This window comes from Schistocerca serialis, chromosome 1 (assembly GCF_023864345.2).
Source record: "Schistocerca serialis cubense isolate TAMUIC-IGC-003099 chromosome 1, iqSchSeri2.2, whole genome shotgun sequence".
NCBI lineage: Eukaryota > Metazoa > Arthropoda > Insecta > Orthoptera > Acrididae > Schistocerca > Schistocerca serialis.
The window spans coordinates 711,342,818-711,486,996 of NC_064638.1; the positions used below are offsets into that span (position 1 = coordinate 711,342,818).

The window sequence follows — 144,179 nt, forward strand, 5'->3', positions numbered from 1 at the left end:
GTTTCAGCTAGTAATAGCGAATACTCTGTTCAAGAAACACAAGAGGAGGAGATATACTTGGAAAATGCCGGGTGATATGGGAATATTTCAATTAGATTACATCATGGTCAGACAGAGATTCCGAAATTAGATACTAGATTGTAAGGCGTACCCAGGAGCAGATAAAGACTCAGATCACAATATAATGGTAATGAAGAGTAGGCTGAATTTTAAGACATTAGTCAGGAAGAATAAATACGCAAAGTAGTGGGATACAGAAGTAGTAAGGAATGACGGGATACGCTTAAAGTTCTCTAAAGCTATAGATACAGCAATAAGGAATAGCGGAGTACAGTTGAAGAGGAATGGACATCTCTAAAAAGGGCCGTCACAGAAATCGGAAAGGAAAACATAGGTACAAAGAAGGTAACTGCGAAGAAACCATGAGTAACAGAAGAAATACTTCAATTGATCGACGAAAGGAGGAAGTACAAAAATGTTCCTGGAAACTCAGGAATATAGAAATACAGGTCGCTGAGGAATGAAATAAATAGTAAGTGCAGGGAAGCTAAGACGAAACGGATGCATGGAAAATGTGAAGAAATCAGAAAAGAAATGATTGTCGAAAGGACGGACTCACCATACAGGAAAGTCAAAACAACCTTTGGTGACATTAAAAGCAAGGGTGGTAACATTAAGAGTGCAACGGGAATTCCACTGCTAAATGCAGAGGAGAGGGCTGATAGATGGAAAGAATACATTGAAAGCTTCTATGAGGGGGAAGATTTATATGATGTGATAGAAGAGGAAACAGGTGTCGATTTAGAAGAGATAGGGGATCCGGTTTTAGAATCAGAATTTAAAAGAACTTTGGAGCACTTAAGATCAAATAAGGCAGAAGGAATAGATAACATTCTCTCAGAATTTCTAAAATCATTGGGGGGAAGTGGCAACAAAAAAACTATTCACGTTGTTGTGTAGAATGTCAATCAGGTGACATATCATCTGACTTTCGGAAAGATATCATTTACACAACTCCGAAGACCGCAAGAGCTGACAAGTGCGAGAATTATCGCATCATCAGATTAACAGCTAGTGCATCCAAGTTAATGACAAGAATAATATACACAACAATGGAAAATAATCTTGAGAATGTGCTAGATGAAGATTAGTTTGGCCTTAGAAAAGGCAAAGTCACAAGAGAGGGAATTCTGAAGTTGCGTTTGATAATGAGAGCAAGACTAAAGAAAAATCAATACATGTTCATAGGATTTGTTGACCTGGAAACAGCCTTCGACAGTGTAATATGGTGCAAGATGATCGAAATTCTGAGAAAAATAGGGGTAACTATAGAGAGAGACGGCTAATATTCACTGTGTACAAGAGCCAAGAGGGAATCATAGGTGTGGATGACCAAGAACGAAGTGATCGGATTAAAAAGGGTGTAAGACAGGGATGCAGTCTTTCTCCACTAGTATTCAATCTGTACATCGAAGAAACAATGATGGAAATAAAAGAAAGGTTCAGGAGTGGAATTAAAATTCAAGGTGAAAGGATATCAGTGATACGATTTGCTGATGACATTGCTATCCTGAGTGAAAGCCAAGAAGAATTATATGATATGCTGAACGAAATGAACAATCTATTGAGTATAGAATATGGACTGAGACGGATACAAGACTGAAGAAAAACAAAGACACACTCACAGCATTTTTCGGCCAGAAGAAAGCGTTTTATAGTGAAAAATGGCGTTAGATGCTTGAAATTATAAGAAAAAGAGGGTACGCTGTAGGGAAGGACGGGTAGTATACAATATGTACAGAACCATTAAGGCACAATAAGAATGGACCACCAAGAACGAAGTGCTTGGATTAAAAAGAGTATAGGACAGGGATGCAATCTTTCGTCCAATGACGCAAATAAAAGAAAGTTTTAAGAATGAGATTAAAATTCAGGGTGAAAGTTTATCGATGATAAGTTTCCCTGATGACATTGGTATCCTGACTGAAAGTAAAGAACAACTACATGATCTGCTGAATGGAATGAACAGTCTAATGAGAACAGGAAAAGGATTGAGAGTAAATCGTAGAAAGACGAAAGTAATGAGAAGTAGCAGAAATGAGAGCAGAGAGAAACTTAACATCAGAATTAGTGATCACGAAGTATATGAAATTAAAGAATTCTTTCCTAGGCAGTAAAATAACCAATGACGGACAGAGCAAGGTGGACATCAAAGGCAGACTAGCAAGGTGAAAAAGGGGGTTCCTGGCCAACAGAAGTCCACTAGTATCAAACATAGGCCTTAATTTGAGGAAGAAATTTCTGAGGACGTGAGAACGTACGTCTGGACTACAGCATTGTATGGTAGTGAAACGTGAACTGTGTGAAAACCGGAATGGAAGAGAATCGAAGCATTTGAAATGTGGTGCTACAGACGAATATTGAAAATCAGGTTGGCTAATAAGGTAAGGAATGAGGAAGTTCTGCGCAGAATCGGAGAGGAAAGGAATATGTGGAAAACACTGATAAGGAGAAGGGACAGGATGATAGGACATCTGTTAAGACACGAGGGAATGACTTCCATGGTACTGGAGGGAAGTGTAGAGGGCAAAAACTGTAGATCAAGGCAGACATTGGAATACAGCCAGCAAATAATTGAGGACGTAGGTTGCAAGTGCTACTCTGAGATGAAGAAGTTTTCGCAAGAGAAGAATTCGTGACGGGTCGCTTCAAATCTGTCGGAAGACCACCCCCACCCCCCACCCCCCACACCCCAAAAAAAAGAAAAGAGAAGTGTCAACATTCGAGACATCCATTGCTTTTTCTCTTTCTGGTAGACGATTAAACAGAGTGGATACTATGCAAAAAGTAATGTAAATATCTACTCTGTTTGGCGAACAAGTCAGAAACAATATTGGCTGCATTGTTTAATATGTGAGAGAATAGGAGTTAGTGCAGGGACGAGACAGAGCTCGAATATAGCAAATGATTGTGCTGCGGCACAGAGTTCTGTAACAGTTGTAAGTTTTTCATATATTTTCTGCCATTTTAAATAATTCACATTTACTGTGTGGGGACAAAGTGAATGAGCACAGGTAGTGAATAAGATCCTTGAGTCTGTGTTCCAGTTTATCTATGGTTCTAATGCTCACCTGTCAGTTATGCAGCGCTGGGGCATTCTTATTTGAGGCATACTGGCGAGCAGTTGAGGTTTTAGAGAAAGGGATTTTATATTTGTGAATCTGAGAAAAACTGTCTGGAATACTTTATTATGGAGATGAAAACTTGATTGTATACACATGTTATTGATTCTATTCATGGAGGAGGTTTTTTGGAGAAATTTTCCTAGGTAACCAAAGCAAGCGCAAGAAAGAAATGTTTGTTTGTCAGAACGATTACTTGAATGACATCTTTGTCCCTCAGATGACCAACAACATTCATGATTAGTGTTCATTTGAGCCTTTTCTTTTCACTATGTCACAAAATACGCAATTGGTTGTAATGTCTGTAATTCTTCTGCTGGCAGAACTTCGTAGTTGTTAGTGTTTTCTTACGTTGTACAGAGATTTTTGGCAATAATCAGAGTTTAATTTTTCAAGAAGGCTTTTGTTTAAAGCAAAACCTCCTTCCAACATTCTTAGTCAAGTTTTGAATATTTTATCGTGTGTGCATTGCACCTTACGCCAGACAAAGCCTCATACCGTTTCTGACAGGCACAAAGTAAATTTAATAGTGAATAGTTTATTTTTTCTTTAGCAGCTGAAACTGTTGATTTCTATTTCCTCTCAAGAAATAGATCGCAGAATGACAGTGCGATGAAACTCTTTTTAATAATACATATTCGTTTACATGTGTTTCATCTGTTTTTTCTCTTTACTGAGTTTGATGCGTTGAAGGACGAGGTCAACGCACTGATAAACCAATCCAATGATAATGTCCACGGCGTCACTGACAAATTGATCTCTTTCTGCGTACGGATAGGGTTCCTTCGTGATCGGGGACTGATGACCTTCGCTGTTTAGTCCCCCTTAAACATCCCAACAACCACCACCACCTTCGTGATCTTTTTTCTCTGTACAATTTATTACAGTTCTCTGCAGTTCTTCGTGTTTTAATTGAGTCACAAAATTTCTTATTTGGCAGCTTTTCAACTTACTCACAGATCGGCTTACTGCATTACCAATTCCCATGGTGACAGATGTAGGTGAAGTTTGAAGAGTTCTCTTTGTTGAATCATTTTCCTAAGGAGAGTCAAGCTACCTCTTCCAATGAAGCGGATGGAGGATGGAGATCTGATGTGATGAACGACCTTCGCTAAAGATAATGTTGTATAGTTGTCTCGGCATTTCAGTGGGAAGTCAATGGTGGTCATAAGGCGCTCTTTCTTGTTTTTCTAAGCATATCTAGCTTATTCACTTTGCTACAAATCTTCTCCACTGTGTAAATGCTCGATGTGCGTGGGTTACAATCGTTTGGTCTTTGTAAATGACACGCTGTATACGCACTAAAGCAGGAACTATTTCGGGTTTCGCCACTCACCGTTTCCCATGTCCCATTAGCCCTGACGTGACAGTGATGTTAGACGCTACCCATCTTACTCTCAGACACAGAGTAAAATGTCAAGGTCACCTTCCTTTCGAAACGCTGAGGCAGAAGAAAGAGATCAACCGATGGGCGGTGTGTGTGTGTGAGGTCGCGAGGCGTGGCAGATGCGGCGAACCAGATCCCTCTGGGCGAGTGTTGCGTCACCACCGGCTAGTCTGCCACTCAGCCATATCCAGCGGGGTGAGGTGGGGGCTCTGCCCTGCTCTGTCACTATAAAGAGGCTTCCAGCCGGTGCTGGAGCCAGTCGTCCACCAGTCGTCTCCACAAGCCGACATGGCTCTTCAGGTGAGGCAGCAGCGAGATGCGAAGGACATAACAGTAGGCAGATACAGCAGTCTGTTGACCAAAAGATGGTATCTGAGAGCTATAGGAAAGGGTTGCGAATGAAACTCACAACGGCTTTTCACCCCAAGTGATTTAACGAAATCGCAGGAAGCATAAGTCTGGATGGTCAGATGGGGATTTGACCAAGTCCAGTTCTCACCACTGCATAAGTTCTGCAGCACTGCAATGTAAGAAACTGTGGCTGTATATGGAAATGAAACTGCCACCAGATAGGAAAAGTGTAAAACGTTTTCAGATAGTAAATAAATATTAGTAACGTTACGCATGATTTCTCTCAAAAGGAAACTCACTTGAAAACGTGAAATATACGTTGACATATGAATGAATTAATAGTAAGCTGCATGTTATGCTGGCTCGATTGTTTCAATATATTATCTATTCGTAGGTTTGGGATTAGATCTCGATAGGTCTTACCATGCTTATGTCACTTATCACTTCTCTTAGCTCTGCCAATAGCTTGATAACGAGAACATCCCAAGCGGCACCATAGTTTGTAGCTGACGTTAAACTTAGAGCTGGCAGGGTTTTTCCTTTTTGCAGCTTTTACCTTTCAACGTCATCTTTTGTTTGAAATACCCCGGAACGAGTTCAGCTGGCTTGTGTAACAATGAGTGTAGCCGGGAGACGGAGAGAAAGACAAGCTAAGGTGATCCTAAAGAACGGACAGATGACCTCTCGAAGGGTATTGCTTTCGGAAGAAACATCTGACTTCAAATCCAAATTTATAGTTTCACTTATCTTGAATGTCTAACAAAGTGTGTTATTGTTCTCATTTTTAGTTAACCCTGTTTGAAATTTGGAAAATCAGCTGCATAAATAAGAGAACAATTGAACAATTTAGAATATATCGAAATCAAACTTGAGGCATTGCATCGATGATACCATATGCCGAGAAATGCAGTCATCTTTAAGCAAAATCTAAAACTGTTAACTTCTTTTTTACATTTTTAGTCATGCGGAAGGATGAATCTGATTTGCTATGACTCAGTTAAACGTGAAATAGTATCGTTGTCCTCTTAGCTGTGAGTAGACGTATGTTGTCGTGACGGGCCAGATGCAACAGAACACTTTGCAAGAATCTTCTGTTTTCTTTCTTACATTGAATGCTACCATCATAGTCCTTCATTAATGTGAACTGAAAGCTGTATTGTAAAAACATGAAAAGCAGTATAGCATACTAGGCTTCGTCATCGACATACCGATGAAAAGTGTTGAATATTATGGTAAACACAGATTTTTTTTCTTTCTATCATCTCGTTTCATGGCTGTGGATGGAAGGCGTCAACTCTTTCTTTTCTTTTTTTTTAATTCATCAGTTTTTGGTCTGGTTAGAACCGATTAGCCGTCTCTTCCTTTCTTCAGCAATTTTTCTGGTTTGGCATATGAAGTACATTCCTCAGTAAATATTTTTACATATTCGGAGTCATCTTCGACAGGTTGCTCAGGTATTGCAGTTTCAGGTCAGAAATTATACATTATTGTGTTTTTTCACTTAATTTTTAACCTCCTTTTAGCGCCAAACTTTAATTCATAACAAAATATTCAAGAATGGTGTTCACTGTGTTACAACACTGTGATCCTCTAGTTCTCTAGTTTATCATATTTCCTTCTCAATTATAAATCCTCGCTAATTATCTCCAGTAATGATTCATTTAATGTTTTATCTGCCAATTTTTGCCATCTTTGTGTACCACCACATCTTATAAAGTTCGTTTCTCCTCATCCTGTTTTCGTAGCTACCTTCCTTCTCGACAAGACAATTAAAAGTTTCAGACTTCCGCCTTACTAGATTATACGAATGTGATGACTCCCCACAGCACAAGAACATATATTTACTATCACAGATCTGGGCACATGAAAACTTGCTGCAGACTCTCTGTTTCAATTTCTCCCTTGTTATGTCTATCCCTCTGTTCCTCTCTGTCTGTCTGTCTGTCTCTCTCTCTCTCTCTCTCTCTCTCTCTTGTCTCTCAATTTCCCCCCCCCCCTCCCCCTGAGTCCCTGATAGAGCTTCAGTTCAAAGGCAATAGTCCATTCCCTTAACAGACACGTGAAACAAATTATAAATCTGCAGAACGAATGCAACCCTACCTAACTACCTACATGTTGTACCCTGATAACTTGTTCTCAGTACAGTACTGGCGTTCAAGGAAATTAAAATCATCTTCTTCGACCACTGAACGGTTTTTGGTGATGTGAATGTGAAATTCTGATGCCTTATTGCACTAGATTTTACTCCTTTTATAACTCTAGAACAGGATTTCTGCATTCAGAGTTACGATAAAGTATATTGATGAAATGTATACCATGAGATCTTACTGAGACAAACCGATAAAAGATTCAACACTTGTGATGATATCCTCCGTTGTCTGAATCAGAAAAGGGATTGGCAGTTGGCACTGGGAAGCTATAAATATAAAAATTCTTGTATTGCTTCTTCACATTGGTGTTAACCACAATATGCCATCTGCATCGCCATTTTCCCCAGTTATTTTGCTTAAAGTACTTCAGGTAATGTCCAGAAGATCCCTTCGTCAACGCTGGAGCCGACACCTATATAATTTTTGAATATAAAAAGCTCTTGCCCTTCCCATTTCAATTAACGTCAGGGAAATTTCCTGAATTTCAAGCTCTAGTGACGTTTTCCTATCAACCTCATTAGCAGGAAGTTTGTCCAAACAGCAAGCGCCATTAACTGTATTTCCAATCTGTACAACATTAGTTTTCTGGAGTAAAAGTTGAATATCAAAAGTCTGGAAACATAATGAAGGAGATTTACCAGTGTGTCATCATATATATGTGAAAAGGTGTGCAAGTGATTATACGTACATTTCAGTCAAATCATGTTAAAGGTGTTGTAAATAATGTCTAGAAGTAGATTATTCTGTTTGTACTCATAATTATGTTCACTTCATAATTTTCTGGTCAAGTCAGCCGTAGCAGTCACAAACTACTTTTAACAGTGTTGCTTCTAACAACGTGCTGTCTGTAGAAACAAACTTCAGCAGTGATAATGGGGACTTTTGAGGCATAAATCCTGGGAAATGGAGGTCGTTGTTCACTTAAATGAGTACCAAAGTCACCATAAATGTCTACATGTTAATACTGCCGTTTTCACACTAAGAATAAGAGATATGTTCTTTTATCCCGAAGAAAGAACATGTACGTCGAAAACATGTCGTGCAGCTCGTTGATAACACGTACTGTACAATTCGGCATAGTGGCATTTGTGTTTACAGACGGTACACGGTGCCCTGTCTGTGGTGTTGCAGGTACTGCTGTGCGCATGCGCGCTGCTGGGGGCGGCCAGTGCGGGCTACCTGGGCTCTCCCGCCGTCTCCTACTCGGCGGCTCCCGCCCTGCGAGGCGGCCTTCCTTACAACGCCGGACTCGGACTCACAGGTAGTTTGTACAGCAGTCTCCCAAAGGAGGGACGACGTCTGATTTACATGCCGGAATGGCTAAGATGTCTTTGTTCTTGGCGTCCTTCTACACGCAAAAGACTTCGCTTTTCCTTTAAGATTCCATATCTTTAGTGCTACACAGCAGTCTCCCAAAGGAGGGACGACGTCTGATTTACGTGCCGGAATGGCTAAGATGTCTTTGATCTTGGCGTACTTCTACACGCAAAAGACTTCGCTTTTCCTTTAAGATTCCATACCTTTAGTGCTACACAGCAGTCTCCCAAAGGAGGGACGACGTCTGATTTACATGCCGGAATGGCTAAGATGTCTTTGATCTTGGGGTACTTCTACACGCAAAAGACTTCGCTTTTCCTTTAAGATTCCATACCTTTAGTGCTACACAGAAATTCTTGGAAGTTCACTACAATATTTTATAATTAGTTATCGTCATAGTTCTCTTTCCAAATTACTTGAGCGGATTTACCCATAATAAGTAGTAATTGTTTTATTTAAAATTATCACTGTATTACATTAACACAAGCACACTTTATCCGCTGTTGCAGATATTTTTCTATAATGTTGTTTAAAGTTTCTAACCCAGAGTACAAATTTTTCTGCCTTCAGTTTGTAGCAATTCTTGTAAAAGTGTTCCACTAACTAGTCCTCGCCAGTGACAAGAGGTTTCGAAACATGGTTTTCCTTTTCATAATTCTTTTCTTTCCTCTTATTCTAATTATTCTTCTGGTGACAACACAAAATAAGGAAGAAGATTACGAAATACTTCTCCAAAGTGTAGTAAACATAATGAACAATTACTTTTCAGTTAACTTTTAATGTATGGCAACTTACAATTGTTCATTAAAAGAAATTAGAGTATTGCATCTGTTAGACTATTATCTGTGCTCTGTAGAGCATCGTTATTGCCAATTCTGGTAACTTGAACAATGCCATAAAAATTGCTACACCCGAAGATGATGCGCTACAGACGCGAAATTTAACTGACAGGAAGAAGATGCTGTGATATACAAATGATAAGCTTTTCACAACATTCACACACGATTGGCGCCCGTGGCGACACCTACAACGTGCTGACATGAGGAAAGTTTCCAACCGATTTCTCATGCACAAACAGCAGTCGACCGGCGTTGACTGGTGTAACGTTGTTGTCATGCAACGTGTAAGGAGGAGAAATGCGTACTATCAAATTTCTGACTTTGATAAAGGTCGGATTGTAGCCTATCGCGATGGCGGTTTATCGTATAGCGACAATGCTGCTCGCGTTGGTCGAGATCCAATGACTGTTAGAAGAATATGGAATCGGTGGGTTCAGGAGGGTAATACGGAACGCCGTGCTAGATCCCAACGGCCTCGTATCACTAGCAGTCGAGATGACAGGCATCTTATCTGCATGGCTGTAACGAATCATGCTGCCACGTCTCGATCCCTGAGTCAACAGATGGGGACGTTTGCAAGACAACAACTACCTGCACGAACAGTTCGACGACGTTTGCAGCAGCATGGACTATCAGCTCGGAGACCATGGCTGCGGTTACCCTTGATGCCGCGTCACGGACAGGAGCGCTTGCGATGGTGTACTCAACGACGAACCAGGGTAAACGAATGGCAAAACGTCATTTTTTCGGATGAATCCAGGTTCTGTTTACAGCATCATGATGGTCGCATCTGTCTTTGGCGACATCGCGGTGAACGCACATTGGAATCGTGTATTCGTCATCGCTATACTGGCGTATCACCCAGCGTGATGGTATGGGGTGACACTGGTTACACGTCTCGGTCACCTCTTGTTCGTATTGACGGCACATTGAAAAGTGGACGTTTGATTTCAGATGTGTTACGATCTGTGGTGTTACCCTTCATTCGATCCCTGTGATCCCTACATTTCAGCAGGATAATGCACGACCGCATGTTGCAGGTCCTGTACGGGCCTTTATGGATACAGAAAATGTTCGACTGCTGCCCTGGCCAGCACACTCTCCAGATCACTCACCAACTGAGAACGTGTGGTCAATGATGGCCGAGCAACTGGCTCGTCACAATACGCCAGTCACCACTCTTGATGGACTGTGGTATCACGTTGAAGCTGCATGGACAGCTGTAACTGTACACGCCATCCAAGCTCTGTTTGACTCAATGCCCAGGCGTATCAAGGCCGTTTTACAGCCAGAGGTGGTTGTTCTGGGTACTGATTTCTCAGGATCTATGCATGGAAATTCAATCACATGTCGGTTCTAGTATTATATATTTGTCCAATGAATACCCGTTTTTCATCTGCAGTTCTTCTTGGTGTAGCAATTTTAATAGCCAGTAGTGTATATAAACCATAGTGCAAGCAACTATTTGCTAGCACCTTCAATAGGAACTGTGTGTGTGTGAATACATAAGACGCCCCTATGAATCCATTCCTTTCCTAGGAGGCCTGGCCGGAGGTGCCACTGCTTCCGCTGCCGCCGCCGCCGCCGCTGCTGCAGCAGCTAGGGCCAGACTGTCTGGTGCTGGCATCAGTGGCTATGCTCCTGGCTACACTGGCGCACTAGGAGGTGCCTATGCTGGCGTTGGTGGTGCCTACTCTCGCCTCGCCACTGGCTACTCTGGTGTCGCACCTGGCTACACTGGCGCTCTAGGAGGTGCCTACCCTGGTGTTGGTATTGGTGGTGCCTACTCTCGTCTCGCCCCTGGCTACTCTGGTCTCGCCCCTGGCTACGCTGGTCTCGGCGCTGCACGTTACGCTGGTGGTCTGGGCCGCCTCGCTGGTGGGCTGCCCGCCGAGCTGGCTGACCCGTACTACGACCCCAACCCGCAGTACAGCTTCAGCTACAGCGTCAGCGACGCCCTGACCGGCGACGCCAAGCAGCAGCAGGAGAGCCGCAGCGGCGACGTGGTGGAGGGCAGCTACAGCCTGGTCGAGCCCGATGGCAGTGTGCGCACTGTCCAGTACACGGCCGCCCCTGGTGCAGGTTTTAATGCTGTCGTCTCCAAGGATGGTGCCCCAACTGGGCCTGCCCCTCTGGGAGCTGCTGTCTCTCCTGCCACTGTTGGTGCCCGAAACATCCTCCCAGGTTTGAAACAGTATTTGACCCATTAGTGATTACAAATCCATTTTTTTCTGTAACATTTCAGATACTAGGCTCTGGTTTATGTTTCCACCTGTTATTTGTGTACTAAGGACGCAGAAGTCTAAAAAAGGCTTTGTCTCAATTTATTGAACCATTTGAAAGTAACTATAACACAGCCATAGATAGCAGAAGGCTATATATGCACTTACAATCAAAGGAGTTAAGTATATGATGTCAGTAATTACTAATCTGATGTTGGACCTCTTCTCCTTTGAATTAAGAACACCTCCAATGCATTTCGTGGATGGAAGGCGACTGAAAATAGATGAGTTCTCAAACTGGAAGCCTATTTTCACTCATAAATTACGGGGACCTGACAAACTAAATTCAAGCTTAATGTGCCATTTGCTATGTTTTCCTTCCCCAGCTGCTGGCCTGATTCTGTGGGTGACTCTACCTCCTGGCAACAATTAAGTATGTGTAGCTTGAGTAATACTACTTCCGTACAGTTTAAAGGGGTCAGTAATAGAAGTTGGATACAAACTGACTGCTCTTAAAACTATGTAGAACGATTACATACAATAGGCAGCCGCAGCAATTACTGTAAAGTTAATCACAATGATGGAATTATAGCATTTAAAACTCTTAGCAGTTTCTAATTTATTTGGAAATATTCAAACGTTTGATCTCCATTAACAGTTTTTGATGCTCGATGGATGAGGTCAAATAAAATTAATCCAGAACTTAAGTATACTTCTAATAGCATTTTAACGGTGCTGTGGTTTTCTCCAATGTGGACAGACGTCAAAAATTGTTTATTGGATATCTCCCTCAGTGCCTGCTACAACTGTTTCAGGAGGCATACTTCCTGGAGCTGCACGCTCTCTGCTATCTCCAGCTGCCGCTGCTGGAGTCTACGGAGCACCTCTGAAGACGGCGCATGCCTCCCTCGCCACGCCACACGCAAAGGTACACTACTAGTGCCCTCGCAAGCTGATACCTTCTAAATGTGACCACCGAATGTATTGTGAAAATGGTTCTCATGTAGCAATAAGATGTACATATTTACGAATTGCTCTGTTAATTTATCACTGCAATTTGTATAAAAATAAAATTATCTGTCTTTATTTAAATGTTGTACCTATTCAATTTGGGCTTCTTCCCTAATATTATGTACAAAAATTCCTGTGTGTCACAAGTTACTTTAAGCTACGGGAATTTCTATACAATACCATTTGTTCTGTGTCTGAAAAGAAAAACAGATATCTAAATACCGAAAACAAAGGATAAGATCTGATAATCAATCGGTGCTTGTATTTTTAGAAGATTTAGTTTTCAACTGCAATCAACAACACACAGTAGGCTCCTGTTCCACCTAGCTTGGTTTTGTTTGATAGTAGTTAGCCCACTGGACCTGCAATCGAAAGGACGACTTTTCAAACCTGTATCCAACAAGTCTGGTTTACGTTTTTTTGTGATTCACGGAAAACACTTAAGGCATGAGCGGCGATAGTACCTTTGAAAGAGCACGGCTGATTTCTTACCCAGCTTTCCTTTATCTGTGAATGTATCGTATCTCTAATGACTTCGTTGTCAACAGTATTTAACACTATCTTCCTTCCCTTTTTGATTCTGTTTCAGGAACAGATGTTACCCCAATAATCTTGAAGGATCGTACGAAAGTATTTTCATTACAGTACCACCCAACCTGTAATATAGCATTATCTTCTTGCCTCTGAGTTTCATAATGTAATGATCTTGCTGGTAGGGGACAAAATGTTTTCACTGTAGCAGACCGTGAGAAGCACGAGTGCAAATCTGGAAGAAATATAGATTGAAGAACTACTTTATCATTCATGGCCCGGTAGTCGACCCCGGTGCCCACGCTGTTCTAGACGCTTCAGTCCGGAACCGCGTGACCGCTACGGTCGCAGGTTCGAATCCTGCCTCGGGCATGGATGTGTGTGATGTCCTTAGGTTATTTAGGTTTAAGTAGTTCTAAGTTCTAGGGGATTGATGACCTCAGATGTTAAGTCCCATAGTGCTCAGAGCCATTTGAACCATTTTGAATCACCTCGCCCTGTGGCTTAGGCAGCACATATACAGGAGAGGAGGACGGGGACTTAGATGGCCTAATAACTCCATCACATAACTTCTTTCACCTATAGTCACTCTTAACTCCACCATCCTATGCGGTGAAAATCTATATGGAAGAGGCCTTACGGGAATATTGCCCTTTAATTCAGTATTCTCCTAATCTGTCATTAAGCACATCCCTAAATTAGTCACCTAAATTGACAAACAGTTTCCTTTGTTCATCTGGTAAATTCCAATGCCATAAATCGGAGAATCAGAATCGACTGAACTGGTAACTGGTTTTGACACTCTGTTATTACATTCACCACACGCTTAAAAAACTCGGAGTTTTTCTGAGGTGCAAACTCAAAATGAAACGTTCTTTGGCTTGATTGAGGAGCTAATACAACGTTATGGATGAAGTCAGAACCTGTAATGGCTTTACAAATTATGTGCTACCTTAACTGGGAATTTTCACTTAAAATTGACAATTCGGATATTAACTTCAATAGTTCCTCAAATCCGCACCGCTGCTTCATCCTTCTGAATCTGCTTCCAGTGTTCATATATTGGTCTCCCTCTATGATTTTTATCCCCCACGCTTCCCCCCAGTAGTAAATTGGTGATCCCTTGATCCCTCAGAATGTCTCCTATTAATCGATCCCTTCTTCTAGTTAGGATGTACCATAAATTTCTCTTCAGTTTTATTCAATACCTCCTCATTAGTTACGTGATCTTCCCATCTAATCTTCAGCATTCTTCTGTAGACATACATTTCAAAATCGTCAATTGTCTTCTTGTCTAAACTGTTTATCGTCCGTATTTCACTTCCATTCACGGCTAGAGTCCATAACTCGATACTCGATGTTAACGCGTTTCTCTTCTTCAGAAATGCTTTTCTTCCCATTGCCAGTGTACATTTTATATCATCCCTACTTCGACCATCATCAGTAATTTTGCTTCGCAAATAACAAAACTCATTTACTAATTTCAGTGTCTCATTTCCTAATCTAATTCCTTCAGTATCACCTGATATAATGCGGCTACATTCCGTTATCCCCGTTTTGCTTTTGTTGAAGTTCGTTTTATATCCTCCGTTCAAGATACTGTCATTCCGTTCAGCTGCTCTTCCGAGTCCTTTGCCGTCTCTGACAGAATTAAAATGTCACCGGCAAACCTCATAGTTTTTATTTCTTATCCCTGGACTTTAAATCCTACTCCAAACTTTTCTTTTGCTGCCTTTACTGCTTGTTCAACATACAGATTGAATAATGCTGGTGATAGGCTACAAACCTGTTTCACTTTCTTCTCAACCACAGCTTCCCTTTCATGACCTTCGACTCTTATAACTGCCACCTGGTTTCTGTGCGAATTGTAAATAGGCTTTCGCTCCCTGTATCTTATTCCTGCCACCTTTAAAATTTGAAAGAGAGTACTCCAGTCAACATTGTTAAAAGCTTTCTCTAAGTTTACAACTGCTATAAACGTAGATTTGTCTTTTATTGACCTGTCTCGTATGAGAAGTCTTACGGCCAGTATTGCCTCACGTGTTCCAACATTTCTACGGAATCCAAACAGCTCCATTGATCCTGAGTTAGAGGCTCGGTCCGGCACATGGTTTTAATCTGCTAGGAAGTTTCAGGAAACTCGTTTGTTTGGCGCATATTCAGAGACAGAATGCGCGTCCATACAGTCAATGAATTGGCAGTTAGCTGGCGTCCAAAGAGAAGTAGACAGTGAGGAAGAGGGGGAACATTTAGAATACGTCGAACCTCTTGTACACATTATAAATATGCCTCAGCAACAGGCACAGAATTTTGTGGGGTTGCGAGCGCCGCGAAAGGGCCCTGTACCTGTAAACACAAGACATACACAACAGAGAGGGCAATGGGTGGAGTTGTTTGCGCCATGTAATGGATCAATGACATATGCAACTAGTCCTCAACACAAAGGACAACGCAGGGGGAAGGGTGGACAGCCGGATTGTTACAGTTATCAAACTTAGAAACGCCACAGCATAGCCCAGTACACGACGTAACTGACCGAGTATAAAACAATAAAACGAGAACACACAGTTCAGCAGAAGGCAGTGTTACAGAGGACACGATCATGGAGATGTTACAAAAAATGAACGATAGTATAACGATACAGAATACACAGATGACGGAACAGCATCAGCAATTGCAACAGGATAATGAGAACTTGAGACGAGAGATAAAGACACAGATTTAACAGGTTAAAACCCATATGGAAGAAGGGATCGCTAGAATTGATAGTCAGATCACACAGATAAAGTAAGACGCGAAAGATTCTAGAGAAAGAATTTAGGTACTAACGCAAAGTCAGCAGCAATTACGCACTGACGTGGACAAGGTCCAATTGGACATCGTAAACGTTGACAAAAAGGTGTAACGTTTTACGAAAAAAGCCATTCGAACAGCAATACAAATTTCGGAAGAACAAGCAATTCCTAGCAAGATCGCAAAAGTTGCACTAAAAAAATATTATCAGCGGATCAAAAAGATAGAACTTAAAAACAATGATCAGTTTGAAAAGCTTGGAACAGAGTTGATATAAACTATCGAAGAAAAGATGGAGACCGATTACACCTGTAGCGAAACAACTGATACGTCAAGCATTAATTCAGTACACGAACACGCGCCGTCTAAGAAAGTTCAAGTAGAACAAAGGCCAGACGTAACACTCGCGCAGAAATCGAAGCAGAAAACCCCGATTAAAGTAATACATGACACATCACAGAACCAGGCACAGTATCTAGAAAAACAGGACACATACAGTCAGCCGATACCAATAGAAAGACAGCCGACTTAACCAGTAAATCCAGTGACACAATATAGCAGTAGCACAGCCATAGTTCCCCCGAATGACGAGAGTAGAGACAAACGAACAACACTTTTTTTCACCAATGTTACAATATCATGCAATTATCGGGCAGGAAACTGAGCATATGCAGACAGGCAGTAGTTTACCAGAGAATAGGCAAGATGACACAAGCAGTGGCAGATTATTTGAGTCCATTAATCAGCCACAAACCGGATTTATGTGTAGATATGATACAGACCACTTCCTTACAGATAGAAAATTTCAACATTTTGAGGAAGAAGGCGGTAGCTTGCATGCACGCACATTCATCGATCAGTTCCAAGTAGGCTTGCCAAATCATTGGAGTGTGGCTCACAAACTTGACTTCATTTGTGCACACATGTAAGGAACAGTAGCGGCGGTGATGCAAAAGATCGCTGGTACCTGTACGTCTTACCTACAGTTCAGAACAGCATTTCTCGGAAGATATTGGTCCTTGGAGGCGCAAAACAAAATAAAATACGAGTTACTTCAGATGACACCATAAGAAAACTCAGGGGAGAAAAGCGTGGTAAAATTCTTTGTCACAACGGACAAAAAGAATCAATGCCTAGACAAACCATACAGTAACGGAGAGCTGATACATCTATGTTGAATGAAGTTACCGATAAAATATCAACAGGCGACAGTAGGAAAAAATGAAAATATCGAAGAATTCAAAGATGTCTGAAGGGAACTTGAATTCATGTTTAAAGAAGACGAAGTGAAAGAAAAAAGAAAGGAGAGGGAACAACAAAAGGAAAGGACTAGGAACGAATATTCCAATAATAATAATCATAATCCTAATACCAATAATTTCAGGCAATTTAACATACCAGGAGAGTGGCATAATGAAGGTAATTGGCATAGAAACGAGAACCAGAAAAATTGGTACCGAAATAGAAACGGTAATGGACACTCATACACTGGTGGATATGGGCTTAGGAATCAAAATGCCAGCGGTCAAGGGTACTTGGAAAGAGATCACGATGTCAGAAACAGACTGGCGATACCAGGGCGCGAATAACTACAGACGAAATTATGGTCCACAGACACAAGAACAACACAGAAAAGAGAAACCAGAAGTAGAAGCTAGGCCACCGAATACTGCAAAACGTAAAGATTGACGTGCAAAATGCGGAAGAGGTCAGGCAAACTAACGTCCACCCTATCTTATACTAACCACTAAATAAAAGTTAAGTTAGCAGATCAACATAACAACATAATTAAAAGAAAAAAGGGGGCACAAAACAGACTAACAATTTCTTGTAGTATTGAGTATCCTGCAACATGCACACAAACAAGAAATGACACACAACCCATAAAAGGATGAAAAAGTGGAAGGATATCATTAGAATAAAGAAAAGGAATCATATCAATCTAACAATTTTTGCCACTATCAGAAAAATTTTTCATTATATAAAATCAGAGTTTTTTTGTAAATAACAATAACAAATATATGTAAAACAAAAATTGTAAATATTTCTACGTGTCAGCGGGACATCGCCACCAACATCAATCGCCAGCTCCCTCAACACCACATGCTTCGAGATAGCGACGGAGAGGGTACAGACATATTGAGAAAGCACTTAGGGCAACGACAACAACATGAAGACCAATGCCACACTGGAAATGCAGGTTACAACCAGGTTGGACTTCAAAAGAACAACGTGCAGCATGGACATGTCATATGCCACGATACTGCTACTTCATGGACAAGTGTGGGGAGAATCATGATACAACGAGACTACAAAGAAGGTACCTGGAACAAACTCATCAACTTATATTTGGAAAGGCAGTCAGATCCTACAAATCCTATATCTCTCCTACATTAAAATTCACGTATTCCTAGCCCAAGAAGAACAGAAGAATGCAAGAAAGAAGAGAAGAACAGAAGATGCAAGACGAAGAAGGGCAGAAGACAACAAAATACCTTTCTCTCCTATCCTAAAAAGAAAATTTGAGGCACGGTAACTACTACAACCACCTCATCAAAAATAAACCTTGAATAGTCAAACAAACACAAACGAATGGCAAACAGAATATTAAGCGGTACCAACAAACATTATCCAGAAATAGATTCAGCAAAATGAACATCATTCTCCCTACCACATCACCAAATTGCCATACCGAACCAGGTGTGGTGTACCAAGACGTCATGGCACATATATTGGGTGACGATCGTCGGTAATCACCAACTTACTACAATCATCGAACTGCAATACTGCCCCTGGTGTGACAGCGAAGGAATACCAAGACGTCACCATATACTCAATAAACCTCAGTCATCATCATCGGTTAAAAATACTACTTCATGATGACAACATCAACAACTAAGACCCGGCATCGCATGCTAGAGTGCTTCTCACATGATTTGTGAGACCCATAAAATGAGTCGACACCTTCCAGCACTTCCATGGGGATCGTCGAACAAAGAAATGGAGAGAGTAAAAACAACCAGCGTAGATTATAAAAATTAGATATATGTGAATAATAATTACCTTCTTGCCATTTGTAAAAATAATTTTTTTATTAAATATCGAAAGTCCCTAATTTATAAATGACTCAAAATTTTTGAGAAAGAAACTGAATTAGAATAGTGATACAATCTCTTATTTCCTTTACATGAGGAATTAGAAAAAGAATTATGTAAGATTTCCTTCTGTAAAGAATGTTCATAACACTAGTACTGAGGATAGAATTAAGAGAAAAGCTTCTTCATTCTTGAAGAAGGAAAACAGTGATACATAAAATAAATAAATTAATGAAACAAAGTGACGCAACAGAGCTTTTGCGAACATTCACGCAATGCTTAACTAAAGAAAAGAAATAACCACACTAAGACATGATACACTATACACTAACGAGTTTAGAAAAATTAATATTGTAAAAGCAACTTTTGGAAATGGAAAAGAAAAACAGAGACAAGTAATGGCAATAACAAAGAAAATCAACCGTTGTAAAGCCTGTGCTTGCCTAACAACAAAACACAAATTGTGTAGTTAAAAACTAGAAACAATAGCTATAAAGAAATAATTATAAAATTGTTAAGAACGGCTGAGAAAGTTTATTTAAAAGAACAATTTTTGACTGAATTTGTCAATGTTTTCCTTGGCATTGACAGTCTCCAGACAAAAAATTTTGTCGCAAGGGAGGGGGGGGGGGGGGTGTATATAAGGTTGTGTGGTCTCCTGACCTTCATAGTCTGCACATCAAGACACTTCATTCGAACCCAAACTAGATAAGGTAGAGTCAATTTTGTATGAATTCATGTAAGCGATGTGCAAATCTAATAAGTAAATTGCAAGGGCTCACTGAGGTTGAAAAAGTCGAGGCTGGCATACACAGCATGACGGCCACAAGAATATTTGTTCTAGAGAGGCGGCTGGCCCGCTGGGAGGCCTGTCCCTTCAGAGGGGTGGGTCGGTGCACACCTACTTTGGCTGGAACGACCGCCCAGAGAGGACAGTTTTTGCTAGAGCGAAAGGATAACAACCCCCGTGTTTGACTTAAAAAAAAGTTCCGCTACATTGTGTAGGAGGGCCTGAAGATGCATTTTTTGAGAGAGCGATTGCGTAGTTATGGAGTTTGCACAGGAGGACAGTATACGCGTAACGGAGATGCTACATCTTCCGCATTGGTCGACTTAAACGAAACGTCACTCTCCCATTTAAAAGAGCAACGCTGATTGGCGGAATATTTCTGACGCAACGAGCCAGAGGAGTGAGGGAAGACAGCAAATGATATACCCTTGCAACTTTTCCAGAAAAAGGGGCCATTCCCTTGTCGCTCTTGGAGTGGGAACACGTTATGAGAGCGAGTGCGCTCGTATGTGTACGCAAAGAGCAAGGAACAAAGTCTCTCCGCAGTACTTCACTGGGAGAGCACCTCTGTCGTTAGCGAATCGGAGTGATACGCTATATTGAGTCGCTTGTGATTAAGCGTTGTTCACTGTGTTGCCCGCCACACTTATTGTGTGTTGTGGACATGGACAGAGTTAAACGCCTGTGAGCAAGTATGGAGTGGCATCACGGTGGACTGTTTATCTGACTGGTGTACCACGCTAGTAGTTAGACTTGTCTTCATCAAGGCATAGCGAGAGTTTGAATGGCGAAGGCCAATTCAGATAGAAAGAGATAGTTGTGTTATTTGTCAGGAGCGAGCTACGCAGGCAGCAGTCATTGCAGCTCACGGTATTGTGCGCTACAGTGTATGCGAGCCCCATCTGTCCTCCATGACAGTACACTCCATTACCGTTCTCATGCAACATCCTCGACCGTACCTAGAAAAGTTATTCAAGTTGTATAGGTGTGGCTCTCAGCCATTCTGCCAACTAAATAAAATTCTTAAAGAAAAGGGAGAAGAGAACTTTTCCATACTTTGTAAAATAATACACTCCTGGAAATGGAAAAAAGAACACATTGACACCGGTGTGTCACCCCACCATACTTGCTCCGGACACTGCGAGAGGGCTGTACAAGCAATGATCACACGCACGGCACAGCGGACACACCAGGAACCGCTGTGTTGGCCGTCGAATGGCGCTAGCTGCGCAGCATTTGTGCACCGCCGCCGTCAGTGTCAGCCAGTTTGCAGTGGCATACGGAGCTCCATCGCAGTCTTTAACACTGGTAGCATGCCGCGATAGCGTGGACGTGAACCGTATGTGCAGTTGACGGACTTTGAGCGCGGGCGTATAGTGGGCATGCGGCAGGTCGGGTGGACGTACCGCCGAATTGCTCAACACGTGGGGCGTGAGGTCTCCACAGTACATCGATATTGTCGCCAGTGGTCGGCGGAAGGTGCACGTGCCCGTCGACCTGGGACCGGACCGCAGCGACGCACAGATGCACGCCAAGACCATAGGATCCTACGCAGTGCCGTAGGGGACCGCACCGCCACTTCCCAGCAAATTAGGGACACTGTTGCTCCTGGGATATCGGCGAGGACCATTCGCTACCGTCTCCATGAAGCTGGGCTACGGTCCCGCACACCGTTAGGCCGTCTTCCGCTCACGCCCCAACATCGTGCAGCCCGCCTCCAGTGATGTCGCGACAGGCGTGAATGGAGGGACGAATGGAGACGTGTCGTCTTCAGCGATGAGAGTCGCTTCTGCCTTGGTGCCAATGATGGTCGTATGCGTGTTTGGCGCCGTGCAGGTGAGCGCCACAATCAGGACTGCATACGACCGAGGCACACAGGGCCAACACCCGGCATCATGGTGTGGGGAGCGATCTCCTACACTGGCCGTACACCACTGGTGATCGTCGAGGGGACACTGAATAGTGCACGGTACATCCAAACCGTCATCGAACCCATCGTTCTACCATTCCTAGACCGGCAAGGGAACTTGCTGTTCCAACAGGACAATGCACGTCCGCATGTATCCCGTGCCACCAAACGTGCTCTAGAAGGTGTAAGTCAACTACCCTGGCCAGCAAGATCTCCGGATCTGTCCCCCATTGAGCATGTTTGGGACTGGATGAAGTGTCGTCTCACGCGGTCTGCACGTCCAGCACGAACGCTGGTCCAACTGAGGCGCCAGGTGGAAATGGCATGGCAAGCCGTTCCACAGGACTACATCCAGCATCTCTACGATCGTCTCCATGGGAGAATAGCAGCCTGCATTGCTGCGAAAGGTGGATATACACTGTACTAGTGCCGACATTGTGCATGCTCTGTTGCCTGTGTCTATGTGCCTGTGGTTCTGTCAGTGTGATCATGTGATGTATCTGACCCCAGGAATGTGTCAATAAAGTTTCCCCTTCCTGGGACAATGAATTCATGGTGTTCTTATTTCAATTTCCAGGAGTGTAGAATTCCTACCCATAAGAGGCAATCTAATGTTCCGAAAAGAACCAGGAAACTTGTTAATTTATAAAAAAAAGTTTCACCTGATTTCTCAGAATTTTTTGCAATAAATAATATTTTTCGTCTGTTAAAAGTTTTTCTTACTCTAATGAGCAATACTCCAGTACCCAAGTATTCCACTAGTTATGTAAGAATATTTTTGTGTCTTTTCCTTACAGTGGTCAACTCCAGAAGATATTTGTTGCTGAATGTTTTTCAAGCAGTTCTTGTTGATATATTAGGAGCGTCTGTCTGACTTCTGTAGTAGTGTGAGGTGGAAATTATTTCTTGCAGGAGCCAAATGGTACTTGTTGAATCAATCCATTGAGCAACACAGTGTTTACATTCATCTTTTATAAACGATTTAATGAACATATACATTTCCATTTGCAATTTTTCATGCGAATTTAGTATGATTGATTGAGGTGTACTGATGAAGTAAGATATTACAAGATTAATCTTTCATTATGATTCGAAGAGTACAGGCTATTTGTAATCATTTATTAATGCTCACAATGGTTTAACATAATACAGTATGGAGAAGCGGTAAGATATGGTTACATTGGGCTATAACTGAAAATCTAGATGAGGAACGTTATCTTTGGTTTTTAAAACACAAGAAAATATAATGTTTAATGAATAGAAGATTCCTGATTCATAACTGCAGACTGAGATATTTTTCTGGTTGAATTTCTATGTACTGATGTCATTTGATTTTGTAGTGTGTGGAAACACAAATTTTTGTACTTTTAAGGTAATATTTCTGTCTGATGTATTAACGTTATTTTTCTTTCATATATTTAGTAGTCTGGGATATTTGTTTTCACACCTGGACGCTGGTGCATTTTTCAGGCTTTGTATTGAATATATTACTGAAATGACTGAACAAGTACTACTAAAACTTAAAACCAATTTTCTGTGCGTGCATGTGCGCGCGTGTGTGTGTGTGTGTGTGTGTGTGTGTGTGTGTGTGTGTGTGCGTGATTTACGAAATTCACTGATAAAATTTCTCTGCAACGTGAAGGAAATTTGTGTTATTTACAGTTTAAGAGTTCAGCATGTGTAGGTTTTGGACATACTAAAAGAATATTTTTGAGGTTGTTCAATATAAAGTACTGATGGCTGTTAAGTTTACATAAATTTATAGGTGCACTTTAGACTGAGAAATCACTATCAACATGTAACAGATATTTTCTTCATCGAGGTGAGGAAGATTTTTGCAACGATTCAGAATGCGGCATTCGAACTGTAAGAAACAGAGTCAGAGGGATTTCTGGCATCATTAAAATAATGAAACTTGTGACCTCTTGCCAGCTGTGCAAAGTGCGAGCTTGAGAATAAAATGTAGAATCCGATAAGCAAGACGAGACAATTTCGTTGGTGCTTTTACTTTACCTCTAGTACAGTAGAAGGAGGTGTTCTAATAACCGAACACGAAACGCAATCTATTCTAAAGTTAAAGACAAGCAAACTGTGTGCAATGACTTGTGTGTAGATGTTCTGAGTTCAGCGGTAAAGCACTGGATACTGACTGCTGGAGTGATACTATTGACGGCGATCCATTAGTGGGATGGGACATAAGGTTCGCCGCTCGTTCTAGTGTTGTTTAGGAAGAATTGATTATGTAGAGGTACGTGGGCTCATAAGAATTATTCTGTCCTAAGATACATTTTTAAAATGAAAGGAAACAATGAGACAAAATTTTTGAATAATGCAGTTACTGCTGTCTTATTCATCTATCGTACAAACTGATTTTTTTTTTTTTTTTTTAGATACTCTGGGAGAGTACCTCTTGTTGTGGTGTTCGGGAAAAATAGCATGTAAACTAAACATACATAGAAGGACTGAGTCGGTCTTTAAGATGTTCTTGGATCGCTTAATTACGGTTACTTCCCATGATAAGCGGGAGTTTCGTATCATCGGTAGCACAAATTATAAGTGTCACAACAGATGCAAACGCAGTTTACATCCTTTGCTGAGCATGGACGAGAGAATCTAAAACGCTGTTTAGGCATCCACTCCAAAAATTTGTGATAAATATGTTGGTATGTACCTTCGTGACCTACATCGATGTGAGCGAAAATAATAAGAAAAAATATAATACATACAATTGCATGCTGTAGCGCTGAAATGTAAAAACGCATGAGGGATACCCATATGGTAACGACAATTATCAGAGATGGATGCAAATGATAATTCGTGTTCAAATACAATGACATATAAAAATCATAAATGTTGAAGTTAAAATAAAATTGGAGCATTAAGTGCTAGCGGTCTAAAATGGAAGCTATTAAAAGTCAGGTGTAAAACAGATACATAACTAATCATATTACATTTGCAAATGAATTACCCAGACTTTTTAATACGATTAGTTTCATATCCCTTTTACAAACGTCTTGAAATAACTCTCACTTTTGCTATTTAACCTTGTCTATAACTGGCGGTGAAATACTACTCCGCAACTCACAGCTCACTAACGCCATTTGCGGTATGCTTCGGTCACTTGGCGCACGCTCAGTGTGTTGCTGTGCTAAACTATGTGCACATCCCAGATATAAACAGCTGTACCTCCGATATGTCAGCATGGCGACAGATCTATCTAGGTATGACTTTCTTTTACATTCATTGATGTATGTTGCATTCCTGAACAAGGTAATCTGTTTTCTTTTTTTCCCTCTTTTTATTCCTTGATTTTTCGTGGTGTGCAGTATACATTTTTATGACACAGCTGGCCACGAGGTGTGACTATTTTATATTCCGTTCTGCCGGGTTTTATAGCTAAAACTTTCCCTATTTACCACGTTATAACACTGAAACCAATTACCATACGAGTACCAAACTTGGCAGCATTAATGTCAAGGACATGGGGAAGAGAAATAATGGAGAATCAATTTAATTGAAACACTTTTAAGGTGCTGCTACGGTAATCATACAATTACTTAGCAGAAACGCCCGTCGGTGTCCAGAAGAGTTTGAAAGCGCAGGATTGCATTCTGCACAGCAGAAAGAAGAAAGTCCGTGGTTATGCTGGCTACCTCTCTTGATATGCCGCGCTTCAGATGAGCACATGTTCCTTTCGTAAGCCCTGTGCTTCAGGTAGCCCCACAACCGGAAAGTACAAGGAGTGAGATTGTTCCGGCCAAGCATTTGGAAACGTTCGGCTGATAATTCGATCGTTTCCAAATGTATGTCGGAGAAGCAGGTGATCACGAGGGGTGGGCGGTGGGGCCTCATCTTGCATGAAAACCGTTGAGTTCAATGCGTCTGTCTCCTGTAGGGCGGGTATGACGCTGGCGATGCATATCGCAGTAACGCTGGCCAGTGACACTGCACGTCTTTGGTCCTTGAGCGCCAACCTGTTCAAAAAAGACAAGGCCAATGATGAACGTAGCCGTGAAGCCACACCATATGGTGGCACTTTCGACATACGGAGGAAGTTCATGCGCAGTGGAGATCCCCACACTCGGCAATTGTGTGTGTTTACCTCACACGTCAGAGAAACATGAGTTTCGTCTACCCATAGGATGGTTCAGGGCCAGCCCCCATCAACCTCAGTCCTTGGGAGAAAGTGGAGGGCGAAAGTCAACACGCCGTTGTGCGTCCTGTGGTACAAGCTGCTGTACGATATGGATCTTGTACGGATACCATTTTATAATGGTTCGAAGTACCATCCGTACAGTGGACCACGAGATGTTCAATTGTCGTGAGATACCACACGCACTGTACACGATCGCGAATTCCGAACAGCGTTGTTTGTCATAGCAACCATTTCATCAACCACGTGTAATGCAAGCGGTCGTCGCCTTATTCTGGGAGAGATTCCCGGTTCTCAAGTTGATTCGAACTTCTTCATCATGCCCCGCACAACAGGCAGGGAAAGAGAACCCTTCTGTAATCTTTTCAGCCAGCCGGTGATATTCTCGAAGCGCAGCCGCATCATTATTATTGTTTTGATGATAGAGTTTCACCAATAATGCCCTGCTCCTTTTTTCCCGGGTTCGATTCCCGGCGGGGTCAGAGATTTTCTCTGCCTCGTGATGGCTGGGTGTTGTGTGCTGTCCTTAGGTTAGTCAGGTTTAAGTAGTTCTAAGTTCTAGGGGACTTATGACCACAGCAGTTGAGTCCCATAGTGCTCAGAGCCATTTGAACCAACCTGCTCCTTTTGGCCAAGCTCATGTTGGCTTGTCAACAAGTGCACTGGGACTGGTCGGGTTTGTGACACTATGAATCACGATGACTCATCACGGCACCTGGTGGGCGTAGTTGGAACTGGACGGTGGCGCTGTGACGTACGGAAATCATGCACTCCGTACTCAGGACATTAATGATACCAAGTAGGGTACACGTACAGTATTTAATTTCCATGTTATAACGTGTTAAATAGGGAAAGTTTAATTATAACCCTGAATATTTGACGAGGGAAATTATTTGCTCGGACATTCTGTATGCTTGTATCTCATGTGCTCAGCACCATTTAATATCAGTAAGTCTTAGTAAAATTCCTTGCTAGTAACTCAAAATTTACAAAATGGCGCCATGCCACTCCACGCGAAATGTAGTGTTTTTTGTGTAGGCCAGTCTGAAGACACCCGAATCAGGCGAAATGCTTAATTAGTAAATAAACAACAGTTGCAACCCTGCAGCGAAGACTGTTTGTGCCTCCATCGTATGTTACTGGTTGCTGTTCCATCCCTACCACAGACTGGTGAAAGTTCCGGAGGAAATCTCCGCTCGACTGATTCCAGCAGATCCCGCCTACTGTATTTGTAACATATGGAAGCCCCTACCCCAGCTCAGCACGGCGGTCGGCCTGAGGGCATTTCTCACAGACAGATGAGCAGCAGTTGCGCCACTAGCTGGGGGGGGGGGGGGGGGGAATCTGGATCGCCACGTTCGCCACGCCCCCCGACTCCCTCGCGGCCTCGCCGACTGACCCCGAGATCTGCTCTGCCGCAGTCCGCGAGCGGGATGGAGCTGCTCAACCAGTTCACTACGCAGACGTCACTGACTGAGCACACACCGCGAAAGTCAGTAGGTTTTCCCACATATTCGACGGTGGAGGGAAGGGTTCCAGTAAATGTACCGACGTCGCATCCAGAGTCTTCACCAGTTTTACAACCACACCTTATAAACAAAAAACACGTTCAAAAAACCCATTTATAACACCAATGGACGTTGAGAATACAGCAGGGTTCTTCGATCTCTAGTAATTATGTCTGATGAGCGAATAATTGTGTCTGATGAGAGAGTGTATTATTTCTAATGGTCCAGTTGTACGTGTCTCTTCTATTCCTCCTCAAAGTATTAATTTCCAATGTAAACGGGAAATGTCCGTTGTCTATTTTGAGAGTGATGGAAGGAGAGCTGAAACAGGGACAAATCCATTTATTAAGCCAGGGCTGAGCGGGATAGCCACGCGGTCTTAAGCGACTTGTCAAGGCTCGCGCGGCTGCCCCTGTCGGAGGTTCGAGTCCTCCATCGGGAATGAGCGTGTGTGTCGTCATTAGCGTAAATTATTTTAAGTTACATTAAGTAGTGTGTAAGTTTAGGGACCGATGACCTCAGCAGTTTGGCCCCATAAGACCTTACCACAAATTTCCAAAATTAAGCCAGGTGATAATCTGTGGCATATCTATAGCAAAAAACGTCCAAGCTACCACGCAGCGTCGCATACCGCGCAGTGGAATGTGCAGGAAATGCGGATGTGATGGAAGCGTGGAAGGATCATCCTCGAACAGGACACACTGCATACTCCACCAACAGTTGTGTTTAGCCGAGCGGTCTAAGGCGCTGCAGTCATGGACTGAGCGGCTGGTCCCGGCGGAGGTTCCAGTCCTCCCTCGGGCATGGTTGTGTGTGTTTGTCCTTAGGATAATTTAGGTTAAGTAGTGTGTAAGCTTAGGGACTGATGATCTTAGCAGTTAAGACCCATAAGATTTCACACACATTTGAACATTTCAACAGTTGTGTTTGAAGGAGGAACGATTAAGATTTTGTATTTATCTTAGACAGAAGCGTTGGAAATTTTCTCCTTGGTAGAGTTCTTGCAGTTATTACTGACTCAGTCTATTAAAAAGATTAGTTCTACGAGAAGCAATACCTTTATATGAGTGGAAGAATGTTTTGTGTTCATAATTCAGTGGTCAAGGTTCATTTTAGAAAGTGAAGTGATTTAAAAGTATGCTAATTTTATTGATAGTCAATCTATTGTATGCAGTTTTTAACACGTTGTCTGAAGCTACGGCTATCATTTACTTCTTATACTCACGCACTTTCTACAGTTGTTTAGTTAATGGCGCAGTAGTAGTGGAACAGTTTTACTGCTGCTCTAGGACCCACAGTTTATGAATTTCATGCTGTTAACATAATTTTCCCAGGGAATTTTTATATGGCCCCCTTAATGCAATGGTTCAGCCGAGCCAAAATATAAGACAACGGTATATTTTTGCTGAACTGTAATGCTCGTGACTGGAAGCTATCAAATAACTTTAAATAATACCCTCTTTCTTTTTTGAAAGTGAAACAACATATGTTGACATTAAAATTCGTTGTACTTTTTGAAAGACTTAATACCCCTTCAACAAAGCCCTCTAACTCTAAAACAACAAGCAGGCGTAAATTGATATTCCCCTAAGATTCTCTTGCCTTTTGCAACATAATGGCAATTGCTTTCAGTCTTTAAGAAAATTATTTTATTTCACTCGAAACCCTAAGACGCCCTAGGAATCTTCTCTGCACTTCTTCAGACACATTATCACTAGACGTAAATACAGTATGTTGATCTACATCTATACTCCGCAGGCCGCATCGTGTACCACTGTCACATCCCACTTTTCCGTTCCATTTCTTAGGAAGAACAATAACTGCTGGCAAGCCTGCACTTGCGATCGAATCTCTCTAATTTTATCTTTGTGGTCCTTCCGTGAGATATAGGTAGAAGGAAGCAATATAATGGTTGACTCTTACAGGACAATACGCTCTCGGAAGTGTTGCAGAACGCCTCTCTTGCAGGGCCTGCAACTGGAATTGGATGAGCATCTCTGTAATGCCTTCGCGCTTCTTAATGGGACCTGTAACGAAACACGGTGCTCTTATTTGGCTCTTCTTCTGTCAGTTCAAATGGTTCAAATGGCTCTGAGTACTATGGGACTTAACATCTGAGGTCATCAGTCCCCTAGAACTTAGAACAACTTAAACCTAACTAATCTAAGGACATCACACACATCCATACCCGAGGCAGTATTCGAACCTGCGACAGTAGCGGTCGCGCGGTTCCAGGCTGTAGCGCCTAGAACCGCTCGGCCACCTCGGCCGTCTCTCTAAGCTCAATAGTGCTGGATCTCTCAAGGCATCAGTGTCATCTGCAACAGCGACATCGTGAAGTTCGTGTGTTGTTGATAGTGGAACTTCTCTGTGGACGTAAGAAGCCACTAGTTTTATGCTGGTTTTGTTGTTCTCAATTTCTTCAGTTATTTTCGTCTACTGAAACCGGAAAAAGAGCACAGCTCATTCTGTTTACAGAAAGTATATGGTAGGATTACAAGCAAATATTACAAAAGTCCGTCTCCTGCAAGATCCTAGAGCGTATCTTAAACTATAATGACATTCCTGCAAGAAAGGAATCTTCTCTCAAAAAATTAACTCTTTAGAAAATAAAAGGAAAAAAAAAGAAAAGAAAAGAAAAACTATTTCTGTGAAGTAAACCTCACTTTATTCACACAAGGTATCTTCCTACTAAATCCATCCCTACCTAAATTTATGACAGGCTTTGGACACTGACAATCATTGTTAACTATACCGTAGTTGGACCACAAATGTTCTCTTTACAGAAAAATGATTTATGGGATTGTTCACTGACGATAGTGTGGGAAAAGAGGCAGTGAGACATTCAGGAAGTATTTGGACAGAGGTTCCGTGCGGTGGGTAAACTGACAGAATCCAATAGGAGCAGAGTAGAAGATTAGTGGTAAATTTCTCGAGAAATCACATCGCTCAAAAATTCGTAGCTAATACTGAGAAGCGATTTGAAATGAGACGAACGCGTTAAATCAGTATTAGGGAAGGGAGTTGGAAGACAGGGAATGGTTTGGAATTCTATGAATTTGCCGCGCATCAGTAAAGAAAGTCGCACACAAGAAACTAATGCGAGAAGTTCTATCCTCCAGCGATTAAAATTCTCATACCGTAGCCATGAGAGCAGACATCGAACGTATATCAGAGAAGCGTAATTGCAAAGGGTCGGTATAGCTCATACGAAAGAGGGACAGATATGCTGGGGAAACTTAAACGAGACTCGTTGGCAGAAAGGCGACTTAGTTCTCGTGAAATGTGCTGTTGGGTAAATTTACAGAACAGGGATCGGAGGAAGACTCTGGTGCCCCCAAAGTATACCTTGCATAGGAATCACAAGAATAAGAGAGATTAGACACATAGATACGTATATACAATGGAAATAGGTAGCTTATTTTTCTTCGTTTTGCCTGTCGTGACTTTTTTTACAGCGTGTTCCATTTTATATTCTAACTGATAGAGAGGAGATAAAATATTGAAATTCCGTACAATGTAGAGTGTAAAGTGATATTTGAGTGCACAATTAGCCCCGAAAGTTTCTGCCTCGAAAAGAGTTATTTAACGGTAATTTGCATGTTTTCAGACATTAAGGAGTTATGGAATCCAAACTCAGATCTTGTCATGGATCAAGGTTTCACACCCTGAAACTCTTAAAAATGTTCGTTACCCAGGACTTGAGGTAGGTACTTATGAACTTGTGGTGTCACCGCCAGACACCACACTTGCTAGGTGGTAGCCTTTAAATCGTCCGCGGTCCGTTAGTATACGTCGGACCCGCGTGTCGCCACTGTCAGTGATTGCAGACCGAGCGCCGCCACACGGCAGGTCTAGAGAGACCTCCTAGCACTCGCCCCAGTTGTACAGCCGACTTTGCTAGCGATGGTTCACTGACAAATTACGCTCTCATTTGCCGAGACGATAGTTAGCATAGCCTTCAGCTACGTCATTTGCTAGCAAGGCGCCATTATCATTTGCTATTTATCTTGTGATGCATGTACCGTCAGACCGATGTTCACCAATTATGGATTAAAGTTACGTATTCCAGAAGCTACGTACCTTTTTTGCTAGTCTCTATTCCTTTAACTGTTCCAGACCTCACGCCAGCCTGCGTGATCTTAAACGCGTGCCTTCGGCTTCCTCTCATAGTGGCTTGGCTGTCTTGCCAAGTCACAACAGAACTTATGAGGTAGGTACTTATGAAGCATCTGCAATAATCTTTGTAGTAAAAGCTAATGTTTACCAACAATTAAGAAATCACAATTCGGGAGGAATCCGAACACATGGGTGTCTGAGAGCTAGGCAACCCACACTGCATGGAGTGTATCTGCAGTTCTCTCGGCTTTCAGACCAGCGGTAAAGATTAAATGCCACAAGTGACAACAATGGCATAGCAACAACTTCCCCAAAGCAACACATTTTTCGCTGCAGAGTGAAGTTGTGCTCTGAACATTTATATAAAAAGAACGCAACTTCTTACTGTGTTATCTAATTGACAGAAAACTGGAGACATTATTGAAGCGTTAAAGCTTTTTACAGTATCGGGCGATATGAGCACACTATACATATTCTATTCTTTCATCTCAAAACGTTGTCGGTCTCGGGTTCGAATCCCACCACTGCTTAAATTTTGATAAATAATCAGCATAGGCGGCGGAAGACATCCGGCATAAGAAGTCACCCGCGTCCTGCCAACGGCGTTGTCAAAGAGGGCGGAGGAGAGGGCAAATGTTCGGGACACTCTCTTGTCCTAGGAGTGGGAAATTTCCCCTAAAGGCGGAAGAATCAGCAGTGATCAACGGCATGAGGATGTAGAAGGCAATGGAAACTACTGCATTAAAGACACGTAACGTGTATCCACAAAGCATGTTGCCTGTAATTGAAAAGTGTCATGATGATCTCCCCATTGGTAAAAGATTCTGGAATAGTAACCCATTCGGATCTCCGGGAGGGGACTGCCAACGGGGAGGTGACTATGACAAATAGACTGAATAATCAACTAGAGGATAACGTTCTACGAATCGGGGCGTGGAATGTCAGAAGCTTGAACGTGGTAGGAAAACTAGTGAATCTGAAAAGGGAAATGCAGAGACTCACTCTAGATATAGTAGGGATCAGTGAAGTGAAATGGAAGGAAGAGAATGATTTCTGGTCAGATGAGTATAGGGCTATATCAACAGCAGCAGAAAGTGGTATAGTGGGAGTAGGATTCGTTATGCATAGGAGGGTAAGGCAGGGAGTGTGATACTGTTATCAGTTCAGTGATAAGGTTGTCATGAGAATCGATAGCAAACTAACGACAACGGTAGCTTAGGTACATATGCCGACGTCGTAAGATGAAGATGAAGAGATAAAGAAAGTATGTGAAGATATTGAAAGGGTAGTACAGCACGTAAAGGGGGACGAAAATCTAATAGTCATGGGAGACTGGAATGCAGTAGTAGGGGAAGGAGTAGAAGAAAAGGTTACAGGAGAATATGGGCTTGGGACAAGGAATGAGAGAGGAGAAAGACTAATTGAGTTCTCTAACAAGTTTCAGCTAGTAATAGCGAATACTACGTTCAAGTATCACAAGAGGAGGAGATATACTTGGAAAAGGTCGGGTGATACGGGAATATTTCAATTAGATTACATCATGGTCAGACAGAGATTCTGCAATCAGATACTGGATGATAAGGCGTACCCAGGAACAGATATAGAATCAGATCACAATATAATAGCGATGAAGAGTAGGCTGAATTTTAAGACATTAGTCAGGAAGAATCAATACGCAGAGAAGTGGGATACAGAAGTACTAAGGAATGACGACATACTGTAAGTAGGCTGTTTATGTTTTCTTATTGGCAACGTTACGTAGCAGTCCGTGGGTACTTTGCATTGTTGTAATACTCGCCATTGTAGTGTTCTATTCTTTTGTAAAGCCTGTTTTACTACAAATGTTATCTGTATTGTTATGTTCTTTAATGATGTATTCTGTACTTTTGTTATTGTATTCTTATGTTATAAAATTGTAGTGGACACCAGTTCATCAAATTAAGTAACTTGTAAGTTACATTTCACTGCACACATTTCTGTTGGTCATAGTATATGGACAATATGTGAGAAGTAGGGACTGATAGTGTTTGCACGTGTGTTAACGATTCGGCAAGGGACTGGATAACAGCATTGCTGGTTCTAAGGACAATTCCAAAAACTTTGTGAGTGCACAAGTGGTGGTTTATGGACTTGCTATATTCTCCGCAAGACTCTTCGATGGTGATTGTGCACCTGCACAGTCGCAACAGATGGCTGCTGGCCGTCTCTACAAGGACTACAGTAGGTCTGCATCTTTGATGGCCCACCAATACCATTATTTCTACAAGGACTGCAGTGGGTCTGCACCTCTGGTGGCCCACCAATACCACAATCTCTACCAGGACTCCAGTCGGTCTGCTCTGTGATGACCTACCTACCAATATTCTTCAAAACTTCGAATGACTCTGCTGTGGGTTTGCTCCATTGTGGCCCATTACCTGTCAGCATGTCAAGAGTCAGCACTGTCTTTCCGTTGGAAGGACAACACTACTTCTTCAAGACTGCATGGAAATCCACTACTTCTGTGTGCAATTTCTTTTACTAATGAGACTTTGTGAAAAAAAACTGTAATTACTATTATGATGAATGATCAGGACTATCTTTATGGACTGTGAGAAAATTTTAGCTTTTGACCAACATTGTATTAATAAGTGTGTGCATTTGATTTCTTTCTTACTGTAACTGTGAAAAATTTTTTCAAATCTGTATTGGCCAGTGCCCAAAACAATTTGTAAAATTTTTTGTGGGGAGCATGGGGGCTATGTAAGTAGGCTGTTTATGTTTTCTTATTGGCAACGTTACGTAGCAGTCTGTGGCTGCTTTGCATTGTTGTAATACTCGCCATTGTAGTGTTAGGCAGCTGGATGTGAACAGCGCGTAGCGTTGCGCAGTTGGAGGTGAGCCGCCAGCAGCGGTGGATGTGGGGAGAGAGATGGCGGAGTTTTGTAATTTGTCATGAACTGCTATATATATTATGACTATCAAGGTAAATACATTGTTTGTTCTCTATTAATATCTTTCATTTGCTAACTATCCCTATCAGTAGTTAGTGCCTTCCGTAGTTTGAATCTTTTGTTTAGCTGGCAGTAGTGGCGCTCGCTGTACTGCAGTAGTTCGAGTAATGAAGATTTTTGTGAGGTAAGTGATTTGTGAAAGGTATAGTTTACTGTTAGTCAGGGCCCATTCTTTCGTAGGGATTTTTTGAAAGTCAGATTGCGTTGCGCTAAAAATATTGTGTGTTAGGTTAAGCACAGTCATTTGTAATTGTTCAAAAAGGGGAAGTTTCAATACACTTGAAGTTTTCTAAAGCTATAGATACAGCGATAAGGAATATCTCAGTAGGCAGTACAGTTGAAGAGGAATGTACATTGGACATCTCTAAAAAGGGCCATCATAGAAGTCGGAAAGGCAGCGGATAGGAGAGGCTTGTGGTCAGCACACCGATCGTCCGGTCGTTACGATGGTTTTCGTTGACCAGAGACGCTACTATTCGGTCGAGTAGCTCCTCAATTGGCATCACGAGGCTGAGCGCACCCTTAAAAATGGCAACAGCGCATGGCGGCCCGGATGGTCACCCATCCAAGTGGTGGCCACGCCCGACAGCGCTAAACTTCGGTGATCTGACGGGAACCGGTGCAACCACTGCGGCACAGCCGTTGCCCATCGTGAAACATGGACTGTGAGAAAACCGGAACGGAAGAGAATCGAGGCATTTGAGGTGTAGTGCTACAGACGAACATCGGAAATTAGGTGGACCGATAAAGTAAGGAATGAGGAGGTTCTGCGCAGATTCGGAGAGGAAAGGAGTATGTAGGAGATAAGGAGAAGGGACAGGATGGTAGGACATTGTTAAGACATGAGGGAATGACTTCTATGGTACTAGACGGAAGTGCAGAGGGCAAAAACTGTAGAGGAAGACAGAGACTGGAATACATCCATCAAATAATTGAGGACATAGGTTGCAAGTGAGATGAAGAGGTTGTCGCAGAAGAGGAATTCGTGGCGGGCCGCATCAAACCAGTCAGAAGACTGATGGCCAAAAAAAAAAAAAAAAAAGTTTCAACTTTCGACGCATCCATCGCTTTTTCTCTTTCTGGTAGACGATTAAACAGAGTGGATACTATGAATTTACATACAAGCAACGTCAGAATGTTCCCCTGCTGTAACATAGGTCTCATGCGATAAATTTTATGCTCACGGGTAAACATTTTTGTTCGTTTTTCATCTTTATTCCAACAACATTTCCAGAGCAACGGTCCTTAATACGACGTGCCAGTACCATATGGATATGCTTTCGTTCTTGGTTCACTTTTCAGCTTCAGGAGTATGTCAGCTCCGCGATTGTGTAATGAGGTTTATTTGATACTAAAACTCAGGGTGGTCGAAGATATTAAATCCTTTCGCGATAGAAATTAAACAGTTTATTTCATTTCGTAAAATGTTTTGTATGGAATGTTGTCGTTTATGGTGCCAGAACAAGGACATGGCGGCGGTGAGAGAAGAAATGCTTACATGCTTTTGAGATGTGAATCTGAAAAAGAGTGGAAGGTGTTAAATAGACATCTAAAATGAGGAATGAGGTTGTGTTTCACAGGGTGAATGAGAATATACAAATACTGGAAACAAGAGGAGGAGAGGTAATTGACTAGGGCGCTGGATAACAAGAAACTGTATAACAAACGATGCGTTGGAAGGTATGATGACCGGGAAGAGCATCAGAAGAAGAAGAAGATACCCACCAGTTAACGAAATAAGGACAACTTCATCACTCGCACTTGCAGTGAAGGACCTGTCTAATGCGCAGAACACATCATCATTTGATTTACTGCAAGGTGGAGGTTTAGCGTTTCTTAAAAAAAAGAAAAATCTATGAAAATGACAGACGGACTAAACCGTTTATCTGGGGAGATCTTGAGTACGTATGATGCCTTTCGCAGGTGGCGCTCTTACAAGCTAATTCTCACAGGATGGCTCAGTTAATAAGTTCTTCTCATATGCCTACGGCGACAGCTGTTACATATACCTTCAGTCGCTGATCTCTTACCAAATATGTCACACGTCCAGTTTTTCCTTTTCTTTTGGGACGAGATACTGCCTATGGGACGAACTGAACACACAAGTCTATTCTAATCTTTGTAATTACCATTTATGATTTCTTATATACCACAGAAAACTTCAGAACAGATTTCCTCGTCTCAATCCAGACATAAAACTAATGTCCCACGACTTCTGTTTTATTGGGGAGTCACGTCCTGATTCAATTATACCAATATTGTATTGTATATTTCCCCGGAAGTTTAAAATTTAACGCCCTGTCGCTATCAGGGTCTCTAGAGGCGCCGAACTGCATCGGATCAGCAGGGATAACACAGGAAATTGTTTGAGGCCTTATTGAAAAGTCCATCTACAGTTTTCCTAAAGTGATTTAGAAAAACCGAAGAAAACATAGTACACTATGGCTGAACTTCTTAGTATTAGTAAACATGTTTCGGGGATTAGTACATCATTAGCTATGCATAATTATTTTTAAATCTTAATTATACTATTCTGTAAACAGTAATGTAAGTATTTACTCAGTTTGGTGAACAAGTCATAAACAACATTGGCTGCATTGTTTAATATGTGAGAGAATAGGAGTTAGTGCAGGGACGAGACAGAGCTCGAATATAGCAAATGATTGGGCTGCGGCACAGAGTTTTGTAACAGTTGTAAGTTTTTCACATGTTTTCTGGCATTGTAAGTAATTCACATTTACTATGTCGGGACAAAGTTGAATGAGCACAGGTAGTCAATAAGATCCTTGACCATGTGTTTAAGTTTACCTATTGTTCTCATGCTCACCTGTCAGTTATGCAGCGCTGGGGCATTCTTATTTGAGGCATACTGGCGAGCAGTTGAGGTTTTAGAGAAGGAGATTTGATATTTGTGAATCTGAGAGAAATTGTCTGGAATACTTTATTATGGAGATTAAAACTTGTTTGTATACGTATGTTATTGATTCTATTCATGGAGGAGGTTTTCGGGAGAAATTTTCCTAGGTAACGAAAGAAAGCGCAAGAACGAAATATTTGTTAGTCAGAACGATTAATTGAATGACATCTTTGTCTCTCAGATGACCAACAACATTCATGATTAGTGTTCATTTGAGCCTTTTCTTTTCATTATGTCACAAATAACGCGATTGGTTGGAATTCTGTAATTTTTCTCCTGACAGAACTTGTACTTGTTAGTGTTTTCTTACGTTGTACAGAGATTTTTGACAATAATCAGAGTTTAATTTTTCAAGAAGGCTTTTCTTTAAAGCAAAACCTTCCTCCAGCACTCTTAGTCAAGTTTTGAATATTTTATGGTGCGTGAGTTGCACCTTACGCCAGACAAGGCCTCATATCGTTTCTGGCAAGCACAAAGTAAATTTAATAGTGAGTAGTTTATTTTTTCTTTAGCCGCTGAAACTGTTGATTTCTGTTTCTTCTCACGAAATAAATCCCAGAATGACAGTGCGATGAAACTATTTTTAGTAATATATATGCGTTTATATGTGTTTCATCTGTTTTTTCTCTTTACTGAATTTGATCCGTAGAAGGACAAGGTCAACGCACTGATAAAATAATGCAATGATATATCCTCGGCGTCACTGACAAACTGATCTGTTTCTGCGTACGGATAGGGTTCCTTCGTGAGCTGTTTTCTCTGTACGATTTATTTCAGTTCTCTGCAGTTCTTCGTGTTCTAATTGAGCCGCAAAATTTTCTTTTTTGCAGCTTTTCAACTTATTGACAGATCAATGTAACGTCCACGTGATAAATGTTTGGCTACAGTGCGACGAGAGGAAATTATGCCTCTAACAGTTATAAACATTATGTATTCGACGTATGAAAAAACAGTGAAAACTTATAAATATTAATTATTTATATAATATTCTATGATGTAATTAGACATATCGATGTGTATCATACAAAGACAATGATAATTGTAAATTCATTTTATGATCTGCGTTTGTCTTCCTTTGTTTTTACCTTTTGTTGGATGGCTTTTGTACGTTCCGGACGCATATCGAACTGAGGTCTGTTAAGAAATTGTAATTATTTGTTAATTATTACTTGAAAATAGAGTTCATTATTATTATAAACAGGAGTGAATAATTATTTGTAACTTTAATTCCTCTCTCAGTAAGCATTATCTGTGTTAATTATTTCTTTCCGCTGCAAGAAGCGCAGCCATTGATGGTAGCGATTTGTATCGCGTTTTTGTCTGTGTTTTCCTTAGAAACAAATCAAATGTTTGCTTGATGAGGTCTAAATAGAGCACAATATGAAAGTATAGTTTATAGAATTTAATAATCATTTCAAATACTTACTTATTTGGTCTAACAATAGAAAGCCTCTATCAATTGTCTGCCGCCATCTTAACAATTATCTCAGCGGCAAATTCAAATTACGCAACTCTGCAGACATAAATGCCGAACGTAATACAAATGTGTAAAAATAAATGTGCACTGGTGGTCCCGAACTCATTTTAATGAAAATGATTCGAATCAGATTGGTTCTTTAAAAATAGTGCTCATAGCACGATCGTTATAACAAACTTTTCTAGTTGATGTATGGGGCTGAAATTAATTACGCACGAGTTGCGAAGAATATTGTTTCAGGTAACATACGTCAGTGTTGTGCGCGGCTGATATTCGGTGGTTTTAATGATCATTTTGCTGAAGATAACTGTTTCCATCATAATCCATAGTTGTATAGAATCCGTTGTATGAACTGTGATTTAGTGACACTTACACAACTTATAGACAACACTTTAACACGATGTTAACTTGGAGTTCTTTAGCAACTTGATCAAATCTTTAGCCGGGAGAAAAATTCATTAGTAATTACTCATTGTAATAAAACAAAATTATTACAGATGTTCATGTTCTAGTAATTAAATAGTAGCACACTAACAACATTTGCTGCGTGTGCAATATCAAATTAAAATCAGTACTTGCAGCCATAAGTAGTAATAATTGAATATTCTGGCTGCAAGAATAATATTTTTGAGTGTTATTTGTGTATATGTGTTAGTTATAAGATCATTTTGTGTCAACTGGTGCTTGTTAGTGATTTATATATTTGTTGTACTATATTGGTGATAGAATGGTTAAACAATAGAAAAATAAACTGAATGAGCATACTGATGCAGAGATGATATCAGAGTCTGAGGTAGAACAATCTACCCATATTTCTGTCGAATTATTAGAAAATTTAATTATGAATGATAATTTAGAAACTGATGTCCCAAGTGATAGTAAAACTGAGGAGTTGCCAAATCAAACTAACGCTCCTGCATTCAACCAGTTAGGAATTAATGACAATATTTCTTCTGGGCAAGGGGCAGAAGTTAGCAATGCTCAAGCTATGTCCATACAGGATATGCTAACAGCATTATTTGAAAAGTTTACTATTAAAGAGCAGGAGCGTGAAAAACAACGCGAGCTTAAAGAGCAGGAGCGTGAAAGACAATGTCAGCAGGAAAAGAAAAAACGTAGACAGGAAAAGCTTATAGAAAAACAGCAACAGGAGCTCAGGAACCAAGAAAAGGAAAAGAAATTTATGGAAAATATAAACAATATTTTTCTGGAAAGAGATAAAGAAATTGTCCGTAGGATAAATCAAGTGTTGGTCGATCGTGATAATGCTATTACTACCCATTTTAAGCAGGAGACTGATGCAGTAAAAACCACTATTGAACCGTTAACAAACATTACAGTTCAGGTCAATAGTCTTCAGACTGAAGTAGATAGACTAGAGAACCAATTCAAAGCCTTGGCTACCGCTGAGGAAACAATGCAGGAGGACATTCCCTCGGAAATCCGAAAGCAAGTCCGAACAGAAGTAGCCAGGGTGCTGAGCTCTGATAATCAAAACTTTGAAAATCTGACAGTATGCAGTAATGACAACACTGGTACTGACAGGCAAAAGATCGCAGATAATCTGACGGCGAATATTAATGCACCACAAGGAAGACCAAATTTTGGTAATCAACCGATATTACCAGAGCAATATGTGACACCAAGGAACAATAATAGTGGAATAGAATGTACTTGTAATAAAGTAACCACACCACCTGCGAGTGATAGCAATTCCATGTACTTAACTACTTTGATGCATGAAGAAAGCCTAATTAAGCATAGACAGTTTCAAATATTTAACGAAGAAAGCAAGAAAGACATACATCCAGTAGTTTTCATTCGATACTTCAAAAATGTTCTTCCAAAATCATGCTCGGAAGTACAGAAAATACAGTTTGTGGTTTCACATATTTCTGGTGATGCGTCGCTCTGGGCATTAAATGTAACAGAAACTTGCAAGACTTTCCACGACTTTGAGAAGGCGTTCCTTGCTCAATTCTGGTCAGCGTCTACTCAAGAGCGACTCCGTAAAATTGTTTACAATGCAGAAATGTACAATCCGAAGTCAGGATCCTTAAGAAAGTACTTTGAAAAATATATTAACATGACCTGGTACTGGGATGAGCCGGTAACCACCAGAGACTTATTGCGAGTGTTAAAAGCTAGATTACCTATACATATTAGAGAAAAATTATTTAATGTTACAGACACCGATCTGAAAGAATTTCTGTCTGTAATTGATTCTCTGGATCTAGTGCAAGAAGACGCCAGAAAAAATTCTGACGTGATCAGCAATAATAATAGTCCTGATAGAAAAAATTCGTGGAATGGAAATAATGGAAATAGGGGCGAAGGTAGTCCAAAGAAAAATAAAAGTAAAGCTTATAGTAACGGAAAATACAATAATAAAAATAGTAGTAGGAATCTCTACAACCAAAATTTTGGTTATTCTAATAATAATAACAGTAATTATCAAAAGCCGAAGAACACCAACAAGCGAATGGTAATCAGAGGCCGTACCACAATGAAAACCCAAACAATAACAATAGCAACCGAAAGAGACGAAATGACAACAGGTCAGACAGTCCATATAAAGACAACCCTAAAAATTGCGGGGTGACAGTGAATATTGGCGACAGCCAGGGCCAAGTCATTGGCAGCCGCAGCAAAATTCTATCAGTTCAGGTCAGCCCATAAATTATGTACAGGCTATACCTATACCAAGCAATCAATATCCACCGTGGTGGGATCCAAGCAGGCCTCCTCTGACTGAAAACTCACAAAATGTTAGAATAGTGGAGGTACCTTCGGAAACAAAACGAAACACTCAGAAGCCAACAAACTATTTTCGGTCCCTGTAGGCCTTCACCAGGTGACCGAGGCCAACAATGAAGGCAATAGGTCGACAGAACAAAAAATAAACATGACACGGTATCAGGATAGCAACAGGATCGAAGATGAGCTATATCAGGAACCTGCTGTCTCTGATAAGCCATAAAGGGAAAGTATTCAAGCAAGTGTCACCGGAGCTGTAAATGGTGTAACAACTACTATTCTGCTTGACACAGGTGCGAATGTATCAGTTATGAGAACGCAGTTTTTCAAGAAGGTATCGGAGATAAGAAGATTGCCGATTTTGACGGTTGCGAATTGTAAGGTTATAGGGGCATTGGGAAAAAAGGCACAGAGTATAAAATACCAGACACAGGTGGAAGTTTCCTTGGGAAATGATCGCTTATTATGCACGTTCCTACTAATGCATAACTTGTCCATACCGGTGCTTCTGGGTCTTGACTTCCTTCGGGAAAGAGATGCTGTAATTGATCTCGCCCGTGGGACATGTGCACTTAAGTACCAACAGCGACCCATAACATTAATGCTGAATCGGGAGTTCGGTGTGAATCTTCTGCTGATGAGAAAAATGAATCTTTCTGTCAGCAAACAGAAGTTGTCAGTGTTGGATCATAAGCACCCACAGATGTGTCATAAAAATCGAAATAACGATGCACCCAGCAACGTAAGTGACATCGTCACAACAATATAAGAGAAAGTACAGGAGGCAACTTGCATTAATGCTTCAGAGGCTAGACAATTAACAGAATTATTATCCGGATACCTCGAAGTATTCAATGAACGCCCCGGAATCATAAAAGATTACTAGTATAACATGAAAGTATATCCGCATAAGACCTATTGCAGAGCATCTTACTCAATCCCCTGGAATAAGAAAAACGAAGTGATGAAAGAAATCCGAAAAATGGTGGATTGGGACATTATTGAAACATCTAATTCGCCATATAGCAATCCCCTATTAGCAATAACCAAAGCAGATAAAAGTATACGCTTAGTTCTCGACGCACGAGACATCAATAAGATTATAGTGCCAGTGCGAACGAGACCTGAAAATTTAGACGAACAAATCCAGATGTTTTTGGCAAGAAATATCTAACCTCACTCGATTTGCGTTCGTCATTTTGGCAAATCCTCTTATCAGAAGAATCCATGCAATATACCGCCTTTGTGTTTCGAGGCCGAAGCTATCAATTTCGTGTTCTTCCCTTTGGATTAAATATTAGTGCCGGTGTGTTCATAGCAGCGTTGGATCACGTACTTGGACCCCAGTTATTAGATCGAGTCACAGCATATGTTGATGACCTATTTCTAGCAACAGATACCTGGGAAGAACACCTTGATTTAATACAAAATGTGCTAGACAAGTTTCTAGCAAGAGGAGTAACAGTAAATTTGAAAAAAATCCAAGTTTGCTAGGGAGGAAATAAAATTCCTTCGTCATGTAATATCGCCACAAGGTATAAAACCAGACCCTAGCAAAATGGAGGCAATTGCAAATTTTCCGTACCCACGCACGAAGAAACAACTTAAAAGTTTCATTGGGTTAGCATCTTTCTTCAGAAGATTTTTAACAGCTCAACAGCTTAACAGTGAAGCGTTATTGAGTTTGCTAAAGAAAAACGCACGATGGTGCTGGACATCGAAATGCAAAGAAGACTTTGACAGTATCAAAGAGGCACTTATCAATGCACCAATTTTACATCAGCCGGATATGTCAAAGGATTTCTTTATTGTAACAGATGCATCAAATTATGGGCTCGGAGCATGCCTGTTTCAAATAGAAAACATCAACAACAAGCTAGAAGTCAAGATGATTGGATTTGCAACTAGGATCCTAACCAAATGTGAACGATCCTACACTGTGACCGAACTTGAGGCATTTGCCGTAGTATTTGCCTTTAAAAAATTTAGATACTATGTTTACGGGAAACATGTCAATGTTTTATGTGACCACCAAGCTCTGAGTTTCATGTTAACATGCAAATTACTGCACGGGCGCTTAGCTCGATGGACTCTCGCCTCGCAAGAGTATGACTTTGAAATTAGACATATCCATGGACCAGTTAATGTAATTGCCGACGCATTATCTAGGCTACCACGAGGATTACCAGCGTTTGCAGCTCTAGTAGAAAGTTCTACAGAATATAAAATTCTTCTTATAAAGGACAAAGCTAATAGACAAAAATATTTAGCGTTGTGGTAAAGGGTAAAACAATGTCAAGAAAAGGATCCGATATGGAAGAACATTAGGGACGCATTGTGTCAGCAAGATGATAGTGCTTTCCACCAATATTACCAGTTGAACAATGACATTTTATTTTACAAATCTGATAATCCTAATAGTAGATGGCGAGTGTGCATTCCATCAGACCTGCTGGATGATTTATTTGGTTAACGCATCGGGCAAGGGGGCACTTCGGCATTATTAAGTGTACTATGAAGATAAGTCAATATTGTTATTACCCAAATTTAAAAAGAAGAGTTCAAGAACTTGTCAGAACCTGTAAAATATGCCAAAAGGTCAAACCGAGCAATATTTGCAGAGATATTGAACTACACCCTATTATTGCAAAATGTCCGCGCCAGATTGCAGCCATCGACATTGCAGGACCCCTACCAACTGCCAGAGGAGGAGTGAAACACGTGCTTGCAGTGTATGATTTATTTTCAAAATACGTGAAAATGTACCCACTTAGAGCATCGACTGCCAGTAGCATTGCAAAAAGATTGACAAACGATTACCTCAAATCTGTCGGGTGCCCATCGATAGTCATAACAGATAATGCCACGTATTTTACTGGAGAAAGGTGGAAGAACCTTATGGATGAATATAACATCAAACATGTCCTAATTTCAAGGTTTTCACCGAGCAGTAACCCGGTTGAAAGAACTTTCAGGGAACTCAACCGGTTCATCCGAACGTACGCCCACAACAGGCACATTAAGTGGGTGGAATACCTAAATAGTTTCATGGAAACGTATAATAATTTAGCACATATGACAACTGGTTTCACGACCAGTGAACTAATGAATGAACAGAAAAACGAAGGGGACGAATGGGTTAATCCAATACCGAAGATTGAAGAGGAGAAATTATCAGAAGGAACTAGATACAGCTCTACAGAATATAAATCGCCAAGCGGAGCTCCGCAAGGCGAAGTTTGACAAAAAACTTACTAAGACACAACAATATTGTATCGATGAGCTAGTATTGTTGAGGATGCATCCCAAGGCAGCGATAATAAAAAAATGGCAATTACTGTATGAAGGACCATATAAAATAGCTAATATCCCACATGAGGGGTGCTATATACTAGAGGATGTCAATACAGGAAAGAGGAAAGGACTGTATTGTCGTAAAGACTTAAAAAAATATTTGCAATAGGAAAACCAATTTAATGTTGGAATATGCAAAGGACCAATCAGAAGCGCAAGTGCACTACCCCATAACTGTAAATATAATGTTTATGGTAAAATATTTAGCAGTAATAATGTGATAATATTATGTATGTATTAGTTTATAAGCTTTTATGTCAAATATTACACTGTAATATTCTTGAAATTTTTTGAACAAGGAGTAGAGAATCCCCATAATAAATGTATTTTTACCCTAAAAGGAATCAATAACTTGATAAACACTTGAGTGTTATTGCATTAAATGAGAGAAATTTTACCTTTCTATACGTAGGATAGAAATGATTAAAATACTTAAGTAATATATTTGTTCGTGTGTAAGAATGGATATAACAAAAATATTTTCATAAGATCGAGTCATGTAGTCCCACACACGTAGCGAGTGTTGGTGGTGTGTGAGCTGTGTGACAGAAAAAAAATAAACAAATAAAATATGAAATAAACTGCTTTCACCACTAGTGAAGCGAAATCTGAATGTGTACTGATTTACGTACACGGTTTCATTACGAAGTCAGTTAAAATGCTCTTATGAGCAACATTATGGTTAGATAAACCGAACATGGACATCTGTCCCAAAAACATGGTAAATAACAATCCCAAAAAAAATAGAAATATATTAATATATGTATCCGTAATAAAAATGGAAATGTACTGTTATCTGGACAGTTCAGTAATGATCTCATGGCCAAGATATGTAGCAGATTCTGAAAGTTTTATATGGCCTCATGTTTATGTGACGTGTAAAATTTTAAATTTTGTTATTCAGTTATGGTAATATGAACTTATGTGTAAGTGTACCAGACCTCATTACTTGAAAAGTGTCATTTGCATATAGATTGTCTGTTAAGTACTCTGGAAAACTACTGACAGCAATCAGAACAGTGAAACGTGTTTCGCAGGAACTAGTGGACGCGTGAAGAACTGTGATTTACATTGTGAATAATGATGAACAGTGATAAAACCTGTGATCACGTAACCTTATGAACGCTCTTGGAGTGTCAAAGTTAGCAGCAACGCTATGAACGTTGAGTACTGTTGACTGTATTAATAATTAATTTGAACTGATGACCTTTAGTAGTTTGATATGAAGCGTCTCCGCATGCAAAATTTAATGTGACAGACTGTACAACCAGCCGCGCGGCAAAACAATAATGCAACGTTGGCTACGCAGCGCGTCGCGAAAATACTTACATTCCGCTTAAGTAAACGAAGCACACTACGGACACTTGTATGATTAACGGTGCAGTGTTCAAAATGTGCATATTGTGATAAACTTATATGTGAATCACTACATTGTGTTGAACAGTGTCAAACTACAGAACATACTCCAAAAACAGTCTAATTCCATCCGTGTGAATGCGAGTGATACGGACACTAATAAACTTTTCCACAGGATGAGAATAGTAGTTACCTTGTCACTGATGCTTATATTTTGACATTTCATGTACCCGTCTTAAACTGAGGGACGTGGGAAAGGAGAAGCAAGACATGCTGCAGCGCGACTTCTAGCCAGCAGCAGATCCAAACCGCGATGCAGCCGACGGCAACCGACGCCCCACCGACTCGGCCGGGGGCGGTCCAGCAGCAGCCACGACCTGACTGCAGTCCAACGGCTCGACACGGGGGCGGTCTTACGACGTCAGCAGCAAATTCTTATGACATTCGATAAATGAGTTACTTTGGAAATTATGATATACCACCATGAAAAAACATTCATTATCTCAGATGCTTGCAACAGAGTCATAAATTTGCATTTTCCAGCATATTTTATTACATTCATGTCAAGCCTGACTGTTAAAAGTAGGTGTCTGTATTTTCGTGAAGCCTATTGGACGGTTTTATTCCCGGTTTTCCGAGTCCAGTGAACCCAAATTGGGGGGGGGGGGATAAGTTAATCCGGGAACTATCCGCTGCAATTTCCGAGATAATACAATCACTGAAGTCATTTAAAGTACTCGATTCAACTATAATTTTATCATGTCTAAAACAACATTGAAACTAAACATTTGCATCTTGAGAGTAGCAAATCTACGTGGATTACGTGGACTGAAAAAAAATATACAATAGATAAACTAATTTTTTTCTCAGCCCAAGGGGCATTGTAACATCCACGTGATAAATTTTTGGCTACAGTGTGACGAGAGGAAATTATGCCTCAAACAGTTATAAACATTATGTATTCGACGTATGAAAAAACAGTGAAAACTTATAAATATTAATTATTTATATAATATTCTATGATGTAATTAGACATATCGATGTGTATCATACAAAGACAATGATAATTGTAAATTCATTTTATGATCTACGTTTGTCTTCCTTTGTTTTTACCTTTTGTTGGATGGCTTTTGTACGTTCCGGACGCATATCGAACTGAGGTCTGTTAAGAAATTGTAATTATTTGTTAATTATTACTTGAAAATAGAGTTCATTATTATTATAAACAGGAGTGAATAATTATTTGTAACTTTAATTCCTCTCTCAGTAAGCATTATCTGTGTTAATTATTTCTTTCCGCTGCAAGGAGCGCAGCCATTGATGATAGCGATTTGTATCGCGTTTTGTCTGTGTTTTCCTTAGAAACAAATCAAATGTTTGCTTGATGAGGTCTAAATAGAGCACAATATGAAAGTATAGTTTATAGAATTTAATAATCATTTCAAATACTTACTTATTTGGTCTAACAATAGAAAGCCTCTATCAATTGTCTGCCGCCATCTTAACAATTATCTCAGCGGCAAATTCGAATTACGCAACTCTGCAGACATAAATGCCGAACGTAATACAAGTATGTAAAAATAAATGTGCACCGGTGGTCCCGAACTCATTTTAACGAAAATGATTCGAATCAGATTGGTTCTTTAAAAACAGTGCTCATAGCACGATCGTTATAACAAACTTTTCTAGCTGATGTATGGAGCCGAAATTAATTACGCACGAGTTGCGAAGAATATTGTTTCAGGTAACATACGTCAGTGTTGTGCGCGGCTGATATTCGGTGGTTTTATTGATCATTTTGCTGAAGATAACTGTTTCCATCATAATCCATAGTTGTATAGAATCCGTTGTATGAACTGTGATTTAGTGACACTTGCACAACTTACAGACAACACTTTAACACGACTTTAACTTGGAGTTCTTTAGCAACTTGATCAAATCTTTAGCCGGGAGAAGAATTATTTAGTAATTAGTCATTGTAATAAAATAAGATTATCATTTCCATTTACAAATTAGTTAAATACGAAACCACTGAATAACACAGCGAACGCCACACCAGCTTACTGTATTATCAATTCCCATCGTGACAGATGTAGGTGAAGCCTGAAGAGTTGTCTTGCGGCATCATTTCCCTGAGGAGGGCCTGGCTGCCTCTTCTAGTGAAGCAGCCGGCGGATGGAGATCTGACGTGATGAACGACCTTCGCTAAAGATAATTTGGTACGGTTGTCTCCGCATTTCAGTAGGAAGTCAAAGGAGGTCAGAAGGTGCTCTTTCTTGTTTTTCTAAGCATATCTAGCTTATTCACTTTGCTACAAATCTTCTCCATTGTGTAAATGCTCGATGTGCCTGGGTTACAATCGTTTGATCTTTGTAAATGACACGCTGTATACGCACTAAAGCAGGAACAATTTCGGGTTTCGCCACTCACCGTTTCCCTTGTCCCATTAGCCCTGACGTGACAGTGATGTTAGACGCTACCCATCTTACTCTCAGACACAGAGTAAAATGTCAAGGTCACCCTCCTTTCGAAACGCTGAGGCAGAAGAAGGAGATCAGCCGATGGGCGGCGTGTGTGTGAGGTCGCGAGGCGTGGCAGATGCGGCGAACGAGACCCCTCTGGGCGGGTGTTGCGTCACCACCGGCTAGTCTGCCACTCAGCCACATCGAGCGGGGGCAGGTGGGGGCTCTGCCCTGCTCTCTCACTATAAAGAGGCTTCCAGCCGGTGCTGGAGCCAGTCGTCCACCAGTCGTCTCCACAAGTCGACATGGCTCATCAGGTGAGGCAGCAGCGAGATGCGAAGGACGTGGTAGTAGGCATCTACAGCAGTCTGTTGACCAAAAGATGGTATCTGAGAGCTATAGCAAAGGGTTGCGAATGAAACTCACCATGGCTTTTCACCCTAAGTGATTTAACGAAATCGCAGGAAGCATAAGTCTGGATGGTCAGATGGGGATCTAGTTCTCACCATAAGTTCTGCAGCACTGCAATGTAAGAAGCTGTGGCTGTATATGGAAATGAAACTGCCACCAGATAGGAAAAGAGTAAAACGTTTTCAGATAGCAAATAAATATTAGTAACGTTACGCATGATTTCTCTCAAAAGAAAACTCACCTGAAAACGTGAAATATACGTTGACATATGAATGAATTAATAGTAAGTTGTATGTTGTGCTGGCTCGATTGTTTCCATATATTATCTATTCATAGATTTAGGATTAGATCTCAACAGGTCTTACCATGCTTATGTCACCTATCACTTCTCTTAGCTCTGCCAATAGCTTGGTAACGAGAACATCCCAAGCGGCACCATAGTTTGTAGTTCACATTAAACTTAGCGCTGGCAGGGTTCTTCCTTTTTGCAGCTTTTACCTTTCAACGTCATCTTTTGTTTCAAATTCCCCGGATCGCGTGCAGTTGACCTGTGTGACAATGAGTATAGCTGGGAGACTAAGAGAAAGGCAAGCAAAGGTGATTCTAAAGAATGGACAGATGACCACTCGAAGGGTATTGCTTGCGGAAGAGACATCTGGTTTCAAATCCAAATATCTAGTTTCACATATCTTGAATGTCTAACAAAGTGTGTTATTGTTTTCATTTTTAGTTAACCTTGTTTGAAATGTGGTATATCTGCTGTATAAATAAGAGAACAACTGAACAATTTAGAATATATGGAAATGAAACTTAAGGCTTCCCATCGAAGATACCATATGCTGATAAATGCAAGCATCTTTAAGCAAAACCTGAAACTGTTAACTTCTTTTTTATTTCTTTTTAATTCATGCGGAGGGAGGACTATAATTTGCTATGGCTCAGATAAACGTGAAATGGTATCGTTGTCCTCTTTGCTGTGAGTCCGCAGCTCGTGTGGTCGCGTTCTCGCTTCCCGACCATTTACATCTACGTACATACTCCGCAATCCACCATACGGTGCGTGGCGGAGGGCACCTCGTACCACAACTAGCATCTTCTCTCCTTGTTCCACTTCCAAACAGAACGAGGGAAAAATGACTGCCTATATGCCTCTGTACGAGCCCTAATCTCTCTTACCTTAACTTTGTGGTCTTTCCGCGAAATGTAAGTTGGCGGCAGTAAAATTGTACTGCAGTCAACCTCAAATGCTGGTTCTTTAAATTTCCTCAGTAGCGATTCACTAAAAGAACACCTCCTTTCCTCTAGAGACTCCCACCCGAGATCCTGAAGCATTTCCGTAACACTTGCGTGATGATCAAACCTACCAGTAACAAATCTAGCAAACCGCCTCTGAATTACTTTTATGTCCTCCCTCAATCCGACCTGTTAGGGATCCCAAACGCTCGAGCAGTACTCAAGAATAGGTCGTATTAGTGTTTTATAAGCGGTATCCTTTACAGATGAACCACATCTTCCCAAAATTCTAGCAATGAACCGAAGACGACTATCCGCCTTCCCCACAACTGCCATTACATGCTTGTCCCACTTCATATCGCTGTGCAATGTTACGCCCAAATATTTAATCGACGTGACTGTGTCAAGCGCTACACTACTAATGGAGTATTCAAAGATTACAGGATTCTTTTTCCTATTCATCTGCATTAATTTACATTTATCTGTATTTAGAGTTAACTGTCATTCTTTACACCAATCACAAATCCTGTCCAAGTCATCTTGTATCCTCCTACAGTCACTCAACGACGACACCCTCCCGTACACCACAGCATCATCAGCAAACAGCCGCACGTTGCTATCCACCCTATCCAAAAGATCATTTATGTAGATAGAAAACAACAGCGACCTACCTCACTTCCCTGGGCACTCCAGATGATACCCTCACCTCCGATGAACACTCACCATCGAGGACAACGTACTGGGTTCTATTACTTAAGAAGACCCGGGTTCGATTCCCGGTGGGGTCAGGGATTTTTACCTGCCTCGAGATGACTGAGTGTTAGTGTTGTCCTCATCATTTAATCATCACTCATGAAAGTGGCGAGATTGGACTGAGCAAAATTTGGGAATTTGTAAGGGCGCAGTTGAGCGCTCCACAAACCAAATATCATCATCTCAGTTGTGAGTAGACGGATGTTGTCGTTGTGCGCCAGATGCAACAGAACACTTCGTAAGAATCTTTCTTACATTGAATGCTACCGTCATAGTCCTTCATTAATGTGAACTGAAAGTTGTATTGTAAAAACATGCAAAGCAGCATAACATACTTCGCTTCCTCATCGACATACCGATGGAAAGTGTTGCATATTATGGTGCCCACTGATTTTTTCTCTTTCTTTCATCTCGTTTCATGACTGCGGATGGAAGGCGTCGAGTCATTCTTTTCTTTTTTTAATTCCTCAGTTTTGGTCTCGTTAGAACCGATTAGCCGTCTCTTCCTTTCTTCTGCAGTTTTTTTGTTTGGCATATGAAATATATTCCTCAGTAAATATTTTTACATATTCGAAGTCATCTTCCACAGTTTGCTCACGCATTGTAGTTTCAGGTCACAAATTATACATTATTGTGTTTGTTCACTTAATTTTTAACCTCCTTTTCGCACCAAACTTTAATTCATAACAAAATATTCAAGAATGGCGTTCACTGTGTTAAAACACTGTGATCCTATAGTTTATGAAATTTCTTTCTCAATTATACATCCTCGATAATTATCTCCAGTAATAATTCATTTAATATTTTATCTGTCAATTTTTGCCATTTTTGTGTACTATCACATCTTATGTACTTCGTTCGCCTCATCCTATCTTCGCCGCAACCTTCTTTCTCCACAACACAAAAGTTTCAGACGTCCGCTTCACTTCATTATACGAATGTGATGACTCCCCACAACACAAGAACATATATTTACTGTCACAGGTCTGGGCACATAAAAACTTGCTGCAGACTCTCTGTTTCAAATTCTCCCTTGTTATGTCCGTCCCTCTCTTCCTCACTGTCTCTCTCTGTCTCTCTTTCTCTCTCCGTCTCTATACCCACCAGAGTCGAATGTCAATGCTAGAGCTTCAGTTCAAAACCCATAGTCCCCTCCCTTATTAAACACGTGAAACAAGCTGTGACTGAAGAACGAATGTAACCCTACCTAGCTAGTACTAGCTGACGTACATGTAGTACCCTGCTAAGTTATTCTCAGTACAGTACTGGCATTCAAGGAAAAAAAATCCTCATTCTCCCACAACTTGAAGGTTTTTGGTGATGTGCATGTGAAATTTTGATGACTGATTGCACTAGATTTTACGTCCTTTTATATCTCTAGAACAAGACTGCTGCATTGAAAGCTGCGGTAAAGTATATTGATGAAACGAATACCATTTCTTACTGAGTCAAACCGGTAAAAGATTGAACAATTGTGATGACATCCTCCGTTGTCTTAATCAGAAAAGGGATTGGCAGATGACAATGGGAAGTTATAAATGTAAAAATTGTTGTATTGGTTCTTCATATTGGTGTTAACCACAATATGCCACCTGCATCGCAATTGTTTCCGGTTATTTTGCTTATAGTACTTCAGGTAATGTCTGGAAGATCTTTTCGGCAATCCTGGAGCCGACACATATCCAACTTTTAAACATAACAAGCTCTTCCAATTCCCCTTTCAGTTCACATCAGGGAAATTTGCTGAATTTCAAGCTCCAGTAACGTTTTTCTGTCTACCTCATTATCAGGCAGTTCTTCCAAACAGCTCTTTTAAATTTTTTTATGTTTATGATATTCTGAGAGCGTGAGATTCGGTAGCCATGCAGGTGTCATTAACTGTATTTCCGATCTGTACAACATTAATTTTCTAGAGTAAAAGTTGAATATGAAAATTCTGGAAACATAATGAAAGAGCTTTGCTGGTGTGTCAAATGATATATGTGAAAAGGTGTGCATGTGATTATACGTACATTTCAGTAAAATCGGGTTAAAGGTGTTGTAAATAACGTCTAGAAGTAGATTATTCTGTCTGTGCTCATAATTATGTTCACTTCATAATGTTCTGGGCGAGTCAGCCGTATCAGTCACAAACTACTTGTAATAGTGTTGCTTCTAACAACGTGCTGTCTGTAGAAACAAACTTCAGCAGTGATGCAGGCATAAATCGTAGGAAATGAAGGTTGTTGTTCACTTGAATGAGTACCAAAGTCACGATAAATGTCTACATGTCAATACTGCCCTTTTCACACTAAGAATAACAAGTATGTTCTTTTATCCCGAAAAAAGAAAATCTAGGTCGAACATATGTTCTGCAGTTCGTTGATAACACGTACTGTACAATTCGGCATAGTGGCATTTGTGTTTACAGACGCTACACGGTGCCCTGTCTGTGGTGTTGCAGGTACTGCTGTGCGCATGCGCGCTGCTGGGCGCGGCCAGTGCGGGCTACCTGGGCTCTCCCGCCGTCTCCTACTCGGCGGCTCCCGCCCTGCGAGGCGGCCTTCCCTACAACGCCGGACTCGGACTCACAGGTAGTTTGTACAGCAGTCTCCCAAAGGAGGGACGACGTCTGATTTACAAGCACCATTGGCTAAGATATCTTTGTTCTTGGGGTCCTTCTAACGCAAAAGACATCGGTTTTCCTTTCAGATTCCATATCTTTACCGCTACACAAAAATCCGTGAAAATTTACTACAATATTTCATAATTAGTTGTCGTCATAGTTGCCTTCCCAATTTACTTGAGTGGTTTTACCCATAATAAACAGTAACTCGTCTATTTTAGAATTACTTTAACACATACACACTTTATCCACTGCTGCGAATATTTTTCTACAATTTTATTTATAGTTTTTGACCCACAGTACAAATTTTGCTGCATGCTGTTTGAGCAATTCTTGTAAAAGTGTTCCTCTAACTAGTCCTTGCCAGTGACAAGAGGTGTCGAAAAATGGTTTTCCTTTTCATAATTGTTTTCTTTCCTCTTATTCTAATTATTCTTGTGGTGACAACACAATATAGTATAGAAGCAGATCATGAAATACTTCCCCAAAATGTAGTAAACTTAAGTAATAATTACGTTTCAGTGAACTTTTAGATGGATGGCAACTTACAATTGCTCTTTAAATGAAATTAGTGTATTGCATCTGTTAGACGTATTATCTGTGCTCCGTAGAGCCTCGTTATCGCCGATACTGGTAACTTGTGTAATGTCTTAAACTGAAGATGGACATAGCTTTTACATACCGTATAAAGACTACTGCAAGCAACTATTTGCTAGTACCTTCGATAGGAACTGTGTGAGAGAATACAGAAGGCGCCACTATGAATTCATTCCTTTCCTAGGAGGCTTGGCCGGAGGTGTCGCTGCTTCCGCTGCCGCCGCCGCCGCTAGGGCCAGACTGTCTGGTGCCGGCATCAGTGGCTATGCTCCTGGCTACACTGGCGCACTAGGAGGTGCCTATCCTGGTGTTGGTGGCGCCTACTCTCGCCTCGCCGCTGGTTACTCTGGTGTCGCACCTGGCTACACTGGCGTTCTAGGACGTGCCTACCCTGGTGTTGGTATTGGTGGTGCCTACTCTCGTCTTGCTCCCGGCTACGCCGGCGCCGCCCCTGGATACGCAGGTCTTGCCGCTGCGCGTTACGCCGGTGGTCTGGGCCGCCTGGCCGGTGGGCTGCCCGCCGAGCTGGCTGACCCGTACTACGACCCCAACCCGCAGTACAGCTTCAGCTACAGCGTCAGCGACGCCCTGACCGGCGACGCCAAGCAGCAGCAGGAGAGCCGCAGCGGCGACGTGGTCGAGGGCAGCTACAGCCTGGTCGAGCCAGATGGCAGTGTGCGCACTGTCCAGTACACGGCTGCCCCTGGTGAAGGTTTTAATGCTGTCGTCTCCAAGGATGGTGTCCCAACTGGGCCTGCCCCTCTGGGGGCTTCAGTCGCTCCTGCCGCTTCTCGAAACATCCTTCCAGGTTTGAAACAGTATTTGACCCATTAGTGATTAAAAATCCAAATTTTTCTGTAACATTTATTGTGTTTACTAAGGACACAGAAGTCTACAAAGACTATCTCAATTTATTGAACCATTTGAAAGTAATGATAACACATCCATAGATAGCGGAAGGCTATATACACCACTGGCCATTAAAACTGCTACACCACGAAGGTGACGTGCTACAGACGCGAAATTTAGCCGACAGGAAGAAGATGCTGTGATTAGCTTTTCAGAGTATTCACACAAGGTTGGCGCCGGTGGCGACACCTACAACGTGCTGACATGAGGAAAGTTTCCAACCGATTTCTCATACACAAACAGCAGTTGACCAGCGTTGCCTGGTGAAACGTTGTGTTGACGTCTCGTGCAAGGAGGAGAAATGCGTACCATCACGCTTCCGACTTTGATATAGGTCGGATTGTAGCCTATCGCGATTCCAGTTTATCGTATCGCGACATTGCTGCTCGGATTGGTCGAGATCCGATGACTGTTAGCAGAATATGGAATTGCTGGGTTCAGGAGGGTAATACAGAACGCCATGCTGGATCTCAACGGCCTCGTATCACTAGCAGTCGAGATGACAGGTACTTATACGCATGGTTGTAACGGATCGTGCAGCCACGTCTCGATCCCTGACGTTTGCAAGAGAACTAACATCCCCACGAATAGTTCGACGACGTTTGCAGCAGCACAGACACTCAGCTCAGAGACCACGGCTGAGGTTACCCTTGACGCTGTATCACAGACAGGATCGCCTGCGATGGTGTGCTCAACGACGAACATGGGTGCACGAATGGCAAAACGTCATTTTCTCGGATGAATGCAGGTTCTGTTTACAGCATCATGATGGTCGCATACGTGTTTGGCGACATCGCGGTGAACGCACATTGGAAGTGTGTATTCGTCAACGCCATACTGGCGTATCACCTGGCGTGATGGTATGGGGTGACATTGGTTACACGTCTCGGTCACCTCTTGTTCACATTGACAGCACTTTGAACAGTGGACGTTACATTTCAGATGTGTTACGACCCGTGGCTCTACCCTTCATTCGACCCCTGCGAAACCCTACATTTCAGCAGGATAATGCACGACCGCATGTTGCAGGTCCTGTACGGGCCTTTCTGGATCAGAAAATGTTCGACTGCTGCCCTGGCCAGCACATTCTCCAGATCTCTCACCAATTGAAAACGTCTGGTCAATGATGGCCGAGCAACTGGCTTGTCACAACACGCCAGTCACTACTCTTGATGAACTGTGGTATCGTGTTGAAGCTGCATGGGCAGCTGTACCTGTACACGCCATCCAAGCTCTGTTTGACTCAATGCCCAGGTGTATCAAGGCCGTTATTACGGCCAGAGGTGGTGGTTTCGGGTACTGATTTCTCAGGATATATGCACCCAAACTGCGTGAAAATGTAATCACATGTCAGCTCTAGTATAATATATTTGTCCAATGAATACCCGTTTATCATCTGCATTTCTTCTTGGTGTAGCTATTTTAATGGCCAGTAGTGTATGCACTTAGAATCAAAGGAGTTAAGTGTACGACAACAGTATTACTAATCTGATGTTGCACGTCTTCTCCTTGGAATTAAGAGCACCTCTAATGCATTTCGTGGCTGGAAGACAACTGAAAATAGATGAGTTGTCAAACGGGAAGCCTATCTTCATTCATAATTGTTGGGGACCTGACTAACTAAATTCAAGCTTAATGTGCCATTTGCTATGTTTTCCTACTCGAGCTGCTGGCCTGATTCTGTGGGTGACTCTACCTCCTGACAACAATTAAGAATATGTAGCTTGAGTAATACTACTTCCGTACAGTTTAAAGGGGTCAGTAATAGAAGTTGGAGACAAACTGACTGCTCTTAAAACTATGTAGAACGATTACATACAATAGGCAGCCGCAGCATTTACTGTGAAGTTAATTACAATGATGGAATTCTAACTTTTAAAACTCTTAGCAGTTTCTAATTTGCTTGGAAATATTCAAACGTTTGATCTCCATTAACAGTTTTTGATGCTCGATGGATGAGGTCAAATAAAATTAATCCAGAAATTAAGTATACTTCTAATAGCATTTTAACGGCGCTGTGGTTTTCTCCAGAGTGGACAGACATAAAAAATTGTTGATTAGATATCTCCCTCAGTGCCTGCTACAACTGTTTCAGGAGGCATACTTCCTGGAGCTGCACGCTCTCTGCTATCTCCAGCTGCCACTGCTGGAGTCTACGGAGCACCTCTGAAGACGGCGCATGCCTCCCTCGCCACGCCACACGCAAAGGTACACTACTAGTGCCCTCGCAAGCTGACACCTTGTAAATGTGACCACCGAATGTATTGTGAAAACGGCTCTCATGTACAAATAAAATGTACATATTTACGAATTGCTCTGCAATTTATCACTGCAATATTTGTATAAAAATAAAATTATCTGTCTTTATTTAAATGTTGTACCTATTCAATTTGGGCTTCTTCCCTAATATTACGTACAAAAATTCTTGTGTGTCACAAGTCACTTTTAGTTACGGCAATTTCTATACATTGCCATTTGTTCTGTGTCTGAAAAGAAAAAAGGAAATGTAAATACCGAAAACAAATATAAGATCTGAGAATCAATTGGTGGTCATATTTTTGGAAGATTCAGTTCTCAACTGCAATCAACAACACACAGTAGGCTCCTGTTCCACCTAACTTGGTTTTGTTTGATAGTAGTTAGCCCACTGGACCTGCAATCGAAAGGTCGTCTTTTCAAACCTGCTTCCAACAAGTCTGACTTACGTTTTCTTTTTATTTTCCCGAAAACACTTAAAGCACGTGCGACGATAGTACCTTTGAAAGGGCACGGCCGATTTCTTACTCAGCTTTCCTTAATCTGTGATTGTACTACATCTCTAATGACTTCCATGTTAACAGTATTTAACACTCATCTTCCATCCATTTTTGATTCTGTTTGAGGAACAGATGTTACCCCAATAACCTTGAAGGATCGTACCCAAGTATTTTCATCACAGTATCTCCTAATCAGCAATAGAAGCATTATCTTCTCGCCTCTGTGTTTCATAATGTAACGATATTGTTGGTAGGGGAAAAAATGTTTTCACTGTAGCCGACCGTGAGAAGCACGAGTGCAAATCAGGAAGAGATATTGATTGAAGAACTTCTTTCTTGTTCATGGGCCAATAGTCAACAACCGGTCTCACCTCGCCCTGTGGCTTAGGCAACACAAATACAAGAGAGGAGAACAGGGATTTAGATGGCCTAATAACTCCATCACTTAACTTCTTTTAGCTATAGTCACCATTAACTCCCTCTTCCTATGTGGTGAAAACGTATATGGAAGATGCCTTACGGGAATATTGCCATTTAATTCAGTGTCGTGCTCCTTTAACTCCTCATAATCAGTAAGCACATCCCTAAATTATTTACCTAAATTGACAATCAGTTTCCTTTGTTCATCTGGTAAATCCCTTGTCATAAATAGGAGAATCAGTATCCACTGAACTGGAACTGGTTTTGACACTGTTCTTACATTCACCACATGCTTAAAAAACTCAATTTTTTTCTGAAGTGCAAACTCAAAATGAAACATTCTTTGACTCCACTGAGGAACTAATACAACGTTATGGATGAAGTCAGGAGCTGTAATGGCCGACACTACAAATTACGTGCTACCTTAACTGGGAATATTCACGTGAAATTCGGACATTAACTTTAATAGTTCCCCAAATCCGCATCGTTGTTCATCCTTCTGAATCTGCTTCCTGTATTCATCTCTTGGTCTTCCTTTACGATTTTTATCCCCACGCTTCAAAATCGGAGATCCCTTGATCCCTCATAATGTCTCCTATCAATCGATCCCTTCTTCTAGTAGGGATGTACCATAAATTTCTCTTCAATTTTATTCAGTACCTCCTCATTAGTTACGTGATCTATCCATCTTATCTTCCGCATTCTTCTGTAGCCCTACATTTCCAAATATTTTATTCTCTTCTTGTCTAAACTTTTTATCGTCTGTATTTCAGTTCCATACATGGCTATACTCCGTACAAATACTTTCAGAAAGGACTTCCTAACATTTAACTCGATACTCGATTTTAACACGTTTCTCTTCTTCAGAAATGCTTTTCTTCCCATTGCCAGTGTACATTTTATATTATCCCTACTTCGACACACATCAGTAATTTTGCTTCGCAAATAACAAAACTCATTTACTACTTTAAGTGCCTAAGTTCCTAATCTAATTCACTTAGCATCCCCTGATTTAATTCGACTACATTCCATTATCCTCGGTTAGCTTTTTTTGAAGTTCATCTTATTTCCTCCGTTCAAGATACTGTCATTCCGTTCATCTGCTCTTCCACGTCCTTTGCTGTCTCTGACAGAATTAAAATGTCAATGGAAAACCTTAAAGTTTTTATTTCTTCTCCCTGGAAGTTAATTCCTGTTCCAAACTTTTCCTTTATTGCCTTTACTGCTTGCTCAATATACAGATTTAATAATGTAGGTGACAGGCTACAACCCAGTTTCAGAGCATCACTTTCGTGACATTCGTCTCTTATAATTGCCACCTGGTTTCGGTTGTAAATAGCCTTTCGCTCCCTGTATCTCATTCCTGCCACCTTTAAAATTTGAAAAAGAACATTTGAGTCAAATTTGTCGAAAGCTTTCTCTAAGTCTACAAATGTTATAAACGTAGATTTGTCTTTTACTAACCTATCTCCTATGAGAAGTCTTAGGGTCAGTATTGCCTTAAGTGTTCTTACATTTCTCCGGATCCAAACTGATCTTCCCCGAGGTCGGCCTCTACCACTTTCTCCACTCTTCTGTAAAGTATTCGAGTTAGTATTTTGAAATCGTGACTTATTAAACTGATAGTTCGGTAATTGTCACATGTGTTAGCACCTGCTTTCTTAGGAATTGGAATTATTATGTTCTTCTTGAAGTCTGAGGGTAATTCGCATGTCTCAAAGATATTGCTCACCAAGTGGAAGAGTTTTGTCATGGCTGACTCTCCGAAGGCTATCAATAGTTCTAATGGAAAGTTGTCTACTCCCGGGGCCATGTTTCGACTTAGGTCTTTCAGAGGTCTGTCGAATTCTTCACGCAGTATCATATTTCGCATTTCGTCTACGTCCTCTTCCGTTTCATTATATTGCCCTTAAGTACCTCGCCCTTGTATGGATCCTCTATATACTCCTCCCGCCTTTCTGTTGTATCTTCTTTGCTTAGGACTGGATTTCCGTATGAGCTCTAGATATTCATGCAGGTGGTTCTCTTTCCTCCAAATTAGCTTCCGGAATTCAATAAAAGGCAGTTTCCGCGGCATTACCTCAGCGAATGCCTCCCCAACGGCTACCGACCATTGGACTCAACACTGATATAACCGAAATAAGTCCCCCGATCCTCTAATTAAAAAAATGCTATTCCCCCTGGACCTCCTCAGTTGAATTCACAGACAACACATCACCATCACTGCTTTGGTAACTTGACAAACAGATATGTCCACCTGCAGCAGGGGACCCAGGAGGAATTTGCTCTGCGGTCTGTTAAGCGTGTACATGATTCACTTTGCGCTATTTCCCCCCGAGGTAACATATCCTGGGTTCGTACCCAGCTGTTCTCTTAATAATTTACACATGGAGTTGGAGGGTCTGATGCTACACAAACCCTGATTCTATTAACATAGTGAACAAGTGGGCTCTAATTCTGTTAACCTGCTAGCGAGATGGCTCGCTAATTTGGAAAAAGGGAGTCTTATTTAAATCGGTTAATGGTAGCGTAATTCTGGTGGTGGCGTCGCTGACCTCTGCTTCCTGCACGCCCGACAGGACCACGGGACGGAGAACAGCCCGTAGGCGGTGCGCTAACATGGGCTCACTGCCCGACATGTTAGCGCCGCGAATCTTTAACATGCAAATGAACTCTTCTACCTTCAAGTCAACGACCGCGGGCACATCCCTGGCGACCATACAGAAACAGAACGGTAACAACTAATATCTGCTAAAGAGAACACAAGATAAGATATAGCAATCAGCGAAATGAGGACAATTTTCTCCCAGTTAAAGAAAATAAAGATTTTAAAAAAGTCAGACACATCCCGCCACAACGTAACAACGCTCTTTGCTACCACAGTGCGACAGATTAAGTGAGCGGTGAGGCTATGCCGTGGTAGGTGTGATACATTTCTCTCAAATTGCATTTCAGTTTCATTATATCACAGACTCCCATGAAAAACACAAGAATATTCACAACAGAAACTAAAATCCATTGACAAGGATATCACAGAATAAGACCACATGTAATTTAATTAATTAAATGGATGTATCTCCACAGTAAATACAAGAACGCAACCTACAATAATATTAGAGAAAAACAATTTTTATGAAACTTAATTTATTATCCACCATTATCCATGCATGGAAGATACTGCCGTGACATGTATTGCATTAAAATTTTATCAAACAAATTTATACATAGACAAAACAACAACCAATATGTGTCAACACATTTAATGAAAGTTATGTAATATGGCTCATGAACTGTCGTATAACTGTGCTCCGATTAAATACAGCAAATCAACAAGAACTGAGGCAACGAGATCATAAGCTCTTGCGATTATCAAATTACCATAGGCCAACAACATCAGCAGTTTTCTGAATCACGACCAGAGCCTTTCTGGATAATAACAAAGGCCACCCAGACCCTCGGCTCTTCCGGCGTGGTATACCTGGATTCACAACCCCAATCATGCGGCCTAACACACTGGATCATTCGATGGCGGCCATCGTAGTTGACGATAGGCAGCTAGTAAACAAGCACGTCCATGGCGCAGATACGGTCTACTCCGGCCAGTAGGCCCCGCCAATGATCATTTCAGGTTGAGATCTGGAATCTGAAGAACTCTACTGTTTTCCCCGACAGCAGGCAACTTCGCTTAGGAGGTGCCACAGCCGCACTGGCCACAGTGCCTTGCGCAGGAATTCGAATGCATCGCCACAGTAACTGTTTTCGAATCAGCACAAAGACAACCATTACACTAATGTCACCACGAATAATGATGCTCTCCTAGACATTACAAAATGTGGGACATGGTTCTTAAAAGGGTTTTTGACCACCACAGACGGCGAACAACGTTCTGAAACGCGCTCCCATGCTGGCCACGAGGTTGGAAGGACGTGCTATTCCTGCGGTTGACAAGAGCCGGATGGTCGTTGGTGCTTCTCGAGGTGCCGCAATACATCTCCCCAACGTACCAATACGCACTCGAGGGGATTTAAAGTGGAGAAACCGGCAGTGCGGTGCTTTCGCTGACTGTACGGTCATTGCAAGAACTCCTCCAGTAGCGCAGTAGGATGCCATCACGCGCTGTCATCCAAAAAAATTCAAGTCAGTGCCGAATGGAAACCTGAATAGCCGCACACGGGGAAGGAGCACAGTGACCAGTGAGTGTACCACGTTCGAAGATTTGGAAGTCTGTGCGCGTGTGCAACCTTGTGCTTCCTCACACCATTAACACCTGGACCACCAAAACGATCATGTTCGACAAAGTTCCTAGGAAATTAAAGTGTATATGTTGGAGGCACAGGAGAATCTGCACTACACATCCTACCAACAGATTTTTTTAAAAAAAAGTAATAACTAAGATTTCGTTTTACAATGGTCAGTCCTTTGTTATACTGACGTGCCTGGTGCAGGTGATTGGGTCCATTAAATAAATCAATTTTATGGAAGAAATAATAAACACCAACTCAGTTGCAAAACAGAAGGTTTACATAAGCCCCTTGACATGATTTCAGTGTTTATGAAAACGTCTTATTCAGAAAGAATAGTTAAAGTTTACATAAGCATTGACACTATGGTCAAACGGTTTAAAGAAACCTTCATTGTTGTAACTGATAGGCGTTTCTTACATCTTCAAGAGGATTTCATCCTATGATTGCTGCTCGATTCATGTACAATTTTATTAAATACATTGGTTCTACGAGACGCAATACCTGTATATTAACGGAAGAATCTATAACGTTGTTAATTCAGTGACCAACTGTTTATTTTACAGAGTGAACTGATGTGAAAGTATGTTATTGTTTTGGCAGTCAATTCGCGGTGTGCAGTTTTTAAATTGCTCCTTGAACGTAAGACAATAATTTACTTCTTGGATTATTTTTTTCAGTTGGTCAGTTAGCGGCACTGAAGCGGTGGAACATTTTATTGCTACTGTAGGACACCCGATTATGAATTTTACACTGTTAACGTAATTGTCCCAAGGAATTTTCATATACAGTAAAAACAATAGACTACCAATCGCCGTTGTATAAGTGTATTTCTAGGCAACCAGTTTCGACGTTACACTACGTCATCTTCAGGCCTAAACTGCTCCAAGCCAGTAACCGTGTTACAAATATAGCAGTGCCTGTAAGTGGTTTCGTAATAGCTATGCCTCTCTTGCAGCGTCTGCCACAGGAGTTGACTGAGCATCGGTGTGACGCTTTCGCGTTTATTAGACGTATCTGTAACAAAACGCTCTGTCCTTCTTTGGATCTACTGTATTTCCTCTGTCAGTCCTGTCTGGTATGAATCCCATGTTGACGAGCAATATTCAAGTGTTAAAAGATGGTTTAGTAAGCTACCTTCTTATTGTAGTGGATAATTCAGAAACCTGAAATGCAAAGTGAATAGTGAGTATGTTTCTTCGAAAATAGTGATAACTATCTTTTGGAAAGCTGTCCAGTCCACTTCTTTTTCAAGAATTTTGGGTGGAGAACAAATAGTTATATTGATCTGCAAACTTAAGGACGAGATTATCTTTCGGATGATGTGTCAGTGTCAGGTAACATATCTAGATGCAACTTGGCCCATACATTGAAAGAAGTTTTGGAGTATAGTATAGAAGGGAACTGAAAAACAAAATGAAATGAGACGACCAGAAATGGCACTTCCATTCTGCTTCTTAATATGGAGTGTGATAACGACGGACGGCAGTAAGTGCTCTGCAAAGGGCTCCCATGGTGGGCATGAGGTTAGTAAGGAGTTCTTATCGTAGGGGGTTCCACTCCTTCACCAGCGCGTATCACAACTGCTGGGTGTGGACGTGCCTCAATACGTCTCCTCACAGGAGTACAGTGTCACCATCACGTTGACAGGTGAGCGTGCCGTGTTCAAAAATTTGGAAGTCAATATTTCCATGCAACATTATACCTCCTCACACCGTAACACCTGCAGCACCAAAACGACCATGTTCGATAATATACCTGCACGCATTAAGTGTTCCCACCTATTGCCACATGAGGATACGTCCAGAATCACGACTCACACTGAATCTGCTCTCATGCGAGAAGATCACACGACCTCATTCATCTTTAGCCCAGTACTCATGCTCGTGGCACCGTCGCAAACGGTGACACCGATGTGCCAGTGTCAAGGGAACGCAAGACACTAGTCGCCGAAGAAAGGATCCACCCTCACGCATTTGCCGTGCCGCTGTGGAGCGTGAGATTGCATACCTCACAGTCCTGTTAAATGTGGTTGCAATTGCAGTCTGAACGCTCTCTTTGACTTGGGTCCATTCCTGCCTGCTGCTCAATGCACCAGCCGATGTCTCTGTCGCAGGCCGCCGTAGACCACCCCTTCATTTTTGGGCAGCAGAGCCTGTGGCTCGGAACCCTCCCCACGCACGTGAAACAATATTGTGAACACAAGCCACAATTTCCAAAACTATTTTCTGAAGCATGGTACTGAACTGCAACTCACACTAGTGCTAGATCTGGGCTTAACGCAACCTGAGTTCTTCCATACAACCCAAATGTTTCTCCAGAAACGTCATTTGCACCGATTTCTGTGTCTGAGAGACGGATTGCAAGAGACTCCTGAGTAATCACCAGTTTAACAACTAATGGTAACTCCAATTATAGGAAGGAAAGCTACCGTCAGAAGGTCACTTAATGTCAAAGCAACAGTTTTCAACAGGAAGTTGTTTAACACTGATTCATCAGCAGCATCAACATTGCGTCTTGCAAATCTTGGCAAGAGAACCCCAACCAAAACACGTTTGAAATCCTGTAATAAGGAGCTGTACTGAGTTGACTATGGGGGCTACTTCTACGAGAGCAAGAAGGAATGAATTCAGTGCTCACAATGTAAAATATGGTATCATGAAACATGTGAGAACGGATACTTTAAAAAATCAGGGATGAGTACATTGTGCGAATATGACTGTACTGAACTTCAAAGTGAGTGAATTAGAAGTTCAGTGTTTGTTTAAATTTGCCACTGTTTCCGTAACTGCATAACGTAGCACTTCCATTACTGGTTATGATTAAGTATTTTTTCATTTTTGGGTAATGTGTGGTACGTTTAGTATCACAGAAGTTGGACTGGAAGTTGTCAAGTTGTCACAGAAATTTTAAGGTGTCGTTATTATCTTCACTATTCCTTATAAATACTAGTTTTCCCATTCCTGCATAAAAATCATATTAATTAAAAAAATACTGAATTTACACCAATTTTAAATGTTGTGAATTTTAGTAAAAACGTGTCTTGTAATGTTAACTGCTTGAAAGCTCTCACAGTAGTAAACGTAGAGAAAATACTGTTACGTAGGACAGACCACAGAGAAGGTTTCATGAAGATTTATATGGTCTGTCATCATCGTTGTTATCAATCGATGTTGGGGGGTGGGGGGGGGGGGTAGGGTTGTTTGGGGAAGGAGACCAGACAGCGAGGTCATCGGTCTCATCGGATTAGGGAAGGATGGGGAAGGAAGTCGGCCGTGCCCTTTCAGAGGAACCATCCCGGCATTTGCCTGGAGTGATTTAGGGGAATCACGGAAAACCTAAATCAGGATGGCCGGACGCGGGATTGAACCGTCGTCCTCCCGAATGGGAGTCCAGTGTCTAACCACTGCGCCACCTCGCTCGGTATCAATCGATGTATTCTGTGTATAGTGGCCTTCTTTAGTCTTTCCAGTTTATTAGAGTCTCCAGCTACACATCGGTGTTGCTCTGGATGTTTATAATATCATCTGCAAACTTCCATTAACCTGTTCTCTCGATCTTTTGTTATGGCCTGAAACCAGTAAACATCTTCCTCAGCTTGTCATCTATTCGCATGGCTTCAAGTCCCGCCCGAATGCATTTAATTTTCATTACAGACGTACTTTCATGTCTGATCAAAAGTATCCGGACACCACTGTATATTGATGCATTGACACGCCTGAGCTAGACTCGCCACATTTCGTTTTCTTTCCAGTTGATTCTTCCACGTGTGCAGCCGTCCAAATTTTGTCTACGGGGCATGTTAACGAAGAACGCCACTACAGTGGACCCTAACCGTTCGCTGATTAACGAACACTGCCTTCTTCTGTCTCTACAAGTGCGTCGTGTTGCAGGGCCAGCTCCAATTGACGTAATAGTAGCGCCGACCCCATGCCATGTGACGTCTAACTTTCTGTCCACGACTGGGAGACCCACAGTTTCATTCATTTTAACGGAGTGCTCAAAATGTTATATTACTTTTAGTGGCGGCTCTTGAATGTAAGTTTTAGGTGTCCACAAATTTTTAGATTCAGATAAATTTGAGAACGTGAAGTTAATAGCATTTGCTGTATAACACTTATGCTTATCAACAAGTTTATACAACTACAGGCACTGCCAATAATAACAACAACAGTTATAATAGTTCAAATGGCTCTGAGCTCTACGAGACTTAACATCTGAGGTCATCAGTCCCCTAGAACTTAGAACCACTTAAACCTAAATAACCTAAGGACATCACACACACCCATGCCCGAGGCAGGATTCAAACCTGCGACCGTAGCGGTCGCGCGGTTCCAGACTGTTGCGCCTAGAACCGCTAGGCCACTCCGGCCGGCAACAACAGTTACAATAATAATCATAATAATTGTTGTGACTTGGCAAGACAGCCAAGTCACTATGAGAGGAAGCCGAAAGGCACGCGCTTAAGCTCACGCAGTTTGGCGTGAGGTCTGGAACAAGGTAAAGGAATTAATAGTAGCAAATGAAGTACGTAGTTGATGTAATACTTAACTTTAATCCATAATTGGAGAACATCGCTCTTGATGGTACATGTTTTATAATTTCAATATTAACTGGTAATGGCGCCTCGCTAGGTCGTAGCAAATGACGTAGCTGAAGGCTATGCTAACTATCGTCTCGGCAAATGAGAGCGTAATTGTCAGTGATCCATCACTGGCAAACTCTGCTGTACAACTGGGGCGAGTGCTAGGACGTCTCTCTAGACCTGCCGTGTGGCGGCGCTCGGTCTGCAATCACTGACAGTGGCGACACGCGGGTCCGACGTATACTAACGGACCGCGGCCGATTTAAAGGCTACCACCTAGCAAGTGTGGTGTCTGGCGGTGACACCACAATAATAATAATAAGATGCATAACTTATTCGACGAAAGAAAGAATTGTTCTTGTGGATTTTTGTTGGTTTGTACATAAATAAGTACAGTTTAGTGCGATAACGAAATCATATATAAGATTTCGCAGCTTCCTGTTAAACATTTTTGTATAAATGACAGTTTTCGTGCTTTTCCATTTTTTCAAACACATGCACAAGATCCCTAACATAAATCAGTTCACGAATTTACTTCCGGACTGAAAATTAGATATTCTTGCGCTGCACCCATAGAACAACTTGTGATAGCTGTGCACTTCCTTAAAAAATGTTCGCTTGTACTCACGCTTATTTGATTTCGTCACTCAATCAAAGGATCTGTTCTCGAAGGCCCTAATTCCTTTGGGGCAAAACTTTTCCTGGTAATTTATTTTTCTGTTCCCAGAATGAGATATTCAATCTGCAGCGGATATGCGCTGATCCGGCAGATTGAAGATGTGTGCCGAAACGAGACTCGAACTCGGGACCTTTTCCTTTCACCGAAGCTGTCCTCACAGCTTTACTTTTCTGTTAGCATTTAAAATAGATTCAACATCGTTCATGTTTACTTTGCACACGAGGGCAGATTACCGCACAATAAACAACAAATTCCAAACAGAAACTGCTGATTGTGAAAATGATAAAACTCAAGTAGTAGTGTCTGCCAACATGGTCACTTGAGTAGAATACAAATGAGACACAGAGGTCACAAAGGACCTAAATCACACGGCTGTCGATCCCAAATTTAACTGAATTTCAGATAAACCAATGATATAGTTTTCGTGAATTTCCATATATAAAATGTGGGCCTACAGCACATAAAACCTTACGCACCATAAGATCAACATATTTCAGAAGCATGAGTAAATGCTACAGTCTCACAGTCGACAGTGATGTGCTTTAGGCTCTTATGATTCTCAGGGCCTCAAATGGATTACTGTATGACAAAAGTCATAAGTTAATATACTATAACACATTCAGAAACCCACTGAAATCCTCTCTAATGTTACTATATAGTGAGTGAATTAGCATATATGAAGGGTGTACTATCATCTAGCAAGATTTATGCCTAACGGCCGGCCACTGTGGCCGAGCGTTTCTAGGTGCTTCAGTCCGGAACCGCGCAACCGTTACGGTCGCAGGTTCGAATCCTGCCTCGGGCATGGATGTATGTGATGTCTTTAGGTTAGATAGGTTTAAGTAGTTCTAAGTTTTAGGGGACTGATGACCTCCGATGTTAAGTCCCATAGTGATCAGAGCCATTTGAACCATTTCATGGCGAGCGAAAGGGGATAAAAATCTGCCGCAGTGTGCTATCACCTGGTGGTGCTGACGTAAACTTCTAGTTGAGCAGCAAGGGCTATTTGTGCACAGCGTGATCCGTGCACGTTGTTTATCAAATCCGTATGTATTTGGCCCCTAAGGCAATTATGTCAAGCAATGCACAAAATCTCCTTAAAATGTGCACAATTGAAGGTGTGCTCAAGACCCTGTTGCCAAGTTTCAAGGAGTCTAGAAGAGCAGTGGCGCGGTAGATTTAAGTACTGTATCTTTCAGACTGCAGCATCTATGTTCAATTTAACAGCATTCGAGGAGGAGGAGGAGATTAGTGTTTAACGTCCCATCGACAACGAGGTCATTAGAGACGGAGCACAAGCTCGGGTTAGGGAAGGATGGGGAAGGAAATCGGCCGTGCCCTTTCACAGGAACCATCCCGGCATTTGCCTGAAGTGATATAGGGAAATCACGGAAAACCTAAATCAGGATGGCCGGACGCGGGATTGAACCGTCGTCCTTCCGAATGCGAGTCCAGTGTGCTAACCACTGCGCCACCTCGCTCGGTAACAGCATTCGAAGAAAAGTAAAAGTTAAGGTGTTCACCTGCTCTTGTGCTCTTACTCAGCAGCTGCCAATGGTTACTTTATCTGTCTCGTCCTTAAGTTTTGTAGATCAGTGTATGTAACCTTTTATATACTTTACAGTCTCTAAAGTATCTGCCTTTTCATTACAAATGTGTGATATTCACACAGTAGATTTTTCTTCCACTTGATCCTTTGTGTTCACCACAATGATTCTTATCCTTCCTACACTCGTCCACCATAAAGCTTTCTTCTTCCTAATGAAGTTACTCTTTCCGCTCCATATGGTGTGGAATCTTACTTAGACGTTGACGCCTTTCCTAGTAAGTTTCCTGTAATTTATTTCATGTGCCTGCATGTTTTATCAGAAATTTCCACACATTCCTTTCTGTTAATGTCCGTCGATGTTCTTTTCTCATTTCAAATGATGAAAACCGCAACAGCTGCGTCACAATGACTTGTTAATCACGACTAGTTTCATGACATTTTAGACATATCACCTGGCAGCAATCTTTTGACCTTCCAGTGCATAATGTCCTTAAAATCTGGATACAGATATTAATGGAAGTTCCCTATCTTGTTGCTCAAAATTGCAGTCATAAAGTACGCAACCGTCATGAATAATGTACCTAGTTGGTTCAAATGGCTCTGAGCACTATAGGACTTAACACGTGAGGTCATCAGTCCCCTAGAACTTAGAATCACTTAAACCTATCTAACCTAAGGACATCACACACATCCATGCCCGAGGCAGGATTCGAACCTGCGACCGTAGCGGTCGCGCGGTTCCAGACTGAAGCGCCTAGAACCGCTCGGCCACTTCGGTCGGCCATAATGTACCTAGTGGGACTGGAGAAAGACATAACCCGAAAATCGGTGTTACATCTTCGCAGGTGCAGCCACCAGCTCTCTGAGCAGTTAGATAAACCTCGGGACGTCAGGGTCATCTGCAGCTATGAGATCATAAAGTTTGCGTATTGTGGATAGGTTTTTTTTTCTTTTTACGAGCTTCTCTAAAGTCGTAAGAGATGACTAGTGTTGAGCGCTATTTAATGTCCTCAGCTTATTTACTCATTTTCGTCTACTGAAATTTGGGGAAGTGTCCAAGTCATTCCTATTTACAAAAAGGGTAAAACAATGGATGTGTAGGATTACACACAAGTGATCACAAATGTCCGTCTCTTGCAGGGTTCTAGAGACTGTCTTAAGCTATTACAGCGTTTCTGTTAGAAAAGAAGCTTCTCTCAAAGAATCACCATCGAGTTCACAAAAAAAGCACTTACGCGAAATACAGATCACTTCATTCACACACATTATACCTTGCAAATAAACGCATCCCTTTCTAGATTTCTAATGGCCGTCCAATATTGAACAAGGCAGTTCACTTGTAACCGAAATAGGACCGAACGCAGTTTCTTCAAGCATCATATTCGCCCAAAGAATGTCAGAGTCGCACCTTACACTTAAAAAAATAAATAAAATAAAAATCCAGACCAGTCACTAAGCATTTAACGTTTTCACATAACAACATGACGGTGAGAAATTCGGGAAGGTTCTGCACAGATTTTCTGCTTCATGAATCGCATAATAGCCATATTTAATGGTGGACAAATGGAAGACAGTTTCCATAAGAAACTGGCAGAACCCATTAGGAGAAGATTACAAGACTAGTCGTAAATTTCTGGAGCCAATCACTTCACTTAAAAACTTAGGACTACAAATAAGAAGCAATCTGAAATGAGACGAACACGTAAAATCAATTGTAGGGAAGGCAGACAGAAGACAGAATTCTTTGGATTTGTGTGAGTTAGCAGCGCGTCAATAAAGAAAATCAAAGACAAGAAGTTAATGCGAGAAGTTCTGTCCTCCAGCGATTGAAGTCCTAATTAAGTAGACCGACAGAAGAGATCGAAAGAATTCAGAGACGCATTTCTTGGACTGTAATATTGGTCGGTAAAGCCCATACCAAAGCAAAAGACAAATGCTCGGGGAACTCTAAGTGTTAGTCGTTGATAGAAAGATGCTGTAGACCTCGTGAAATACTGCTGTATACATTTACGGAACAGGTACCGAAGGAACACTTTGTCGCTATTCTGAAGAGACTGTCGTATATCTTGAATAGGTATCATGAGAATAACAGAGATTAGGCACGCATATAATTTTCCTTTGCTCTGTTCACAAACTAATTGGGTGGCTTCTGTTTCTTGATCCTTACAGAATGTGTTTCATTTTATACACTAACCCATCGTGAGAAGATTTCGTAGAACAAGTAAACAGTGAAAAATTTACACAATGTAGAGTCTAAAGTGATTGTTGAAGGCTCTCCCCATTCCAAAAGCTCTTATCTTGAAATGAGCTATTTAACTATAAACTGGATACAGCTTGCAATAAAACAATGCCGATGTTCACAAAGTATGTTTTCACATATCGAGGAGTTATGAGTGACAAACCCATATCTTGTCATGAACTGGGGTTTCACATCCTGAAATTGTTAGAACCTTTGTTATCGAGGACTTCAGGTAAACTTACATTACCAACGAAGAGCTAGAATTCAAAAAGAACTTATAGTTTAAAGGTGGTCTCCGTAGTAAGAACTGATGCTTAGTATTTACGAAGAAATCACATTTTGAGGCACAAGCCGAACACGTGAGTGACTGAGAAGCAGGTAAAACATTCTGCTTCAAGTTACTGCAGTTCTACTCTCGGCGTTGGGACCTGCGGCAAAGATTAAGGGCTCGACTTGCAACAATAGCACACTCTTTAAAATAACAAGTATTCAGCTGCAGAGCGAACATGCAATTCGAAAATTTATATTTAAAAAAGTTATGCCTGTTCCGTGAGCGTAATTTATTTCTAAAAACATGAAAGGCAAGAAGGTATCAATGCAATTTGAAAGGTAACGTGCATGAAAATCTTACGAAATCACCCATCTTCTAATACATAAGTCGAGGCCAGCAGGGAGGCTTGACATCATGAAGCTATAACGATCAGACTGTATCACTTTGCCTATAGTTGGTGCCACATGTGTACTCAATGATTAATGAGACAATTAGTAACATAAACATGTTGTTTGATTATAGTCAAAACCTGTCTTTTCTGTGTAAAAGTGGAAGAAACGGCTAGGTCAGTGATTGTAACGTTGCAATTGACTGAATCTGTTATCTGTTAAAAAGTACTGCTTACGTAGCTTCGATTTTGATTCCGTCTGAATATAAACTAGTGAACAAAACGCGAAGAAGAAATTCTGTGGAAAAAGAAATCAAGTCTCTTTCATGTTCAAGAGATATTTAACGTTCTTGGTATTTGGAAGATTACGGAATTCGGTTCGTGTTCCATTGCAGTTAGATTACCAGAAAAGCTCATCTGTGAAATAACAGCAGTCACTTTCCACACAGTCAGCTCGTATTCTGCTGTCTGCTAACGACAGAAAATGAATACTTTTTGTTAAACAGCGTGAGCCCGTTATTACTACTGAACAAGCAAGGCAGTTATAGCAGTGACTGGCCTAATAAAAACGTTGCACCTCGAAAGGCTGTCTTCAGTGCAAGGCTATTAATACACACGAAGCGCTGCGGTAAGCGGCCAAAAATAACGACCACACCGAGCTATTACCAAAACGGATGGATGAGCAAAGGTAGTGAGCGAATCGCTATATTCTAGCAGAAAGTTCGTAGACTGAGCAGCCTGCCCTGTGTCGTCCTTTTTCACGCCTCTTTCCTGCAATTTCAGTTTTAGTGGAACGAACTGTTCACTACCACTCTTCTACCAACTCTCCGACTGCAGTCTTAATGTCGGTAACCGAGATTATTATATGAAGCAAATAACTTGTTATTCTGAATATATTGTTGTTAATAGGGTAGATTCTGGTAAATTTAGAAACGATTGGCCGTAAACCTGACTGTCGGAAGGTTTTGGCACAGATAGGCTCCGAATTTGATGAATAGAGTTGCCGTAAGCGTCACTTCTGCTCGTGTAGTGCACAAAAACATGTGTTATCTAAACGACAGAAAAGTGGACACGTTACTGCATTTTACAGTTTCTTACATGTTCATTGTCGGGCAATGTGAGTGTATTGTACACATTCTATTTCTTCATTTTCTGAGCGGAAATGATTCACCAATCTTTGGTCCCCGATCACAGTACTCCTTTAAGCAGATTGTCTCATTTTAAAACATGTAATGAAAAGTGTCAACATTCGAGGTATTCATCGCTTTTTCTATTTCTAGTGGACAACAAAACATAGAGGATCCTATAAATTGGTACACAAGCAACGACAGAATGTCTCCCACCTGTAATATTGATTTTACGCGAAGGGATTTTACTCTCCTGGGCAGACATTTCCAATCATTTGTCACCCTTAGCCTAACAAGCATAGCGAGAGCAACGGTCCTTAATCAGACAGCATACCCCGGGCAAGACAGAGCATCAACAGGAAAGTAATCCGATTTTGTGACATTTTACGAATTTGTAACACGGAGCGAATTATTTAATGTCATCCGTGCGCTTTGGTAGTTTAGTTTTTGAATTTATGCTTGTTAATTTAATTTTTAATAGACACAGTTCTCACGTTTTCGTTTGTGTCGAAGTGTACCCGTTTTTGTGACATTTTACGACTTCCTAACCAGGAGCGAATTATCGTCTCACCTTTGTTCTTTGATAGTTCAGTTTTTAAATCCCTGTGGCTTAATCTACTTTATATGACACAGTTCTTGGATTTTCGTCAGTGTTTTCAGTAGAATTTCATCGATAGGCGTTTGTTTGTCTTTGTCGTGTAGTTTTCCACCACCTTTAGTATGGATAGGGACTGTGATTGCAGTATCGGATGCGAGCTGAGTTGGTGACACTTTGCTCACAGCTCCAGGGCGTGTTGGCTTCGGCTACACAGCTTGAGGCTGAAGTGGATGGACATCACTGTTGTGGACCAGCCGTGGTGATCCAACGAACGTCCAGCACGACCCATTAGTCCACCGTTCGTTCCGCACCAGTAGTCACATTGAGGTAGACCATTCGCCCGTAGTCGAGTGGGAGATAGCGTCAGGGCTAGGCAGACTGCGAAAGACTACCCAGGGGGCTGAACGTAAAGCCTCCCCGACTAATCTGACAAACACATTTCAGGTACTATTTGCAGCTGACAATGTCCCTCAGCCAGATGCAGTCGCTTGTCCTATTTCAGAGGAAACCTCTCAGACTGCAGGATCCAGGCAGTCACAGAGGGTGGGATTGTTGGTAGCTGGGTGTCCCAATGTTAGGCGCATAATGGGGCCTCTTAGGGACATGGCTGCCCAGAGCGGAAGACAATCAGTGTGCTCTCCGCGTGCATACCGGGTGGAGTCATTCCAGACGTGTAACGGGTCCTTCCGGATGCCATGAAGAGCACATGGTGCATAACAGTTCCCACAACGAAACTTTGTCTCGAAACCTGCCAGAAAATCCAAAGATATTCTGGTCGTATGTAAAGTATGCTAGCGGCAATACACAATCAGTGCCTTCTACGCGCATAGCAGTGGAAATACTATAGTTGACAGTGTTGCTAATCACAGCCTCCCGAAATTCTTAATCCAAAGAAGCGACGTAAATATACCAGAATTCCAATGAAGGACAACTGCCAACATGAGTAACATAGAAGGAGATATTCTCGGAGTAGTGAAACAATTTGAATCAGTTAATAAAAGCAAATCTTCCAGTTCAGATTGTATGCGAATTAGGTTCCTTTCAGAATATGCTGATTCATTAGCCCCATACATAAAAATCATATACAACCGCTCGCTCGACGGAAGATTCGTACCCAACAGCTGGACAGTTGCACAGGTCAGACCAAATTCAAGACAGGCAATAGGAGTAACGACTAAATTATAGACCCATACCGAAAATGTTCAAATATGTGTGAATTCCTAAGGGACTAAACTGCTGAGGTCATCGGCCCCTAGAGTTACACACTGCTTAAACTAACTTATGCTAAGAACAACACACACACCCATCCCGAGGAAGCACTCGAACCTCCGGCGGGAGGGGCTGGGCACTGAGTGATATGGCGCCTCAAACCGCGGGGCCAGTCCGCACGGTGGGCCCATATCATGCAGCAGGATTTTGGAAAATATATTGTTTTCGAATATTATGAATTACCTCGAAGAGAACGGTATATTGACACGCAGTCAACACGGATGTACAAAACATCGTTCTTGTGAAACACAACTAGTTCTTTACTCACACGAAGTATTGAGTGCTTTCGGCAACGGATTTGAAATTGATTCTGTATTTCTAGATTTCCTAGATTTCCAGAAGGCTTCTGACACTGTACCGCACTAGCAGCATGTAATCAAATTGCGTGATTATGGAATATCGCCTCAGTAATGTGACTGAATTCGTGATTTTCCGTCAGAGAGATCACAGTTCTTACCAACTGACGGAAGGTCATCGAGTTAAAGAGAAGTGATTTCTGACGTGCCTCTAAGTAGTGTTATAGACCTTCTGTTGATCCTTAGCTGTATGAACTATTTAGGGGACAATCTGAACTACCGTCTTCGGTTGTTTGCAGATGATGTTGTCGTTTATCATCTAGTACAGCCATCGGAAGATCAAAACCAATTGCAAAAAGATTTAGATAACATGTCCGTATGGTGTTAAACTTGGCAACTGACCCTAAATAATGAAAAATGTGAAATAATCCACATGAGTGCCAAAAGGAATCAATTAAACTTCGGTTACACTATAAATCAGTCTAATCTAAAAGCCGTAAATCCATCTAAATAGCTAGGACTTACAACTGCAAACACTTTAAATTGGAAAGTACACATAGAAAATGTTGTGAGGAAGGCAAACCGGAGACTGCGTTTTATTGGCGGAACACTTAGAGAACCTAACAGATCTACTAAAGGGACTGTCTGCACCACGTTTGTCCATCCTCTTTTGGAGTACCGCTGCGCCGTGTGGGATCCGTACTAGACAGGATTAAAGGAGTACATGGAGAAAGTTCGAAGAAGAGCAGCCCTTTTTGTATTGTCGAGGAACAGGGGAGAGACTGTCACTAAATTGATACATGATTTGGGGCGGACGTCATTAAAACAGCGGCGTTTCTTGTTGTGGCAGGATGTTCCCCCGAAATTTCAATCAACAACTTTCTCCTCCGAATGCGAAAATATTTTGTTGACGCCGACCTACATAGGGGAAAAACGATCATCATAATAAAATAAGGGAAATCAGAGCTCCCACGGAAAAATATAGTCTTCGTTTTTTCCGCTCCCTTTTCGACAGTGGAGTAACAGAGAATTATTGTGAAGGTGTTTCGATGAACCCTCCGCCAGGCATTGAAGAGTGATTTGAAGCTTAGCCACGTAGATGTAGATGTGCGGTTATCTTTGGCGTCTGTTTTCCTTCTTGTTTCGCTCGTTAAGCTTCACGAGTAGGTCCACTCCGAGACTGTGTATGTGTTTTCTACACACTAAAAATTCATGGTAATCGAAAATATTTAGTCACTTTGTGAAAGAAATCAAACAGTTTATTTGATTTAGTGAAGTGTTTTGTGTGGAGTGTTGTCGTTCATGGTACCGTAACATCTACATTGTGGCGGAGAGTGAAGAAATGCTTAGATGCTTTTGAGATGTAACTCTGGAGAAGAGTGGAAGGTGTGAAATGGACACCTAAAATGAGGAATGAGGTTGTGTTTCACAGGGCGAATGTAAATACACAAATACTTGAAACAAGAGGAGGAGAGGAAATTGATTAGGACGCTGGATGAGAAGAAACCGCATAATAAGCGATGGAAGATATAACGACCAGGAAGATCACCAGAAGAAGAAGAAGAAGAAGATACCCACCAGTTAGTGACTTCAGGAAAATTACATTAATCGCAGCTGTTAGAAGATTGGCGGCAAGCTGAGATGGCCAGAGAACAGTGAACGTGCAGCGAAGGGCCTGCCTAATGAGCGGAACACATTACCATTTGGTTTACTGCAAGGTGGAGCTGTAGTGCTGCGTAAACAAAAGGAAAATCTAAGAAAGTGCCCGACGGACTAAACCGTGTGTCTGGGAAGACCTCGAATCTGCACGCAAGCCTTTCGCAGGTGGCGCTCCTAGCAAATGAGTCGCCCAGTAATGGCTCAGTTGATTAGTACATTTCATATGGCTATGCGACAGCTACTACCTATGCTTTCAGTCACTGATCTACTACCATATATTTGAATTTATTGAAGCATTCATTAGTGATTTCAGTGTTAGGGAGTGCGTCGTGTTGCAGAGAATTAGAGTGAAATTTAATTCAGCTATCCGTTCTTTTCTTTTACTTTTTAGTCTTCCAACCAATTTGACACTGTGCTCTGTCTTTTCCTGTCTTGTGCTAAGCTTTCCGTTTCTACATGACTATTAAACTAACATTCTCTCGATCTCTCTCTTTTTCCCTACAGCTTCTTTCACTGTCAGATTACCTGTTCCTGGATGCCGTAGCAGACGCCCCGCTAGCCTGTTCGCTCTTCTGGTAAGGGTCTTCCGTAGTCTTCTGTCCTCGCCTGTATTTCTTAGTACTTTATTTCGTATGTTATCCGTGTTCTTAATTTTGACGTTTCTTCCAAAGCATCAGCACACAGTTCCAAATTCTGTGAGTTTCTGCTTCTCCAGATTTCTGATGGTCTTGGTAGCACTTCCTTCTCTTTCCGTCCTGTTTGAAACAAAAGAGCAAGCTCTTTATAAGACTTCACCGCTCGCCATAAAATATTTATAATTAATAAATGTTTTACTGGCACCACAGTATTCTAAATTATCCATTGGAACACTGTGAGCACGTCTACTTTAAATCTGCATGTGAACAAAACCATATTGAAGATCAAGCTCGACTTCGACTTACGCTATTGTGCAGCATGGAGAAAAACAAACCTTCATTGATATCAGTGTCGTCTCTCTACCAAGATGACGAATTTCTCATTAAGCCTAATACATTTATAGGCGACTTAAAGAAATAGTAAGTCTTTTACACTGATGGAAAGAAAAGTCGCAATGCCAAAGAATGATTAATGTACAGTAACAAAATTTCCAGAAATTATTTGTCTAGGTAACATATTTAAGTGATTAGGATTTCAAGATCATAGTTTTATGTATGGGCGAGATGAGCCACTGCAAAATTGAAATGCTGGTACATTAATAAGTAACCGCCAGAACGTAGAATACAATACGACCTGATTCCTTTCCCCCATATGCTCCTTTCCCTCGAACATATCCGCTTCCTCTACATCTCCCGCCGGCTTGATTCACCTCATCCCCTGGTTGCTCCTCTCCTCTCCAACCCCCGCCCTCTGCCGCGCCTTCACCGTTGTGTCCCCCCTACCCTTCACCTCTACACCCTTCATCTCCTTTCCAAGGTGGCTTCCGTCGACTCCCCCTTCTGGATGATGCCCTCTCTCCGTCCATTTATCCCTCCTACCAACTCTGATCCTCACCTTCCCCTCTCCTCCTCTGTCCCTTTCCCGGGATCCCCTCTTCCCCCCCTTCCACCCTGTTTTTTTCCCTGCCTACCCTCTCTCTGCCTTCCGTCTCTCCCCCCGAGTCATTTTTGCTCACCCCTGCACTGCCTTTCCCACTCCTTCTCGCGTCCTCCCAGCCCCCCCCCCTCTTTTCTATGTCCCATCCCTCCGTCGGCTAACCCTTTTTTTCTTTTCCTCTCGTCATCGGTCGGGGTCCTCCCCCCACCTCCCTCTGCCGCTGTGTCACCTGTATAGTGCTGTTTTAAGTGAGTGTTCAGTGTTGTGCGTCCCTGTCAGTGTTGTGAACAGCGACAATCCTGTCGCGAGTTGTGTTTTTCATCTTGTGCGAACAGAGGTCACCTTGTTTTTTGTAATTGTGCCTGTCTACTTATTGTGTGTCTTCATCCGCATCACCGCAGTGTTTTTATATTTTGAATTCCACAACCTTCCGCCGTTTTACAGATTTTTATAACGTCACCGTTTTATCGCCTTTTTTCTTCTTTTTTTATATTCTCATTGTGGTTTTTAACTTTTCTGTAGGCTGTAGAGCAGCATATTACGCTGCTGCCAGCCCACCAGCCCTCCTCTTGGGGGAGGGGGGAGGGAATCGAAATGAAATAAGGAAACAGAAAAAATAGAATACCAGCATGCAAAACTGCATGTATTGTGTTGTACAGGTGCCGGATGTCAGTTTGTGGTATGGAGTTCCATGCTTGATGCACTCGGTCAATACAAGGTCTGTCAATGCTGGTTGTGGATGACACTGGAGTTGTCATCTGATGATGTTGGGCTACAACAGCAGTATGTGTGCGAGAGTTATCCTTTGGCTAACACCCCCAGAATGCTGTTCATGAATAGCAGCATAACAGTTCGACTCACCTACAAATCTGCAGTTAGTGTGCACGGGATAACAACAAGGGCCCTCCTGCTGTCATTCGAAATTGCACCCCAGACCATAACTCCATACGGCGGTCCAGTGAGTATAGCACGTACACAGGTTGGTTGTACGCCCTCAACTGCCTCCTTCCGACCAACACACGACCATCACTGGCACAGTTGTAGAACCAGGTTTTATCAGAAAAGGCAACAGATCTACACCCTGTCCTCGAGTGGGCTCTTGCTTGACACCACTGAAGTGGCAAATGGTGGACTGATCGCTACAGACAATCTGGCTCGGAGCTGTATTAGAAGCAAGCGATTTCTAACAGTTTCCTGTTCTCACTGTGGTGCCAGCTGCTCCTCAAATTGCAGATGCAGTATAATGCGCCACAACTATACGCCGAACATGATGGTCTTCCCTGGCGGTAGTGCGACGTGACCATCCGGAGTCCAGTCTAGTTGCAACCATATATTCTCGTGATCACCACTACCACCAATCATGTACAGTGGCTACATTCTTGCCAAGTCTTTCTGCAATATCGCAGAAGGAACATCCAGCTTCTCGTAACCTTATTGCACGACCTTGTTCAAACTCAGTGAGGCGTTAATAATGGCGTCTTTGTCGCCTTAAATGGGTTCTTGAATAACATCAACTCAACACGTCCAATATAAAAGCTAATTAACGCACATGACCGTTACATCGTGTATTTAAAACAAATCTGATCGGCATCCTTATAGTTGTACTGCTAGTGCTACTCTTATGCGACTGGAGCGAAATTTGAATAGACATCACCTTTCAGATATAAAAATACGCCTACTAATTTCCGTTTATGTGGCAAAACTCCTTCTTGATGTTGTTATTTTCTTCCCCATCAGTGTGGTAATAGAATCATCGTAACATGCCCGCAGAACGTTACTGGAATCCAGAAGAGCCTGCAAGAATGACTGGAAATATTTTCATATGAGTTAGTAAAGAAGAATGCTGAAGATTAGATGGGTAGAACACATAACTAATGAGGAGGTATTGAATAGAATTGGAGAGAAGAGGAGTTTGTGGCACAACTTGACTAGAAGAAGGGATCGGTTGGTAGGACATATTCTGAGGCATCAAGGGTTCACCAATTTAGTATTGGAGGGCAGCGTGGAGGGTAAAAATCGTAGAGGGAGACCAAGAGATGAATACACTAAGCAGATTCTGAAGGATGTAGGCTGCAGTACGTACTGGGAGATGAAGCAGCTTGCACAGGATAGGGTAGCATGGAGAGCTGCATCAAACCAGTCTCAGGACTGAAGACCACAACAACAACAATGAGTTAGTAATACTTGCTTCAGATTAGTTGCTCCCACACTGTTTGTCATACACTGATGTGTCAAATCACAAGTGCTTGATAGCGCACTTGTTCAGCTTTAGAGCGCAGTAGAGTAGCAATTCTGCGTGGGATGGACCCGACGAATCTCTTGTAGCTTTTCTGTGGTACTAGATGTCTAAGCACAGCTCACGAAATAAATTACGGGCCAGTGGTTTGTGGCTGCAAAACCTACGCCAGATAACATCGCAGAAGTTCTTCATCGAGTTCAAATCAGGCGGATTTCATGGCCAAGACATTTTGTGAAATTACTGTCACATTCCTCGAAAAACTGTAGTACGATTTCGCCCTTGTGACGCAGACAGTTATTTTGCTGGAGCATCCCATTGTCGTCTGGGAAAACATCAAGTTGAAGGGTTGCTTGTAGTCCACAATAGTGTCCACGTAGTTTACAACCGTCCTGATGCTTTCGATTACTAACATAGGTCCAACTGAAGCCCAAATCAGTGTCCCTCTTAACATAATACTGCACCTGTAAGTCTGGTTCCGTAGTTTCGAGCACGACGGTGTATTCGGACACGACCATCGACGTGGTGGTACAAGAAACGTGATTCATCAGACCATATGACACGTTACCATTGACCCGTGATGCAATGTCAGTCTCCCCGTCCCCACTGCAATCCCAATTGATAATGTCGTTGGGTCAACATTGGAATGTAGAGGTGCCATCTGCTGCGGACGTTGAGTTCAGCAATTTGGACTGAACGATGTGCTGGCAGTGATTAGTACCTTAATTATATAATTATGGTAATTTATAAGAATAACTTTTTATTGCAGAACGCCTCTTATGTGGTTTAAATTACCTAAAGTGTAGACAAGTAGCATAAGGCACCAACAAACCATCCTAAAACTTGCTGACGTTGGAGCTGCGGTTTACAGACTCTTTTTCCATTTCTCTTGGGGCAGGATGTTGCTTACTGGAAGAACTGAACACATCAGATTACTCTAAGCTTTGTAAGCAGCATTTACAGAAAAATATTACAATATGATTGCTCATCACATTCCAGACATACGAGAAACGCCCCAGGACTTCTGTTTGATTGAAGGGACGCGAGTAGATTCACATATCATGAATTTTCCGTTGCATATTTTTGCAGAAGTTTAAAGTTTACAGCCCCGTCGATACCAAACACCTAGAGACGCAGAACCAGGTCAGTTCAGCAGGGATGGGACAGGAAATTGGCCAGGGTTGTACTGAAAAGTCATCCCGCATTCCGCAATTTTCCTAAAGCGACTTAGGAAAACCTCTGAAAACTTAAATCGATATGGCTGGACTTCACACTACCAGTAAGCGTGTTTTGAGGGTCAGCGTAGCGTCAGCTACGCGTAAAAAATAAATATACTGCTCTTCCCATGTGCATAGTGAGTAATCTACAGGGTGATTCAAAAAGAAAGAACAGATTCAAGTTGCTTATTACAGATAAAGTACAAATGATAGAAACACATTGCGCATGTCACTGGGTAGACGAAGGTTCAAAGTTGTTTGTTTGTAGCTACATGGCGACTACACCAGAAGAGCAATCAATCTGTGTGCTGGAATTTGAGTGAAGTCAATCCATTGTTCCAGTGCAATGTGCATTCCACCATCGTTTCAGCAAGAAGCCGCTTCTGCACAAGTACACACATTAAAAAAAGCTTTGCATCACCTCGTTTCCGAGAGTTCCGGAACCAGTAAAGAAAATTGGAATAGAATCAACATAAACATCATTTGCGCCCCTACTATTTCTCATGAAAACCACACATTGCATGTTGTACCACTATACAGCGAGACGTTCAGAGGTGGTGGTTCAGATTGCTGTACACACCGGTACCGCAAATACCCAGTAGCATGTATTCATCGTGGCATACTATCTACAAGTTCATCAATGCACTATTGGTCCTGATTGTCCCACTCCTCAACGGTGATTCGGCGCTGATCCCTCAGAGTGGTTGGTGGTTCAAATGGTTCACATGGCTCTGAGCACTATGGGACTTAACTTCTGAGGTCATCAGTCCCCTAGAACGTAGAACTACTTAAACCTAACTACCCTAAGGACATCACACACATCCATGCCCGAGGCACGATTCGAACCTGCGACCGTAGCGGTCGCGCCGTTCCAGACTGTAGCGCCTAGAACCGCTCGGCCACACCGGCCGGCGTGGTTGGTGGGTCACGTCGTCCATAAACAGCCCTTTTCAATCTATCCCAGGCATGTTCGATAGGGTTCATGTCCCCTAGAACGTAGAACTACTTAAACCTAACTATCCTAAGGACATCACACACATCCATGCCCGAGGCACGATTCGAACCTGGGACCGTAACGGTCGCGCGGTTCCAGACTGTAGCACCTAGAACCGCTCGGCCACACCGGCCAGCGTGGTTGGTGGGTCACGTCGTCCATAAACAGCCCTTTTCAATCTATCCCAGGCATGTTCGATAGGGTTCATGTCTGGAGAACATGCTGGCCACTCTTGTCGAGCGATGTCGTTATCCCGAAGGAATTAATTGACAAGGTGTGTACAATGGAGGCGCGAATTGCCGTCCATGAAGACGAATGCTTCGGCAATATGCTGCCGATATGGTTGCACAATCGGTCAGAGGTTGGAATTATGTATCGTACAGCCGTTGCGGCGCTTTCCATGACCACCAGCGGCGTTAATCGGCCCCACATAACGCCACCCCAAAACAGCAGGGAACCTCCACCTTGCTGCATCCGCTAGATAGTGTGACTAAGGCGTTCAGCCTGACTGGGATGCCTCCAAAAACGTCTCCGATGATTGTCTGGTTGAAGGCATTTGCGCCACTCATCGGTGAAGAGAACATGATGCCAATCCTAAGCGGTCCATTCGGCATGTCGTTGGGCACATCTGTATCGCGCTGCATGGTGTCGCGGTTGCAAAGATGAACCTCGCCATCGACGTCTGGAGTGAAGTTATGCACCATGCAATTGCGCACAATTTGAGTCGTAACACGACGTCCTGTGGCTGCACGAAAAGCATTATTCAACATGATGACGTTGCTGTCACGGATCCTCCGAGCCATAATCTGTAGGTAGAGGTCATACACTGCAGTAGTAGCCGTTAGGCGGCCTGAGCGAGGCATGTCATCGAAGTTCCTATCTCCATGTCCGAAAAACATCGCTTTGGTTCACTCCGAGACGCCTGGACACTTCCCTTGCAGAGAGTCCTTTCTGGCAGAAAGTAACAATGCGGAACCAATCGAACCGCGGCATTGCCGTCTAGGCAGGGTTGAACTACAGACAACAAGAGCCGTGTACCTCCTGTCCGGTGGAATGACTGGAACTGATCGGCTGTCGGTCTCCCTCCGTCTAATAGGCGCTGCTCATGCATGGCTGTTTACATCTTTGGGCGGGTTTAACGACGTCTCTGAACAGCCTGTGATACAATATCCACAGTCAAAGTCTATCTTCAGGAGTTCTGGGAACGGGGATGATGCAAAACTTTTTTTATGTGTGTAGATTTATGACTGGCATACAAAATTACTGGAAGTTGGTTGAATATGCAAATAGTAGAGCCCTGGTTAGCCACGCACGTCTAATGAAAATATCGAGCGTATCCGCAGTGCGTTAACCTGGAGCCGTCGGAAGTCAAGAGGACGGGCAGGCCAGAAACTTCAACTTCCTCAAACAACGGTGTGGAGTGTCCTGAAACGAAACCTGCATGTGAAGCGTTACAAGTTACAGTTACTGCAGCAATTGCGTTCCGGCGATCATAATAGAAGCTACGAATTTTTCTGTTCTCCAGGACGTGGCAGAGGACACTTTTTCCGAACGACGCATCTTTTCGGACGAATCGACGTTTCACCTATCGGGGTCACAAAATCCGGGCGTCGTCGTCGAACGCGAAAGAAACTCACCGAAACGGAACGTGTTTAGTACCGCTTCTGTTCACAAAGTTTCCTTTTTGCGGAGGGAACTGTGACAGGAATCTCATAGCTGGACATACTGTAAAATTGGTTGTTTCTTCGATTTCACGGAGACTCCGGTGATTTCATTTTTATACATGACAGCGCAAGGCCTCACTTTCACTTCATGTGCGGCAATATCTTAACAACAGCATCCTACAACGCTGGATTGAAAGAGGTGAGCAACAAAATCTTGTTCATTGCTTTAGCCCTCCCTGATCACCACACATCAAACATTGCGATTTTTTTCTGCGGCAATGAAAGACAGTCTTTGTTCCATCAATGGTAGCCACTCTTCAAGAGATGAGAAATCGAATTGCTGCTGCCGGTTCAATAAACAAGGACCTATTGACTCGTGCGTGGAATGAAATCACCTACCGTTTCGATGTTTCTCGAACAACATACGGTGCTCAGGTTGAGTGAAAGGTGTAGTGTCTGTGCGAACATAAAACTTTGAATCTTCCTCTATTCAATGACATGCGCAATATGTTTCTTCCATAGTTTGTCTGGAATAAAGAACCGCAATTTGTCCTTTGTTTTTGAATGGCCCTGTAAACATTTATAATTAATTTCGATGAACAAGCTAAAATCAATATCTGCTGTATAGTTTAAGATGACAATGGGAGCTACTGTCGGAACGAGACAGAGCTTGAGTATAGGCTAATGACTGTGTTGCAGCACAAAAATTTGTTTCAGTAATGAAGCGTGTTAAAATAGGAAGTCAAACGCGTCTTAAAACTACTTATGGAAAATAATGGTCGTGTTTAAAGTTCAAAATGTATGTATATTTTCTATATCTTCCACTACATTTCAATGGTTATTATCATCAAAATAAATTACACGCTGCTGCTGAAAGAGGGGGGAGCTATACATTGTAAGTAGGCTGTTTAGGTTCTTATATTGGTAACGCCACCGCCACCTAGCGCTCTGTATGAAAATCACTGGCTGTGCTGTGTGCAGTCTGTGGCTGGGTGCCATTGTTGGAATTTGCTATTGTAGTGTTAGGCAGTTGGCTGTTATCAGTGCGTGGCGTTGGGCAGTTGGAGGTGAGCCGCCAGCAGTGGTGGATGTGGGGAGAGAGATGAAGGAATTTTGAGAGCGGACGAACTGGACGTGTGTCCATCAGAAAGAGTAAATTTGTAATATTGGATATCATGGACTGATATATATATATTATGACTTTTGAACACTATTAAGGTAAATACATTGTTTGTTCTCTATCAAAATCTTTCTTTTGCTAACTATGCCTATCAGTAGTTAGTGCCATCAGTAGTTTGAATGTTTTATTTAGCTGGCAGTAGTGGCGCTCGCTGTATTGCAGTAGTTCGAGTAACGAAGATTTTTGTGAGGTAAGTGATTTGTGAAACGTATAGGTTAATTTAGTCAGGGCCATTCTTTTGTAGGGATTATTGAAAGTCAGATTGCGTTGCGCTAAAAAATATTGTGTGTCAGTTTAAGCACAGTCATGTATAATTTTTCTAAGGGGACGTTTCAACATAGTCCAGAATCTTAACCACCACACGATCTTTGTCAGCTTCGGCATAGGGAAATAAATTCCTGAGGTGCAGCAGCATGAAGCTCCTTTTCGTAACACATATTACTTTACATGTATTTCAACTGTTTATTATCTTTACTGAATTTGATTCGTAGAAGATCAAGGGCTACGTGTTACACCGGACTGATAAAATGTCGACGCCATTGAGAAATTTAGTTTCTTTCCGAGTGCAAATAGGGTTTTCTCTGTACAACTGATTACAGTTCTCTGCAGTTCTCCTTGGATTAATTTAGCAGCAAGATGTAATTATTATCCAGTTCTTCAGTATGTTGTCAGATCAGCTTACAGGACACATCCATTCCCATGAAGATGTCTGCAGATAGGTGAAGCTAGAAGAGTTCTGCTGCGGGATCATATCTCTGACAAGGGCCAGGTTGCCTCGTCTAGTATTACAGTTGGTGGCTGGGGATCTGATGTGACGAACGACCTTTGCTAAAGTTGATATGATATTGCTGTCTCGGCATTTCAGTAGGGACCCAGAAGAGGCCAAAGGTGCTGTTTCCTGTTTCTGAAGCTGGTCTAGCTTCCTCACTTTGCTACTCATCTCATCCCTTGTGTACATGCTCGATGTGTGTGTGTTACATTCACCTGGTGTATAGCCGCTTGACGTGTATTGTGAAATGTCACGCAGTATACGCACTTAAGGAGGAACAATTTCGTGTTTTGCCACTGACCGTTTCCGGCGTCCCATTCGGCCAGACATGACAGTGATGGTGGACGCTACCCATCCTACTTTCAGACACAGAGTGAAATGTCAAGGTCACCTGCCTTTCGAAACGCCGCAGGCGGAAGAACGAGATCAGCCGGCGGGCGGTGTGTGTGTGTGTGTGTGTGTGTGTGAGGTCGCGAGGCGTGGCAGATGCGGCGAACCAGATCCCTCTGGGCAGGTGTTGCGTCACCACCGGCTAGTCTGCCACTCAGTGATGTCCGGCCGGGGTAGGCGGGGGCTCTGCCCTGCTCTGTCACTATAAAAAGGCTTCCAGCCGGTGCTGGAGTCAGTCGTCCACCAGTCGTCTCCACAAGCCGACATGGCTCTTCAGGTGAGGCAGCAGCGAGATGGGAAGGACGTAGTAGTAGGCAGGTACAGCAGTCTGTCGACCAAAAGATGGTATCTCCGAGCTATAGGAGAGGGTGGGGAATGAAACTCACCACGGTTTTTCAAAAGAACCATCAGAGCATGCATCTTAAGTGATTTAACGAAATCCCAGGAAGCGTAAGTCTGGATGGTCAGATGGGCATTTGAACCTAGTCCAGTTCTCACCACTGCATCAACTCTACACTTCTGCAATGTAACAAACTATAGCTGTATATGGTTCAATTAATCGTAATCTGCATGTTATGCTGGCTCGATTGTTTCAATATATTACATATTCATAGGTTCGGGATTTGACCTCAATAGGTCTTACCATGTTTATGCCAGTTATCGCTTCTCTTAGCTCTGCCAATAGTTTGTGAACGAGAAAATGCAAACCGGCTCCATAGTTTGTAGCTCACGTTAAACTTAGCTCTGGCAGGGTTCTTGCTTTTGCAGCTTTTACCTTTCAACGTCATCTTTTGTTTGAAATAACCCGGAACGCGTCCAGATGGCCTGTGTGACAATGAGTACAGCTGGGAGACGGAGAGAAAGACAAGCGAAGGTGGTTCTAAAGAATGGACAGATGCTTGCGGAAGAAACATCAGGCTTCAAATCCATATTTCTAGTTTCACATATCTTGAGTGTCTAACAAAGTGTGTTACTGTTCTCATTTTTAGTTAACCCTGTTTGAAATTTGGAAAATGAGTTGCATAAATAAGAGAAAAATTGAACAATTTAGAACATATGGAAATCAAACTTACGGCATGATATCGATGATACCGTATGCCGAGAAATGGATGCATCTTTAATCAAAAACCGAAACTGTTAACTTCTTTTTTAAATTTTTACTCATGCTGAAGGATGACTCTGATTTGCTTTGACTCAGATACAGCACTTTGTAGACCAAATTGTGAGAGATTATATCTGATAACTATTGGGAAGGATGGGGAAGCAGACAGAACGCGACTTTTCAAATTAACCCTCATTGGATCCACCCTAAACGATCTAACAGAATCCCAATAAGCGTAAGTCTGGATGGTCAACTGGGTGTTTGGACCGAGTCCAGTTCTTACCATTGCATTAACTCTGCCGCTTCGCAATGTACGAAACTGTGACTGTATATAGAACCCAACATCCGCCGAAAAGAAAGGGAAAACCATGGTGCAGAGTGTCAGTGAATGTTAGCAACGTTACACGTGCTTTCTCAAAAGGAAACCTCACTCGAAAATATGAATTATGTGTTGACATGTGATTGGGCTAATCGTAAGCTGCATGTTATGCTGGTTCCATTGGTACCAGAAGATCACTCATTCGCAGGTCTGGAATTTGATCTTAGTACGTCGTACAATGCATTTATTGCTTCTCTCAACTCTGCCAATAGTTTGTTAATTTGAAAATGACAAGTGGCACCATGGTTTAGAGCTCACATTAAACTGCTTAGTGCTAGCAGGGTTCTTAAACCGCTTTTCCAGTTTTAATCTTTTAACGTCATCTTTTGTTTGAAATGCTACAGAACGCGTACTGGTGACTTGTAGGACAATGAGCATAGCGAGGATATAGAAAGGCAAGCTAAGGCGATTCTAAAGAATGGGCAGATGACAGCTCTGAGGATATCATCTGTGAAAGGCTATTTCTGGTTTCAAATCCAAATTTCTAGTTTCCATGTATCGTGAATGTCTAACAAAATATGCTATCATTCCTAGTTAATGGTGTTTGAAATCTGTTGGCTCGGTTACATAAATAAGAGAACAATGAAGACTCTTAACTCCTTTCTTTCGTTTCCATTCATGTGGAAAAGTAATTCTGATTCATTGTGTCTCAGTTATCTGTGAAATACTCGTATCGCTGCCTGTTTAGCTGTGAGTAGACGGATGTTGTAGTCCATATGAGACAGACCACCTTGTAAGAACTTTTTTGTTTTGTTTCTGACACAGAATGATACCGAAATAATCTTTCATTTATGTGAATGGAAGGATGTATGGTAAAAACGCCATGGAAAACAATTAACGCAATAAGCTTTGTAATCGACATACGAATGGAAAGTCTTGAATATTATAGTCAACAGTGATGTTTTCATTTTCTTTCGTCTAGTTTCATGTCTGTGGATGGAAGTTTTGAATCTTTTTTTATAATATTCTACAGTTTTTGGTTTGGTTTTAAGCGATTACCCGTCTCTTCCTTTCTCCTGCAATTTTTTTCGGTTCGGCGTATGAACTATATGCCTCAGTAACTTTTTTACATATTCGAATTCATCGTCGGCAATAGTGCTATGGCGTTGCATTTTCCAGGAACCAGTTAGTTGCGTTTCTTACGTTTTACCAATAATACCACTAGCATGATCATTGACCTGGTGAAAATTTATATAGATTTCTTTTGCGGACTGTTTTTATAATACCTCTTTATATTTTATTGTGTTTGTTCCCTCACTTTTTAACATTCTTTTACGTGCCAAATTTTAAGACATAACAGAACATTTTCGTGTGGTGATCACTGCGTTTCAAAACTGTGATCCTGAAGTTCATCAAATTTCTTTCTCAATTATATGTCCTTTCTTTTATTTCCAGTAACATTTCATTTAGTACTGTATCCGTCAATTTTTAGTATCTTTGTGTACCACGACATCTCAAATAAATTGGCCCTTCTCCTCCTATTTTCCCAGCAACTGTCTTCCTCTACCACTCAAGGGAAAGTTTTAGAAATCCACCTGTTATAACCTCCTCCGCAGCTTCCTGTCAGTATTTGAGATCAGTTGACCTCTTTTGTGGAAATGTCTGATCACCTATGCCTCTTCTGCTGATGTTTTCACTTCATAGTTCCAGTAAGATGGCTCTCCACACTAAAAGAGTGTATGTTAACGGCCATTGAGATGTGCACATAAAAAACTTGCTGCGGACTCCCTCTTAAGGTTTCTCCTTTGCCTCCTCGCCACCCCCCCCCCTCTCTCTCTCTCTCTCTCTATCTATCTATCTATCTCTATCTCCACCTCTCTCACTTGCTGTCTCTCGATGCCCAATTCAGCCGAAATTCAGCGCTAGAGCTACTGTAGGAAGACCATAGTCGCGTCCAACATACTCAGATGCATAAAATTGGCTGTGGTTTCCTATAATCTCCATGTCTTGCTGTGCTTTTTCAGGTTATAAATCTGAACAACTATTGTAGCCTCATGAAAGCGGCACAATCTGACATTCACCTTGCACACTGCTGTCGAATACATAGAATGGCACTGGCGATGAAGGAAATTAAAGTTCTCTTCCAGCATTAGGATGTTTTCGGTTTTGTAAATGTGGAATTCTGATACTTGATTATATCAGATCTTAAGTCCTCTTATAACGCTAGAACACAATTCTTGGGTTCGAAACCACGACAAAGCATGCTAACATAATGCATGCCATAAGCTCTTGTTGAGTCAAACCAAGAAAAGATTCCACACTTGTGATGCTATCCTCCGTTCTCTTACTCAGAAGAAAGATTGGCAGTTGATAACGAAAATCCGTGAATGTGAAGCTTGTTGTATTGGTTCTTCACACTGGTGTCAACGACAATATGTCATCCGCATCAATGTTGTTCCCAGTTAATATCGTTTCCCGTTATTTTGTCTAAAGTTATGCAGATAATGACCAGAGGATCCCCTAGTCAAACGTGCAGCCGATACATGTCCAACTATTGCCCATAACAAGCTCTTTCTCTTTCGCTTTCAATTCACATCAGCGCAATTTCGTGAATTTCAAGCCCCTTTTCAAGCTCCCTACCTCATTAAAGTTCTTCCGAACAGCACTTCATATTTTTTCTAATACTTACGATATTCTCAGAACCTGAGACTGAATAGGAGCTTCTGTAGCCATGCAGGCGCCGTTAACTGTATTTCCGAATTGTTTAACATTAATTTTCTAGAGTGAAAGTTGAGTGCTAAAAGTCTGGAAACATTATGAAGGAGCTTTCCGGAAACATTATGAAGGAGCTGTATTTCCGAATTGTTTAACATTAATTTTCTAGAGTGAAAGTTGAATGCTAAAAGTCTGGAAACATTATGAAGGAGCTTTCCGGAAACATTATGAAGGAGCTGTATTTCCGAATTGTTTAACATTAATTTTCTAGAGTGAAAGTTGAGTGCTAAAAGTCTGGAAACATTATGAAGGAGCTTTCCGGAAACATTATGAAGGAGCTTTCTGACTATCATAAGATGTACGTGAAGAGATATGCATGTGATTATGTATACATTTCCGTCAAGTGAAGTTAAAGGTGAACAATACCGAGCAAGTAGATAATTCTGTTTGTGTCCAAAATTATGTTCACTTCATAATGTTTTGGGCATGTCGGCCGTACCAGCCAGAAATTTCTTTTAATAGTATCGTTTCTAAAAAAATGCTCAATCTGTAGAAATAAACTTCAGCGGCGAGAACGGGCATTTTTGAGACTCAAAATCTGAAAAGGAGATCATTGTTCATTTGAATATCGAAGACAGCATAAATGACTACGTGTTTACATTGCTTCTTTTTTACTCTAAGAATCACTGATATGCTCTTAGTCGGCTGGAGGCGCTGCAGTCTGCAGCCGCGCGACCACCATGGTCGCAGGTTCGAATCCTGCCTCGGGCATAGATGTGTGTGATGTCCTTAGGTTAGTTAGGTTTAAGTAGTTCTAAGTTATAGGCGATTGATGACCTCAGAAGTTTAGTCCCCTAGTGCTCAGAGCCATTTTGATAATCTCTTTTATCCCTGAATATAGCAGAGAAAGAACCTCTAGGTTGAACATATGTTGTGCAGCTCGTTGATAGCACTATTCGGCATAGTGGCATTTGTGTTTACAGACGGTACACGTGCCCGGTACACAGATGTGAGTATGAAAAACACTGATGTCGAGAGCTGTTTCTTCCTTGAGGATGGCACGTAATTAATCACATCAAAAAATTCAAAAACTGCTAGCCATGGAAAAATGGCTTGCTTTTACGTGTAGTTGCATGAGTAGGACTGAAGATATAATGTCTTCATTAATTTTAATATTAGTCATGTATACATATCCTGTAAATTGACTCGTACCATAACTATTCAATAAGAGAATCGTTCAAATAGTCAACGAATCATGTAAGTAACTAAGTTTCAGTGACAGGTCAAGAGCTAATTATTTTCATATGGCACAAAATTCAGCAGTTTGACCGTGTCTGAATTTTTTTGATAGACGTTAAAGATTCCCTGTCTGTGGTGTTGCAGGTACTGCTGTGCGCATGCGCGCTGCTGGGCGCGGCCAGTGCGGGCTACCTGGGCTCTCCCGCCGTCTCCTACTCGGCGGCTCCCGCCCTGCGAGGCGGCCTTCCTTACAACGCCGGACTCGGACTCACAGGTACTTTGTACAACAGTCTTTCAAAGGAGGGACGACGTCTGATTTACATGCCGCAATGGCTAAGATGTCTTTGGGCCCTCTACACACAAAATACTTTGGTTTTCCGTTTAGATTCCATAACTATACTACTACATATGAATTCGTGAAAATTTACTACATAATTTCATAAGTAATTATCGTCACACCTCCCCTCCCAAATTACTTCAGCAGTTTTGCCCATAATAAGCAGTAACTGGTTTATTTTAGAATTATCTTTCTATTCTTTAACCACATAGACACTTTATCCACTGTTGTGAATGTTCTGCCATAATTTTTGTTCCAGATATAATTTTTGCTGCATGCTGTTGGCAGCAATTTTTTAAAGTATTCAAGGACCAGTCTTTGGCAGCGACAAGAGATTTCGAAACAAGTTTTTCCTTTTCTTTTCTTCTAATGAAGTTTTCGTATTCCTATGAAATAACAAAATGTCTCCTCACAATCAACTACATTTAATGAAAAATTTTCAGATGGATTGCAACTTAAAACTGATCTTTAAATTAAAGAAATGCAGCGCATTTACTAGACATACTACCTGTGCACAGTAACGCATTGTTATTGTCAGTTGTGATAGCTTATGCAGCGCCATAAACTGAAGATGAACATTCGTTTAACATATTGCCTATCTTGTACTTCAAGAAACTATTTGCTAGTACCTGTGTGTGTGTGTGCGAATACAGAAGACGCCACTATGAATTCATTCCTTTCCTAGGAGGCCTGGCCGGAGGTGCTGCTGCTTCAGCCGCCGCCGCTGCTGCTGCTGCAGCGGCTAGGGCCAGACTGTCTGGTGCTGGCATCGGTGGCTATGCTCCTGGCTACACTGGTGCAGTAGGAGGTGCCTATCCTGGCGTTGTTGGCGCCTACTCTCACCTCGCCACTGGCTACTCTGGTGTCGCACCTGGCTACACTGGCGCTCTAGGAGGTGCCTACCCTGGTGTTGGTATTGGTGGTGCCTACTCTCGTCTCGCTCCTGGCTACGCTGGCGCCGCCCCTGGCTACGCCGGTCTCGGTGCTGCACGTTACGGCGGTGGTCTTGGCCGCCTGGCCGGTGGGCTGCCCGCCGAGCTGGCTGACCCGTACTATGACCCCAACCCGCAGTACAGCTTCAGCTACAGCGTCAGCGACGCCCTGACGGGCGACGCCAAGCAGCAGCAGGAGAGCCGCAGCGGCGACGTGGTGGAGGGCAGCTACAGCCTGGTCGAGCCCGACGGCAGCGTCCGCACTGTGCAGTACACGGCTGCCCCTGGTGCGGGTTTTAATGCTGTCGTCTCCAAGGATGGTGCCCCAACTGGACCTGCCCCCCTGGGAGCTGGTGCTGTCGCTCCTGCCGCTGTTGGTGCCCGAAACATCCTCCAAGGTTTGTAATAGTACTCTGACTTTGACGTTTTCAGTGTACTAATAGCACCATAATTGTGCTATCATTTTCCCAAATATGAACAGGTACCAAAGATACTATCTTCCCATTTGACTAGACATCTACACCAGTGCCTGATGTGATTGTTTCAGGAGGCATAGTTCCTGGAGCTGCACGCTCTCTGTTATCTCCTGCTGCCGCTGCTGGAGTCTACGGAGCACCTCTCAAAACTGCACATGCCTCCCTCGCCACACCACATGCTAAAGTACACTATTAACGCCCTCACAAGCTGACACCTTGTAAATACGACCACCTATATATATTATGAATAAGGCTCACACATAGCAATAAAATGTACATATTTATGAATTACTCTCTCAATGTATCTGTGCAACATTTGTATAAAAATAAAATTATCAGTCGTAATTTAAATGTTGTAACTATTTAATTTTGCACATTCCTCATAATACTACGTGAAAAAATGGTTGTGTTGCAATTGAAATTGATCTACGAGAAATTCCCTACATTAGGCATTTGTTTTTCTGTCTGAGAAGAGAAACAAGCAAATCAGGAGAGTAAAACCGACGTATAAGATATGGAAGTCAAGTTGTACTTTCGTTGTTAGAAGAAGTAGTTTTCAATCGCAGTCTACTTCACATAAGTAGAGCCCTATTCTACTTAACATGGTGCTATCTCACAGTAGTTAGCACACTGGACTCGCATTCTAGGGGACAGGTTTTCAAATCCATGTTCGACCATCTAGATTTACGTTCTTCTGTGGTTTCCCTAAATTGCTTATGGTAAATGGTGGGATTGTTCCTTTGAAAAGGCGCAGCCGACTTCCATCCCCACAATTCCTTAAGGCAGTATTGTGCTCCATCTGTGCTGACTTATTGTCAACAGGACGTTAAACCCTAATCTTTCTTCCTTTCTAGATGTTGTTTGGGGAATAGACGTTACATCAGTAGTCTTGAAGGATCGTAGTCAAGTATCTTCATTAAAGTACAACACAATCTGCAACAGAAACTTTATCGCCTCGCCCTCTGAGTTACCTTATGTAATGGTCTTGTGGATAGTGAACAAAATGTTTTCACTCTTACTAAGTTGCTGGACGAACTTGATCATGCAATCAGTTGATCAAATATTTCCATACTGGCAGATCATTCTGTTCGATGGATGTAAGGATGCTTAAGAAAGATGGCCAAGGACAACATCTGAACACAAATCAAATTAATGGATTAAAACCTGTAGTCTCACAAATGTTTTGTTCTCACTATGACAGTGGTATATATGTACTTCATACGTGACAAGATACTTACGGCTTCAATGGAACAATGGCAATATATGGTTAACTCAAGCCTATTAAGAATACTGAGAAATAATTTTTAAGCCAAGATGATAAAATAACTAATCGTAGAACCTGTAAAACTTCAACTAAAATCTAAAATCAGTTAAACAGTTAGGGAGCGATGAATTTCGAAAGTCAAGAAGCTGTAAACAGTAAAATCATTCTTCATTATGATGACGACACTAGGGGAGGCAGAGTGTTACATGTTGGTACACTTTTCATACTTCCACCTCTAGCCAACCATGTAATAGAAGTTTAATATATTTTCGTATTCTATTTTTAAATGTTGTCATTCATGTTCTGTGAGCTGCAGTCATTTTCTAAAATTACAAAAATTGTTCCAGAAAATTAGGTTTTTTCCAAACATAAAAATATGTTTCAAGGGGTGACATTTTCATGCACCTAGGAACGAATATTCGATTGAAATTTAAAAGTGTTGCAATCGAGAAAATCTTGTCAATTTTGTATTTAACAGTATGTATTTTACATTATTTCTCTCCTAAACAACACCAATCAGTAAGTGAAATGAAATTAAAGAGAAATATAATCAAAAACCAGTTACATGTTTGAGACAGAAGCAATTGGGAACTAACAGAGTTTCCACTGTCAAGACAGATAAAATTGTTAAGATTTAAAATAAACTCAGTTCATTTGCAAGTGTCATATATTCCGTGGTAAAACACCATCTTATCTTTGAAGATACAAGATGATGCACGACCGACGAATTATGGCTTAACAGTCTGCAAGTTATACAATATTTCAAAAAACATGTAGCATTTTACTCACCATATTTAACATATTACACAAAACCTAAACGAGTAGAATGCAAAAATTTACAAATGTCTTGCAAAACACAACCTCCATGTCTAGCAATAACAAGAACTGTAGAAAATTGTGGAAACTGGCTATGGAGGTCTACGGTGCTCATTCCTACATGTGATTGTAAAATTTGTCACTACCCTGATGTACTGACTAAAAAACATCGTGTGTTGCTAGGTTCATTATCCTCTAGGTACAACATGCTTCCCTACATGACCTCTGGAATGGACTGAACAGTACTAATTATACACAACACAGTCTACAGGGAGCTGTAGAAGGTAAAAGCTGTGGAGGTAGACAGAGACTGGAATACATCCAGCAAATAATTGAGGCAATAGGTTGCAAGTGCTACTCTGAGATGAAGAGGTTGGTACAGAAGAGGAATTCGTGGCGGGCCGCATCAAGCAGGTCAGAAGACTGATGACTCAAAAAAAAAAAAAAAAAAAACCAGTTACATTAATGTGTAAACCGACTATGTTCGACGTCAATGTGCAGTAACCACTTACAGACGGCAGGTGGCAGCACTCACAATGAAGGGTGTGGAAAGCGTGTCGGAGGGGAAGGGGAGGAGGGGCGGGAGAGAAAGAACACGGAAAACACTGCATTAGTTCTCAAAGTACGAAAATGGAGCGATTTATCTGCCTTCCAAAAGGACCGAGCCAGGTGACGCAGTGGTTAGCACACTGGACTCGCTTTCGGGAGGGCGACTGTTCAAACCCACATCCAGCCATCCTGATTTAGGTTTTCCGTGATTTCCCTAAATCGCTTCAGGAAAATGCCGGGATGGTTCCTTTGGAAAGCGCATGGCCGACATCCATCCCCCTCCTTCCCTAATCCGAAGGGACCGATGACCTCGCTGTTTGGTCACTTCTCCCAGGTCAACTAACCATCTGAAAGGGCATGATCATTGGCTTTTGGGTCATTTCCAAAAGGGCTAAGTCTGTAAACTGTTCGCTTGCCGCTGTGGTTAAAGCATACCATGCATGTAAAAATGGCGCTACCCAAAATTCGTGGCGAGGCAAGTGTGACACCCCATGGGCCATAGATGACAGTGGAGAACGACGACTGCGGAGATGTGTGTGGGCAAATAGGCGTACAACTATTGAGCGACTGACTGCCCAGATGAACCAGGAAGCTACCAACAGTGTCTCCTGAAAGACTGTTCGGCGAACGCTGCTTTGTTGTACGGACCTCTGAAGCATGGGTATGGTTGATGCACCCATGTTGACTGCTGTCCATTGGCGACAAATACAGGAATTTGCACAAAATCAGCAACTGGACGACTTCAGAGCGGCGACAGGTGGCTTTTTCAGGAGTTTCGTTTTATGTTACATAGGACAGATGGCCGTTGGCGTGTAATACGTAGAATATCTGAATCCAAACAAGTTGCAGTAATCGTCGGAAGGATCCATGCTGGAGGAGGGAGTGTCATGATCTTGGGAATACTTTCATGGCATTCCCTGGGTGGTCTTGTCATTCGGAAAGGCACAATGGCTCAGCACAAGTATGCATCTTCTTTGGCGACCAGTCCACCGCTATATGCAGTTTACATTTTTCTGGCATGATGGCATCTACCAGCAGGACAACATGTTACACAGCCTGCAGGTCACCAGGGTGAGTTTTCTGTGCTCCTCTGGCCACCAAACTCCGCAGATTTAGACCCAATCGACAGTCTGTGGGACAACATCTACCGGGCTGTCACGCTATTTATCTTCAACCGAGAAACCTAGTGCAGCTGGCCACAGCACTGGAGTCGGAAATGCTCCTCATCCCTGTTGGTACCTTCCAGAATCTCACTGACTCTCTTCCCTCACGTCCATGCTGCAAAAAGTGATTATTCAGGCTTTTGACAGGTACTCACACTAAAGTGACTGGACTGTGTAGTTATGTCAAATTCTATACATCCCAGTCTGGCAAGGCAATATCCATCCACTTGAAGGAATGCCACAGAAGTTGGAGACTTAGAAATGGGGTCTCTAGCTTCGCAAACTATCTGCTTAATGAAGGCCACAGTTACAAGGTGCAACACGGAGACTTTCAAAGGGGTGAAGATGAACCATCTTGAAAAAAGTGAAATTAATAAACGTATAGTTATTTGTCCAGAATTGTTGCTGAATGATCAGATACAGTTCCCTTGCTTACCCCTTCTAATTGCAGATACTGCAAGTAAACGCATCTGGAGTATTTTGTGAATTACTATCCCTGTATAAGCCACGTATTTTACTGTATTTCAGTTACTGTGGTTTCTCTTTTCCTAACATTGTACTTTGTATAATTGTAGTTATTTCAGTTACTAGTTTAGTCTCTTCATGTATCTTACTTGTTGTACTATACCTGTTTGAGACAAAATTATCCTGTTCAGTCGTGCCCTTGAAACATGTCACCAAAGTTTAATGTATTCTGCTCAGTTTATACTTTCCTTGTGCGAACAGTTGTAATTTGTGATGTCGTTCATTACTTTAATGTGTCCTACTTTTATCTGAGCTAAATAGCTATTTTTTAATAACTCTTGTGACTTCAGTCATACATCGAACGTTAATAACTGTCATCTTTGAGAGCAAAATTAGAGACTCTTGGGATATACCTAGTTAAGAGTCTTTGCTCCCACAAAAGACACAGCAAAATAATTTTGTCTTTGTGTCTGACCTTGATATTACATCCGAATTCGATTATTTACATAATAGATATTAAAGAATATTACAAATATATATGGTGTTATCATTCAATATTTTGGGACTGTATACTGTTTTTGACAGATCTGATGATGGGGATATCCTGAAGTGTGTGACAATGAGATGTTAGTAAAGATTATACTGATAACGAAGACTAGTGTATTTCCGTTGTTACTGCTGCAGGTCTGCAAAGAGACTTCATGTCAAAAGTGATTAAACATTTTTTTATGAGAAAACACAGAAAGGTTGAGGCATTCAGATTTTTGGTATTTAACAGCGTTATAGAAGTTGATGACAGCCAGTTATTATTTTTCGCACCAATGCAATTAATGTATCGTTAACCTTCTTTACTGTTGTATGCCTAACGAATACATACTGACATCCACAATATTAGTCTCACACTGTAACAGTAAATATTCTTCGCAGTTTCTAGATGATACCAGTAGCTACAAAAATGAGAAACATTACCTTTCCTCGTACTAGACAGTTAGACCTATCTCTGATGAAGTAAATAACGATCCAAACCACGCTGTGTGTCTTAAAGTCTTCGGATACACACAGATAGTCTTCGAAAGGACGATATTTATTTAACTAAGAGCGTGAAGGATCGCCTTTTCTGTTGAAAGAAGAAAATGTATCACTTTCTCTTGAAGGTTGTAAGTAGTCATTGACGGATCTCGGAAAACTGCTCTGCCTCCTTATATCAGTAAAATAAATCCTTTTTAGACTGAAGCTTTCACTGTCTGCTTTAACGGGAGCTCTCTGCGGGATTCTGGGAGACGATTCGTCTATTAAGGTGACCTTGCGGATCAATGATATGTTGATCATTACAAGTGCCTGGTAAGAGCACTTAGAAATTTTGGTCCAAACTTTGCAAGTCGTTAGAAAAATTTGGCTTCATTTATGAGTTTAGAAGGGTCAAGAATCGAAAGAAAGCAAACGAAGTTACTGAAATGTTCCCTGCAACTGCTTGCCGGACAATGAAAACCATTCATTGGCTTCTGTAAATTGAGTGATAAATTGTTCAGCAACCAATGTATAAGCAATTTGAATTTACTGATATTATTAAAAAAAGATGTCCAATTGACATGGACAGAGGGAAAAAGGGGATGTGCTGTATATAATGAAGTAAAAATTACGCAGTGTACGAACTCTCCACCACAATGGCTTTCTAAAAATTTTTGCGAAAGATAGACAGCAGCGATAATGGTTGTTGTAGATAAATGAACTGGTTTCAAAATTTGATGGCTGAATGAACACAGAATAGTCGATATTGTCAGCTGATATCTGGCAGCCGGGAAAAATTCTGTGAAGGAAAGGAAATATGTGGGGATAATTTCGAGTTTCAAGAAATATTAATATTATATCTTGGCAGAACATACAACTGTAATGACCTTTTCTGACGAAACACAAATTAACACAAAATCGATTAATGTGATGATCTCTAACGTCGCAAAAATTCTGGTTTGAAAATCAATATTTTATATGTTTTATTGCAACTACAGCAGAAAATTTTCATGTTAACTATGTTGTTAACCATGCGAAGATAAGATTAATTAAAGGTAAAGGTACTAAATAACGTCAAATCATAACAAGATACTGGTCCAGCGCTAAAAATATTGAAGGAGGAATGCGAAGACGGAGGTGAGGAAAATATTGAGACACTATCGGCTCAAGTACTACGATATACCGTACAGGGAAGTGGATTTACATTTAGATAGAACTTGCAATCACTGAGCCGAAAAGAAGATAGAAAAATTACAAGATTACTGCGTATTCCATAATTAAGCCACAAACGATCGCATATCATATATATCATATGATAAATATCGGAAGGTAGTAAAATATGAATGCTTCATGCATACAGACATTGCTGAAAAGTGGGAGACGTATCTACAACCGATCTTTTCGTTTCTTTGCCTAAGACCAGTGGTCCTGGAATAGGTTCCGACAGTATATAAAATTATATCCATCGAGAAAATCAAGTAGCACAATCACCATGAAGAAGTGAAAAGAAGAATGTTCTGTTAATGTAATAAAATTATATTGCATGCTTGCTGACAATGGATCCTAGCTCCGGTCAAAAAGGAAACTAAAAAGAAAATAACATCAAACAACTCTGTATTTTACATAATCATACAACCACAAATACAGTGGAGTGTGTAAAATATTTGACAAAATTATCACAAATCTATGTCCATTTTTTTAGAGATGGTGCGGGACTCGGCTGTTCTACACAGGATGTCAAATTAAACACCTTTCAGCCGTCTAGTTTCCAAAGTTGTATTACTTGGCTATCAATTTCAGCGTTTTGCTACGCCATCTTCACGTCCATGACCTACGAGGAGGAAGACCCTACCTCGGTTCTGATTAAAACAGGGGCCAGCAATACTGGTATTAGTAGATTTTTGCTGTAGCGATCACTTCAACCATCATCTGCCGAAAGGCCCTGTTTTGACCAGAACCGATGTGGAACCTTCCTACACGTCGGTCAGGGACCTGAAGATGGCGTAGTAAAACGCAGAAATCGATAGCCAAATAAAACAAGTTTGGAAACCAGACTTCTGAAAGGTGTTTAATTTGACATCCATTATCACAAACTGTGACCCAAAGATTACCATATTTTGAAAGAGTCATGAATAGTTGAAAACTAAGAGAGCACTGATAACACTAATGCAAAAATAGGAAGGAGATCTGACTTCATCTTTGAAGAGCATGTACACTTTCCATCACAAACTACTGTGAGCAAAACACAACCTCAACATCTACACCTACAGTTACGTCGATAATCTGCTAATCATATTTAAGTGCCTAGCAGAGGGTTCATCGAACCACCGTCACAATAATTCTTTGTCATTCCAGTCTCGAACAGCGCGCGGAAAAAAGGAACACCTTTATTTTTCCGTGCGTGCTCTGACTGTCCTTATTTTATAATGATGATCGTTCCTCCCTGTGCAGGTCGGCGTTAGCAAAATACTTTCGCATTCGAAGGAGAGAGATGGCGATTGAAATTTCGTGAGATTATTCCGTAGCAACAAAAAATGCCTTTGTTTTAATGATGTCCATCCCAAATCCTGTATCATGTCAGTAACGATCTCTTCCCTATTTCGCGATAATACAAAACGTACTGTTCTTCTTGGAACTTTCTTGATATTCTCCACCGATCATATCTGGTAAGGATCCCAGACCGCAAAGCAGTACTCCAAAAGAGGGCAGACAAGCAAAGTGTAGGCAGTCTCTTCAGTAGATCTGTTACATTTTTTAAGTGTTGTGCCAATAAAACACAGACTTTGATTTGCCCTCTACCCAACATTTTCTATGGTTTTTTTTTCAGTTTATGTTATTCGTAATTGTAATTCGTAGTTATTTAGTCGAATTTACGGCCTTTAGATTTGACTATTATGCAAACGAAGTTTAACGGATTCTTTTTAGCACTCATGTGGATGACCTCACACTTTTCATTATTTGGCGTCAATTGCCAATTTTTGTACCATACAGATTTCTTTTCTAAAGCATTTTGCGATTTTTTTATCTTCTGATGACTTTACTTGACGATAAACGACAGCATCATCTGCAAACAGCCTACGACTGCTGCTCGGATTGACTCCTAAATAGTTTGTATGGATAAGGAACAGCAGAGGGCCTGTAACACTACCCTGTGGAAACTCAGAAATTACTTCTGTTTTACTAGATGACTTTCTGTCAGTTACTACGAATTGTGACCTCTCTGACAGGAAATCACGAATTCAGTCAAGTAATTGAGACGATATTCCATAAGCAATTTCACTACGAACCGCTTGTGTGGTTCACTGTCAAAAGCCTTCTGGAAATCTATTAGAAATAAGCTGGTTACAGAAATCAGGCACATGAAAAAGTTGTTAACCAGTAGTATACCTTGAAATCACATGCAAAATCGTAAAATTTAATTGAAGAGATAAAACACACCACAAGCATTATATTATCTCGTTTGAAACAAAAACAACTGTGCCACCACATGGGGCAGAACTTGGATAAGTAGGGTGGTACGTCCCCAGCCTCGTAGATCCTACACATTAATTTGAGTAATAGTTTGCCTCACACTTCTCCAATGATTTAAAAAATAACTGTAGAAGTATTATCTATCTATTTTGCTTTAACTCTAGTACTGGATGCTCTACGCTTTATCTGATTTGATCACACCATCCGTCAGCTACTCCCGTTCGTCGAGGACCTCAGTTCACTCTTTCTACCTATCCTCTCTCTTCTCTTCATTCAACAGCGAAATTCCTTATGTATTCTTAACGTTAATGCACTTATTTTAAATTTCACCAAGTATCATTATGACTTTTCTGTATGCTGAATGTTTCCTTTCGATGTCCATTCCCTTCCGATTTCCTCACAGTTTTCCTGCGGCCGTTTCCCTTTGGGTTCCCAGCACTTCCTATTGATTTCATTCCTAAGTAACATTACTGTATACTTACTTCTCCTAAATTTGTTTGTATTTTCTTTTATCGTCAGTCACTTTTAATTGTTTCTTCTGCTATTAAAGATTCCTTCACAGCTGCCTTCCTTATAAGTAAATTTGTCAAAATACTGTAACTGTCCTTTTTAGGGATGCCCATTCCTCTTCTACCGAACCGCCTATTTTGATGTTCGTTATCGAACTTCAAACACACATCACCAGTCCTCAATACTTCACTATCCCACTTGTCTATATAATGATTGTTCCTGATGATTATCTTAAGATGTCTCGTGATGTCTTTGATAACTTTTGGTGCTGAACTGGTTAGTGGTTGAGATGACGTTTATTATAAACAGGCGTCAAGTACCATTTATCATTCTGTGACTGCTAATTTATGCGAATGATAAATACTGCTAATCACTGTTCAGTTCGTCCGTTATTGTGTGTGTTCATTGCACTGTACAAAGAGAGAAATAATGAGAGTCCTTTTTGCAAAGTTATAATTAAATCCTTTGAACTTAATGTTTCCTATTATTATGCCTAACTGGGCTGGCGACCGTTTATTATTTCATTCACGAAATCTTTCACTACTTTTATTATTTCCTAAATTAAAGTCTTTCAGCTTTCTATTAATTGCCATAGTAACAAAATTTATGTTCGATACCCTCTCTCCATTAGGTTAACAGATGGTCAAACAATTCCAAGTTCCTCCCAGAGGGTAACGCCTATTGTAGTTAAAGTCATATTTGACACAATGTACATATAGGTGTTATACCTGGCGCCGCGTAGCAGGACATTTATTATCAGTTTTAATTGCAAATTTTTTTCTTTATTATTATTTTCAAACCTTTACAATAAAGGTAGGCTGGCAGCGGCCTATGTATGCCACTCTTCGGCCACAGTGAACACATACAGGGAACAGAAAGACAGAAAAACAAACATGGTGGACAAAATTGGGAGACAGACATAGTAAAACAAATGAAGCCGTTCACAGGTGCACTGTTTGAATAAAAAACGTTCATCACTAAACACAATGGGGAAGAACGAATTTACACACGTGAACGGAGGAGCACAAACGGAGAAACACTGAAACACTGACGCGAAGACACACAAGAGCACTGGCGACGATCTCAGGCGCACGAAATGTCACTTTTCACGAAACAAAGATGGGAACCTTCCAAAGGGAAGAGGTGCGGGTTGGAGGGAGAGGGGGGGTGTTGATGCCAGTGGGAGAGGAGAAGGGTGGGGTAGGGGAAAGGGTAGGGGATTAGTGGAAGCCCAGGGGGGAGAGGAGGGAGGGAGGAAGAGAAGAGGGAGAAAAGGGAGAGAGGATGCCCTGGAGGAAAAACACAGGGGGATGAAGGGGAGAATCAAAGTTGGTAGGAGGGGTAGATCTAGGGGAGGAGAGCATCATCAGGGAGGGGGAGTTGGCGAAGCCAGCTTGGGCAGGGTATGGAATGTGAAGAGATGGAGAGTGGGTGGAATGTGGGAGTGCAGGCATGGTAGCAGATGGGGGTGGGAAAGGATGGGAGAGACATGTGGGTGAGGGGGATCAAGTTTGCGGGAGGTATAAAGGATCCGTATCCGTTCGAGAAAAAGGAGGAGGCGTGGGAACGGAATTAAGTCATACAGGATCCGCATGAGGGAGGGGAGGCCGATGCGATAGGCGAGGTGGAGCATGTGGCGTTCCAGGATTTCAAGGGATTTGTAGAAATTAGGAGGTGCAGCGATCCAGGCAGTATGGGTACAGCAGAGGATAGGGCGGATGAAGGATTTATAGGTGTGTAGGATGGTGGAGGGGTCCAGGCCCCATGTGCGGCCAGAAAGAAGCTTGAGGAGGCAATTAATTGCAAAAATAGTTCAAAACGTAAATATTGGGCGAAAAACAATAGTAAGGCTTGTGCTGAATGTCCAGCGGCACGGACTTGTAACGTATCAGGTGAAATAGATAGTACAAAGTTTCCCAGATCTGAAAGTCAAAGATATAAAATAGTAACAAAGTAAAAATGGATACAAAAACGAATGTAGACCAGGACGAGCGGGACTGGAAAGTACAAAGTGCATTAGGTGGCAGAAGTTCGCTAGATGCAAACATAGATGACGCCACGAGACGACAGCAGGCTTACGTGGAGTATCATACACACACAAACGATCAGATTCAAATAATGAACTTGTCGCAAATGAAAAAAAGGCAGGTAAGAGGACACGATAGAAGACAGTGGTTATATCAACGAATCGATGGATATGTTTAATTCATCGAAGGTCAAAAGTGAAACGAGTGAGTTGCGAGGTGCAGAATTTGAATGGTTCAAAATTGTTCAAATGGTTCTGAGCATTATGAGACTTAACTTCTAAGGTCATCAGTCCCCTAGAAACCTAACTAACCTAAGGACATCACACACATCCATGCCCGAGGCAGGATTCGATCCTGCGACTGTAGCGGTCGCGCGGTTCCACACTGTAGCTCCTAGAACCGCTCGGCCACCACAGCCGGCAGAATTTGAATGTGTGGACACATCAGAACAGGAAAGCGAAAAACCACTAGATATGACTGAATTGTTAAAAATGTTGGCTGCTCAGATTTCAGCATTAACAAACAAAATGCTGTGACATTAACAAACAAATTACAACACAGGGTCATCAAATGAAAGCATTGAGTAGTGACATTAACAACAAAATTGAAACACTTGAGAAAACACAAAGTAAGCAAATTCAAATGCAAGGGGTTAAGATCAGTAAACAAAGCGATGAAGTAAATTCAAGAGTAGTTGTGAGAAATTCAATTAGAGATTTAAAAAGTTTAATCAATATTATTAATAGTAATGTTGAAACTATGCAAGGACAAATTGATGAAGTTAACGATAGATTTGACACCAAAAAAATGAAAATTCAAGATAAATTAGAAGGATGAGACTGAAAAATACACGCCATGGTGCGAGGCACTTCAGATGGGAACAGAATCAGCCTCATTCACCTGCATGACCTGGATATGGAGGATGTGGGTTGCTTGATAACACCTGTGATTAGTAAACACAGTGAAGAGCCAAAACAAATTTGTACACCTGCCTATTATCATGTAGGTCCCCCACGAGAAGGCAAAAGTGCCTCTACACGACATGGCATGCACTCGACTAATGTCTGTAGTAGTGCTGGAGGAAGCTGACACCATGGATCCAACAGGGCTGTCCATAAATCCGTAACAGTACGAGGAGTTGGAAATCTCTTCCGAACAGCACGTTGTAAGACATCCCAGATACGCTCAATAATGATCACGTCTGCGGAGTTTGGTGGCTAGCGGAAGTGTTTAAACTCAGAAGAGTGTTCCTCGAGCCACTCTGTAGCAATTCTGGATTTGTGGTTGTCACATCGTCCTGCTGGAATTGCCCAAGTCCTTCGGAATGCACAATGAATGGATCCAGGTGATCAGACAGGATACTTACGCACGTGTCACCTGTCAGAGTCGTATCTAGACGTATCAGGGGTCCCATACCACTCTAACTGCACATTCCTCACACCATTACAGAGGCTCCACAAACTTGAACAATCTCCTGCTGACATGCAGGATCCATGGGTTCAAGAGTTTGTCTCCGTACCTACACACGTCCATTCGCTCGACACAATTTGAAATGAGACCCGTCCGAACAGGCAACATGTTTCCAGTCATCAACAGTCCAATGTCGGTGTTAACGGGCACAGGCGAGGCGTACAGCTTTGTGTCGTGCGGTCATCGAGGGTACATGAGTGGGCCTTCGGCTCCGAAAGCCCATACCGATAATGTTTCGTTGAATGGTTCGCACGCTGACACTATTTGATGGCCCAGCATAGAAATTTTCATCAATTTTGTGGAAGAACTGCACGTCTATCACGTTGAACGATTCTCTTCAGTCGTCGTTGGCCCCGTTCTTGCAGGATCTTTTTTGGACCGTAGCGATACCGGAGATTTGATGTTTTACCGGATTCCTGATTCCTGATGTACTCGTGAAAGGGTCGTACCGGAAAATCCCCACTTCATCTCTATGTCGGAGATGCCGTGTCCCACCGCTCGTGCGCCGACTACATCACGTTCAACCTCACTTAAATCTTGATAACCTGCCGTGTAGCAGCAGTAACCGATCTAACTGCTCCGGACAGTTGACTTATTTAGGCGTTGCCGACCGCAGCCCCGTATTCTGCCTGTTTACATATCTCTGAAGACAGATGCCTATACCAGTTTCTTTGGCGCTTCAGTGTAGTACTTTCATGGATTACGCTTTTGTATGTACAATCCATGGAGTTAATAAAAGGCAACTCTCAACAATAGCAAAACCGTTCTGCGTGTAGGATTTCGCCACAATCTTTATTTCCCATTCCTTTCCGTTATATGCCCACACAAACACTCCTAATGTCACTAGGACGGCTGTAACGTGTCAGTGAAATGTAAGTAGGAGATTGTAAGGATTTAGTGGTAATGAATGATTCACTTAGACGTTCCACACGAAGCATATAATATCTAATGGTAAGAAATAACTAAGCTTAGACATTCCACGTGGATCAACATTTCGCTGTCGAAATGTAAGGAAAGTGACGCAGAAACCTTTCTTCGTAAATTTTGAGCATATTCGCGCTTTGATGTATCAACACCTTTTATCTATCACTGCATGTACTCGAAAGAGTTTCCTGTTTTACACCGTGTCGACGAGTGTGTAGTAGAATTAGATCGCTTGAACACGGAAACGTTGTTTTAAAAAAAACATTCTATAATTTTCGTACAGTGTTGGCGAAAAACCACTGAAAACGAAGTTGTAAATCGATCTTCTCCGCAAAACAGCTCTGTTTTACACCGTGTCGACGAGTGTGTAGTAACTGTTTTACACCGTGTCGACGAGTGTGTAGTAGAATTAGATCGCTTGAACACGGAAACGTTGTTTTAAAAAAAACATTCTATAATTTTCGTACAGTGTTGGCGAAAAACCACTGAAAACGAAGTTGTAAATCGATCTTCTCTGCAAAACAGCTACAGTGTTTTGACCGCTACAAACATTGTTTAATGTGAATGTGTGTTTCAGTTTGCTTCCTCCGTATTACACACCATTTAAAAATTAAAAAAAAAACGGTTAAAATGTGAGTTATAACCGTGTACTGTACAACTGCTTCGCGTGTATTGATATATTTGTCCTTGTACAAGCACAGGTGTAGCAATAATTTAGTCTTTCAGCTCTAACCAATATTGGTACAGGGGAAGGTGGATAATGTGGTCGCTTTGAGGGAAACTGAATTTTCACCAGTCCGTGGTTATTGGTGGAAGCTCGCCGCTTACATGCCTTGAATTACCTACTGTAAGGTGTCACATCAAAAAATATTAAGGCAAAAGGAAAATCGTCAATAGGAACTATGTGCAATTTCTTAAGGTTTACATAGTGACAACTTTTCCCTACCTAGATGAGTAATGTGTCCAGATTACATCTAGATTACCAATTTATTTTGTCTTTCGATTTCTCTATTATGATGTGTGTTTCTCTGTGAAACAAACCTTGTAAAAATTTGTATTAACATTTTCCGTATGAAATGCTGTAATATTACACTGCTTTTCTATCGTGAAATTAAATGAATATTAAATGTATGCTACTTGAATGCAGGTACGCCTGCTTAGTCAATGTTATACGTCGTTGTCGAAGAGGACAGAAAAGCTACAATCGCATATCGCTGGGCGTGCGAGCGCACTAGCAGAACAGTATACAATAGTGTTGAGATGTTTACATTTGAGTTGGGTTGCGTATAGAGAACGGTGCAGAGAATACCGACGAGGTTTTTATTTCGAGACGTGGGCATAAGGCATAGGTGCTAAAGTATGCAAAGGCACGGCGGAAGTTTGGTGTGGCCAGGCACAGTATTAGGCATTAACCGGGTACAGTACAATCTGTGTAAGAGGAACCAATTAACGTGAACATTACTGTGAGTCTAGTTTTATTTATTGTGGATCTGGAAGAAGAAGAGCCTGTGTCACACATTGTCAACGAATAGTGCCTTACATGCAACGACGACGACTCAGCGTGAATTAAGATCCAGCTAGTTATTTGATTAGTCTTATATACGGATAGCCAGCATCGTAGTTAATTTTGTGACTGAATAGTCGCACGATTTTTCAAAGTGTTGATTATCAGTTCTACCAAAGACAGTTTACTGAAGTAGATTGCATCCTATCCATTTTTACTAATCCGAGAAAATCCCAGTGAATAAGAACCAGTAGGGTGAGGCATTTATAGTGTCGCGGCCATGTTGCTCCGAAACTAAAGGGAAAATCGAAGAAGTTTTCTTACAATATTTGCAGTTCTCATAAAGGAACGTAAGACAGTGACCGTAATTCGTCCTTGAAATGCCATTCTCAATGTTTTTTCAGGGTCAGTTACTTTTTTAAAAATAATATGGTCTGTTATCTTCCACAAATGGGAATAGAACTCAATTTTGAATATAAAAGTTGAAGTACAATTATCCGCTAGGGGTGATAAGTAATGTGGTACTGGACAAAGACGGCAGCAAATACTTCTCTCTCTCTCTCTCTCTCTCTGTTTTTATTTTGTTATTATAATTTTGTGAAGCAAATTCATTTGTTGACGTAAGCTGGTTTGTTGATCTTTTATTTCTATTCCCATAACAATACTCATTTGTTTACAGGTTTGTTGACATCGGTATGAGTTTATCCATTGCCAGTTTAAACCTCATAAGAACATCGCATATTGTTCTCAGTGAGCACCACTTTGGTTTGATGAACGCTGTAGCAGCTTGCACATTACACGGATAACGTTGTCCTGTCAGGAGAGAGACATCTGTAAGAAGTTTTCAACGACTTGCGATCACATTCTCTGAATCGGGAGGTGTCGCACCAAAAAACCATTATCGAACAAGAACTGCTACTGGGGAATATTCGGAAGCCGCTGTATTAGCTGCAGTTGCCGTTAATCCTCACGTAGGTGCGCGTCAATTGCAACATGATTCGAGTATTTCTCGGAGGAGTGTTCTTCATATACCTAAACGTAATAAATTCCATCCGTATAACATTGGTCTCCATCAAGTCTTTCACGGGGATGATTTCGAGAATCGTGTTGAATTCTGGCAATGGACTCCAGTACAAATTGAAAAAGGTATGTATTATTCCTCAGTAGAAAATCCAAGATGGTTACGGGAAACTGAGCATCAAAGATAGCGGAGTGTGAATCTTTGGTACGGAATTCTGGGATTAACTATCATTGGATCGTTCTTCAAAGGAGGTAAACTGAATGGGTAGAAATGCTCAAAATTTTTGACGAAGAACTTGCAGCGTTGCTTGAAGATGCGCCCCTTGTGGATCTTTGTGCCACGTAGTATCAATTCGATGATTGTCGATCTCATTACTCAGTTATAGCACGAAAAATACTGAACAGAGGTTATCCTGATTGGTGGATAGGACATAGTGGGCCTGTCCATTGGCCAATTCGCTCGCCCTAATCTCACGTCTCCACACTTTTTCTCATGGGGACCCATTAACAGCAAAGATTATCAATAAATGCTAGACACACCCGAAAATATGTGTCAACAAATTCGAAATATCTCTGCAGGAATCAGTAAAGAAATGTTGATTCATGTTCAGCTGTCTTTTGGAACGCGTTTTCGGAAATTCATCGAAGTTAATGGTCTTCACTCTGAGCATTTACTAAATTGATATTGTAATATGAACGTCAATTACAGTTCTGCAGTGTACAAGCATACGTATTGCAAGTAAATGGTTCCCAGTAAAATCAAATGTGTGAAAACCATTTGCTGTCTTATTTGTCCAATATCACAACATATGTTAACCCTAGTGGATAAATGTACTATAGTTTTTATACTCAGAACTGAATGCCCTTTCCATTTCTGTAGAAAAGAACACATCATCCCACAAAAAATTTATTTCACTCTGAAAAAAACATTGATAATGGTATTTTAAGGACGAGTCATGGCCACTATCTTATGTCCCCTTACGAATACTGCAAATTTTGTGTGTTAACGTTTTCGATTTTCTGATTTCCTCCTTCGTTTCGGAACAACATGGCTCGACACTATAAATGCTCACCCTACACACACACACACACACACACACACACACACACACACACACACACACACACACACACACATGAAGAGCCAAAGAAACTGGTAACGGTACACCTGTCTAGTATCGTGTAGGGCCCCCGCGAACACGCAAAAGTGGCGCAACACGACGTGCGATGTATGCGCCTAATGGCTGAAATAGTGCTGGAGGGGACTGACACCATCAATCCTGCAAGGTTGTCAATAAACTGTTAGAGTACGAAGGGGTGGAGATCTCTTCTGAACAGCACGTTGCATGGCATCCCAGATATCCTCAATAATGTTCATGCCTTGGGAATCTGATGGACAACGCAAGCGTTTAAGCTCAGAAGAGTTCAAAAATGGCTCTGAGCACTATGGGACTCAACTGCTGTGGTCATAAGTCCCCTAGAACTTAGAACTACTTAAACCTAACTAACCTAAGGACAGCACACAACACCCAGCCATCACGAGGCAGAGAAAGTCCCTAACCCCGCCGGGAATCGAACCCGGGAACCCGGGCGTGGGAAGCGAGAACGCTACCGCACGACCACGAGATGCGGGCCTCAGAAGAGTATTCCTAAAGCCACTCAGCAGTAATTCTGGACGTGTGGGGTGTCGCATTTTTCTGCTGGAATTGCCCAAGTCCGTCGGAATGCACTATGGACATGATTGGATGCAGGTGATCAGACAGGATGCTCACGTACGTGTCACCCGTCAGAGTCGTATCTAGACTACGAGGGGTCCCGTGTCAGTCCAACTGCACACTCCCAACTCCATACAGAACCTCCACCAGCTTGAACAGTCTCCTGTTGACATGCAGGGTCCATGGATTGATGAGGTTGTCTCCATACCGGTACATGTCCATCGGCTCGATACAATTTGAAACGAGACTCGTCCGACATGGCGACATGTTTCCAGTCACCAACAGTCCAATGTCGGTGTTGGCGGGCACAGGCGAGGCGTAAGGCTTTGTGTCGAGCAGTGATCAAAGGTACACGAGTGGGCCTTCGACTTCGAAAGCCAATATCGGTGAAGTTTCGTTGAATGGTTCGGACACCGACACTTGTTGATGGCACAGCATTGAAATCTGCAGCAATTTGTTGGTGAGTTGCACTTCTGTCACGTTGAACGATTATCCTCTGACGTCGTTGGGCCCGTTCTTGCAGGATCTTTTCCCGGCCGCAGCGATGTCGGAGATTTGATGTTTTACCGGATTCCTGATATTCACGGTACACTCGTGAAATGGTCGTCGGGGAAAATCCTCACTTCATAGCTACGTCAGAGCTGCTGTGTCCCGTCGCTCGTGCGCCTACTATCACCATGTTCAAACTCACTTAAATCTTGGTAACCGATCTAACAACTGTGCCAGACACAATATAAGTCTAATAAAATAACAAATCGGTGAGTAACTTTTTGCTATGCTGAAAGAAGTATCAGTAATTAAAGTTTCAATTGTCTGCAAGACAGTAATTAACAAATGTGTTTATGCCTAGTAATTTGAACAGTAATTTCAAAATCAGTGCTTAAAAATTAAAATTAAATAAATTGCATTTTTAGTATTTTTAATGGTAAATAAGTTTTCATTTTACGCAACTGCAATCACTCAGAAGAGTTTTTAAGCCTTGAGCAAACAATGGTAATTGTACAAAGTGATTTTCAGTGGCTGTTAGCGAATACGTTGAAGTGAAAGTTGAAGTTATTTGTGATCAATAAGTCAGCAAAATCATTTCTCGAATTTAGACTCATTTGCGCAATTGAAACTTAGCTTTGTAGATTACATAAAAGTGATTCTTGAGTATGGCCCTAATCATTATGATGTTCTCCGGTTTAAATGACAGCATTTGGCAATGAATAAGTATAAATCCCTTCAGCACAAAACTAACGACAGTAAGCATTACAGAGAATGACGTCACGATTTCAGTATTTTACGTAACCCTACACAGTTAGTGAAATTTCGTTGTTCTCTAGGCATTACTAAATTGTTTCCATGGTTTACGATTTAATTGAAAAGTTTTTGACCACTGTGACATATCCATTTGAAGCTGTGCTAACGTAACATTTAACAATTTCGTTCTATTTTCATCCGACAACAAACCAAGTCTTCTTGCACAAATTCACCAGTAACACGAATCAGTAATTACAGAAACAGTAATTTTTCTCATTTCAGCTGCTGAAAGTTAATTTTCTTTATTCAGTAACGAAACTGGTAACTTTATTTCCATATTTTTCGAATAACAGTGATTCCATTTCATTCTTTATTTACATTTTACTTTTATCGAAGTTCATTTTCTTATCGTCACTGCTAAAAGCACAGAGCATTGGTGATTAGGTTACAGCAGCACTTACATTTCACGGATTTCAATTATTCTCCGTAGGAAATGCCTTTGGATCACGACAGGGGACTTTAGGTATACCGTTCATTTCAGTCGTAATTAACCGGAAGTGAAAAGGGCTTTTATTCGGTGCTATTGCAAGAGAATCCCCTGTTTGTTTTCTGATTTGCGGACATGTTTCTGTTTATCTTGATGCCATAGATTGTGAAGCAATGCCATGAGGCTGCAGAAGATCGTATTTAATTGGATTTTTGTTTTGAGGCAAATGTAATAGAACAGAGACGGTTTTAAAGAACAAAACATTAACTAATTCACAATCATCACAAAGCGATAGAAAGACGCAGGTTAGCTTTGTATATAAAATAATTTAGGAGTTATTCTGATCTGTTGTAATATGCGTAATATGTGGAATAATTTCAAAGTTAGTCTGATCTCTAGTGATATGCGTGATATGTTGCAGGAAGTAGCCCTTGTTGGCCACATTTTCCGACGAGTAGTGTGACCACTTTTCCCGACTAGACGCCATGTGGGTGTTAGTGGTTTGTAGATGAAACTATCAAACAGAAAGAAGCAACAAGGAAGACATTTGCGAACCAAAAGAACTGCTTAAACTTTGATAGTCTAAAAATGTATTACTCTACGTATATTTGCGGTAACGAGAATAATGTAAATCACTTACGTTATATTAACAACTCAAAATCAGAAAAGTGTTTACTAAAAAAGATAGAACAAACTTCCTTTGCCATATTTACAGAGGACAGTAATGGTGTGTATTAAAATTAGTTTGGCGACCTCTCGGTAGGCAGCAGCACTATTCAGGGCAAAAAATGTGCAATGGCCACGTTACCTGCCCTGGCCAGTTTACCTCACGTTTTCCTACCATTAGGTCCGACATGACAGTGATGCTGAACGCGCCCCATCTTCCTTTCAGTAGCAGAGTGAAAAGCCAAGGTCACCTCCCTTTCCAAACGCCGGAGGCAGAAGAACGAGATCGGCTGCCGGCCGGTACAGGAGGTCGCGAGGCGTGGCAGATGCGGCGAACCAGATTCCAGATTCCGCCTACCAGGTGTTGCGTCACCGCCGTCCGGTCTGCCACTCAAAGATCCCCGGCGGGGGCAGATGGAGGCTCTGCCCTGCTCTGTCACTATAAAAAGGCCGTCTGCTGCTGCAGGGGCCAGTCGCCCACCAGTCGTCTCCACACGCCGACATGGTTCTCCAGGTGAGGCTCTGGGTGTAGACCTAAAGGCGTTTTGTATATACACGAGATTTCCAAGAGATACCCGTTTGAGCTGGTGGATGCGAATTTGTTATTCCCAGATCGGTTGTGGCACACACCAAATGAAGCTTATTGAAGTAACTATGTAGATTCTGAATGACTACACGGATACGCAGAATAATCAAATGGTTCAAATGGCTCTGGGCACTATGGGACTTAACAGCTGTGGCCGTCAGTCCCCTAGAACTTAGAACTACTTAAACCTAACTAACCTAAGGACATCGCACACATCCGTGCCCGAGGTAGGATTCGAACCTGCGACCGTAGCGGTCGCGCGGCTCCAGACTGAAGCGCCTAGAACCGCTAGGCCACTCCATAATTTCAAGTATAGCGTCTTTCAATAGCACCGCATTTCACACTCTTCTAATTTCCTCTCTTTCTCTTTATCTAGCACTCATCTTTTCTTTCCGCACACTGTTTCAGGCGTCGACTCAAAATAACTTATTCATCTTCATGTGCGCATCTTCAGTTGAAAATTCTGATAATCGGTGCCTATTTGCTACTGATGTTCTCACTTCGATTATGATGACTCTCCATCTGCGAAACACTCAAGCAGAAAGGTCATTGCCATTTCTTTCTCTCTCTACAGTAATTGGTCGAAGCTCTAATCATCTCAGTCTCATTCGAGCTATTTCTGCTGAAGACCATATTGAATTTCAACGGCTGTTCTGTAATCTGTCACTCTGACTATGTTCAAAACCTTATCACTAATAATATGTCCACCCCCTCGACACGAAACTAGCAACGTGGTGGTCCAGGTGAACGAGTCCCTCTTCATTAATTTTTGGATTGGTGACTAAGTTACCAGAAAGTTCAACGTAACAAATGCTAGACCACAACGCTACGGCAGTTTAGTGTCGTCATTCGCAAAACATATATGTAAATCTGTTACAAGTTCAGAGACGCTCTCTTACTTCAACCTTAAAAATGCGAACAATTATAAACAAGAGGATAACACAGTTTCATCTCAGAAATGTATTCATTCTGTAACTATTCGGTGTGTGTCAGAAGTAGCAATGACAAACTATTGATAAAAGATTGCATCTAACAAAATGCCAAGCATACAGAAAGTGTTCGTTTGCAAGAGTATCGAAAAACATTAAAAAACGTCTACTTGCTAGCGTTGTACTTCTTTATGTTACGATTCACGGGAAATTATCTTTTATCTTTGAATGTAGGAATGAAACAACTTCGCAAACGAATGTATGTACAGCTACTTATTGGTAGGCGGTGCTATGTTAATCAGAGTACCATAACTTTTATATAAAGACCTGATGGATGTATTGGGTGTCCTGTTTCAGGTGTTGCTGTGCGCATGCGCGTTGCTGGGTGCAGCGAACGCAGGGTACCTGGGTTCCCCTGCAGTCTCCTACTCGGCAGCCCCCGCCCTGCGTGGTGCTCTGCCCTACAACGCAGCACTCGGACTCACAGGTAACGTTGGCAAATTTCTCTCGATGAACTGACTGTATTTGATTTAACGCTCCAGCAATAAAGAGTTTTGGGGCCGCTCCACCGAGGTTTTACAGCCATCACTCTATGGAGTGCTTTAATACGCACATGCTAGTAATTCATTCATTGTGGTGGACACTTTGTGACAATTTATGCTGCTTACTGTGCCCTTCATTGCTCCGACAAGTCTTCCAGTAACCTAGACCTACGTACGATAAAGGTTTACTGCACGTTTATTTGTTATGTTCTGCGTTTCTATTTGTTTCGTGTTTCAACTAAACATTCAATTTTTATACTCCTATACAACGTCACATTACAATGTGGAAGAAGATAATGGCATATCTCCTTGAAATGTAGAGTGATTAGTTACAATGGGACATCATAAAGTAAGTTACAAAGTACTATGGCAAGCCGTGTAATGTTTTTAATATTGTAGTACACTTCAAAGTGACATACATGATACTACACCACTCGCCATTAATATTGTTTCACCAAGAAGAAATGCAGATGATAAACGGGTATTCATCGGACAAATATATTGCACTAGAACTGACATGTGATAACATTCCACGCAATTTGGGTGCAGAGATCCTGAGAAATCAGAACCCGTAATAACGGCCTTCATAAGCCTGAGAATTGAGTCAAACAGAGCTTGGATGGCGTGTACAGGTACAGCTGCTCACGCAGCTTCAACACGATGCCACAGTTCATCAAGAGTAGTGACTGGCGTATTGTGACGAGCCAGTTGCTCGGCCACCATTGACCACACGTTTTCAGTTGGTGAGAGATCTGGAGAATGTGCTGACCAGGACAGCAATCCAAGATTTTCTGCATCCAGAAAGGCCCGTACATGACCTGCGACATGTGGTCGTGCATTATCCTGCTGAAATGTAGGGTTTCGCAGGGATCGAATGGAGGGTAGAGCCACAAGTAGTAACACATCTGAAATGTAACGTCCACTGTTCAAAGTGCCGTCAATGCGAACAAGAGATGACCGAGACGTGTAACCAATGACACCCCACACCATCACGCCGGGTGATACGCCATGTGCGTTCACCGAGACGTCGCCAAACACGGATGCGACCATCATGATGCTGTAAACAGAACCTGTATTCATCCAAAAAATGACGTTTTGCCATTCGCGCACCCAGGTTCGTCGTTGAGTACACCATCGCAGGCGTTCCCGTCTGTGATGCAGCGTCAAGGGTAACCGCAGCCATGGTCTCCGAGCTGATAGTCCATGCTGCTGCAAACGTCGTCGAACTGTTCTTGCAGATGGTTGTTGTCTTGCAAACGTCCCCATCTGTTGACTCAGGGATCGAGACGTGGCTGCACGATCCGTTGCAGCCATGCGGTTAAGATGCCTGTAATCTCGACTGCTAGTGTTACGAGGCCGTTGGGATCCAGCACGGCGTTCCGTATTACCCTCCTGAACCCACCGATTCCAGTCATTGGATCTCGACTAACGCGAGCAGCAATGTCGCGATACGATACCCGCATTCGCGATAGGCTACAGTCAGACCTTTATCAAAGTCGGAAACGTAATGGTACGCATTTCCCCTCCTTACATGAGGCACCACAACAACGTTTCACCAGGCAACGCCGGTCAACTGCTGTTTGTGTATGAGAAATCGGATGGAAACTTTCCTCATGTCAGCACGTTTTAGGTGACACCACCGGCGCCAACCTTGTGTGAATGCTCTGAAAAGCTAATCATTTGCATATCACAGCATCTTCTTCCTGTCGGTTAAATTTCGCGTCTGTAGCACGTCATCTTCGTGGTGTAGCAATTTTAATGGCCAGTAGTGTATTTTCAACATAGTCACCAGATGACTGTAAACTACGATGATAAAGATCTACCAATCTTTCAAATCCCCTGACGAAAGGAATCTGATCCATGGTCATGGAGCTATTCGAGAACCGCTGGGCGAACGTCATTGTCGCTGGAAAATGACCCCCCCCCCCCCAGATGTTCTTTAGGTTTTCCCAAACGGTGAAAATCGCATAGTGGAAGATCTTCCTTCCTTCTACGACAGCATAACCCACGTCTGTGCAGCCTTCTTGTCACCATTTCACTAGTTTTGAATGGGATATTGCATTTGATTCATACGCCACTAGAATTGCATGGTGAATTTGTGTGCAATGTAGACGTTCTACAAACAAAAATCGTACTGTTTCGCAACCTTCATTTTGGGAGTATGTTTCCAATTGCTACGCCATTTCACTCCCACACTGTGATGCATCTTTTGTCCATAACGCATCAGAATAGTGTCTGCAGCGAACTCAGGACACCTACTCTCTTCTGACCATGCACCTGTCTCCTTGTGCATCATGGGACTGCATGTGCCACGTTCTTCCTAAAGTCGCTCCCTAATAGCATGGGCTTCTGGTCGACATTCAGATTGGTGACTATTTTACAAAGGAGTTCAAAACAACACACTTGAGATCAGATACTATCTGTTTAAATTGACTTTAATAACATGATACATTTTTTAAAAAATCTAAACTTTTTCCCAAGGCAAATTAAATAAGTAAAACTGTGGAAAATTGTACCCGGTGGTCAGAAACAATCTGAAGATTGTTTCAGGATGGGATATGCTGAGAAGTCATTGATAAAAATCAGTACATTGTGCCGTTTCTGAGTTAATTAGCATTGAAGTTAGCCAGTCAGAGCATTACCTGCACAAATTCAAGCAGCCTACCAGATACAATTAGTGTCAGGTGTTCTCATATTGTAGACAATAGAGCACGGCACAGCTCCGCCTTTAGCAAGGGTTTGGTCCTTACTACCCCTCTATGCCTTATTTTTGTATTGCTTTCTTCTTTAGTTGTAGTAAACCAGATGGAGAATAATGTTTGGCGACACCGACTCTGATGGGCTATTTGGGCATGCCACTATAAGACACCCCAACTTCAATGCTAATTAACTCGGAAATGGCGCAATGTATCGAATTTTTTCTTAATAATTGCTTCTCAGCGCGCCCTACCCTATAATATCCTTGGCAGATTTTCAGACTGCCTCTGACCACTCTGTATACTGGCCCCATATACAATGCATATAATGTGTGAATTGTCAGCTGCGATTCAATAATGTGTGCAATGCCAGTGGCTGAAGATGGACATTCCTTTAACATGCCATTTATCCAACTGTACCTCACTATATGCCACCACTCTAGACAGACAGTAGTGTACAAAGAAGCAAGTGTGTCTTAGGATACAGTCAAGTGCGACATTGAACTCATTGCTTTGCAATCAGGTCTGTCTGGGAGTGCTGCTGCTTCGACCGCTGCCGCTGCTGCAGCAGCAGCTAGGGCCAGACTGTCTGCTGCTGGCTCACCTGTAGCTGGACTTGGTGGTTATGCTCCTGGCTACTCTGGAGCTCTAGCAGGCGCCTACCCTGGTGCCGGTGTTGGTGGTGCCTACTCTCGCCTCGGCCCTGGCTACTCAGGTGCCGCCCCTGGTTACGCTGGTGTAGCTCCAGGCTACTCTGGTCTCGCCCCTAGCTACGCTGGTCTCGGTGCAGCACGCTACGCTGGTGGTCTGGGCCGCCTGGCCGGTGGGCTGCCCGCTGAGCTGGCTGACCCGTACTACGACCCCAACCCGCAGTACAGCTTCAGCTACAGCGTCAGCGACGCCCTGACCGGCGACGCCAAGCAGCAGCAGGAGAGCCGCAGCGGCGACGTGGTGGAGGGCAGCTACAGCCTGGTCGAGCCTGACGGCAGCGTCCGCACAGTGCAGTACACGGCTGCCCCTGGTGCGGGTTTTAATGCTGTCGTCTCCAAGGATGGTGTCCCAACTGGGCCTGCCCCTCTCGGGGCTGCTGTCGTTCCTGGCGCTGCCGCTGCTCGAAACATCCTTCCAGGTTTGTAATTCTGATGTTTGTACCGCTGAATATTCAATCTTCTAAGATCTCAGTCTCTAAAGAAATTCTGCTGCATGGTTATAAGACTGAAAGACTTGATTCTGGATTCAATTCCAAACAGTTACTGAATTTTCTCTTGTAAAGAAGAGAGAACAAAGCATATGTGCTTAGAAATATGTTACACAAATGTACAAAAATAGTAGATTAATCAGATGTCGCAGGTCTTTTCGGTGGAGAAAATGACGTTTGTGTGGCATTTAGGGGCTGGGTTGGAACAACCGACGAACCTTATGGCCGTTTTCAGTGATACCTCTTTGGAACTTTTCATGTCAAAATGTCAGTATACTGAACAGAAATTATTCACATCTGTTGGTAGTTGGAATGTAATGCTTTGTCTGTGGGCCCATTCATAATGGAGAAACAGGAAATGTGAGACTCAGTGTCTATATAAGAGCAACGTCTCTGGAAAAATTACGAAAACAATCACAAGCCTGTGACTTCTGTCCCAAAAAGTAAATCACCACAGACAATTTCTAGACCACTTATCACATCTATAAACACAAATACAAACACAATCACACTAGCTTTCAGCAAGCATGTCCAACTTCTTCCCCTTACTCAAAGAGGGAAGATTGACAGTACGCCTCTGTAAATGTCCTAATGATTATTAGCTAACTCTCACGATCCCATCGAAAGTTATATAGTGGCAGCATAATGGTTACTTGTTCAAACATGGGAGCCACAAGATTTTCGTGAGAACTACGTTGTCTTTCTTCCTAGGGTTCCCTCAAAGATTTCTGTTATAATTTCTTGAATGCTATACCAACTTTTTACGATCCTACCAGCGCGTATCTGAATTCGTTTGATGTCTATCGTCACGCCTCCTTCATAAGGAGTCCAATAAATCGAACCATTTTCGAGATGTGCACCTACCCTGGGTGATGTTGATCTGTAATTCTGTGGCCCAATTTTTTGCTCTTTTCGTAAGTAGGAATGGTCTGCGCTCTTTTCCAGTCACGCGTAACTATCGGTTCTGCAAGAGAGAAATATGAGCTACGAAAGGAGCTAAATCCGTAGAGTGTTTGATGTAAAATCTAACTGGAATACTATCAAGCCCGAGTACCTTGTTCATTTTAAGTAGTCTTAATTATGCTTTATCATCATCATCATCTACTTTCAAGGATTAGGTATTGCAGTGACATGCTCCAGTCTGTCATCCATTCAATGACTTCTGATGAGGTATATCTTGTTCTGTTTCCAGTCAGCCGATAATTCATTATCTGTTTTCACAATCTATTTTCTGTCATTTTATCAAAGCGATCCTTCCATTTCATTCTACTCTCTTCTATCTTGTCATTAACAAAAATGATTTTTAGATCTGATCCTACCATTTCATTTCTTATTTTACCCATTTTATTACAGCGCCTTACATATCTCATGAACTTCATCTCTACTGCCCATATACGTGGTTTTTCTCATTTTGTTACTGTCTATGATTCGGAACCATATGCAAGAGTAGGTACATCCATAACTTTGTAGAATTTCATTTGTGTTTCCTTTCTTGTCCTCGTTCCCAAGTTCTTCCAGTTGTTCCATACATAGCTTGATATTTATTAACTTTCTTCTCAATGTCTTTGGCATAGTTAAAACTAATAACACATCCTACATAACAAAAATGGGGATTTAAAATATTGTCTTTTATTATTTTTCTCGATGTGGCTGGGTTCTTTCCTTTGGGAGACATAGGCTTTATCATATAGATTAATAGTTGTTTGATAACAAGGGGTTATATTAATATTTCAGATTTTTGAGTTTGTGTGGGGTTCAAACAATGATACGGGACCATCTTCATCCGTAAATACGTTTTTAAATTTAGAATTTAATATTTTCGCTTTCAATCAGCTGTCTCTGTCTGGTTTCAGCACCAGACTAATCCACGAAAGACTGAACAGAATGTGTGCGTCCATTCACTGGTTCTACGTGTGAGAAGAACTTTCTAGGATCAACCGATAGATTTTCCCATAGTATCTGACTGTGGAATTTATTGTAGGGTTAAGGGATGCCACATCTTACGAATGCCTGAGCTACTATTAGATTTTCGCTATTAGTCTCTTCTTCAGAGAGAGTTTAGGAAGATCTGTTTCACATCATCCTCCAAAAGCTACCGTTAAACCAAGATGAACTTTTTCGGCTCTTACTATTTTACTAGACATATATTTATCTAGACCGCAATCTCTGAAGTCTTTCAGCTTCAGACACAAGCGTTCTGCGTTTGCGAGATATGAACTAATAGTTTTCAGTTCTCGTTTTAAGAAGCTGATAGTGATTGTCTATTAGTTCGATCAAACACAAATATTCTCCCATTTTTCTTGATGTTTGTTTTTCATTTGGTTTTCTTCGTTCCTGTAATAGCAAAATATGGTTCAAATGGATCTAAGTACTATGGGACTTAACATCTGAGGTCATCAGTCCCCTAGACTTAGAACTACTTAAATCTAATTAACCTAAGGACATCACACAAATCCATGCCCGAGGCAGGAGTCGAACCTGCGACCGCAGCAGTCGCGTGGTTCCACATTGTGGCGCCTAGAACCGTTCTGCCACCCCGGCCGGCGCCTGTGCGAATTAAGGACAAAAGACAGAGTGTGCAAGTGTCTTTAAACTGCAGTTTCTTGTCAGCTAAAGCTGCAGGTCCACTGGTTTTTGAATCTCTGGCTGATGTTTTAGGCTAAATTTAGCAAGAGAAGAATTTATAGTAACTATGGTTCCCAATAATAAAACACGAAAAGATGGGCTCTGTTTGTAGCCTTTAAGCCTAAAAATATTTATTTCGTTTGATGCTTGTCACAATAGCTGTTGGATGCAGCCGTCAAACAATGTATTCAAAACTTATTCAGAATACTGTTTGTTCTTAGCCCCAATAAAGTATGCATCACCACATAAAGCAATGTGAAAAGATCATTAGTTGACAAATTACAGTTGTGCCAAACGTAACGCGTAGTTCTGGCCTACCTCTGCTGTGTTTCCGGGGGTATTATGGTAACAGATGTCTCTCAATTTATCTGTAGCTCTAGTAATATCATCTACCCATAAGAGCATGGCATGTCAGGGAAGTTGATACTCATACGATGGAAATAATGACATCTTTTCACCATTATAGGCTATCCAATTTCAAATCAATGTGAGCATCATTTGTCAAACTGTATTATATCATCATATGTAGTTTTCATTTCCAAACCCAAGTCCACACCAGCGTGATAAACAAGATGTGTCAAAACAATGCCAACAGCAGAGACTGCTTGCAGAGGGCGTCTTAAGGAACAAACTGAGGTTGTTAATGTGGTAGTTATAACGGCCAGTACCTGAAGTTAGGCCACCCTTCCAACAGCAAAGTGGAACTCGTTCTCTGCGGTGCTGAGACAGGAGCGGATGAATCCGATGCCACCTAACGTTGTCCTGAATGCTGACAATTCCATTGCGTAACTGCTGCTTACGGTCCTTCGGCGCAAAAACCCGAGACAGCTGCTGAAAGGGATGCCAAGTTGCAGCGTCACTGGATAGTGTTTCCAGACGTCGATTCCTGTCCTCTGTTTGTTACTCATGACTGTCTACAAAGACTTGATGTTTGTGAGTATTGTTTTGTTATTCCCTGTTCATCACAGGGACGTAGGCTTCTACGGCAGCAAAAGTTTAGTTTTTTTTTCACATTAACTAACACTTGTGTGTTTTAAGGGTTTAGCCAGTTACCAACGCATTTGAGATCAGTAAACGATTTGGACCACGTTAATATTTTTTTAATGCTCGACAGATAATAATAAATAAAATAATCCACAACTTAAGCGCTCTATTAGCTCAGTTCAGCGTTGGCACTGATGTACCAGTAGTGTACTGATCCTGCTGCAGGTGGGTGTAAAACTAGTATCTTCAAATTACCGCAGTGTCTGTTGCTGTTGTTTCAGGAGGCATAGTTCCTGGAGCGGCGCGCTCCCTGCTGTCTCCAGCGTCCGCTGCTGGAGTCTATGGAGCGCCTCTGAAGACGGCACACTCCGCCATCGCTACGCCCCACGCCAATGTCCACTATTAGTGCCCTTACCAGCTGGACCCCCCAAATGTGACCACCGATATATAGTACGAAAACGGCTCGCTTGTAGCAATACAGATGTACATATTTACAAATCACTGCAATATTTATACAAAAATAAAATTATCAGACTTGACTTAAACGTCGTTCTTCTTTAATTTGTGCTCCTTCTCGATATAAGGGACATAATATGAAGGACCTTTATCTTCTGCATGTTAACTCTATGTCGGCAATTGTTCTTTTATCTCTCAATGTAACGTAATATAATGAAATTGAGGTATAAGATGTGGAAATTTGCTGATGATCGTTTTCTTACAAAGCCTTCACCATTTTCAGTTGTGACCAGCATCATTTAGTAGAGTCCTGTTGCAATTAACATGATGTCATTCGAGGAATAATTACGTCGTCAGGCATTTTCATTGCAGATAACAAAAGTCTGAAACGCAGTTTTTACCTTCTCTTACTTTATTACTGAGTATCTTTTATAAAGAAATCAATAAAAATCCATTCTAAGATACCAGTAGGTTCTACAGGGAAAGAAAGTTGACGTTAAGATAACATTTGAAAACGACTAGATTTAACTAATTGCAACCAGCAGCATCAAAAACGATTCAAATGGCTCTGAGCACTATGGGACTCAACTGCTGTGGTCATCAGTCCCCTAGAACTTAGAACTACTTAAACCTAACTAACCTAAGGACATCACACACATCCATGACCGAGGCAGGATTCGAACCTGCGACCGTAGCGGTCGCGCGGTTCCAGACTGAAGCGCCTAGAACCGCTCGGCCCCCAAGGCCGGCACAACCAGCAGTGTCACAGACTTTTTGTACTAGTTGCCGCGGTAGTCCTGCATAATTCCTTTCCTACGTGACTGACTGGATAAGGCTTCAGTGATGGAACAAAAGTATTACGTGGTGATCTTTATACATAAAACGCAATGTCCTGACTGACTGACTCGTCACCACCCAGCCCAAACCGCTACGGATGGACACTTGAAATTTGGAGAGGGTGTTCATTTCATAAGATAGGCGCCGTTTAGGAAGGGCTTTTCCGAAATTCAACACCTAAGGGGTTAAATAGGGAATGAATGGTCCTTTTGAAAATATGGCCTTTTAAAGTAATTTTGGAACTACAACTACGAAAATTTGTATTTGATTTCTCAGTCAGAAACATAAAAAAATACGTATTTCAGCACTTTTGGAAATTCAACCACAAGGGTTAAAAAAATAAAATAAATCATTATTAAAATAAATCATTATTAAAGATTTAGTGAAGCATTTTTAAAGCTACGTCTTTGAAAATTGGTGTTTGACTTCTCGGATACATACGAAGAAATGTGTGTTAGGAGATGAAAGTTTCTATGGAAATACCACCACAAGAATGCAAAAGGCGTGATTAAGCCTGGATTTCATCTGCCAGACTCCCTTTAGGTCAGAAGTACATTCGGAAAAGACCATGTTTCCATGGCCTTAACTAGCGTGAAAGGTTCCGAAGGTGTTGTTCGTGAAGCACAAATATTCCATCAAAGAATAAAAAAAGAATTCTTTGCAGATCCTACAGTCTACGCGAGCGAAGCGGCGGGCGGTAAGATAATAGGTTTATAAATAACAAAGTGGAATAACTTTGAGGTCCAGGTAATAAAAATTTCAACTGTAAATTGAAGTTATGTAGCCGACTAATTTTGAAACCCGTTCAACTTAACGTACAATTTTAAATCAGTTCGCTAATATGAAACCCATGTATTCCGAAAACTTAGATGTCGAAAGCTGTCCGTCCGTCTATTAAGACCCATTTACCTTAGGAATTAGCAGACGAATTGGATTGGCATTTATGTCACATACTATGGTCTACGATCCCTTGATGTTGTAATAAATGTCAGCTTCTAAGTCAATTTAAGCAAATGATACAGCCATATATTGATATCGCCAATTCACTCATACAAACCTATAAGATACTTCCCATTAGCCTAGCCGGCCGAAGTGGCCGTGCGGTTAAAGGCTCAGAGCCATTTGAACCCATTAGCCTAGAATCATGAAATTTGGCAAGAAGAAAGGCTTTACACTACAAGTAAAATAAAAAAAAAAACGAAAATTCTGAATTTATGATTATATCACACGGTTGGTTTATTTTCTGATTGCTTCTCAGTCCGTCCGTCTGTTAAGATGCCTTTTTCTCAGAAATAGACGTATCAAGTTGAAATTTATATCACATACCAAAGGCTACGGTACCTTGCTGGTGTAGAAATGTGCAGGTTGTATGTCATTGCAATCAAAAGATATGGCCATTTATGTCGCATATTTTGTTATTCACAAATTCATTCATTAAAGCCTATTGCGTACTTCCTGTTATCATAGAGTCATGAAATTTGGTAGGAAGCAAGGTTTCACACCACAAGTAAAGAAAACAATTCACAAAACTTTTAATTTGTAATTGTATGGCACGGAGAAAATATTTATTGTTTCATCCGACTTTCAACTTAAAACAAAAGCATTTACAGGACCTGTCGATAACGCAAAAATCGAGATTCTCGACTTTTGAGACGGATGAACTATCTATATACACAATTAATCTAGCACGGAACCCTTGGAGCGCGAGTAGTAGCCGTACTTGGCCAATTTTCTCATTCAAAAAAGTCGTGATCGCATTTGGTGGATTTATGAGATTTTGCTGGTTTCGGCTTCAATGAGTCGCCTTAGAACTCAAAATCGAGAAAACATAAAAATGCTAAAATGCTGTCAGATGTAAAGTTATAAAATACTGAAACGCAAAAGGTAAAGAAAATAACATGGAGCTAGTATTTTGTTAGGCAAGTAACAAGTCAAGCAGACGCCAACCGCTTATCGTGTTGATAATAAACTGCCTTTCCCCCTCACGTGCCTGACGTTAAAAATAGAACAGTTATCTGCATACAGGGTGCATGAGAATGCCTGACTTACATATGCGAGAGGTACGAAAAATACCTATTTTTGTAATATAATCAACTACTACGAGTACTGAAAGAGACTTAGGTATACAGGGACTACTGGTCCGATAAAACAAAACGAACACATTTGTTGACTACTAAAAATACAAACAAGGCTAAGGAACCCAGCATGAGTAAAATCAAATTGTTAAAGAGCGAATCTTGCCAGCTAGTGACTATAAAAAGGAAAAATAGATGCATTTCTAACTTGTTATAATCCGATCAAAAAGTGCTTGAGCCGCTACAACTGGGTGGAATTAATAACATTTATTTGGCCGGTTTTGTTCGCTACTATACGGGTAATGAATAAATCAGTTTATTCAGTCAAACTATTCATTATGTACCACTTACACTTACGAGTTGTGTGCTATTATTGATAAGTAGATCCCGTAAAGTAAAGTAAAGTCCCATGACATGAGTGGCTTGGAGACCCCAAAGGAGAGGTTCAGCAGCATAATGGGAAAGGTTTTCCCTACCCTTCGCGCCAGCAAGCGCCCTTCCTTCGCGAATTCTTGTGGGTATTTTTGTTCATACATTGCAACAACAAAAAATTCGTGATTTTTTTCGCCAGATGCGTTTCGCTTTATTGAAGTAAAGCATCATCAGTGGTGCAGATTTTCGCTTGGTTTCTCGCTTACATCGGGAAATACCATCTGCTAGCACATGGTTGCTTTTATGGGTTGGACACTGATAATTTTGGTCTAATATTTAGTTGCTCTGCAGCAGTATAAAGTGCTTAAAAGTACAAAACAAACAGATACAATGGTGTGCATAAAAGTGTGTTGTGAAAAACATAAGAAATGCATAGTGCTGCAGAACAATTAAATATAATACCCAAATTATGTGTCTAACGCGGAAAAGCAACGATGTGCTAGCAGACGGCGTTTCCCGATGTAGTCCAGAAATCAAGCGAAAATCTCCACCACTGATGACGCTTTACCCCAATAAAGCGGAACGCATCTGGTAAAAAAAATCACGCGCTTTTGTAGTTGCAATGACAGAACAAAAATACTTTCAAGAATTGTAAAGCAACTACGGACACTATGGCCACACAAATGAAGAATTCCTTCGCGAAGTACGAGAATTATGCGCATAAGTGTGTCTGTTTTGTGTGGGGGGCAGCAATTGGTGTGCGCGTGTGTGGTGCAGTGTAGTGTAGCGTCATGTTAGTGTTCGAGGTGATAATGGGAAGAGAGAAAGTGAAATCCGGTGCCGGCACGTAGCCTACACTTCTCGAATAGCTCCAAGGTGACAGCCAAGATTAAAGCCCCCATCCGACAGACGGATCACCATCATCAGTGTCACATACCCTCACTCCACGAGACACTGCGGAGATATTTGGAATGTAATCCAGCACATTAGCGCAAACAGTGTTGGTCAGAAACCTTACATCACCACCTCTTCGGCCCCTGTTGGCCAAATACTGGTACTGATAATTTCATCCACCACAAGGATACGATCCATTTACCTCCAAGAGTCGAGCGCCACCGCACAGGCGTGCATTGGCGACCTTGGCCACGGAATCGAGTAACAGATCGTGAAAGAGTTATATTAATTTGCAGGGTAGACTACATGGACCTGTCAGTAAGAACACGAGAAGTATAAGAACGTGTGATGCGATCCTATAGCATAAATGCCGAGCCATTGTTATTCAGTTCAGAATTACACAGGGTAGACCAGCATTCTAAGGGATGACTTCATACCTATACAGAGAACATCTCCTGAAAATATAGGCTCATCTTGCTGTGCACTGTCTTATGTGTGTCGGTTATGAATTGACTTTTCCCTTTTGAAACTTCGAATTTTACTGAATGAAGATACAGGTATCATGAGTTTACAAGCCTGACTGGCTCCTGTCTACCACAGATAACGTCCATAAATCCCTTAAACGTTTCTGGTGCTCTAGCCTGCTGTCGATGCATGGGTGACTGCCAAGGTGCCACTTTGCAGCTACGAAATATTGCTCGCCAATATTATATTAAAAATACTAAGTCTGAATCCAGTGAGCCTACATGAAAATTGAAGATATCAAATTGTTTACCTCTTGCAGCATTTACGATGTTGTGTCAGTTTACAGTTGAAGTCCATTTCTATGAATAATGATTGCAAAACATTATAAATTACACCCTGGTAAATCAAAACTGCCACAACATAACCAATATGTCAAACACAAATTGAACTGTACAGTGACCACATGTCGATACGGTTTGTTTTGAACTTAACTGGATCGAGAGAGTATCAGAGTATCAAGGGTCTGATTAAAACCACACCATTAAACTGACCAGGACGAAATATATTCCACAATTACATGTTTCATGAAGTTAGCGTTCATTACTTTATACCTTTATTCTTGACCTAATTGTATTTATGTTTAGCTGTATACAATGGGCAGTCAAATGAAAACCAAACACCCACCAGAATTGGGTCATGGAATAGTACAATTCAAAAGTAATGACCATACATGTTAAGACATTTATCCAATTTGGAGATGAGAAGATCAATTCCTGTTTCATGGAACGCACTCGGCGCTGACTGACCGATAACCGCACACTCTTGCACTTCCTCGTCCAACTGGAAATCGATGTCCAGGCATGTCTTTCTTCAGGTTGCCAAAAACATGTACATCACACAGTTGAAGATCCGGGCTGTGTGGGGTCGGATGTTATCATGCAACGGGATGATACTATCCGACACCATTTCTGTGCGTTTTGACTCCGTGGGGCGTCGCAGTTTCTGCAGAGTGTCTTCATAGCACTGTGCATTGATTGTGATTCCACGCTCGAGGAACTCGACTAGCATTAGGTCCCAGCAATAGAAGAAGGTCTTCATGCCCTTATCAGCACTTGTGTGAACTGCTTCGGATTTTTTTTGCTGGTGCGTGTGAGATGTTTCCATTGTTAGCTTTGTCGTTTGCCCTCGGGCTGTCGAAATAGTGTCGCACAAAATCATTCTGTTGCATGACAAACACTGAAAATCACACGAAGGCAAAGCTTCCGCGATTTGCTTGGAAAACACTGCAACATCCTCCGTACGGGCCGGGTCTTTCACTGTGTGACTTTCAGATCTTTGGCGACCTGAAGAAAGACATTTGGGGACGTCAGTTTCAGTTGGACGAGGAAGCGCATGAGTGGCTGCGATTGTGAAACCGTCAACGGCCGACGGTGTGCTACGAAACAAAAATTGGTCGTCTCGTCTCCCAGTGGGATAAATGTCTTAATGGGTGTGGTAAATACTTTTGTGGAAGCATTCCAATGGTCCCGTTGTGATGGGTGTTCGTTTTTCATTTGACTGTCCCTCAAAATATGTTTCGGTACCACATAAAGCATTTGCAATTTGATTGTGGCAGGTCTCCAACTAAACAAAGTATAATTCGAATTTGGTGTGGACTGTATATGAACCTGAGGGAATTAGATTAGGAAATGAGACTCTTAAAGTAGTAAAGGAGTTTTGCTGTTTGAGGAGCAAAATAACTGATGATGGTCGAAGTAGAGAGGATATAAAATGTAGAATGGCAATGGCAAGGAAAGCGTTTCTGAAGAAGAAAAATTTGTTAACATCGAGTATAGATTTAAATGTCAGGAAGTCGTTTCTGAAAGTATTTGTATGGAGTGTAGCCATGTATGGAAGTGAAACGTGGACGATAAATAGTTTAGACAAGAAGAGATTAGAAGCTATCGAAATGTGGTGCTACAAAAGAATCCTGAAGATTAGATGGGTGGATAATATAACTAATGAGGAGGTATTGAATAGAATTGGGGAGAAGAGGAGCTTGTGGCACAACTTGACTAGAAGAAGTGATCGGTTGGTAGGACATGTTCTGAGACATCGAGGGATCACCAATTTAGTATTGGAGGGCAGCGTGGCGGGTAAAAATCGTAGAGGAAGACCAAGAGATGAATACACTAAGCAGATTCAGAAAGATGTAGGCTGCAGTAAGTACTGGGAGATGAAGAAGCTTGCACAGGATAGAGTAGCATGGAGAGCTGCATCAAACCAGTCTCAGGACTGAAGACCACAACAACAACAACATAAGAACCAAGAGTATTGTGTGAATGACTAGGAAATTGTGTTCTGTTTTTCAGTTGTCACATTGTGGATATAGAAATACTGTATTTAGTCGCAATTGCTTATTTTAAAAATTGTGATTGGTGGCACCTTATCATGTTTTCATTAATACTTAGTATAATATGAATGGTAGAAGACTTCCTGAGGCACAAATGCATCTAGTGTGGCAGGAGGGGGCTCTCATTTGAATTCGTTTAGTTTTCAGAAAAAAAGTGTACTTTCAATGACAAATTTTTAATGTAAACCGATAAGATGTTGTGGTCACGACTAGAGTGATGTAATTTCCTCGGTGTTAAAATAGGCTGCGCTGCTGCATCTCGTGTTCTTTTGTGGTCAGTCGTTTACGCGTGGTCGGGTCTGGTGGACAGTTGGTGGTGAGTCTGGTAGCATTCGGAAGGATTTGAACTTAGTCTGTGGGAGGTAATCCAGCCGATCCGCTTCATCATTTTAAAATTTTACGGGTGACTGAATTTTTTAGCAGCCTTGCTTTCGAGCTTTGCACATCTACACGACTCGAAGACTTCAACATCGGGTGAGTGATACTTCTGATTAGGGCAGAACTTTACCGGATGGAGAGGTTCCATTATTGTAAATGTTGACGCACAGTCGAGACTTGGGTTTTGCTTCTACTTTCACAGTAGCTCATATGACTGGGGAATCTGCCAAATTTTATTCGCTATTCATACAGTCTTTGTAAGGCTCCTGCAAGGTTTTCATTACAATCAAGGTAACTCCTGATATGCACTGAATCAAGAAACATGTCCCGTTAGATACAATGTTAAGAACCATAAAGTTCTGCAATAAAGTGCACCTAGTAACAGCGAATACTCTGTTGCCGGCCGCGGTGGCAGAGCGGTTCTAGGCGCTTCAGTCCGGAACCGCGCGAACGCTGCGGTCGCATGTTCGAATCCTGTCTCGGGCATGGATGTGTGTGATGTCCTTAGGTTAGTTAGGTTTAAGTAGTTCTAAGTTCTAGGGGACTGATGACCTCAGCTGTTAAGCCCCATAGTGCTCAGAGCCATTTGAAGCAATACTCTGCTGAACAATCGCAACGGGAGCAGCAATACTTGGAAAAGGCCCGGAGGTCCTGGAAGATCTCAGTTACATTACATCACGGTCAGGCAGAGATTCCGAAATCAGATATTGGATTGTTAGGCGTACTCAGGAGTCGAAATAGATATCAGATCACAATTTAGTACAGATGAAGAATAAGCTGAAGCTTTAGAGGCTAGTCAGGAAAAATCAGTGCGCAAGAAAGTGGAATGCGGAAGTACTTAGGAGTGAAGAGGTACGCTTGAAATTTTCTGATACTACAGATATTGCGATAAGAAATAGCTCAGTACGCATTTCAGTTTTCTGAGGCTATAGATACTGCGATAAGGTATGTAAGCTCAGTAGGCATTTCAGCTGAAGAGAAGCGGAAATCTTCAAAAAGAGCAATCACAGAAGCTGGAAAGCAAACCGTCGAGCCAAAGAAAGTAACTGCGAAGAAACCATGGCTAACAGAAGAAATACTTCAGTTGGTCGATCAAAATAGAAAGTACAAAAAATCTCAAGGAAATTCAGAAATACACAAATGCAAGTCACTATGGAATGAAATAAATAGCAAGTGCAGGGAAGCTAAGGTGAAACGGCCGCATGAAAAATGTGTAAATATGGAAAACAGAATAATTGTCGGAAGAACTGACTCAACAGGTAAGAAAGTTAAAACAACCTTCGCTGAAACTAAAGGGAAGGACGGTAACATAAAGAGTGCAATGGGAATACCACTGTTAAATGCAGAAGTGAGAGCGGATAGGTGGAAAGAATATACTGAAGGCCCCTGTGAGGGGGACGACTTGTCTGATTTCTTGATAGAAGACGAAACAGGAGTCGATTTAGAAGAGATGGTGGATCGACTATTAGAATTTAAAAGAGCTGTGTAAGATTTAAAATCAAATAAGGCAGATGGGACAGATAATATTCCATCAGAATTTCTAAAATAATTTGGACTAGTGGCAACAAAACGACTATTCACGTCGGTGCGTAGAATGTATGGGGCTGGCGATATACCATGTGACTTTCGGAAAAACATCAGCCGCACAACTCCGAAGATTTGCAAGAGCCGACAAATGCGAGAATTATCACACAATCAGCTTAATAGCTGATGCATCTTGTCTTCAAGTTGTTGACAAGAACAATATACAGAAGAATGTAAAGGAGAATTGAAGAAGTGTTACATGACTGTCAGTTTGACTTTAGGAAAGGTAAAGGCACCTGCGAGGAAATTCTTACGCTGCGGTTGATAATGGAAGCAAGACTAAAGAAAAATCAAGATACATTCATAGAATACGTCGACCTAGAAATAGTGTTCGATGATGTGAAATGGTACAAGAGGTTCGAAATTCTGAGGAAAAGAGGGGTAAGCTATAGGGAAAGACTGGTAATATTTAATATGTACAAGAACCAAGAGGGAATAATAAGATTGAAAAGTGAAGAACGAAGTGCTCGGATTAAAAAGGGTGTAAGACAGGGATGTAGTCTTTCGCCCCTATTGTTCAGGCATTCGAAGAAGCAATGATGGAAATAAAAGAAAGGTTCAAGAATGGAATTAAAATTCAAGCTGAAAGGATATCAGTGATAAGATTCGCTGATGACATTGCTATCCTCAGTGAAACTGAAGAAGAATAACAGGATCTGTTGATCGCAATGAACAGTCTAATGAGTACAGAATATGGATTGAGAGTAAATTGAAGAAATACGAAATTAATGCGAAGTATCAGAAATGAGAACAGCGAGAAACTTAACATCAGGACTGATTGTCAAGAAGTACATGAAGTTAAGGAATTCTTTTACCTAGGCAGCAAAACAGACCATGACGGACGAAGCAAGGACGACATCAAAAGTAGACTAGCACTGGCAAGAATGGCTTTCCTGGCGAAGAGAAGACTACTAGTATCGGACATAGACCTTAATTTGACGAAGAAATTTCTGAGAATATACTTTTGGAGCACAGAATTGTTTAGTAGTGAAACATGGACTGAGGGAAAACCGCAACAGAAGATATTCGAAGCATTTGAGATGTGGTGCTACAGAAAAACGTTGAAAATTAGGTGGACTAATAAGGTAAGGGATGAGGAGGTTCGCCTCAGAATTGGTGAGGAAGACAGAGAATGGAATACATCCAATAAATAATTGAGGACGTAGATTGCAAGTGCTACTCCGAGATGAAAAGCTTGGCACGGGAGGGGAATTCTTGGCGGGCTACATCAAACCAGTCAGAAGACTGATGACTAAAAAGAAAAAAAAGGGTTAGCAGGAACTTATCTGGACAGTTAATACTCACTTTTGTGCCCAACGATTTAAAGGGTGCCTAGCAAAAAGACATTGAATTTAAGTGAACAAGGGACGTGGACAGAATGTATCATACAAGTGAGAAAGGCGTAATAATGATTTTATTATTAACCGCTGCTTACACAAATTGTTCAGTATGATCACCGGAGACATAGATGAGATGCTGCATTCGTAAAACGACGTGATCAATAGTTGCTCGCATTTCCGGTGGTATCTGAGTAACGCGGTCCTATGTACTGGTCTTCAGACCAGGTAGAGCCCGACCTTGTTCCGGTAAAACGCATTCTTTTAGATATTCCCAGGGCCAAAAGTTACATTAATCTAGACCAGATGATCCTGCAGGCCATGCACCTGGAAATCTTCTGAAGATTAAGCAGATTTTTCGCTGGGTGAGCGACATGAGGTGTTGCTCCATCTTGCTCCCAAAATAGGAATCACACACTGTACAAGGAGCCCTCGATAACGTGCAGGTGTCACAGTAGACCTGAGAGACCCTCTTCACAGAAGAGCTGACCGAGAGTAAGGGTGCTTGTGAATCCATAGCACACAGACACATACGTCGCGGCCGTTGGATCATAACTATTTTACATTTATGATACACACTTCCATAAACCAGGGAAAAACCTCGAAAGTTACTAAAGTGGGAAAAACAAAGCAACTGACACGAAAATTTCATCATCACAATAGCACTTAGTGAAACTTTTTTTGTATTACAGCCGTTTTACAGTATTCACTATTTCCTGCATTCAGTAGGTGAAAAGTATGCTTCCTTACCTCCTTGTCCCCTCGTTCCCATCTGTCTTCCATGTCTTCATCTTTCAAACGGAACACAATGCCATAGTTTTACATGTCACCTTTCGCTTTCCAATCTAACATCCAGATCGACCTATTTCGCTCAGTACCATCTACAACACATTCCGCCATCTTCGCGCTTTCTCATACGATTGTATTTGACACTTAATCTAACCACAATATTCTGAGTCTTCTTCTCGTTCCATTTATCTACAGATTTTGTATTTTCTTGTTTTACTTTATTGACAAGTTGGCTCCGTTCATTTGACGTCACCCTCCTAGGGTGTGGTTTTTGTTGTTGGATAGGAAATTTTGCAGTATTGATCAGTTTCCCGAAATTTTCCCTGTCTTGTACGCTGTCTTCTGTGATGTCACGCATTCTTAAATCCCCTCTTGCCTCTCCCAGCATCCAGTGAAGCTTATAAATTTGGAAATTAAATTAAAATTTTTCTTTGCTAGGCATTGTCATTCATTTTCTAAATACGAGCGTAAAAATTTCTCTCTTCCTCCTCAATGTGTCTGAGTTTGTTTCTATGCTTCTGTATAGAACTTCATTTCTCCCCTTCATCCATTTTTTATCCTAAAATTTTTCTGAGTATTTTCCTATCTTTCTTTTCCAATTCTTCTTCTTCATCTCTTTTACTCATTGTAAGGCATTAAAAACCGTATAGTGCTTCCGGTTTAATTTCTGTTCCGTTGTGTTTAATTTTTGCTTAGAACGATGCTAATGTTGTATTATATTGGTTTTGGGTGAGTTTGAAAGCTAATTCCATTTTCTTAGATTTCTCTTTACATGTGGTGTTATCTGACCCATATCATTGTACCCATTCTCCTAAACACTTAACTTGTCAACTGCATTGATTCTTTTAATGTTTCCGTGTGTTGCGTGTGCGAGTATGTGTGTGTGTATGTTTTATTTATGTTAAATGTATTCCGTTTTCTATACGATATCTGTAATACGGTTTTAGCTGCAATTTCGTGAAGTGTTTCTACCATTATCTTTTCGTCTGTTTTGTTCTTAGAAATTATTAGAATATCTCCAGCAAAAGCTAGACACTGCACCTCAAATCTTCCTCTCCCTTGTCCTAGGTGAAGTCCTTCGATGCTCACCTCTTGTAGTTCTATATCCCACGCTCTCATCATCTTGTCTAAGACCAGATTGAAGAGGATTGGTGAGAGTCCGTCACCCTGCGGAACGTCCTAGTTAATACTTAAGGGTTCAAAAACTTCTCCTAGAAATTTAACTTTTGAAATTGTATCTGTGACTTTGTGTTCGACTAATTGTCTGGTGTTTTTGTCCCTACCTGCTTCTTCCAGTGTCAGGAATACTCTTTGTCTGTCTACATAATCGTTGGTTTAAAAAAAAAAAAAAAATCTGTGGATATAACGACTGTGTTAAGGTTCCGTATTGTTCTGGCCCTGAGGACTGTTTTGCTCTGGACACGGTCTATTTTTTCTGAAGCCCGCTTTGTACTCGCCTGTTGTGTGTTCTGCTTAGTCTTCTATCTTATTCAGTAAAGCTTTCGATATAATTTTGTAGGTGAATGGTAGTAGAGACGTGCCTCAGTAATTTTTGGTGTCTGACCCGCCTTCCATCTTATGTAGGGGATGGATTATGGTTTGTTTCCAGTGGTCCGGTATTCTTCCAAGAAATCGTTAACAACCTCATAAATGGTTTCAGCTGCCCGCTTCCCTCCCAGTTTCCATATTTCAGCTAATATCCTGTCTTCACTTGGCACTCTACCGTTTTTCAGCTGGCCAATGTGTTGTGCAATTTGACGTAGTGACGGTGGTTCTGAAGGCTGGTTTTGCTTTTGAAGCTATCTGAAAATTATTCGTTGCGTTAATTCGTCGCAGTTCAGAAGATTTTTATAAAGTATTTTGCTAGTAACCCACAGTTTTCTTCGTCGTTGGTAATCACTGTTCTTGTTGGACATTTGAAGTGAAGTCTCACCGGCTAACATCCTGTTGTTCATTCTTTGTAAACTTTGTAGAAGTCATGTTGTAATGTTTGACAGTTGTACCTATTTCTCTTAATCGTTTTGATGATATTTCCGTTTCTCTGTTAGAATAATTTTTGATATGTGTTTTATGATCTTAGTGAAAGTGTTCCTTTTCTTTCCGTTTTGCTGGCGTTCTATTTTTTCCAAGCTTAACACTCTATCGCTTTGTCACATATCTTATTCCACCATCTATGTATCCTTCGTGGTTTTAAATCTCTTACAATTTCTACCATTACTTCTCTCATCTCGTCCTAATTTCCGGACTTCTTTGGCTGAAGCTTTTTAACGAATTCCTTCCTGTTGTCTGATAGTAATTTCGTGTCATTTCTATGAATATTTTTAATTTTGAGGTTTGGTTTCTAAGGTTGAAATTTTACTTTGATTGCTGTTAAAATGTGGTCCAAAAGTATGGCAAGTCATCATCTCTACTATTTTCATGATTTCTCTAGGATTTTATTTGGTTATATCCACATGATGCATTTGGTATGAGCCTAAATGTATATTAGGTGAAGACCAGGTCTTTTTTCACCGCGGTAATATTCTGAAAACGGTTGACATTACTTCTAAGTCGAGTTGTCTGCAGAGATCAATGAGGCTTTCTCCATTCTTATTGGTGCGCTCGTGTGCAGGAAAGTTTCCTTCTGTTGCCTTATATTTCTCTTCTCTGCCGATTTGTGCGTTGAAGTCTGCTACGAGTAGTTTTTTGTGGTGCTTTAGTACTTTTTATGTCTTTTTTCTGGTGTTTATCAAAATCGTTCGACTTTTTCTGAATTTTTTCTGTTGCCGTTGTTGGTACGTGGATGTACGCTTATGATGTTATAGCCCTAGTTTGCTGATCTAAACGAGAGAAGTGTTATTCGCTCCGATGGGGATGTAAAATTTGTTATGGATACTGTTAGACTCCGTTTGACAATCAGATAGCTATGTAATCCATGCGTCTGTTAATGACTTTTCTTACGGATTTGCCCAGCGGACATATCTTCTTACGAACATTCTGCATATCCAGCAACTGCATAATTCAGAACAAGGTCCTGCAAAGCCAGCAGGCGCATAATCCAGAACAAGGTGGTATTTTACGTTGTGGGAGCGAGAAAAGACAGTTGGGATAGCCAAGTCGATCATGTGGTGTTGGTTGGTTGTTTTGGGGGAAGAGACCAAACAACGAGGTCATCGGTCTCGGAAGGAAGTCGGCCGTGCCCTTTGAAAGGAACCATCTCAGCATTTCCCTGGAGGATCATGTGGTGTCAAAGTATCATTTACTAACGAACTGGCGTTGAAAGCCATTGATAGGCAAGGTAATGCAAAATAAATGTTCACCCTTTTGTGACTCACAGATGTAGCGTAATGCGTGCGCAAGAAACAGCCGACACATCGAAAGACCGTGACGCCCACCAGTTATCAAAGGTGCTATTTTCAACTCAAACAGAAGGGGCCACAGTCAAATACGGGCTACCTCTCATGTACTCAATGGAAGTATGCGTGTTGTGTGCAAAATTCTTTGAAAGAGGAGAGAACATGCACATGCGGATAGCTCATTACTCGTGACATTGGAGATGCCAAGACATGTACAGGACCTATTTTTGAGAAAAGAATTCGCAAGGTGATAAAAACGTTTCGTTTCCACAAGAAGGTATAACCTGTTTTCATCCATTAAACATCTATTAAAGTTCGGAGGAGGTATCTTGTGTGGATGATATTTCATTAGATGGACAGGCATAAGAAAGTGAAGCAACTAACTCTGTAGCTCGACTTAAAGTCAACTAAAACTTAAAACGTGTAATTAAAAATCTACATTTTGCTGCATTGTCCCGTAAGTTGGCAGTACTGTTACCAGTGATGTAAGGAATTCCCTATTGGCGGCAGCATACTACAGACAAGTGAAAATCGGCCACAATACCAGTTTAAAAAAGCTGCACCGCTTGCAACATGCATCGCCTGAGGGTGACACGGCGATCGGTTGGTACCGTTGGGCCCTCAGAGGCCTGTTTGGATGGAGCTAATATATATGTGTAGCGTCAGTTCTGTCGGATATGTCTGGCACAATAATCGCACATATATGTGTTACACACATCAAAAAACGTTTTGCCTGATCCCAGTTCCCAGAACTCCGATGATAGTCACAGTCCCTTTGAATGTTCAGAGACGTCACTAAGCCTGCCTATTAGACGGAGGGGGTGTGACAACGGATCAGTTCCAGTCATTCCACCAGGAAGGAGGTACACGGCTCGTGTTGTCTGTAGTTCAACCATGCCTAGACGGTCAATACCGCGGTTCGTTCGCGTCCGCATTGTTACTTTGTGCCAGGAAGGACTCTCAACAAGGGAAGTGTCCAAATATCTCAGAGTGAACCAAAGCGATGTTGTTCGGACATGGAGGAGATACAAAGAGACAGGAACTGTCGATGGCATGCCTCGCTCAGGCCGCCCAAGGGCTACTACTGCAGTGGATGACTGCTACCTACGGACTATGGCTCTGAGGATCCCTGACAGCAACGGCACCATGTTGAATAATGCTTTTCGTGCAGCCACAGGACATCGTGTTACGACTCAAGCTGTGTGCAATAGGCTGCATTAAGCGCAACTTCACTCCCGACGTCCATGGTGAGGTCCATCTTTGCAACCACGACACCATGCAGCGCTGTACAGATGGGCCCAACAACATGCCGAATGGACCGCTCAGGACTGGCATCACGTTCTCTTCACCGATGAGTGTCACATATGCCTTCAACGAGACAATCGTCGGAGACATGCTTGGAGGTAAACCGGTCAGGCTGAACGCCTTAGACACACTGTCCAGAGAGTGCATCAAGATGGAGGTTCCCTGCTGTTTTAGGGTGGCATTAAGGGGGGGGGGCGGCGAGGGGGCGACGTACACCGCTGGTGGTCATGGAAGGCGCCATAACGGCTGTACGATACGTGAATGTCATCCTCCGACTTATAGTGCAACCATATCGGCAGCATATTGGCGAGGCATTCGTCTTCATGGATTCATGCCCCCATCGTGCACATCTTGTGAATGACTTTCTTCAGGATAACGACATCGCTCGACTAGAGTGGCCAGCATATTCTCCAGACATGAACGCTATCGAACATGCCTGGGATAGATTGAAAAGGACTGTTTGTGGACGACGTGACTCACCAACCACTCTGAGTGATCAACGCCGAATCGCCGTTGAAGAGTGGGTCAACCTGGACCAGCAGTGCCTTGATGACATTGTGGATAATATGCCACGACGAATACAGGCATGCATCACCGCAAGAGGACGTGCTACTGGGTATTAGAGGTACCGGTGTGTACAGCAATCTGGACCACCACCTCTGAAGGCCTCGCTGTATGGTGGTACAACACGCAATATGTGATTTTCATGAGCAATAAGTCGGCGGAAATGATGTTTATGTTGATCTCTGTTCCAATTTTCTGTACAGGTTCCTTAACTCTCAGAACCTAGGTGATGCAAAACGTTTTTTGATGTGTGTATGTCTATAGGAATGACTTGTCTCGATAACTTCAGTGCGGATGCGCAACAGCGTCCGTGCCTCTTTCGGGAATACAAGACTCGCTGCAAAGAAGTAAGTGAAAGGACAGTGGACGCTACTACTGTGTGTGGGTGCACGGACAGTGGACGCTACTAGCGTCTGACAACTTGAGAACTTGAGTCGGACGGGAAGCGTGTCTGGATGGCCGAGGCGGTTGAGGCAGCCGCTCGCATTATGCGAGGTCTGAGTCCCGGCCAGGCACAAATTTTCAGCTCTCACCGTCGAATTATTACGATGCCCGATGGCGACTGAAGTCGTCCTCTCCTTCGAAATTTAAAATAAATTTAAGACATAAGATTGTGAATTTTCAACATTAAATTTATTACGCAACTGGGAGAGGTTGGAGCAGCTGCGCTCAGTACAAACAGGACCTTCATGTCGCTACAACATTGCTAATGAACTTTGAGATTGCAGTAACAAGACGTGTGTGTAAACTAGGATACATTTAAAACTGCCTAGACGAAAACGCTATTAATGTTCAAATTTTTGCCGAATGTCTTTTCATCATCGAAAGAATCCGTTCATAAGAAACGAGACATTATCAGAGTTATATCTGGAATGTATGAGGTTAATTAGGCGCTCGTGGGTCCACCTGCTTAATGTCCCATTGTCGAACTTAAAGGACTACAATAAACGTCCGGAATTTTTCTGAAGGGAAGTTGTAATATACATATTACAGGTTTCTAAACGAAAGAGTTAGCTTTCATCCATTTGCGAATGGTAAACGTAGGCACAAGTAGTTTACAACAAATCAAAACTTCAGTGTACATAGTAAATTGCATCAGCCCAAAAACTGCACTAGTAAATTACCAAGCAATAGCCTCGTACTCAGCTTCTGGAATACTTTTAATAATGATATAGCACCTCACCATTTTATACAGGGTGTCCGAGAAGTCACCGTAAGCTAACTGACTTTGTACAGTTAAAGAAATAAACATTTGTTTGCTCTGAAACTGATGAAAAGCAATGTTTTCGATATGGTACTGTTTTGTTTCAGTATCGTACTGTTTCGTTAGTGAATCCATGGTTGAGGTAAGCGGACGCAGCTACACTCATGAGGAACGATTACTGGCGTGTATGTGGGTGCACGAACGTCTACAGACAGTGCAAACAATGACAGAGATAATGAGTAGGGTAAGATATCTCTTTGGCAATATCCATCTTCGTAATGTAATCGTGTTTGATTGCTTCAGGAAATGTTGAAGACAGGCCACGTGGTCGACATAAAAAAAAGTTAGAAGAAACATGTCCGCCATTGCTCAGTCAACTGAGCAATCTCCAGTTGTATCCATTCCCCAAAGAGCAGCTGACTTGACAATCCTGTGGTCAACAGTGAATGACTGCATTAAAAATTGTCCGAAAATCAGTAGATTTGCTCCGATTTTTGTGAATTAAGTATACAGCATGGAGCAGTTGAGTCGCAGCCTGGCGGTTTTGTTGACCCACTTTCGAAATACCATATCTAGTTGAAGAGTGTGCGATACAGTAATAACCTCGTGTGGCTCAGTGACCAGGTGCAAGTCTATTGGACGCCACTTCGGCGATTTTACGTGTCCTTAAAAATGGTTCAAATGGCTCTAAGCACTATGGGACTTGACATCTATGGTCATCAGTTCCCTAGAACTTAGAACTACTTAAACCTAACTAACCTAAGGACATCATACAACACCCAGTCATCACGAGGCAGAGAAAATACGTGTCCTTAATCTGCACCAGTTATCAACCGGAGAAAAGAGTACCTACAGTTTAACGTGTAATCTGAACCGCGTGTCGATCCCGGCGCTTTCTGAAATTGTTGAGAGGTGAAGGCTAGATTATAGGAAGAATGAAAATTTACGTGGTCCGACCGGGATTAGATACTGCGACAGTTCTGTTTCGAGGTACACGCTTTACCACTAGACCACCAGTCCCGACAGTGTGCGATTTATGTCTCATTTCACACACTAGGAATGTGGCTTTCAGATGTAAGAGAAAAACTCCATAATGTGCAACAGATGGAAAGGGATGCACCTCATGTTGGATAAGGGCCGTGATGTCATCGTGATACTTGATGGTACAAAAATTTTTCTAAGGGTATAACAATGTAAATTCTTATTTGAACACGTTGCAAATGTGGTTAATACCTCAACTCGAAGAAAAGTTAAGCATCGATCACGTATGGTTGAAGAAGGTCGGTGCTCCAGCACACTTTGCTATTCAGTTACGTAAGTTCCTCAATGAACAATTTCGATACAACTGTGACGGAAGTGGTTCAACAACACTGCCCATCTATTGAAACTGCCAGTATGAGTTTCTGGCTATACAAAGCCAGACAAGTCATTGTGGGCAATAATAAAATCTTACGTGGCTCAACATCGGTGCAAGACTAATGAAGAACTGTGCGGAAGTGTTGAGGATGCCCTTCGAGAAGTAAGTTCCAAAATTCTCCACAAGATCTCAAGAAGGACACGGAGACTCAAATCTCTGTGTAGGACACGATGGTGCATATACAGTTTCCATATAATTACTCCAATATTTGACGTAGGGTGTAGGGACTTCTCGGACACCCTGTACAACATCAGTGAGCTCTTCTACGAAATGATAATTTGTTTCGCGGATCATGAACAGCATGATTACAACCCTCATTTTTAGACAAGGACATATAACGAGTGTGTGAGCTCAAAAAAAGACGACCTTACGAAACATCGTCGTTGATGTCAACAGTGAAAACATGGGACATAAACTAATAATATTAGAGTTTCCAGAATGAGATTTTCACTCTGCAGCGGAGTGTGCGCTGATATGAAACTTCCTGGCAGATTAAAACTGTGTGCCCGACCGA

The 144,179-nt window shown here is 41.7% G+C and overlaps 2 protein-coding genes and 1 pseudogene across 7 annotated transcripts; 2 read left to right on the top strand and 1 right to left on the bottom strand.

Annotated features, from left to right (window-relative positions):
* The first annotated feature begins 4,802 nt into the window (after window positions 1–4,802).
* On the top strand, window positions 4,803–94,751 carry LOC126481100 (cuticle protein 21-like). Of its 6 annotated transcripts, none has more exons than XM_050104626.1 (5): window positions 4,803–4,869; window positions 8,202–8,331; window positions 10,766–11,410; window positions 12,264–12,407; window positions 57,421–57,554. In XM_050104626.1, the coding sequence occupies exons 1-4, from the start codon at window positions 4,858–4,860 to the stop codon at window positions 12,386–12,388; spliced, it is 912 nt and encodes a 303-aa protein (XP_049960583.1). In that variant the 5' UTR covers window positions 4,803–4,857; the 3' UTR covers window positions 12,389–12,407; window positions 57,421–57,554. The 6 variants fall into 6 exon arrangements, with proteins under 6 accessions (XP_049960583.1, XP_049960592.1, XP_049960576.1 ...); XM_050104635.1 differs by having other exon boundaries at window positions 12,264–12,332; window positions 57,346–57,554; XM_050104619.1 differs by lacking the exon at window positions 57,421–57,554 and having other exon boundaries at window positions 12,264–12,540.
* LOC126419796 (5S ribosomal RNA) lies at window positions 34,880–34,997 on the bottom strand (annotated as a pseudogene).
* Window positions 94,752–115,152: 20,401 nt separating the features above from the next.
* Window positions 115,153–124,800, top strand: LOC126458082 (cuticle protein 21-like). The gene is made up of 4 exons (XM_050094901.1): window positions 115,153–115,215; window positions 116,574–116,703; window positions 119,978–120,583; window positions 124,543–124,800. The coding sequence occupies exons 1-4, from the start codon at window positions 115,204–115,206 to the stop codon at window positions 124,665–124,667; spliced, it is 873 nt and encodes a 290-aa protein (XP_049950858.1). The 5' UTR covers window positions 115,153–115,203; the 3' UTR covers window positions 124,668–124,800.
* Window positions 124,801–144,179: the final 19,379 nt, after the last annotated feature.

What these genes read in the sequence shown, in the direction of transcription:
- LOC126481100 (XM_050104626.1), top strand. An exon ending in CGCCGGACTCGGACTCACAG is followed by an intron (nt 8,332 to 10,765) that starts GTAGTTTGTACA and finishes TTCCTTTCCTAG; the next exon opens with GAGGCCTGGCCGGAGGTGCC. An exon ending in TGCCCGAAACATCCTCCCAG is followed by an intron (nt 11,411 to 12,263) that starts GTTTGAAACAGT and finishes CAACTGTTTCAG; the next exon opens with GAGGCATACTTCCTGGAGCT.
- LOC126458082 (XM_050094901.1), top strand. An exon ending in CGCAGCACTCGGACTCACAG is followed by an intron (nt 116,704 to 119,977) that starts GTAACGTTGGCA and finishes CTTTGCAATCAG; the next exon opens with GTCTGTCTGGGAGTGCTGCT. An exon ending in TGCTCGAAACATCCTTCCAG is followed by an intron (nt 120,584 to 124,542) that starts GTTTGTAATTCT and finishes CTGTTGTTTCAG; the next exon opens with GAGGCATAGTTCCTGGAGCG.